The sequence below is a fragment of the Lycium barbarum genome, chromosome 6 (assembly GCF_019175385.1).
Source record: "Lycium barbarum isolate Lr01 chromosome 6, ASM1917538v2, whole genome shotgun sequence".
Lineage (NCBI taxonomy): Eukaryota > Viridiplantae > Streptophyta > Magnoliopsida > Solanales > Solanaceae > Lycium > Lycium barbarum.
Window position 1 is genome coordinate 36758320 of NC_083342.1, and position 144179 is coordinate 36902498.

Below are 144179 nucleotides of genomic sequence, written 5' to 3' on the forward strand. Positions count from 1 at the left end.
TTACGGGCTGATTTGGAAGCTAATATGATCTTGGCGTCGTTTCTTTATTTATGAGTATAATGTTAATGATGTGTGTATTGTTGAGGAAGTTTATGAATCTGGAAGATAAAAGCGTGTTGGTGATATTGTTTGTTGAAGTTGGAGGATTCGGGTGGTATAGAATCATTATGAGTATTGAAAGTGTGGTTTTAATAATTGTTGGAATTGTTGTTAATAACGTGGCCGAGTCTCATTCTCGGATTGTTGTTGATAATTGGGCCGAGCCATATTCTCGGGATGGTGTAATTACAGGTGAGATGCTGCCGAAATTTCGGCAGAATATAAGTGAGTTCATTTGAAAAATTAAGATAAGGATTGGTTAAGATTGAATTCTTAAAGCTTGTGATTTACATTTGGTAAACATGACCATTTGTAGGTTTTGGAGAAAACGGGATTCAAATTTGGAGAAGCTTAAGAAGCGGAAAAGGTATGTAAGGCTAACCTTTCTTTCTTTGGCATTCCCTAGAGCCAAGTAAGGTATAATGTGATATGCTGCCTTGGGGTAACTCTGTTCTGTGATGCTGAGTCTGATTACGATTCTAATTCACTTCTTGACCTGAGTTTGTGATCCTAGTTCATCCTTTGACATAAGTAATTGATATAAGTATTTTGATATAAGTATTTTGGTACAAGTATTCTGATATACATATTTTGATATAAGTATTCTGATATAAGTATTTTGATATAAGTGTCTTGATATAAGCATTTTGATATCAGTGTTCTGATATAAGTGTGTCGATATGAGTATTTTGATATAAGTATTCTGATGTAAGTATGCTGATATAAGTATTCCGATATAAGTATCCTGATATGAGGCTTCCGAAATCAGTATCCTGATAAGAGCATTCTGATATGTTTAAGCTGGTTCGAGAACTTCTGTAAGATTTAATGTCCCTAACTTCCGTATATGATCTCGGATTGCTCTGAAACGTTCGAAGAGGTTTCTGTATCAAGACGTCTATAATTTTCTTATACATAAGTATGGTTCCAAAATCTCTATTTGAGCTGTTTCGTACGAACATCTGAAGGTGTCCGATATGACTATGACTCTGATTCCCCGAAAAAGGCTCCTGAAACACTTATAAAGCGTTCTGTACTTCGAACGCACGTAACTTTCTCATACTACGTCGGATTGACCTGAAATCTGTTCCGAGCCCCCAGGTATCGGTAAGTATACTGGTCTGTCGAGTCTTGATTCCTATGCATGTGGTTTCTCACGACTCTGCTCGTGCATGACTCAATGTATCTTTCAATGCGTCCCGGGCCAGGTTCTGTTATGTCCTCGTGTGTCCGCTACGATATGATTCACTGCGTCCCGGGCCAGGTTCTGTTATCGTGCGCATTCCCCTGCATTGTTCACCGCGTCCCTCATAGGTGGGCCGAGCTCTGTTATATGGTATGATGACATGATAATATGGGGTGGTGGCCAGGATGGCATATGATCTGTCTGTTCACCGCGTCCCGTACTAGAGGGCCGGGCTCTGTTACCGCACCCCTCACTGGAGGGTCGGGTTCTGATATATGCATATATGATACATGAATTTGATATACGATGATTCTGTTTACCGCGTCCCTTATCACAGGGCCGGGTTCTGTTATACGCATATGTGACATACGATTCTGAGTATTCTGTATGTTCTGCATTTTGTCCGATATATGACATCATCTGTATGTTCTATATTTCGTCCGATATATGACATCATCTGAGTAATCTATACGTTCGGTATTCCGTCCGATATATGACACCATCTGAGTAATCGGTACGTTCTGTATACCGTCCGATATATGACATCATCTGAGTATTCAGTACGTTCTGTACTTCGTCTGACGTATAACGTTATCTGTACGTTCTGTACGTGCCACACTCCTTCTGACATCCGGTATCGGTATGAGCGATCTGTGTCTGGAAAGTAAGTATGTCGGCATTCTGTATGCTCTGTATGATTTTGTTACGCTCTGTATGATTTGTACGGTCTGTATGATCTGTATTGGTCGGTATGGTCTGTGTCGGTCTGTATGGTCTGTACTGGTCTGTATGATCTGTGTCTGAGAAGCAAGTAATTTGGTAATCTGGGTAAAATGCTTACTCTTGGTAGTGTTTGTTTCGATTATGGTTCTGCTTTCTGTATTCCATGTCTTACATACTCAGTACATATTCCGTACTGACCCCCTGTTCTTTGGGGGCTGCGTTTCATGCCGCGCAGGTACTCCCAGACGAGATAAGGACACTATAAAAGATATTTCAGCAATGGTGGCGAACTCCTATTGCTCCTGGAGGACTGCCACGTCAGGGTTGGTATACGTGTTATGGTTTCTGTATGATGTTAGAGACTTTGCAGACAGCGTCGTGGGTATGGTGTAAAAGTCTGTAAGCGGCTCCATCAGCCGATATGTTGGTCTGTGTTGCGTAGTGAATTATGTATGACTACATATTTGTGCCCTTGGAAGATTCGAGAAGGAATATTTCTGAAAAGAATATTTCTGAGAAAAAAATTTAATATGTATTTTACTTGATTTTATTTAAAAAGTTTGGCGTAACTTTATGTGCAGCAAGAGTCTGAGGGTTCGTTCGGCCCTAAGTAAGGGTCGGGTGCCCATCACACCCTAGTAAGGTCGGGGTGTGACAATGTGGTATCAGAGCGAGGTCTGTCCGTGGGGTTGTCTGCGAAGTCGTGTCCGGTAGAGTCCTGTTTATGATGTGAAGCGCGCCACATTTATAAACAGGAGGCTACGGGGCATTTAGGGATTGTTGACCTTCTTTCTGTTATAGATCGTGCGATAGAGCCAAGTCATAGGAAAATGAAATTCCATATGTAAGCCTTACATACGACGGAAGGAGGCAAGTTGTGATATGGAAAGGTCATAAGGGCAAGTTTGGAAATATTTGTTCTGTTACCTGAATAGAAAGTTCTGGAGGGCTAGGAGGTGATATATAGTTGTATGCATCGTGAGGTATTGTTGGTATTTGCGGCATACAGATTTCGAATAATAAGAATTTGTGAAGGTGATATGAAAGACCGAAAAGGGTAAAATAGTAAGTGTACAAGAAAGGACGTGTTACGAACACGCCTCAGAATCTGTAAAACTTTGACTGGCTCTAGATTACGCAATAAAGGTCACACGAGGAAGTAGACGCGATTATGGAAGCATTAAGGCCCTAAATCCGACCAAAGTTTCGAGGTTAAGCGTGCTCAGGAGGGAGCAATTTCAGGATGGGTAACCCCCTGGGAAGTATGCAAGAAATTCCAAAGATTGGGTTGTAAAAGACAAATGAGAAACCAGGATAGCCTAAGTCAAATTAGAATATACAAGATGGTTGGAGACCATAAAAGGGCCATGTAGCACGCGACAAGCCAGACTAGAGAAGAGACAGAAAGTGCGTCATGGCTTTGGATTTTGGATAGGCTTGAATGGCGTCTGGAAGTATTTTGTGGGTTATTTAATACTAATTATATGTGTATATGTATATGAATATGTATGATATCTCATATGTGAGGGTATCGACGGAAAATGAAAGGAGAACTTATGATAAGTAATTTTATTATGTTACGCACGAAGTTGAAAAGAAGAACCGTTGGTATATAAGGAGCCCCTAAAGGGGGGGGGGGGAGACCATATTATACTAGACCAAAAAAAGGGATTACCATATTCTCAAGTACCAGAAGGGAAACCTATGACATAAACTGAGGATTTGTGTAAAGGCCAAGGAGAATAAGGTAAAGGATAAGGAATGGGCATGAAGAAGGGAACAACCAGAAGACGGGACCCACTCGAAGTGCTACAAGACCCCATAAGCTCAGTTGAACATTCGAGGACGAATGTTCTAAAGGGGGGAGGGTGTTATATCTCGTATTTCATACATTCGAATAATTCGAGAAGGTCGTGGCAAGTTAAGGACAAGATCATTTTCAAAAATTATTTTAATATGCAAGTTGTTAGGAATATTATTTATGAACATTAGTAGTATGGAGATATTGGGAAAGGCCAAGGGTAAAAAGAGAAATTTGCAAAATAGACGATGAAAATAATGTGGAAGGCCAGGGGTAAAATGGTAATTTCACAAGGTGTTCAAGAGAGTTCTTGAAGGGCCAAAGTGTTCAAAAAAGAATTCTTAAAATGGCCATTGTGGCCGTGTAATGTGCGTGTGTGTGTGGGGCTTTGTGGGCCCCACTCTTTGTGGCCATGTAATGAAAATATGGACAAAGCTTGCAAGAGAAGACAATTGGTCTTCTTAATTCAATTTCAAGAAAAATCAAGAAAAAAGGAGAAAACTCTAGAAAAGGGGAAAAGGGACATGAGGCCAAAGATGAGGGACTAAAACATAAATATGGGAAAAAATTGTGGGAGGCATGTATATATATATGAGGGGCATATCATATTAATGGAAGAAAGAAAGAAAAAAAAAAGATGAAGAGCAAAGGGGAAGTGCACGGCCAAGAGGGGCAAAATTTAGCCCCATGAAATTTTGTCCCAAAAATTTGTTTCTTCATGTATTTCTACTAATTCAAGGATGCTCTTCAACATGGTATAATTGTTGAGGCAAGAGAATCACTCTTTGGTGTAAAATTCCAACTTTAGCTAAGTGGAGAAGTTGTGGAGGAAAGGTAAGAATTCATCCCTTTTTTATGTTATGAATGGTTTTGTTTATGTTGTGGAATGTAGAAATGGTTAAAATTCATGAGAATATGGAAGTTTGCATGATGGTTATATATATATATGTATGGCCGAATATGTGTGCATGTGTAGAGACTATGATTCAATTATTCATCTAGGTGTTTTGGTTGTTGTTGTTTTGAGTTCTATATGGATAATGGAAGCTTGATGATTTTTAGTTGTAGTTGTGGAAAATGGGTGTAGGCCGTGTGTATGTATGTAGTGTGTAGGCAAGGTTAACTAATTTTTATGTAGCATTCTAGTTGTTGTTGTTATGGAATTTATATTGGAAATGGAAGTGTGATGTTTTTAGTTGAAGATGTAAAAGTTGGAGTTTGGCCGTGTGGCATGTGTGTTGTGTAGAAAGGATGAATAAATTTCTATGTGATAATTTGGTTATTGTTGATATGTATTCTACGACGAAAATGAGAATTTGATGGTTTAAATTGATGTTAGAATGGTTAGGGCTGATTTGGAAGCTAATATGATCTCGGCGTCGTTTCTTTATTTATGAGTATAATGTTAATGATGTGTGTATTGTTGAGGAAGTTTATGAATCTGGAAGATAAAAGCGTGTTGGTGATATTGTTTGTTGAAGTTGGAGGATTCGGGTGGTATAGAATCATTATGAGTATTGAAAGTGTGGTTTGAATAATTGTTGGAATTGTTGTTAATAACGTGGCCGAGTCTCATTCTCGGATTGTTGTTGATAATTGGGCCGAGCCATATTCTCGGGATGGTGTAATTACAGGGGAGATGCTACCGAAATTTCGGCAGAATATAAGTGAGTTAATTTGAAAAATTAAGATAAGGATTGGTTAAGATTGAATTCTTAAAGCTTGTGATTTACATTTGGTAAACATGACCATTTGTAGGTTTTGGAGAAAACGGGATTCAAATTTGGAGAAGCTTAAGAAGCGGAAAAGGTATGTAAGGCTACCCTTTCTTTCTTTGGCATGCCCTAGAGCCAAGTAAAGTATAATGTGATATGCTGCCTTGGGGTAACTCTGTTCTGTGATGCTGAGTCTGATTACGATTCTAATTCACTTCTTGACCTGAGTTTGTGATCCTAGTTCATCCCTTGACATAAGTAATTGATATAAGTATTTTGATATAAGTATTTTGGAACAAGTATTCTGATATACGTATTTTGATATAAGTATTCTGATATAAGTATTTTGATATAAGTGTCTTGATATAAGCATTTTGATATCAGTCTTCTGATATAAGTGTGTCGATATGAGTATTTTGATATAAGTATTTTGATGTAAGTATGCTTTTATAAGTATTCCGATATAAGTATCCTGATATGAGACTTCCGAAATCAGTATCCTCATAAGAGCATTCTGATATGTTTAAGCTGGTTCGAGAACTTCTGTAAGATTTAATGTCCCTAACTTCCGTATATGATCTCGGATTGCTCTGAAACGTTCGAAGAGGTTTCTGTATCAAGACGTCTATAATTTTCTTATACGTAAGTATGGTTCCAAAATCTCTATTTGAGCTGATTCGTACGAACATCTGAAGGTGTCCGATATGACTATGACTCTGATTCCCCGAAAAAGGCTCCTGAAACACTTATAAAGCGTTCTGTACTTCGAACGCACGTAACTTTCTCATACTACGTTGGATTGACCTGAAATCTGTTCCGAGCCCCCAGGTATCGGTAAGTATACTGGTCTGTCGAGTCTTGATTCCTATGCATGTGGTTTCTCACGACTCTGCTCGTGCATGACTCAATGTATGTTTCACTGCGTCCCGGGCCAGGTTCTGTTATGTCCTCGTGTGTCCGCTACGATATGATTCACTGCGTCCCGGGCCAGGTTCTGTTATCGTGCACATTCCCCTGCATTGTTCACCGCGTCCCTCATAGGCGGGCCGGGCTCTGTTATATGGTATGATGACATGATAATATGGGGTGGTGGCCAGGATGGCATATGATCTGTCTGTTCACCGCGTCCCGTACTAGAGGGCCGGGCTCTGTTACCGCACCCCTCACTGGAGGGTCGGGTTCTGATATATGCATATATGATACATGAATTTGATATACGATGATTCTGTTTACCGTGTCCCTTATCACAGGGCCGGGTTCTGTTATACGCATATGTGACATACGATTCTGAGTATTCTGTATGTTCTGCATTCTGTCTGATATATGACATCATCTGTATGTTCTGTATTTCGTCCGATATATGACATCATCTGAGTAATCTATACGTTCGGTATTCCGTCCGATATATGACACCATCTAAGTAATCGGTACGTTATGTATACCGTCCGATATATGACATCATCTGAGTATTCAGTACGTTCTGTAATCCGTCTGACGTATGACGTTATCTGTGCGTTCTGTACGTGCCACACTCCTTCTGACATCCGGTATCGGTATGAGCGATCTGTGTCTGGAAAGTAAGTATGTCGGCATTCTGTATGCTCTGTATGATTTTGTTACGCTCTGTATGATTTGTACGGTCTGTATGATCTGTATTGGTCGGTATGGTCTGTGTCGGTCTGTATGGTCTGTACTGGTCTGTATGATCTGTGTCTGAGAAGCAAGTAATTTGGTAATCTGGGTAAAATGCTTACTCTTGGTAGTGTTTGTTTCGATTATGGTTCTGCTTTCTGTATTCCATGTCTTACATACTCAGTACATATTCCGTACTGACCCCCTGTTCTTTGGGGGCTGCGTTTCATGCCGCGCAGGTACTCCCAGACGAGATAAGGACACTATAAAAGATATTTCAGCAATGGTGGCGAACTCCAATTGCTCCTGGAGGACTGCCACGTCAGGGTTGGTATACGTGTTATGGTTTCTGTATGATGTTAGAGACTTTGCAGACAGCATCGTGGGTATGGTGTATCAGTCTGTAAGCGGCTCCATCAGCCGATATGTTGGTCTGTGTTGCGTAGTGAATTATGTATGACTACAGATTTGTGCGCTTGGAAGATTCGAGAAGGAATATTTCTGAAAAGAATATTTCTGAGAAAAAAATTTAATATGTATTTTACCTGATTTGATTTCAAAAGTTTGGCGTAACTTTATGTGCAGCAAGAGTCTGAGGGTTCGCTCGGCCCTAAGTAAGGGTCGGGTGCCCATCACACCCTAGTAAGGTCGGGGTGTGACAGTACATGGCACAGCATACTCCACAAACCCATGTACACGTATACCTGCCCCCTCACATCGAGGCACGGCGCCCAATGCAGAGGATTACGCTTGACAACATATCCTGGCCCGGGCTCAGTGTGGGAAACATTGGGGCATCCACGAATGGAGTAGTGAGAGACTAAATGTAATCAAAATATCATAAATATTTTCAGAGACTCGATGAGGTATATCAATGACAAACAAATCCAATGAAGTCAGACGGAATCATAATATGTGGGGTTCGGATGTCATAAAGAATTACAGAAGCATAATCTTTCTGAAATCGTTCCGAGTGCCAAATCAATTTATAAGACTTAATGGAATATTAAAAATAGTTTTTTTGTTTAGTAATTAAAAGAGTAGTTAGGTAATTTCTTTCAAAACTGCTCGAGAACAAGCCTTAAGTACAATAAGGGTAAAACCGGGGATAGTGGTCCCACCTCGGGACAAGCAAGGCGGTGGGCTCAATTTACGCATTTTTTTATGCTTATGAGGTCACCTAGAAAGGCTCTAGGGCATTCCATAGTTTTCTAGACCATTTGGGGAAAAATATGCATAATTCTCCAAAAAGGACTCCTAAGGTGTTCAATTCCATTGAATGAAAATGCGACAATTTCAATCGCGGATTCCGATGAACAGAATAATCCCCGAGGCATAAATCCAAGCCTAGTACATCTAAGACATGCCAAGAGAAGAATTGGGAGAGCTTTACATACCTTTTGAGCTTCGTATACCTTTCCAAGCTCAATTCCCGTTTCGTCAGAAATCTGCAAATGGTCACATTTACCAATTGTAAATTATGGATTCTACGAATTCACTTAAGTTCACCTCCCCTATACATATAGCACCCCCGAGAATTCAACTCGGCCAAAACAATCAACAACAACCCAACAACAGCACCACCACCAACAACAATCAATATAAAACGCAATATGACATAACTAGTTCTACTTTGCGACATAATACGATAACTTCCATTCCAACTTCACACTTCCAAACCAAGTTCAATGTTTCCATATTCATCATTAATCAAGATCATCACCATATAGTTTAGAAGCATTTCATATCGTTTCCTCAAAATATTCATACGATATACATAATATACAACTTTCCGCTAAGGTCATAATTCATTCAAAACTTCTAATCTTTGGCATACATATTCATAACATGATTCCATCTTCCAGATCTATCAATGATCATCATAATTTGCAACCTAACAACTTCGTTTTTCATAATGTCATAAAATTGTACTAAGCGACATAAGTTTCTACATTCCGTTTCAGTACAAACTTACGTCATTTTATCTTCATTTACGTGCAAGGATTCCTACAACTCAACTAACACACCAAATAAAATTAATTCATTGCCATCTTCATAACACCATACCACACGGCCAACTTCTATATTCCAACTTCCACCAAATTTATTCAACTTTCCTTTCCAATGTGAATTCCACCATAAACATAACTAGAATACCACATAATTTTAACTCACCATATATATACAACAATAGGCATACACGGCTATACACTATATCCCAAACCCACTTTGAAATCTTTCATATTTCTATACAATCAACTCATTCCCACATACTACAACACAAACAAAACTTCATAACACAATAATAAGGGATGAATTCTTACCTTATTCTCTGGTCTTCTTTACTTGGGTAGGTGATAAAAGTGGTGTACCAAGGGCTCCTTCTTCCGAAACAACTACACCAAGTTGAAAAGGGTACTCAACTTAGTAGAAATTCACCAAGAGAAAAATTTTAGGAGCAATATTTTTGGAAGTGATTTTTGCTTAGCTAGGGCCGAATGGTTCTTGGTCTTTTGCTCTTGCTTTGCTTGTTTTCTTGAGTCTTCTAATGGATAGGGATGACTATATATAATATAATCTCTTATGTCAATTAAACACGTGGAAATTTAATTACTAACCATGGGTTTGGGCCACTATGTGGCCGGCCACCCCTTAGTATTGGGCCCAAAATTTTCTCTTCAATCTTTCTTGGCCCAATGGATTTAAATCCTTGTTTTACAATTCCCGAAACTAATTTCCAAAATTCCAAAATTGCCCTTAACCTTATCCCACATTTCCACGACACTACAATTTCATGCACAACTCCTATGTTAACTAAAAATCAATTAGTGCCTTATTTCTTACAAGTCAAGATTATTTCTAATTTTTCCAAATGTGCGAAAACACGGGATATAACATAATACTCCACTAAGCTCATTAGGCTTTTATTTGCAACATAAAATTCACAACACAACAACCAACATAAGAAATAAAACTTGCTCGTCATTCCTTCATGATTCACCAAATATACACGGCTATACATGTGATATACAACTCACGGCCAACATCATACACACATGGCTACAACTTCACTAACATCATCCGACTTCCCTTATTAACATAGCATTCATTACAACCACAACTATCCACTAGATAAAATAATTAAAACTTGATTTCTACACACACACATACATGCACGGCCACACCCCCATGTTCATATTCCATATGAATTTCATCCATTTTTGTACACTACAACATACATAAACATCCATGATATATAAAAGAGTATAAGTTCTTACCTTTTCTCCTTGACTTCCCACTTAGCTATGCCTTGTAGCTTGCAAGAATATGCATTTCTCTTGTTCCAAGAACCACTCCACCTTGCTAGGAACCCTTCAATTGGTAGAAAATAATTTTTGAAGAAAAACTTTTCCAAGGTTTTGTTGGATCTTACTATGGCCGAATGGCCTTGGAGATGTTTCTCCTTCTTCTCTTTTGTTCTTTTGTTTTCTTGAAATGTCTAGAATGTTTTTGAAATAAGATGACTAAGTCATCTTTTTATTTATCCATTAGGCTTTTAATTGGGCCTAAGCCCACCCACTTGGATGGCCAACATGGTCCAATGGCCCAAGCCCATTTTTTTTGTTTTATTCTTCATGACAAATAATTTTTTTCCGAATTCCAAATTTACCCTTCGTCTTCCTCCATATTTCCACGAGTCATATTGCCATTTTACCTTTTTGCCTCTAGCCTTTCTTAGTATTTCCGCTTCGAAATTCTTCATAAGCAACTCATATGCTTAACAAAATAAAAATAAGGCCTTGCTTGTCATCTTCCCGCAGTTACCTTGAATTATCCGATTGTACAAAAATGCGGGATATAACATCCTCCCCCCCTTTAGAACATTCGTCCTCGAATGTTAGACTGGTCTCATAATGTATCATAATACTTCGGGGAGGTCTCCTTTATAGTCGTCACGTACGTTTACTCGGTATATTCGTTTTAGAAGCTTAGGCTGCCTGTCGGCCAAGTGACTTAGCTCCGCTAATACCAACCCAACCGATTAATGACTCGCACATCCTACTATACCAATCCTCACCTAGTGCCATCTCAGTTGTCGCTTATATTCGGCGACCTTTCCAGGTATCTCTTGTAGCCCATATTACACCCGCTGTCAACTTATTTTTGCGTCCTTTCGTAACCTTCACAACACCCCAACATACTTCAAACCCTAGTCCTGAGTTAATAGGTCCCTTTTTATGAATCCTAATTGGTCGTAGTTCGTTTTAGGTCTAGCACGTTCTCCCTTCCTTCATTGAGAGGGTCTGTACACGCCTATGCCTTTTAAATAATCGTCGCCTTCCGCGATCTTTTACAATTGTAATTCCTTCTTCGCGGAGTTTGTGCGTCTATTCCCTTGCTAGATATGTTCCCGTATATCACCGCATTAGGGCTTTCTAGCCTTAACTAGTGTGGGTTCGGCATCGGTCTTACCCTGTGACATCCGTACGTATACCCTTCATCATGTCTTTTGAATTTCATCCAGCTAGCATATTCTATGTATCGCGACACTGTTTGTTAGGGTTCTACAGTCACACATAAGATGTCATGTAAATATATACATTTCCACCACTATTTTACTTACAAACACTAATCAAACCTTCTCTAGTCCTGAAGCTCTGTCATGCTTTCTCCCCTTCTACTAGTCTAGTCCGTCTTAGACTACACGACTTCTACAGGGTTTCTAACCACTTCATACACTCTAATTTACTTTAGGCTACCTAATTTCACATTCGTCTCTTGTTCCCACATTTACGAAATTTTCAGCATATTTCCCAGGGGGGTCACCCATCCTCCCACCTTAGCACGCTTAACCTCGAAACTTTGGTGCATTTAAATGCGTGAATGCTGGTATAATTATATAGACTGCCCCGCACGACCTTTGTCACATAATTTAAGGTAAGTCGGGGTTCTAGCAACTTCCAAAACGTCATCACAGCGGGTCCCACTCCTATCTTCACTTTCCTGACCATACAATTACCATATTGCCTCTGTTTAAATCTTCACTATTTACTACCATCCATACATATGATTATCTTTTATCCGGGATTTCTAAATTTGCACTGGTGGCGGAGACATCTCAATCGCCATTACTCACAACCGCTAAGTCTTTGGCCCCTTTTGAATTTCTATCTGCCGTCACTAATTAGTATTTTGCAAAGATTACATATACATAGAAAATTTCAAAGAAAATCTCATATACCTGTAGCCGATCAATCTCGAGCCTGGTCCGGGGAGCTGCCATGTGAAGTATGCTCCTCATCCTCGTCTTTCTGCTCTCCGCTCGTTTGACTCTCGTCATTTCTCGCATCCGACTCGGAAGAGTATAGATAACCAGGTGATTCCTGGTTCACTGATGACCAGGACAAAGGACAGGAGTAATCCGTAGCACTCTCCGAGGTGGCCTGACTGACATAGTGCTCCATCACAGGAGCAGCTGGCATATCCCCAGAAGTCTCCTCCTTCGTTGTCCCAGAAGAATGCTCCGATGGGTCTGTGTCATAACTATCCTCCTCCCTAGAGGTAAGAAGCTCTGGAGGAGTCATCGTCGGATCCTCCGAGGGATCTGTACCATAGCCACCCTCCGTGAAATCCCTGCTCTAGGGGTCAGAAACTCTGGAGGAATTGTTGCTGGGTCCTCCGACGGATCTGTATCATAGCTGTCCTCCGCGGGATCCTCTGCTCTGGGAGTCAGGAACTCTGGAGGAATTGTGGTTGGGTCTTCCGACGGATCAGTCTCAATCGAATAGCCGAGGCTCCCCTTACTCGGCTCTGGAGATACTCTAGGGGCCTTCGTAGTGCCCCCACTATCTGAAGCTGCTCTCTTCATCGGCATTACTGAAACCATAACGTAGGATTAGGAAAAGAATATGGAAACCTGATAGCATAGCTCTATCGCACGATCTAGAATACAAAAAAGGTCATATTTCCTAAATGCCCTGCAGCCTCTTGTCTATAAGTGTGGCGCGCTACACACCCATAAACAGGACTCTACTGGACACGGCTCGTAGACAAACCCCTAGGACCGAACTGCTCTGATACCACTTCTGTCACGACCCAACTAGGGGCCGCGACGGATGCTCGATACTTGTACCGAGCAACCCTTATCTATCATTTTACCTCTATTCCCGAGTGGGCCGTATGAACTATACCATATCTTTTTTTTTGTTACTCCACATTGATATTAGTGGCATATTATAAACATAGGCTAATAAACTTTGCTAGCACATTATACAGCGACGAGGACAATCAGAAGTACAAAACATCTAACTGTACATATTTGTCTACGAGCCTCTAAACAAAGTACACATATACATAGGAGGGGCAGGATTCTGCCGTGCCTGAATATATACACAAAATAGCACCAAGGAACTGAGGCTCCGGAACAACTGGAGCGCTGCCAAGCACTGCTAATAGAGCTCCTAGGAATCAGATCCGCCTACCTGCTGACCTGCGCGGCATGAAACGCAGCGTCCACACGAAGGGACGTCAATACGAATAGTGTACCGAGTATGTAAGGCGTGGAAGATAATACAAACGGAAACATAAGGTATGATTAACAATATCATGGGATCATAGGACATATAGTGAGACAAGAAAGTAACCTGTACATAGGAATACCCTTTCAGGCCGGATACCATGCATGCTTGTCTTTCCCTTATATAAAAAAACATTTCTTTTTCATAGTCATAGAAAATAGAGTTTATACCATATCATGTCTCTTCTTTTTCATATCGTATCGTATCATGTCGTATCATATCATGTCATATCAATTCATATCATATTATATCAAGTCATATCATATCATGTCATAGCATAGCACCGAACGACGTCGGCTCGCCCATATATCCCGCGTCCGGGATGATAACGCCAGCCCTTCCCCTCCCTCATATACATATACATATCTCGTATACATATGTCATATAAGCATGCAGGAGAACCCAAAGAAAATCATGTATCCATCAAAGTGACGTAAGGTCGGTGACCTCCGATTACATTATGGAATAACCGTGATCGCTTTGTCTCACCTCGAAGGAACGAGTATTTTAAGGCGAGACTATCAACGGAGAATAGCATTAAAAGAAACATAGAATGGAATAATGGGCATCATAGATGTCAATTCATATGCTTTGTAATCTTTAGAAAAATAGTGTCATAACTAAAGAATAGAATTAAAGATCAAGAACTAGTTTAACACTTTCATACTCATATTGAATCCTTGGCTTAAGACTCTTAGTCATGGAATCATTCTTGTCATACTTATCATAGACATATTCTCTTTCTTAGCATCATCGTTATCATTGTCATCATAGACATATTTCCATTAGAATAGTTACAGTACTTATCGTTTGATAAACGGAACAAGGATCAAAAGTTTCCTTTGGATTCTACTCCAAAATAAGTCAAATGGAACAATAAGGAAAATCCGGGAACAATGGGCCCACCTCAGATCAAATGAGGCGGCGTACAAAATTTACGCATATTACATTTCATGACGTCACTTGTGAGAGTTTTAAGGTAATCGGGTCCTACTTATGCAAGTTCTAGATGTTTAGGAAGTTTTTCCAACAATTCACACAATTTCTAATTCAATTCTACTGAATGAAAAAGGGGTAACTTTAGGTGCGGATTCCGGAGAATGGAGTTGTCCCCAAGGCTCGTATCCAACCCAGTATGCCTAAGACATGCCAAAGAAGAAAGAGTAAAGCCTTACATACCTTTTTCCGCTCCTTATGCTACTCCAAATTCAAGTTGCAAATCCGCCAAAATCTACAATTTGGTCACATTTACCAAAGATTGATTAGAGCATTTAGAAGTTGAATCTTAAGATAACACTTGTCTACCGAAATTTCGGCAGCACTTCCCCTGTAAATACACCATCCCCAAAATTCAACTTAGCCAATTTTTTAATCAACAACAATCCGGGAATTCAACCCGGCCAAATTATCAACATATTGTCAACAACCATATTAACAATATCCACATTCAATCCAAGATACATTATAACAACTCAATCAATATACTACTTCCTTCAAAACCTTCCAATTCCAATAAAAACAATAACAACCTTATAATTTATATTCCAACAACACCATACTAATATCATTGTCTTACATACATGTAAGAACATCATGTTTAATTTATATAATCTTCCAAAACAAGCCTCCAACTACTAATACTCCACTAAGCTCATTAGGCTTTTATTTGCAACACAACCAACATAAGAAATAAAACTTGCTCGCCATTCCTTCATGATTCACCAATTATACACGGCTATACATGTGATATACAACTCACGGCCAAAATCATACACACATGGCTACAACTTCACTAACATCATCCGACTTCCCTTATTAACATAGTATTCATTACAACCACAACTATCCACTAGATAAAATAATTAAAACTTGATTTCTACACACACACATACATGCACGGCCACACCCCCATGTTCATATTCCATATGAATTTCATCCATTTTTGTACACTACAACATACATAAACATCCATGACATATAAAAGAGTATAAGTTCTTACCTTTTCTCCTTGACTTCCCACTTAGCTATGCCTTGTAGCTTGCAAGAATATGCATTTCTCTTGTTCCAAGAACCACTCCACCTTGCTAGGAACCCTTCAATTGGTAGAAAATAATTTTTGAAGAAAAACTTTTCCAAGGTTTTGTTGGATCTTACTATGGCCGAATGGCCTTGGAGATGTTTCTCCTTCTTCTCTTTTGTTCTTTTGTTATCTTGAAATGTCTAGAATGTTTTTGAAATAAGATGACTAAGTCATCTTTTTATTTATCCATTAGGCTTTTAAATGGGCCTAAGCCCACCCACTTGGATGGCCAACATGGTCCAATGGCCCAAGCCCATTTTTTTTGTTTTATTCTTCATGACAAATAATTTTTTTCCGAATTCCAAATTTACCCTTCGTCTTCCTCCATATTTCCACGAGTCATATTGCCATTTTACCTTTTTGCCCCTAGCCTTTCTTAATGTTTCTGCTTCTAAATTCTTCATAAGCAACTCATATGCTTAACAAAATAAAAATAAGGCCTTGCTTGTCATCTTCCCGCAGTTACCTTGAATTATCCGATTGTACAAAAATGCGGGATATAACACAAATGATGCAATCTAACACACGTGTCGCTTCCGACATGCTAACCAAATAGTCCCTTCGGACGGCCGCTTCCGGCGTAGCAATGATGGCCCCTTCGGGCAGCCGCTTCTGGCTTGATAACAATGATGGCCCCTTCGGGCAGCCGCTTCCGGCATAATAATAATGATGGCCCCTTCGGACAGCCGCTTCCGGCATAATAATAATGATGGCCCCTTCGGGCAGCCGCTTCCGGCATAATAATAATGATGGCCTTTTCGGGCATGCCGCTTCCGGCATAATAATAATGATGGCCCCTTCGGGCATGCCACTTCCGGCATAATAATGATAATGATGATGTCGTGCATGTATGTAAATATGCAAATGCATGAAAATCCTTGAAAACCATTGAAAGACTCTATTCGGAGCAGCTTTAGTTCCAAACGGGAACTTCTTCCCTTTCTCTTAGTCACGTCATGAAATCATCAAATAGCTTAGGCTCGAAAATCTCGCACCCCCTTCGGAGTGGTTTTGAAAGTCTAAATAGTAAAATCTCGCACCCCCTTCGGAGTGGTTTTGAAAGTCTAAATAGTAAAATCTCGCACCCCCTTCGGAGTGGTTTTGAAAGTCTAAATAGTAAAATCTCGCACCCCCTTCGGAGTGGTTTTGAAAGTCTAAATAGTAAAATCTCGCACCCCCTTCGGAGTGGTTTTGAAAATCTAACTTTATGTTTCCTTTAGTATAAAACTGATTTTTTTTCTCGAAATTATTTGTAAAACCATATGCATAACTCAATTGGCATAACATAAACTGAGGCCATATGTTATATAGCACGCTCAGACATAAGCTGAGGCCATAGCACACACAGGGATCAGCTGAGGCCATAGCACACCCGGACTTAAGCCGAGGCCATATGTGATATAGCACGCTCAGTCACGTCATGAAATCATTTAGAAAAAAAACTATTATGGACGTCATGTATGAAATCAAACCCTTTTCATTTGTGTCCTTCGAGACTCACAAATTTAAATGTAAAATGCATAGGTAAGAGAAAGACCTTATGAATGTCCCCTTCGGGATTTAGACGACATTATGAAGTCGCACAACTTGAGGATGCCCCTTCGGGCTTAAGAGGTCAAAGAACTCAAGATATCCTACATCTAGGAATGGATTCATTATGGATATCGTTACGCTACGTTTCCAAAACAATCCGAGACCATCCACGAAAGTTAGGGACATTACTACTTACAGAACTCTTTAAAAGAAAACAAGAACTCTTTATGCTTTGCTCGTTATTCAATCATATGATAATCTCGACTGTACTAGGCATACTCACATCAAGAAGTGAATAAGAATCATTAACAAGCTCGGAATCAAGAATAGAGTTACCCCAAGATAAGTATCACAGCTTACTTAGCTCTAGGACATGCCAAAAGAAAGAAAAGGTAAGCTTTACATACCTGTCCCACGTCCAATTAGCCACGCTTATTCGTACAAACTTGCTAGTCTACATTCAAGAGAATTGACATAATCATTAGACTCATCGACATATGCTTGTCTCAGTCCTTCAAATGAATTCATTTATATTCTGCCGAAATTTCGGCAGCATTTACCCTGTAAATACACCATCCCCGAGAATCTAACTCGGTCAATTTATCAACAACAAATCCAAGAATTCAACTCGGCCAAATTATCAACAACAATACCAACAATCATATCTCCAACTTCAACAATTATTTCAAATGCATTCTAACACTAGCAATCCCTTTTACACAATTCGACGGCATTCCTTTTATATTCAATTCAACCACACATAGTCAAGCTAACATCAATGATTTCACATTCAAGTATTAATCCGGAATCATTCTAACATGATTCAAGAACACTTCAAACAATCCACATAGTATTCCAAACAACCCAATCAACATACTACTTCACCCGAAACCTTCCAAATTCAACAAGAACAATAATAACCTATTTCCTTCTTTCAAATTCATAAACTACACCAACAATCTACATTAGCAACTTCATTCTCATAATTACAAGAAATCATACTAAAATCACATTAACTTCCACAACACCCACAAACAATTTCAATGCCAACTTGAACCATTAAATCTTCATTTGCATCATAGAATCCATAACAACAACAATTAAAGACACTAAATAAAATTAGTTCATCAGTTCTTACCAATACACCTCTATTCGGCCACCCACATAACATCCATATTTCATGAATTTCATCCACTTTTACGTACTACAACATACATAATCATCCATAACATATAAGAAGAGGATTAATCCTTACCTTTTTCCTTTGACTTCTCACTTAGCTAGGATTTGTAGCTTGCAAGAATGAATACTTTACTTGCTCCAATGACTACTTCACTTTGCTAGGGACCCTCCAATTAGTAGAAATGCTAGGAGAAAATATTTCTCTGGTTACGATTTTTGGGACTCTTAGTCTCCTTTGCCATGGCCGAATGGCCCCTTTGGTATTTGTCTCTCCAACTTTCTTGAGTCTTCTAAGGGATAAGAGATGATAAAATGAGTTCCATAAGTCATCTTTTGGACTATTTATTTAGCTTCCATGTGGGCTTTAGCCCACCCAACTTGGACGACCCACTTGGCCTTTTCAAGACCATTATATTTTTTTTTGTTTTGGAATCCATGAAAAATTATTTCTCCAATTTCCAAATTTACCCTTAGCCTTCCTCCATATTTTCTATGAGCCATCTTGCGAATTTCTCTTTTTTCCTCTAGCCTTTCCTAATAATTCCACATCAAAATTTTCATAAGCAACTTGTGTGCTAACAAGGTCAAAATATATCCTTGTCCTTCAATTCCCGCAATTATCTTGAATTATCCGAATGCGCAAAAATACGGGATATAACATCCTCCCCCCCTTTAGAACATTCGTCCTCGAATGTTGAACTGGCCTTATGGTGCATTATAATACTTCGGGGAGGTCTCTTTTATAGCTATCCCATACAACTCATTCTTCAATCCACATATCCGCTTTGGAAATTCAGATTACCTGTAGGCATAGCGAATAAGTAGGGGTACTTCTTCTTCTTCATCTTTTCTTCGGCTTTCCAGGTCATTTCCTCTCTATTATTGTTTTGCCACAGTATCTTAACAGAAGCCACGTCTTTGGTACGCAATCTTCACTTGACGATCCAGTGTGGCTATAAGCTATTCCTTTATTTTCATGTCCGCCTCGTCCTATGCGACCTCCTAAGGTTTCCTGCCATTTCGTATACTCTAATTTCCCTTAGGTTACTCTAGCTTCCCATTTGTCTCTTATATCTACTGTTATGGAATTTTTAGTACACTTCCCAAGGGGTCACCCATCCTAAAATTTCTCTCGCCCTAGCACGCTTAACCTTGAAACTTCGGTGAAATCCAGTGCATTAATGCCGATATAATCGCATCCACCTCTTCGCGTGACCTTCATTACATGATCTGAAGCAAGTCAAAGTCTTACAGATTCCGAGACAGTCTCGTAACACGTCTTTATCCTTAACAATTACTAATTTACCCTTTTCAATCCCTAATATTCACCTTCACTTTCATCCCCCAACTTCACATTTCAATCATATTTCAATATTCTTACCTTATCCAACATGCCTCTTCCGCACCGTTACTTACCACTGTACTTTGTAACTGCGAATGCCATCGGTCGCTTTCTTCCGTCGATGTCGTCCTTTAGCTGAAATCAAGGTTAGTACAAGGGACTTCATTTCCTACGACTGGGCTCTATCGCACGATCTTAGATATGAAAGAAAGGATGACACCCTATTAATGTCTCGTAGCCTCCTATTTATAGATGTGGTGCACAACACACCGATAAACAAGACTATACTAGACACGACTTTGCAGACAACCCCTAGGACGACCTGCTCTGATACCACTTTGTCACACCCTCATCTTGATAGGGCATGATGGGCACCCGACTCTGATTAGAGTCGAGCAGACCCTTAAACGTTCACTTTACCAAAATCTATCATTTTAAAAACTTTTAAAAACATGGAACTTTTCCAAATAAAGATCATTGTCTTTATACAGATTATGAGAACTTTCAATTAATTACGTACTTCAAATCAACTGAAATCATCTGAAAATACATACTCTTTTAAAATCTATAAATGATTCACACTTCTCGATGCCCTATCCACAGCACACTGTCTGCAAAGTCTCTAACATATACAAAATACCATGACATAAGTACTTTGACCCGGCAACACTACGAACTGAGATGGAGCTCGCCAATCCCGCTACAACACCTTTAACAAAGTCTTCTACTCATCTGGGTGTACCTGCGTGGCATGAAACGCAGCCCCCGAAGAAAGGGGGTCAGTACGGAATATGTACTGAATATGTAAAGCGGTAACAAATCATAACCATAGCTTAATTTAGGAGAGAAGAAATCACAATCAAACTCAATACCCGCAGCCTTCGCTAGAAGAAGCATAAATGTATACACGAGGTCTCAACAAACACACAATCTTCAAGCAAATGATGCAATCTAACACACGTGTCGCTTCTGACATGCTAACCAAATAGTCCCTTCGGACGGCCGCTTCCGGCGTAGTAATGACGGCCCCTTCGGGCAGCCGCTTCCGGCTTGATAACAATGATGGCCCCTTCGGGCAGCCTCTTCCGGCATAATAATAATGATGGCCCCTTCGGGCAGCCGCTTCCGGCATAATAATAATGATGGCCCCTTCGGGCATGCCGCTTCTGGCATAATAATAATGATGGCCCCTTCGGCCATGCCGCTTCCGGCATAATAATGAAAATGATGATGTCGTGCATGTATGTAAATATGCAAATGCATGAAAATCCTTGAAAACTATCGAAAGACTCCCTTCGGAGCAGCTTTAGATTCAAACGGGAACTTCTTCCCTTTCTCTTAGTCACGTCATGAAATCATCCAATAGCTTAGGCTCGAAATTCTCGCACCCCCTTCGGAGTGGTTTTGAAAGTCTAAATAGTAAAATCTCGCACATCCTTCGTGTCACGACCCGACTCGGGGCCGCGACGAGCACCCGGTGCTAACCCACCTGAGCACCCTCTTAGCTTACTCTTATACGTACATCTAGGTGAGCCACATAATTATACATACATTTCCATTCATTCATCAACTAGTCCCAATTTGGAAAACGGTACATTTATATCACCATAGGCATCTATGCCACATCAATGTACGTGGGCCAACGCAGCCGACAAAATGATATACAAAACATACGCCGACAAGGCCGAACATGTCTAACCATATACACATGACTACGAGCCTCTAAGGAGAGTATAACGTATCACATAAGCGGGACATGACCCCGAGATGCCCATAATTATATACACAAAAGAATAAGTACCCAAAAGCTATGACTCCGGAAGAAATGGAGCTCTGCTATGTAATCTCTGACTAGGCAGCTATGGATCAAGTCTGTCTCCCTGTGCACCTGCGGGCATGACGCAGCGTCCACAAACAAAAGGACGTCAGTACGAAGAATGTACTGAGTATGTAAAGCATGAGCAACATCGATAAATAAGCATCATGAACAACATATGAAATAGCATAGGAGGGGGAGACAATAATATCATCGTCATAGCACTTACCTGCCATTCGTAGGACTTACCATTTTTCATACGTATTTTTACACCTACGTCATCATCCGTATTCCATAATAGTACTCGTACCACACTTGTGCTCATGTTCGTGTATATGCCCTTATTCGTATTCTTATACATAGTCTTATCACATTCATATTCATATTATATACATAGTCATTTCATATATATAGCATTTACATAACATACCCGACCTCATGGGATCGGTGTTTCATACATACTTGGCCAACCAAGGCTCAAGGTTACTCATACCTGGCCCTACCAAGGCTTCAGGGTTATCCGTACCATCTGCAGAGGTGTGCGCGCGTTTCGTAATCGTATACATACTTTATACATATTCATATACATATATCCTACCCGGCGTTATAAGCTCGGGGTGTCATTATAGCCCTTCATAGGCACATGTAAGTATAATAGCCCGTAGGCACCTTTAGCATCATTATTATTATCATCGTTATCGCTACATCTTTATCTTATGCTTACTCGTCATATGGGGTGCATAGTACAATCGTAGTACATATCAAGGATTGTGAGCTTATGAGCTCGGAATGTCAATCATTTGGAGACAACATACTCATATAGAGGATTTAAGAGTTTGGCCAAAGAACCATGCCTTATGAAAGAAGGGTTAGCCTTACATACCTTTTCGTCGAACTATTCTACACTTGCACGTACTCCTTCGATGCTCACGTTTCTACCTTTATTAAAGTCGTACCATCATTAGAATCGACAATTTGCACACATGGATAAAACTAGAGAAAATTGGACAGCATTTCCTTTATTTATATGACATTCCTCCATATCGTAATTCAACTTCCAAACGTCAAAAATACATTCACAACATCATAATAATAGCCTTTAGTCATCTATATCATTCACATTCTTAATTCACTTCCATTTATCCCTATTTATGGTCACAACACCCATCTTCGTCCATTCATATACAATGTCTATTTCATGATCTTAACGTCATTTATAACACATTCATATCACCACACAACAACAATCATGATTCAATTCAAATTATGTCTCAAAAACGTCACAATTCATCATTCATAACCCATTTTGCTATTATCTTCTAATGACCAAGCATTTTAACTCTCAAATACCTTAAACAACATATAAATATCACGAATCTTACCTTAGATGTTGTAGGAACAAGCCTTAGTTGATAATGTTCCACTTTGAGCAAAACCCTAGTTTTTCTCCATTTGGATTTCTTGACTTGGATGATCCTTGATGATTCCCTTATCCTTGATTCACTTGTCTTAATGTTATTGATGGCTTATAATCCTTGAAAATTCATATAATAAATGTAGAGAGAAGTTTTAGAGAGAAGTGGTGTAATGTAGTAATGAAATAAGACAAGTCTTGATCCTCACATTTAATGAATTGAAAAATCTGTGCTGGGTCAACAGTGGTCGTCCATGGAGGTTTACGGCCCGTATTCCACTATACGGCTCGTCCTCCATGGGCGTAATTAGCCATTTCCAGAACCAGAAGCTGGGCTGCCTTCATGGTGGTTTACGACCATGGTTTACGGGCCGTAAATCACTTTACGGTCCATCCACCAGGTCGTATTTGTCACACCCCGACCTTACTAGGGTGTGATGGGCACCCGACCCCATATCCGGAGCCGAGCGAACCCGCTGACACTTATTACATAGATACACTTTTGTATCAATCAAGAATTGAATACATAGTAAGCTCTAAACTTTTTTTTTTTTCATAAGTAAAGTCTATCATCATGCTGGACCCGTGACATGAAATATAATAACATATTGACTGGCGAAGCCGTCTATAAAACTAACACTCTATACCCACGACTCTGTCTACAAAGTCTCTAACATTGAACAAAACATCATGGCTCATATACTCTGACTCGGCAGCACTCCAGAACAAGTGGAGCCTACCAACTCCGCTGGAACATCTTCTATGATCGCTTCTGCTCATCTGGGTGTACCTGCGTGGCATGAAACGCAGCCCCCGAAGAAGAGGGGTCAGTACGAAAAATGTACTGAGCATGTAAGGCAAGAGTAATAACATAAGATCATGGTAGAAGACATAGAGAAATGTATATAGTAAGAACATAACTTGTACCTCTGTTTGCCTCTTAAGGCAGATATCATGTAAGCTAACTTTCCCTTTTTAAACGACATATAAATATTTACATGTAAACTGCCCAACCATATAGGTACGGTGTACTTCTGTCTGAGCATATCATGGGACAAAGAGTAACCTGAACATATGAGTGCCTCTGAGGGCGGATTCCATGCATGCTTTATTCTGGTCACGTCATATCATGTCGTATCATATCATATCATGTCATATCATATCATATCATATCATATCATATCATATCATATCATATCATATCATATCATATCATATCATATCATATCATATCATGTCATATCATAGCACCGAACAAGTCGGCTCGCCCACATTGCGCCGAAATACATCGGCTCGCCCATATATCCCGCGTCCGGGATGATAACGCCAGCTGACCAGGTGGCAATGAAACATGTTTCCCTTCCCATTTCCCCATGTATCCCTTCCCCCACCCCATGTACATATTCATATCTCATATACTTATGTCATATAAGCATGCAGGAGAGCCCAAAGAAAATCATGTATCCATCGGAGTGACGTAAGGTCGGTGACCTCCGATTACATTATGGAACAATCGTGATCGCTTTGTCTCACCTTGAAGGAACGAGTATTATAAGGCGAGACTATCAACGGAGAATGGTGTTGAAAGAAATATAGAATGAAATCTTGGATGTCATAGAAATTAATTCATCTGTTTTGGAATCTTTAGAGGATGGTGTCATAACCAAGGAATAGAATTAAAAATCAAGAACTAGTTTGATACTTTCATACTCATATGGAATCCTTAGCTTAAAACTCTTAGTCATGGAATCATCCTTGTCATACTTATCATAGGCATATTCTCTTTCTTAACATCATCGTTATCATTGTCATCGTAGAAGTATCCTCGTTAGCATAGTCACAGTACTTGCCATTTGATGAACGGAATAAGGATCAAAAGTTTCCTTTGGATTCTGCTTCAAAATAAGTCAAACGGAGCAATAAGACAAATCCGGGAACAATGGGCCCACCTCGGGTCAAATGAGACGGCGTACCAAATTCACGTACACTACATTTCATGACGTCACTTGTGAGGGTTTTAAGGTAATCGGGTCATAATTATGCAAGTTCTAGATGTTTAGGAGGTTTCTCCAACATTTCACACACTTTCTAATTCAATTCTACTGAATGAAAAAGGGGAAACTTTAGGTGTGGATTCCGGAGAATAGAGTTGTCCCCGAGGCTCGTATCCAACCTAGTATGCCTAAGACATGCCAAAGAAGGAAGGGTAAAGCCTTACATACCTTTTTCCGCTTCTTACGCTCCTCCACATTCAAGTTCCAATTTCTCCAAAATCTACATTTGGTCACATTTACCAAACATTAATTAGGGCATTTAGAAGTTGATTCTTAAAGTAGCATTTGTCTACCGAAATTTCGGCAGCACCTCCCCTATAAATACACCATCCCCAAAACTTCAACTTAGCCAATTTAATCATCAACAATCCGGGAATTCAACCCGGCCAAACAATCAACAATACCAACAATTATACTAGCGGCACTTCAACAATCAATTTTTATTCAATTCAATTCGCATAGTCTTTCAACAACCTTCATTCTTGACCGCATAATCCATCACGACGACAACTAGAACGTCAAATAACATCAATTTACATTAACTTACCAAAACACCTATTATTCGACCATAACTACTTCTTACATATTTTCATGCATTCTCATCCATCCCTTTTCATTACAACAACAACATAACAATCAAAATACTAAATAGAATTGTTTCATTTTCTCCTACACCATTCAAGGACCACACGGCCACCACACTTTATACATACTTCCATGAATTTTTCACTCTTTTCTTAGCATTTCAAGAACAACCAACATGCTACATACACTACATGCACATTTTCATAAATTCTCATCTTCTCATACATTTCAACAACAATAGCAATCAAATTACTAAATAATATTAATTCATCATTTCAATCCAACACCACACATATATTCGGCCAACGTGCAACACACATATCTTCATTTAGTTCATTCATTTCTTCAACCTACAACATATATGAACCATCCACAACACACAAAGGAGATGAAACCTTACCTTTTTCTTCAACTTCCCACTTGATTTAGGGTTGGTAAATGACACCAAAAAGACTTCTACTTACTTCAACACTTACTCCATGTTGTAGAGAACCTCCAAATGAACTACAATATTAGGAGGAAATAATTTTTCCTTATCAATTTTCCATGGCTAGATTTTGCTAGCCATGGCCGAATTCTCCACCCCTCTCTTTTCTTTTTCTTTCTTTCTTGTTTTCTAGTTTCTTCACTTAAAAGATGACTCCTTATATTTATATATAAGCCTACCACCACTTTTCCATATTTGCATCTTAGTCCCTCAAGTATGGCCTCATGTCCCTTTTCTTCTTCTTCTTCTTCTGGAGTTTTCCTCTTTTTTCTTGATTTTTCTTTTCTTTTCTTAAATTTCCTCACTTGGTCAAAGAAGACCAAGTGTCTTCTTTTGTACACCTTATTCCATCTATATTTACACTTTGCCCCCTTCACTTATGAAATGGCCACATGCTCCTTTCTTTATTTTCCTAGAGAATTCTTCCATTTTCTTGAATTTTCTTAAAAATGAATAAAGAAGACTAAGTGTCTTCCTTTGTAAGCTTTGGTCTATATGTCCTTATAATTTATAATTAGGCCCCCACTAATTAATAGAAATGTGGACATATGCAACACATGCCACACGGCCAACTTGGGATTTTTTTTCAAGAATTTTCTTGAACATTTGCGAAATTACCATTTTACCCTTAGACTTCCATGATATCACCATGGGCCATTTTGTGAATTTTCCTCTTCGGCCTTAGTCTTTCTCAATATTCCATATCAACAATATTCCTAGTTAGCTTTCATAACCCACTTGCGCATTAAAATAGTTTTGGAAACGATCTTGCCCTTCAACATTCCACGGCTTCTTCAAATCATGTGTACGTATGAAGTACGGGCTATAACAATATTTAACCATTTCCTCGGCTGGCAGAAAGTTGAAACCTTGCATGGAAGTTTAGGACTGCCAGTTTACGGACCGTATTGCACTTTACGGTTCGTATTTTGCAATATACGACCACTGGGCAGTTGCAATTCTGCAACTTCCCATATTTCTTAGACTTCTCATTTTAATCACCCCCGTCCATGCACATGCATCGCTCACCTTGTATCTCATCTTAACTTAGCCAACTTCCTCGTCTCACATCGGATACTTTCGAGATCTCTCCTAAGGTTATCAAACGTTGTTTCTTGCTCATATTCATCACTAGTTCATTCTCTTGCGTGCCAACGAAAAATTTTCCGAGGTGTAACATTCTACCCCCCTTAGGAACATTCGTCCTCGAATGTTAAAGGCTTGGGGAATTCTATAAAAATTTCGCCAGAGTTTCCTCTGTAATGTGGTACTACCACCCTGTCACAACAGCCCACAATAACAATGCCTCTCAGGGCAATAATACAACAGCATTAGAAATTTGGCCACACATGACCTGAATGTATAAAAGGGAAAACATGCGTACCTTATGATTTTGACGTCTCATCTTGGACTTCTTCCAAGGACTGAAATAAATGTGGGTATTTGGATCACATATTCTCTTCCGCTTCCCATGTCATTTCCTCTCGATTGTTATTTCTCCACAGAACTTTAATTGAGGCCACTTCTTTGTTTCTAAGCCTCCGTACTTGCCTATCTAATATGGCAATGGGTATTTCATCATAAGTTAGCTTTTCTGTCACTTGAATATCATTCACTGGGACGATCCTCGTAGGATCTCCAAAACACTTCCGAAGCATCGAGACATGAAATACTGGATGGACTGACTCCAAATCTGGAGGTAGATCTAGCTCATAGGCCACTTTGCCTATTTTGCGCACAATCTCATAGGGTCCGATATACCGGGGACTGAGCTTCCCCTTTTTGCCAAATCTCATAACGCCTTTCATTGGCTACACTTTCAAGAATACCCAATCCTTAACTTGGAACTCTATGTCCCTTCGACGATTATCCGCATAGGACTTCTGGAGACTTTGAGCCGTTAACAACCGATCTTGTATGAGCTTGACTTTCTCTATTGCTTGCTGGACCAAGTCTGGCCCTATCAACTTAGCTTCTCCGGTTTCAAACCACCCAATTGGGGATCTACACTTTCGCCCATATAGAGCCTCATACGGCGCCATTTGAATGCTAGAATGATAACTGTTATTGTAAGAAAACTCAATGAGTGTCAAATGGTCATCCCAATTTCCTCCAAAATCTATCATACATGCCCGTAACATATCTTCAAGAGTCTGAATAGTACGTTCAGCTTGCCCATCGGTCTGTGGGTGAAATGTCGTGCTTAGGCGCACTTGGGTCCCTAGACCCTCTTGGAATGACTCCCAAAACTTAGCTGTAAACTGAGTCCCTCTATCGGGGATAATAGATACCGGAACGCCATGGAGTCTCACTATCTCTTTAAGATAAAGCTTTGCGTAATCTTTAGCCACATAGGTCGTCCTGACCGGTAAGAAATGAGCTGATTTAGTGAGTCTATCCACGATCACGCATGTGGAATCATATTTACGTCGAGAACGGGGTAAGCCTGAAATGAAATCCATATTAATCACTTCCCACTTCCACGTCGGGATTTCTATAGCTTGCAACAATCCACCCGGCTTTTAGTGCTCGATTTTCACCTGTTGACAATTAGGACATTGAGCCACGAATTCCGCTATATCTTTCTTCATACCATTCCACCAATATACGGACTTAAGATCATGATACATTTTCGTCGCGCCGGGGTGAACGGAGTAACGGGAACAATGAGCTTCTCTCAAAATCTGGTGGCGTAGACCTGCCACACCGGGAACACATAACCTGCCTCGACATCGGAGAACTCCGTCTTCCGAAATATCAAATGATGACTCCTCCTTCTGGGGGAGTGTATCTCTGTACTGCATTAGCATGGGATCCTCATATTGTCGCTCTTTTACTTCCGCTACTAACGATGAAACTGCTGAATTCTGAATAGTAGCTCCGCTGCTACCTGAGTCCACTACTCGGACTCCTAGGCTCGCTAACTGTTGAAGCTCACGGGCCATCTCTTTCTTTTCTGGTCGTACATCACTTAGACTTCCCATGGATCTGCAGCTAAGAGCGTCAGCCACAACGTTAGCCTTTCCGGGGTGATACAAGATATCAACATCGTAATCCTTTAGCAACTCCAACCATCGTCGTTGTCACAAATTCAACTCTTTCTGCTTGAAGATATACTGAAGGCTCTTATGATCTGTATAAACATCCACATGGACACCATATAAATAATGTCGCCATATCTTTAATGCATGGACCACTGCGGATAATTCTAAATCGTGGGTTGGATAGTTCTGTTCATGTTTTCGTAATTGTCTAGAAGCATACGCAATCACCTTACCATTTTGCATCAATACACAACCTAGCCCGACGCCTGAAGCATCACAATAAATAACATATCCTTCCAATCCCTCTGGAAGTGTCAAGACTGGGGCTGAAGTCAATCGGTCTTTCAACTCTTGGAAACTACGCTCGCAAACATCTGTCCATTGAAACATAGCTGACTTCTGAGTCAACTTGGTGAGTGGCGCAGAAATAGAAGAAAAACCCTCAACAAATCTCCTGTAATAGCCTGCTAAGCCCAAAAATCTACGAACCTCCGTAGGAGTCGTGGGCCTTGGCCAAGTCTTTACGGCCTCGATCTTTTGGCTATCCACTCGAATACCATCAACCGCAACAATATGGCCCAGAAATGATACCGAGTTCAACCAAAACTCACACTTGGAGATTTTTGCAAACAACTCTCGAGCTCGAAGAACTCCAAGGACAATTCGCAAATGATCCGCATGCTCGTTCTCGAATCTATAATACACTAAGATGTCATTGATGAATACAATTACAAATAGATCCAGAAAAGGTCTGAATACATTATTCATTAGGTCCATAAACACTGCCGGGGCATTAGTTAACCCAAACGACATTACTCGGAACTCGAAATGGCCATATCTTGTTCTGAAAGCTGTCTTAGGGATATCTTTCTCCCTAACTCTTACTTGGTGATACCCGGACCTCAAATCAATCTTTTATAACCACTTGGCACCTTGCAATTGATCAAATAAATCATCAATCCTCGGGAGGGGATACTTGTTCTTAATCATCACTTTATTCAATTGCCGATAATCAATGCACATTCTCAAGGAGCCATCCTTCTTTCGGACGAACAATACGGGGGCTCCCCACGGGGATGAACTGGGCCTAATGAAGCCATTATCAAGCAAGTCTTTCAATTGCTCCTTCAACTCTTTCAGTTCTACGGGCGCCATTCTGTAGGGAGAAATAGATATGGGTTTAGTGTCTGGCAACACATCAATCGCAAAATCAATCTCCCGCTCGGGAGGAAGGCCTGGAAGCTCTTCCGGGAACACATCCAGAAATTCATTCACTACTGGAACTGACTGAAGAGTCGGCGACTCAGCTTCAACATCTTGAACTCGCACTAAGTGATAGATACACCCTTTAGTGATCATCTTCCTTGCCTTTATATAGGAAATAAACCTACCTTTTGGTGATGCCGCATTCCCTTTCCATTCTAAGACTGGTTCTCCCGGAAACTGGAAACGAACCATCTTCATTCGGCAATCAACATTGGCGTAACAAGAAGCCAACCAATCCATGCCCATAATAACGTCAAAATCTACCATTTCTAGCTCATGCAAATCAATCATGGTACGACGATCACAAATCACAATCACACAATTCCTATATACTCGGCTAGCTATTACCGAGTCACCCACGGGTGTAGACACCTCAAAAAGTTTAATAGACTCTGGCTCAATTTTAAATCGACCCGCAATATATGGAGTAACATATGATAATGTGGAGCCCGGATCAATCAAAGCATATAAATCATGAGAGAATACCGATAATATACCTGTGACCACATCAGGAGAAGACTCAAGATCTTGGTGTCCAGCCAAAGCATAAATACGGTGCTGAGGACCGCTAGTACTGGGAGCTCTGCCTCTACCTCTACCATGGCCGACTGGCGCATGTGAACCTGGCCCCGTAGGGCGTACAGATGCCGAAGATCCAGCTACCGACCCTGATGGCTGGGTCCTACCTCTACCATGCACTGAGGAGCAATCACGCATAATATGGCCCAGTCGACCACATGAATAGCAAACATCTGAACCCAATCGGCATTGACCCCAATGCGACCTCCCACACTGGGAACATCGTGGTATAGGTGGCCTTGACTGGCCTGAATCACCTCTAAACTGGGACCCCGAATAACTCCGACTCGGCCCTGGACGAACAGATCTATCAAGGCCCTGGTCTGGAAACCGTGGAGGTGCACTGGTCATAGAATAGCCCGAATGTCAAAGGAACTGTGGCCTGTGTCCGCCTCTGGACTCACTTATTGGGCCCAAAGATCTGGCCCTCTTGCTATGTCCCCTATCCTGTTCACGTTCACTTCTTCGCTGCTGTAGGCTTTCCTCTAAGTTCTGAGCATGTGCCTGAATGCGTGCAATATCCATACCGCCCTGAAGGGACGTAGTCAAGCATTTGTCCATCAGATGGGGCCCTAAGCCCTTTACAAATCGGTGTACCCTGTCGCCCATATCTGCTACCATGGCCGAAGCATACCTGGCCAAGGAGTTAAAACGGAGGATATACTCTAGGGTTCTCATACTGCCTTGCCTCAAATTTAAGAATTTATCGTCCCTAGCCTGCCGAACTTCTGGGGGCATGTAATGACGGAGAAAAGCATCAACAAACTGTTGCCATACCGGGGGAAGTGCATTGGCTCCCTGCGAAGCCATCCATACTGTATACCACAGGATCGAGACATCTCTCAATCTATAGGACGCTAGCTCTACTGACTCGGTGTCTGAAGCATGTATCAACCGGAGCGTCGTTAGCATACAATCAATAAAGTCCTGGGGATCCTCCTCCGGTTTTGACCCAAAGAATTCTAGAGGGTTCAAAGTAATGAAATCACGGGCTCTTGCACTAACAACCCTATCACCATACCCTGAACTGTGCCTCTGAGCCTGGGCCGCAACCAATTGAGTCAATAAAGTAATGGCTTCTTTTACATCTTGGCCTGAAGCATTTGGTGGAGGAGCCGGAGCTGTGGCTGAGGCTCCCACGTGCTCCTCGGTAATAGGCACTGTCTGGGAGGACTGAGATTGAGCCGCACTCTGGGACTCATCTTCCTCTACTACCGGTGGCGGTGCTCTTTCAGCTCACTTTTCTGCCACCGTCTTGCCCTTTTGGGCTGCTGAAGCCTTTTTCTTTACAGGCATTCTCTGAAATACACAACACACTATTAAGGAACAAGAATTTCTTACATCATAGCTCCATCACACAGTTCTTATGAACAAAGAAGGTCATTTATTCCTAAAATGTCCGCAGCTTCCTGTTTATAAGTGTGGCGCGCAACACACCCATAACCAGGACTCTACTAGACACGGCTCGTAGACACACCCTAGGACTGAACTGCTCTGATACCACTTTTGTCACGACCCGACTCGGGGCCGCGACGAGCACCCGGTGCTAACCCACCCGAGCACACTCTTAGCTTACTCTTATACTTACATCTAGGTGAGCCACATAATTATACATACATTTTCAATCATTCGTCAACTATTCCCAATTTGGACAACGGTACATTTATATCACCATAGGCATCTATGCCACATCATTGTACGTGGGCCAACGCGGCCGACAAAATGATATACAAAACATAGGCCGACAAGGCTGGACATGTCTAACCATATACACATGACTACGAGCCTCTAAGGAGAGTATAACGTATCACATAAGCGGGACAGGACCCCGCGATGCCCATAATTATATACACAAAAGAATAAGTACCCAAAAGCTATGACTCCGGAAGAAATAGAGCTCTGCTATGTAATCTCCGACTAGGCAGCTATGGATCAAGTCTGTCTCCCTGTGCACCTGCGGGCATGACGCAGCGTCCACAAACAAAAGGACGTTAGTACGAAGAATGTACTGAGTATGTAAAGCATGAGCAACATAGATAAATAAGCATCATAAACAACATATGAAATAGCATAGGAGGGGGAGACAATAATATCATCGTCATAGCACTTACCTGCCTTTCGTAGGACTTTCCATTTTTCATACGTATTTGTACACCTACGGCATCATCCATATTCCATAATAGTACTCGTACCACACTTGTGCTCATGTTCATGTACATGCCCTTATTCGTATTCTTATACATAGTCTTATCACATTCATATTCATATTATATACATAGTCATTTCATATACATAGCATTTACATAACATACCCGACCTCATGGGATCGGTGTTTCATACATACTTGGCCAACCAAGGCTCAAGGTTACTCATACCTGGCCCTACCAAGGCTTCAGGGTTATCCGTACCATCTGCAGAGGTGTGCGCGCATTTCGTAATTGTATACATACTTTATACATATTCATATACATATATCCTACCCGGCGTTATAAGCTCGGGGTGTCATTATAGCCCTTCATAGGCACATGTAAGTATAATAGCCCGTAGGCACCTTTAGCATCATTATTATTATCATCGTTATCGCTACATCTTTATCTTAGGCTTACTCGTCATATGGGGTGCATAGTACAATCGTAGTACATATCAAGGATTGTGAGCTTATGAGCTCGGAATGTCAATCATTTGGAGACAACATACTCATATAGAGGATTTAAAAGTTTGGCCAAAGAACCATGCCTTATGAAATAAGGGTTAGCCATACATACCTTTTTGTCGAACTATTCTACACTTGCACGTACTCCTCCGATGCTCACGCTTCTACCTTTATTAAAGTCGTACCATCATTAGAATCGACAATTTGCACACATGGATAAAACTAGAGAAAATCGGCCAGTATTTTCTTTATTTATACGACATTCCTCCATATCGTAATTCAACTTCCAAACGTCAACAATATATTCACAACATCATAATAATAGCCTTTAGTCATCTACATCATCCACATTCTTAATTCACTTCCATTTATCCCTATTTATGGTCACAACACCCAACTTCGTCCATTCATATACAATGTCTATTTCATGATCTTAACGTTATTTATAACACATTCATATCACCACAAAACATCAATCATGATTCAATTCAAACTATGTCTCAAAAACGTCACTATTCATCATTCATAACCCATTTTGCTATTCTCTTCTAATGACCAAGCATTTTAACTCTCAAATACCTTAAACAACATATAAATATCATGAATCTTACCTTAGATGTTGTAGGAACAAGCCTTAGTTGATAATGTTCCACTTTGAGCAAAACCCTAGTTTTTCTCCATTTGGATTTCTTGACTTGGATGATCCTTGATGATTCCCTTATCCTTGATTCACTTGTCTTAATGTTATTGATGGCTTATAATCCTTGAAAACTCATATAATAAATGTAGAGAGAAGTATTAGAGAGAAGTGGTGTAATGTAGTAATGAAATAAGACAAGTCTTGATCCTCACATTTAATGAATTGAAAACTCTGTGCTGGGTGAACAGTGGTCGTCCGTGGAGGTTTACGACCCGTATTCCACTATACGGCTCGTCCTCCATGGGCGTAATTAGCCATTTCCAGAACCAGACGCTGGGCTGCCTTCATGGTGGTTTACGACCATGGTTTACGGGCCGTAAATCACTTTACGGTCCATCCACCAGGTCGTATTTAACCATTTCCTCGGCTGGCAGAAAGTTGAAACCTTGCATGGCAGTTTACGACTGCCAGTTTACGGACCGTATTGCACTTTAGGGTCTGTATTTTGCAATATACGACCACTGGGCAGTTGCAATTCTGCAACTTCCCATATTTCTTAGACTTCTCATTTTAATCACCCCCGTCCATGCACATGCATCGCTCACCTTGTATCTCATCTTAACTTAGCCAACTTCCTCGTCTCACATCAGATACTTTCGAGATCTCGCCTAAGGTCATCAAACGTCGTTTCTTGCTCATGGACATCATGCACTCATATTCATCACTAGTTCATTCTTTTGTGTGCCAACGGAAAATTTTTCGAGGTGTAACACTTCGGAGTGGTTTTGAAAGTCTTAATAGTAAAATCTCGCACCCCCTTCGGAGGGGTTTTGAAAGTCTAAATAGTAAAATCTCGCACCCCATTCGGAGTGGTTTTGAAAGTCTAAATAGTAAAATCTCGCACCCCCTTCGGAGTGGTTTTGAAAGTCTAAATAGTAAAATCTCGCACCCCCTTCGGAGTGGTTTTGAAAGTCTAAATAGTAAAATCTCGCACCCCCTTCGGAGTGGTTTTGAAAATCTAACTTTATGTTTCCTTTAGTATAAAACTGATTTTTTTTCTCGAAATTATTAGTAAAACCATATGCACAACTCAATTGGCATAACATAAACTGAGGCCATATGTTATATAGCACGCTCAGACATAAGCTGAGGCCATAGCACACCCGGACTTAAGCCGAGGCCATATGTGATATAGGACGCTCAGTCACGTCATGAAATCATTTAGAAAAAAAACTATTATGGACGTCATGTATGAAATCAAACCCTTTTCATTTGTCTCCTTCGAGACTCACAAATTTAAATGTAAAATGCATAGGTAAGAGAAAGACCTTATGAATGTCCCCTTCGGGATTTAGACGGCATTATGAAGTCGCACAACTTGAGGATGCCCCTTCGGGCTTAAGAGGTCAAAGAACTCAGGATATCCTGCATCTAGGAATGGATTCATTATGGATATCGTTACGCTACGTTTCCAAAACAATCCGAGACCATCCACGAAAGTTAGGGAGATTACTACTTATAGAACTCTCTAAAAGAAAACAAGAACTCTTTATGCTTTGCTCGTTATTCAATCATATGATTATCTCGACTATACTGGGCATACTCACATCAAGAAGTGAATAAGAATCATTAACAAGCTCGGAATCAAGAATAGAGTTACCCCAAGATAAGTATCACAACTTACTTAGCTCTAGGACATGCCAAGAGAATGAAAAGGTAAGCTTTACATACCTTTCCCACGTCCAATTAGCCACGCTTATTCGTCCAAACTTGCTAGTCTACATTCAAGAGAATTGACATAATCATTAGACTCATCGACATATGATTGTCTCAGTCCTTCAAATGAATTCATTTATATTCTGCCGAAATTTCGGCAGCATTTCCTGTTATGTCCCGTATTTTATTCATTGGGACAATCCGGATTAACTATGCATGTGTGGTAATAGCCGAATGTGGGTCATACTATATGCCAAAGAACGCATTAATGTCGCTTAGTGTTTTAGTGGTTGTTGTGATGACTTTTATGTTGGAAATAAGAGTTTAATGTCGCAAGTTGATATGGTAAGTGTTGCGGACTGATTTGGAGAATTATGTGCAATTAATGCAACTTTTATTTTCATGAGAATAGCATTGTTAGAATGTGGATTGTTGGTGCAAATCATGATTTGAAAGTCGGAAGTGTGTATAGCGAGGTTCTCGGGTTTGGGACTGTTTTCGGGAAAATTGGAGCAATTGTTGGAAATGTTGTGTAAGTTGTTTAAAATGTCCTTGACTATTGTTGATATGGGTTCGGGTTGGAAATTGAATGTATGAGTGGTGATGTGGCTTGAATGTAAGCCGTCGAATTGAATATTATGAATGTTGTTGAATGATGAAAAAGAGAGCTATTAATGTTATATTGCCTTTCGGATTGGTCATTGGGTTGTTAGGTTGGTTATTGTTGTTGTGACTGTTGATTTGGCCGAGTTAAATTCTCGGGGTTGGCCTTTTTACAGGGGAAATGCTGCCCAAATTTCTGTAGACTTGAGTATTAGTTTGGAGTAAATCGCCTAAGTGCCTATGTCCAATGTTTGATATTCGTTGACGTATTTGTAGACCTTGGGGAGCCCGAGGCGTAGGTTGGGATTAGCTTGAGTTGGGCTAGCTTGGAGTGCGTACGAGGTATGTAAAGCTCAAACCTTCCTTCTTTTGGCATGCCTTAGTTATACATAGGTTATATCACGAGCCTCGAGGAAATTCTAAATTCGCAATCCGAGTAAGTTATCACTCTTATATATTTCTTGGCACTCGTATGTTTGATGTGATGAAATATGAATCCTTATGTCTTCGAAATAACTGATTTCCAAATGTTTCACAAAAAGTTTTGTTTTAAAGAATTCCGTAATTATGGACGCCGTATCTTTCACATAAAGGCTCGGATTGCTTCGATATCTTCGTAGGAGTTTGTATGGCGTATGATGAGTATGTTCTCCATAGGCGGGCCCGGCTCGGGTAGATACCCGTCCGTGGGTCCCGCGACTTTCCTTTATGTAATTCGGAAGATTTTTGAAAGAATTTGGTATGACTATTATTTCGATTTTCAAGTATGGACATTTTACTTTTATTTGAATCCATGATAATGATTTTATGCATATGGTTACTCATGACTCTGCTCGTGCGTTCTGTTATATCTTTCGCCGGATCCCGGGCCGGTTCTGTTGTCGTGCGCACTTTGATATATTCCGGTGTTATGTTGTGTTGATGGTTCACCGAGCCACTCGCTAGAGGGCCGGGTTCCACTTATATTTGGCGTTATGCTGTGTATGACGTTATGCTATGTTATGATGTGTGATGGGGATATGGAGATTTGAACCTTCTGGTGTTATGCTGTGTTATGCTGTGTTATGGCGCCATCGACGGGCGGACGACCATATTTTCTGTGCCCTATGCATGACTTATATTTTGAGAGTAAACATTTTGATATTTTGGGTTTGCACTTATGTTCTGTACTTCTATTTCGTTTATGCCTCAAATTTGTTTTCTGTATCTTCTGCTTTGCATACTCAGTACATATTTCGTACTGACTGCCTTTCTTCAGGGGGCTGCGTTTCATGCCCGCAGGTGCAGACGCACAGTTTGGTGATCCAGCCGTTTAGGATACCCTCTTCTGCCGTTTGGAGTGCTCCTCCTATTCCGGAGCCTACATTTTGGTATATATCTTCGTTCGTTGCATATGTATGTATTTGTTCAGGGGTACGGCGGGGCCCTGTCCCGCCATATGATTCGGTCTGTCTGTTTAGAGGTTTGTAGACGTATATGTGGGTTTTGTGCCTACTTCTGTACGGGTGTGTTTGTATGATCCCACTTGCCATGGCAGCCTTGTCGGCGTGCGTTTGTATATGTTTTGGGCCGTTGCGCCATTTGATAGCCTTGTCGGCTTCTGATACATATGTACATTTATGGTTGTGTTTGAAATGTGTCTGAGACAGTTTGATATGATTTGTGGCAGCGTGTGATATTTGTGCCCGTATACGCTATTTGTATATGATTCAGAATTGATGAGTGTGTTCGGGCACTAGTCACGGCCTACGGGGTTAGGTCGTGACAGTTTCCCTGTAAATACACCATCCCCGAGAATATAATTCGGCCAATTTATCAACAACAAATCCGTGAATTCAACTCGGCAAAAAATTATCAACAACAATACCAACAATCATATCTCCAACTTCAACAATTATTTCAAATGCATTCTAACACTAGCAATCCCTTTTACACAATTCGACGACATTCCTTTTATATTCAATTCAACCACACATAGTCAAGCTAACATCAATGATTTCACATTCAAGTATTAATCCGGAATCATTCTAACATGATTCAAGAACACTTCAAACAATCCACATAATATTCCAAACAACCCAATCAACATACTACTTCACCCGAAACCTTCCAAATTCAACAAGAACAATAACAACCTATTTCCTTCTTTCAAATTCATAAACTACACCAACAATCTACATTCGCAACTTCATTCTCATAATTACAAGAAATCATACTAAAATCACATTAACTTCTACAACACCCACAAACAATTTCAATACCAATTTGAACCATTAAATCTTCATTTGCATCATAGAATCCATAACAACAACAATTAAAGACAGTAAATAAAATTAGTTCATCACTTCTTATCAACACACCTCTATTCGGCCACCCACATAACATCCATATTTCATGAATTTCATCCACTTTTACGTACTACAACATACATAATCATCCATAACATATAAGAAGAGGATTAATCCATACCTTTTTCCTTTGACTTCTCACTTAGCTAGGATTTGTAGCATGCAAGAATGAATACTTTACTTGCTCCAATGACTACTTCACTTTGCTAGGAACCCTCCAATTAGTAGAAATGCTAGGAGAAAATATTTCTTTGGTTACGATTTTTGGGACTCTTCTTCTCCTTTGCCATGGCGGAATGGCCCCTTTGGTTTTTGTCTCTCCAACTTTCTTGAGTCTTCTAAGGGATAAGAGATGATAAAATGAGTTCCATAAGTCATCTTTTGGACTATTTATTTAGCTTCCATGTGGGCTTTAGCCCACCCAACTTGGACGACCCACTTGGCCTTTTCAAGACCATTATATTTTTTTTTGTTTTGGAATCCATGAAAAAATATTTCTCCAATTTCCAAATTTACCCGTAGCCTTCCTCCATATTTTCTATGAGCCATCTTGTGAATTTCCCTTTTTGCCCCTAGCCTTTCCTAATATTTCCACATCAAAATATATCCTTGTCCTTCAATTCCCGCAATTATCTTGAATTATCCGAATGCACAAAAATACGGGATGTAACAGGGATCTTCGTACTGACGCTCTTTCATTTCCACTACTAGTGACGAGACCGCTGCATTTTGAATGATAGCTCCCATACTGCCTGAGTCCACTACTCGAACTCCTAGGCTAGCTAACAGTTGGAGCTCACGAGCTATCTCTCTTTTCTCTGGCTGAACATCACATAAACTTCCCATAGATCTACGGTTAAGAGCATCAGCCACCACATTTGCTTTCCCGGGATGATACAAGATATCAACATCATAGTCTTTCAGCAATTCCAACCACTGCCGTTGCCGTAAATTCAATTCTTTCTGCTTGAAGATATACTGAAGGCCCTTATGATCTGTATAAATTTCAACGTGGACGCTATACAAGTAATTTCTCCACATCTTCAATGCTGAATTACTGCAGCCAATTCAAGATCATGGGTCGGATAATTTTTCTCATGTTTCCGTAATTGTCTTGAATCAGACGCAATTACCTTACCATGTTGCCTCAACACATAGCCTAACCCAACGCCTGAAGCATCACAATAGATAATATAACCTTCTGATCCCTCTGGAAGTGTCAGGACTAGGGCAGAAGTTAATCTATCCTTTAGCTCTTGGAAACTACGTTCACAAGTATCTGTCCATTGAAATTTGGCTGACTTCTGGGTCAGCTTCGTGAGTGGTGTAGAAATAGAAGAAAATCCCTCTAAAAATCTCCTGTAATAACCTGCTAAGTCCAGAAAAATACGAACCTCCGTAGGTGCTGTGGGCCTTGGCCAAGTCTTCACTGCTTCAATCACTTGGGTATCTCATCGGCTAAAATAATATGCCCCAAAAAGGTCACTGAGTTCAACAAAAATTCACACTTAGAAAATTTGGTAAATAACTCTCGAGTTTGAAGAACACAAAGAACGGTACGCAAATGATCCGCATGTTCTGCCTCAGACCTAGACTATACCAGAATATCGTCGATGAACACAATCACAAATAAATCTACGAAGGGACTGACCACATTTTTCATCAAATCCATAAATACCGCCGGTGCATTAGTTAGCCCGAATGACATTACCCGGAACTCAAAATAGCCGTATCTGATTCTGAGGGCTGTCTTAGGAATATCTTTCTCCCTAACTGGCACTTGATGATACCCGGATCTCTAATCTATCTTTGAAAACCATTTGGCACCTTGCAATTGGTCGAATAAATCATCAATCCTCGGAAGCGGATATTTATTCTTGATTGTCACCTTATTTAGCTGTTGATAGTCAATGCACATTCGTAAGGATCCATGTTTCTTTTGCACAAACAACACGGGTGCTCCCCACGGGGAAGAACTTGGCCTAATAAAACCTTTTTCAAGTAAGTCCTTTAATTGTTCCTTCAACTCCTCTAACTCTGCGGGAGCCATCCTGTAAGGAGGAATGGATATGGGTTTTGTGTCCGGTAGCACATCAATAGCAAAATCAATCTTCCGTTTGGGAGGGAGACCTGGAAGCCCTTCCGGGAATACATTCGGAAACTCATTCACCACTGGGACAGACTGAAGAGTTGGCGATTTAGCTTTTACATCTTGAACCCGAACTAGATGGTAAATACAACCTTTTGCGATCATTTTCCTTGCCTTGAGATAGGAAATAAACCTACCTTTCAGGGATGCAGTATTTCCTTTCCATTCTAAAACTGGTTCTCCCGGAAACTGGAAGCGAACCATTTTCATTCTACAATCAACATTGGCATAGCAAGAAGCCAACCAATCTATGCCCATGATAACATCAAAGTCTACCATTTTTAACTCATGTAAATCAACCATAGTACGATGGTCACAAATCACAACTACACAATTTCTATATACTCGACTAGCTATTACGGGTTCACCAACGGGTGTAGATACCTCAAAAGGTTTGATCGACTCCGGTTTGACCCAAACCGACACGCAATATACTGAGTAACATATGACAATGTGGAGCCCTGATCTATCAAAGCATATATATCATGATAAAATACCGATAATATACTTGTGACGACATCGGGGGAAGACTCAAGATCCTGGCGTCCAGCCAAAGCATAAATACGGTGCTAAGGACCACTAGAACTGGGGGCTCTCCCTCTGCCTCTACCATGGCTGATTTCCATATGTGAACCTAGCCCCATAGAGCGTATAGATGATGAAGACCCAGTTGCCGACCCTGAAGGATGGGCCCTACCTCTACCGCCAACAGAGGCGCAATCACGCATAATATGGCCTGGCCGACCACATGAATAGAAAAACTCTGAACCTAGTCGACAGTGGCTTCAATGTAACTTCCCACACTGGGAACATCGTGTCACGGGTGACCTTGCTTGACCCGAATCACCTCTGAACTGATAACCTGAAGCTCTAAAACTTTGACTCGGCCCGGAATGAATAGATCTATCAAATCTCTGGCCTGTAAACCGTGAAGGAGCACTAGTCATAGAATGGCCTGAATACCTAGAAAACTGCTGTCTTTGCTCACTTCTAAACTCACTCGTCAAACCCGAAGATCTAGCCCTCTTGCTATACCCTCTATCATGCTCACACTCACTTCTTTGCTGTTGTTGGCTTTCCTATAAATTCTGGGCATAGGCTTGAATGCATAAAATGTCCATGTTGTCCTAAAGGGACGCAGTCAAGCACCTATCCATCAAATGTGGCCCTAGGCCTCTCACGAATCGGTGCACCTGGTCACCCGTGGCCGGAGCATACTTAGCCAAAGAGTTAAAGCGGAGAATATACTCTAAGGCACTCATATTTCCTTGCCTAAGATTCAAGAACTTATCGGCTCTAGCCCGCCGAACCTCTGGAGGCAAGTAGTGTCAGAGGAAGGCATCCACATATTCTTGCCATATCGGAGGAGGTGCACTGACTCCCCGTGAAGCCATTCAAACCATATACCAATGAACCGCGACAACTCGGAGTCTATAGGATTCTAACTCTACCGATTCAATATCTGAAGCATGCATTAACCGAAGTATCCTCAACATGCCATCAATAAAGTTTTGAGGGTCCTCATCCGACTTTGACCCGAAGAATTCCAAAGGGTTCAAGCTAATAAAATCACGGGCCCTTGCACTAACAACCCTATTACCTTGCCCTGCACCTTGCCGCTGAGTCTGAGCAGTAACCAACTGAGTAAGTAAATGAATGGCCTCCTTCACATCTTGGCCTGAAGTGTCAAGTGGAGGAGCTGGGGGTGCTGGAGCTGGGGCTGAGGCTCCCTCATGCTCTTCAGAAATAGGCACTGAGTGATAGGACTGAGATTGAGCCACATTCTGGGACTCACCTTCCTCTATATCCGTTGGCGGTGCTCTTTTAGCCCGCTTTTCTGCCAGTGTCTTGCCCTTTTGGGTTGTCATAGCTTTTCTCCTTACCGGTATTTCTGAAATACATAATACATGGTTAAGGAAAGAGAAATTCTTATATCATGGCTCTATCGCACGATCTTATAAAGAAAGAAGGTCATTCATTCCTAAAATGCCCGCAATCTCCTGTTTATAAGTGTGGTGCGTAACACACCCATAAACAAGACTCTACTGGACACGGCTCATAGACACACCCTAGGATAGAACTACTCTGCTGCCACTTTTTTCACGACCCAACCGGAGGGCCATGACGGGCACCCGGTGCTAACCCACCCGGGTACCTCTTATCGTACTCTCATATTCATATCTAGGTGAGCCACATGGCTTACTCATAATTTACATATATCAATAGTGCTAATCTCGTTGGGCAACAACACATTTATATCATCATCAATAACAATGCCCATATCCATATACACAAGCCGACGAGGCTATCAAAATGATATACAAAATATGAGCCGACAAGGCTACAAGACATCTAACCATACACAACTATCTACGAGGCTCTAAGGAGAGTATGTAACATCATATAGGCAGGACAGGACCCTGCCATGCCCATATGTATGTACACAAAATAATAATACCCAAAAGCTGTAGCCCTGGATGAGATGGAGCTCCTCTATGTAGTCCCTGAAACGAAATCTACGGATCAAGCCTGTCTCCCGGTCCACCTGCGGGCATGACGCAGCGTCCACAAATAAAAGGACGTCAGAACGAATAATGTACTGAGTATGTAAAGCATAATCAACATCCTAATAGAAACGTAAGAAATAACATAAGATAGAGAGGTCATGAGATAATGAAGCCATTTATACCTCTAGCGTTGTTCATCGTATTTACTTATCCCCTTTCTAATGGGAACCTTCCGTTTCATACATTTATACGTGTAGTAGTATTATACCTGACCCTAGAGGTTCGGTGTCTTACATACTCGTCCATGATAAGGTTCGGTGTTATACGTACTGATAACGTCCAAATCCACCCTATTAATTAGAATGGGCACGGTCGTATGCAAATATAATTTACCCAACTATGAGTCGGGGTCGAATCCCACAAAGAACAATATGTAGGTGATTTAAGCAGATTAAGAATTATCACTAACAATAGTTATGCCCGAACGCATCAATGGTGGATTTTTATAAGGTTTTGATAAAATATTGAAATATAAATTCTAATCTAGAAAGCAAGTAAATTGATCAATGGCAACAAGAATGGAAGAAGGGAAACTACTTCTCAAGTAACGATCCAATCTATTTCACGAATTGTAAATAATAGCAAGTTTATGTTATTTAGCCTCGGATAATGACTCTAAATTAACTTCTTCCGAAGATTAACTAGACTACCCAATTGAAGATCCCTCAAGCAATTAGGAGCATTAAGAACACCCGAATATGGCTACAAGTGGTATTACCTATTCCTAGGTCTATTTCCATTAGATGAGGGTTAACGCCCCAAATTCATGTTAATTATCCTATCCCAACTCCGTTTTTCCTCTTCCGAGTTTCAAACAAAGTAAATGGGCGAGTTCAAAGGTTAGCTAATCCCTTGAAAACATTCAAGAACAAGAATAATTAAAATAGCAAAAACTTACTTGATTAAGAACAATGCAAATGAATAAATAAGCACAACAAGAGTGTCAATCTTAATTATCACCAAGAGATTTCCATCAACAAGGATTAAAAAGAAGAAAGAACAATTTGTGTAGGAACCCTAGCTTCCAACTTGTGGGAGCTGCCAAAGATAATCTATTACAAACCCTAAAAGAGTATTTATATCATTCCAAAAACGGGAACAAAATTTGGCCAAAAATACCCTCATGCACAACATGCTGCACCACATGCTATTCGCATGTTCAACATGCTAATCGCATGTGGTGCAAAAACCGTAGCATGTGGTGACAATTTTCTCTGTCACCACATGCTGCACCACATGCTGCTCGCATGTTGCACATGCTGCGCCATATGCTATACTCTGCGTGTAGCATATGGTGCCAGAAAGTATGAATTTGTTCTATTTTTGCTCTATTTTGGTCCGTTTTGCTCCGTTTTGCTCTCCGGGCATGTTTTCCTACAAAACAACATAAAAACACAAAACGTAACAACAAAAGTGCTTAAGGAGTCACAAAATCTTAAGGAATTAGCGTCGAATATCGCGTAATTTCACGACTCATCACGTACCCGGCCCTACCAAGGCTCAGTGTTATCCGTTCCCAACTGCAGTTCTGTGCGCGCGATAGATATCATACCGGGCCATGAAGGCTCGGTGCGCTTAGTCGTCATACTTTAATATATATATATATATATATATATATATATATATATATATATATATGTGTGTGTGTGTGTGTGTGTGTGTGTGTGTGTATATATATATACATAGAAGCACATACACGTTCTCAACATTATCATCATCATCATTATCATTTTCATTGTATCCTTCCTTAGAGAATCAACTATCATAGGATGGGACCAATGGTATCATGAGATTTATCAAGATTCGTGAGCCTTAGCAATTCTAGGAATGAAGTCATTTGGAAGACGCTATGGAACTCATATGAAGGTATTTAGCAATGGGACCATGCCTTAATGAAAGAAGGGTTAGCCTTACATACCTCGTCGTTTTCTTAACTACTTAATGTTCACCGTTGAAGCTTGGAAAATCTACATTTAAAAGGATTTATACCTTGGTTAAGCCGTAAAGATACTCTTAAGTCCAAACTAGAACAATTCATGAGTTAACGAAAATCGGGCAGCATTTCCCCTATTTCATCGACTTCCACCATATCACAAAACAACACCCAAATAACTATAATAACATCTACAATATCATAATCACGTAGTCACATTCCATTAAGTCGTCCACATTCATTCTCACATTCAACTTACACTAGCAACTTCACACCAACCCTTTGCACATTTTTCATAGAGCGTGTCTCCTCATCATTATTACGTTCTATAGCAAGATTATATCCATATCATACTAAGAATCATAACTCAAGTTACCTTACTACTCAAAAACATCATAAAAACTACATTTAGAACTCATCTTCCACTTTCTCCTTCGACTCAAATTGTTCAACAACTAAACATTCTTGATACCATGTAATAAGCATGAAAACTAACCTTTTATCTCATAAGAATGAGCTTTGGAGCAAGCTATCAACTTATATGAAAACCCTAGCTTCAATACCCAAAGAATTCTTGAAGTCTAATAACCCTAGCACGACTACACATGGATATCCTGATTCTTGCCTCTTGATATTTAATCTCCCTTGGATTTTGGCCTCGATTAGTTTATGGAGTTGAAGAGAGGGTTTTTGGAGAGCTTTTAGATCTGATTTGGTAAAATAAATTGTCTAAATGAAGTGGAGTGAAATATATAAACCGTAACTTAAAATCCTGTCGGGCAATTCTGCGCCCATTTTGACGGGCCGTCAAAATTCCAACGGATCGACAAAATGCTCCGTAGAACTACCCAGTCAAATATGGTTCACTGTGACTGTTTTACGCTGGGTTGGTGCAATTCTGCGGGCCGTCAAAATTTTCTGCTCAGACAGTCTGTCTTGAAACACCCATAACTTTTTACTTCGATGTCACATTGACGAACGGTTTGTTGCGTTGGAAACTAGACTCGATGAACTTCCATTTGGATAAAAGAAACAAAAAAAAACTCCTTATATTCTAGGAGATATACCTCCCCCAATTTGGACCAAAATCCTGTCTGAAAATTTTGCCAAGTTTTCCCAAAGTTCCGACAAACTCCATTCCTTAATTTGCTTGTCCTGAAATCCTTCCATAGCTTATTTCATGGGCTTAAACCCCCATAACCATAATATGGGAAAATATAATCTCATGTATCCTAGAAGGTAACTCCAGTTTCCACGATTAGGACAACTAACACCTAAAGAATCTCAATGGACGAAACTATGAGGTGTAATAATAATAGACAACCTTAGCAAATGAGACCACAATATTTCATTACCAGTCTTTCAGATTCAAATCACTAAGCTCAAGATCAGGCATCAATATATTGAGCGTCTAAAGAATTGTACAGTGTTCAAGACAGGGTTGAGCAGCCAAATAAATTCCAATATCAAACACACTACCCAATTGAGCCAATATTCAATCGCCACATAATCATAACAATTATACCAACGAACACCAAATTAATAATCAAATCAATTCTTAAACTAGTCGTCTCTGCTAAACATAAACTAAGTAAAAGCTGAAAAATGATAAAAATTTACCTTTTTGATGTGTAGCCGCGAGCAAGAATGGAGTTGAAAGTGTCACGACCCAACTAGAGGGCCATGACGGGCACCCGGAACTACCCTACCAAGCACCTTTGAACATACATTTCATAATCATCTCTAGGTGGACCACAAAGATAGCTCATAGGTACTATGATCTATAAGGGCATATGTCGCAAGATAACGACACGTTTCTATATAATCATCAACAATTATGCCCATCATCACAAGCCGATAAGGCTGCCAAAATATTATACACAAATATGAACTAATAAGGTTAGGGGACATCTAGCTACATACATCTATCTACAAGCCTTTATATAGAATACCGGAATCCATAAAAATGGGGCAGAACTTTGCCATGCCCAAGTATATACACAAAGAGTAATACCAATTGATGATATTTGGAGTACAGAATAATTATCGTATGAGGAAGTCCCTACTACCCTCTCAGATCGCCAAAGTTCTAGGATTGTGGATTAAAAAATAGAGAGGTAGCCTTGGTAATAGTACTATGGAAGAATTTGAAGGTAGAAGAGACGACTTAATATGAGATCCTAGTATCCGCATTTGTCTCAATTACTAAATGAGATCTAGATTGAGACATTATAGCCTTCAGGTTGGCAGTACTACAGCTACAGAGGAAGCTCTACCGAAAACTCCTATAATATCACTGAGAGTTCAACATTCGAGGACGAATGTTTGTGAGGGGGGAGGGGGGAGAATGTTACACCTCAAAAATTTTCGCGTCATCTACATCATGATTAAACTAAAGTAAGCTCGAAGAGGTCATGGAACCCTTATAAGGTTAAGGAATACTCTTAACAAGTGTTAAGCAAGTGTCTAAATGTTCCGGGATATAGCAAATCGAAGAAAATAAGTTTGTCAAAAATTTGGGGAAAATTTTGTAGAATTTTGGGTCAAATTCATAGAGGTATATCTCCTGGTATATCAGGAGTTTTGAGGTGTTTCAAGAGCCTAAAATGAAGTTCGTCGAGTGTAGTTTCCAACGCAATAAACCATTCGTCAATACAATATCGGACTAGGGAGTTATGAGAGTTTTAAAACGGACTACCAGAAGCCCGCGAACCTACGCGGAAATTCTAGAAATCATTTAAAAGCCTACCAATTTCGGCCTATTAGCCCCATACCGAATTGGACTACTATATATACCCCTTAAGTCATATAAATCACTTAATTTTTCACCCTTTCTCATCTCGACACCTCTCTAGAACTTCCCACAACATTCATCCAATATCCAAATTCCCCTAAACATATCCCAAATCCTCTAGAACATTCCTCCAACTTCCACAACATGCACATATATTCCTACAAGTCTATATGAAAATTTTGGTCATTTTTATTTCATTTGTAACATAGCATCCAGTCCTACGAAGTCCTAGAAACTTCTCCAAACATATTCCAACATATTTTCAAGCCCAAACCAAGGATCAAAGTGAAGATTAAAGTGGTTAAGGGTTTCCAAGTGAGGTCTATACTTGTCTCCTCTTCTTGAAAATGTTTGGGTGAGTATTTTTAAGGTGGAGAAACCATGGAATTGAAGTGTTCTTGAATTTTGAGGTAAGATTTCACATTAGTTTCATGTTTATGAGTTTGTTTGGTAATTATGTTAACATTTGAGGAGAAGAAAATTGGAGGAGTATCGTATACGACTGTATAAGGGGTTGTATGAAGTTGTTGTTATGGATTGATTATGAAAAGAAGTTTTGGGATTGAATTAAGTGTAGTTTGAATGTAATCTTTTGATTATGGAATTTTTGATGTTTTACTATGCTTCTGGTAGTGTAGTTTTATATCTTGGGAGTAGAAGATATATGGGAGATGTTGCCTGAATTTCGGCAGATTCTAAAAGGGTTTAATTTGAAGGCTTAAGATAGGCATATGACGATAAGCCTAAATATGACTTCTCTTGAATGTAGATTTACTAGCTTGGGAGGATAAGCGTTAAGTGGTTAAGGAGACCGAAACGATATGTTAAGGCTAGTCCCTTTCTTTCTAAAGGCATGATTTTTTTCTTATGAATCCACACATGTTTTCCATAACATCCTTATTCCCAAAAAGCTAGAATTTCATGATTCTCAAAGTTCTTATGATGCCAAAGATAGATGTGTTCTATGATGATAATGATGATGGTGATGATCCCATTATAGAGATTCAAAAGCTTATGGATTTGATGCTATTATGAGATTATTAAGCTTATTTCTTTTTTTTCTTAATTTTATTCATTATTGTTAATCTCACCTTATGATAGTTGTTCCTTCAAGATGAGATATAGCGACGATGATAATTCCATTTCTAATGCTATCCAAGTTCATCGTTCTTGATACTCCCATGTCCCTATTGATCGCATCCTACGATAGTTGATCCTCTAAGGAAATATATAATGATAATGATAATGATGATGATGTGCTTTTATTTATGTACTCTTATATATGTATATATATAGTCATGTGTAACACCGAGCTTTTCTATGGCCGGGTACGAATATGGCGTGAATGACACTGAGCTTATATGGCCGGGTATGATATTTATTGCGTGCATACCACTGTAGTTGGATACGGATGTTATTGAGCCTTTCTATGACTGGGTACGGATATTACCGAACCTTACTATGGTCGAGTACAGATAATACCGAGTCTACATGGCCGAGTACGGTATTGTATTGTATTGTATGGTATTGTATGGATACGCATGTGGATATATGAAATGTTTCTTCTAGAAAAAGTTTAGGTAGGCATGATGAATGTCTTAAAAGATATCATGAGGTATAAATGGTTTTGGTATCTTATGCTATTCTTCCTGCTTTTATCATGTTACTATTGATGCCTTACATACTCAGTACATTGCTCGTATTGATGTCCTTTCTTGCGGACGCTGCGTTCATGCCTGCAGAGAAGTAGGGAGACGGATTCGATCTGTATGTACTTTATCAGCAGATTCCCAGGAGCACTCCACTTACTTCGGAGCTGCAGTCTATTGGTATTGGTCTTCATGGTCACTTGTATTCTATGTAGAGGCTCGTAGACATGTGTGTACAGTTAGACGTTTTATAACCTTACGGGTTCATATCGTTGTATAACATATTAGTAGCCATATCGGCTGGTGATGATGAGTATAATTATTGAAGATTATATTGAGATGTGCCGTTATGTTGTGATATATGTCCTTATAGATTATGATATCCATAAGCTATCTTTATGGTCCACCCAGAAATGATTATGAGATGTATGTTTAGAGGTGCTCAGTGTGTTAGCTCCGGGTGCCCGTCATGGCCCTCTAGTTGGGTCGTGACAGAATGCCTTTGTGCTTCCCGTCCTCAACTCAACTACACACAAAAAGATAAAAATCCAAATTTTGAACTGGAACCTAACCTTTTTAAAAAGTTAAGTGTAAAATTTTACTAATATAACTCAAAACTAAAGTCAAAACTCAAATCTTAAGCCTTTTTGTATGCGTGTGTGTTCAAACTCTTAACTGGGTAGCACTTATATTCCGATTATAAGTGTTCGAAGATCTGCTGTATCATTATCTTTATCCCAAGCTGTATCATATGTTTCCTTTAATAGATTTACAATACATTATTTGTCCATCAGGCCTACAGTCCTTGTCCGTTAAGGATTTTACTATTCCCGAGGTGAAGTCATGTACGCACGGTACTCCTTTATGCCTTATTCTCTTTTACCCATGTTGTGTACCCAACACTGACTTCTGACATACCCAGAATCACATCAATTTCACCTGAGTAATGGTTTATTTTATCACCTTGTCATCGTACTACACCCTTAAGTTCGTAGCTATATATTTCCCTTTTATTTTATACTCGTACTCAATTAATTACGTCTATCTTGGGTGCTTCCTTTAGTATTCCCCTACCATTTCTCCAGTCTGTGTCCATCTTTTATTCCATGCACGAGGAATCTCATGCTACCTCTGTATCCTTCGGAAAACACTACTTCTACATAATCTTTTTCTTATTTTCAAAACGTATTTTGTTCATCCCTTTTTGTTCTTATCATACCAGTCACTTTCTGGCACTCATTCTGCTTCGTTGCTCATTTTTGTATAGTTTGGTCTCTTCACAACTCCATCACTTATATTACTCGTATTCTCGGCTGCGCTGTCATCTCGCTCGCTTCCTTCTTATTTCCTTCTTTCGATTAACTCCTCCTTTTTTTGTGCTCACTTTCGCTTTCGTTATCACATAATCTCTATTCTGAACCTTCCCTATAGGACTTTATGAATCTTTCTTATTTGTTCTATAGCTCACCTTTATACTTTAGTCACATAGATCACGTTATCTCTTTTAGTCACTTCCTCACCAGACTTTACTCATTTTCAAACAATCCTTATTGTATTCACATTATATTCTGGTCGTAATCAATCCTATAGTGTAACACTTCTTAACCTTTTATCCTTTCTGGTTAAGCTTATCCTTAATACTTCACAAGCTGTCTTATCAGTACATTCATATTCGTGACAATTCTTCTTTCTTTGTACTCTTGCCTCAATCATATTATTACTTCTTCTAACTATAAACTCATCGTAATTTACCCTTGCTTGTCAATTCCGTTGATACCATAATATAACACCCTATCAAGATTTTCCAGCCTTTTCTAAATCATCTTTTATCATCTCAAGCCCTTCCAAATTACCCTAGCATTCCCCTTTTACCATATTGATACCGATCTCATAATCACTATTACCATCAATTCAACGGTTAACTTATCTCTCGAAGTCGGTCTTACTCGCAACTTAGCCAAATCTTATCATTACTGTTGACACGACCTTTCAAAAAAATATTACGAACTTATATGTCATTTTCTTTTTATTTCTAAGAAAATTTTGGCAAAGTTTCCTCTGTATTTCTTACTATCTCAAAACATGCACGCAGGAAATACCAATAACGCCTCACAGGGCCAACATACACATATATATCATATCGTATCGTAGCCGCACAGGGCTTCCTATATCAGTCACAAGATGAAAATGACGAACTTGCCTCGTGTATCCAACTCAAACTGTACCTGTCACACTTTCCTGTTTATTTTCCTTTTCAATCTCTAACTGCAAGTTTCAAACATACCTGCAGCATTCATACTTTGTCTAACATATATTCTGCTTACAGTTACTGATTCCTTTAGCTTCTTCTGTGCACACTTTCTAGGTGAATTTATCTGCAATATATATACATTCAACCCATTTCTTTACTATGCTTACCATAACTCACCATAATGATGGCTAGTTTGCCATTCCGTATATACAAATTCTCATTATGTAACCTTGATATCCAACTTTCACCTGTATGTACAACTATTTTCCATCCTAGATTTCAAAATTCCCACGGTGATGGGAATACCTTGGTCACTGTTACTCGTAAATACTTGGTTGTCGACCCCTTTGATTTCCGTTTGCCGCTATTAGGTAACAATTTATAACAAATGCATATACATAGGAAATTTCGATAAGGTATCATATACCTATAGTAGATCAGTCTCTAGTCTGATCTGGTGATCTGTAGGGCGAAGTGTGCTCCTTGTCACCATCTGCCCGCCATCTACTCGTCTGGCCTTCATCATCTTCCTCATCGGAGTCCGGGGAATGTAGATAACCGGGCAACTCCTGGTTTACCGACGACCAGGATAGGGGGCTGGAGTAATCTGTAACGCTTACCGGGGTATCCGGTCTAACGTGGTGTCCTGCTATAGGAGCAACTGGTACGACCTCGGGGACCGCCTTCCTAGATATCAAAACTCTAGAGGAATTATCGCGGGGTCCTCCGATGGGTCAGTTTCGATAGAATAACTGAGGCTCCTCCTGCTCGGTCCTGGAGCCTGGGGTCCTGAATTTACCCTAGGGGCCTTCTTAGCACCCTCACTATCTGAAGCTGGCCACTTCATCTTTCGCAATTCTGCACCTACCTAGAGGAAAAGAGGTCAGAAATAATCTTTCCTAGACTCTGGCTCTATCGCACGATCTAAGACAGAAAGAAAGATAATATCCTAAATGTCCTGTAGCTTCCTGTTTATAGATGAGGTGCACAACACACCGATAAACACGACTCTACCAGACACGGTCTGTAGACACTCCGAGGATGAACTGCTCTGATACCACTTTTGTCACGACCCAGCCCCGTGGGCCATGACTAGTGCCCGAGTTGGACACCCATATGTATCTGTTAAACATAGTCGGACTGATACTATAGGTCCTCAATCAATCACAACGAAATAACATACGCAAGCCGACGAGGCTGCCACTATATATATATCATTATGCTACGCAAGCCGACAAGGCTGCCACTACATATCATTATATTACGCAAGCCGACCAGGCTGCCACTACGAAACGATAACATATGCAAGACGGCAAGGTTGCTACAACAACAGAACTTCCACAATAACTATATAGACACAGCTGATCATAATCTGTATACAACCCACACACATGTCTACAGACCTCTAAGAGTATCAACAGTGAAATATGACGGGACAGGGCCCCGTCGTACCCCTAGACAAACACACACACACACACACATATATATATATATATATATATATATATATATATATATATATATATATATATATATTGTTATATCCCGCATTTTTGGGCAATCGGATAATTCTAGATAATCGCGGGAAGATAACAAGCAAGGCCTTATTTTTATTTTGTTTGGCATACAAGTTGTTTAGGAAATTTTTTGAAGTGGGAATGTTAAGAAAGGTCAAGGGTGTAAAGGGGAGTTCGCAATATGACTCGTGAAAATATGGAGGAAGACGAAGGGTAAATTTGGAATTCGGAAAAAAAATTATTTTTCTTGAAGTGCAAAATAGAACAAAAAAAAATGGGCTTGGGTCATTGGACCATGTTGGCCGTCCAAGTGGGTGGGCTTAGGCCCAATTAAAAGCTTAATGGACAAGATTTAAAAGATGACTAATTCATCTTTATGCTCATAATATTTCCTAGAAACTTCAAGAAGTCTCAAGAAGAGAAGAAGGAGATAAATCTCCAAGGCCATTCGTGTTAAATCCCGCATTTTTGTACAATCGGATAATTCAAGGTAACTGCGAGAAGATGACAAGCAAGGCCTTATTTTTATTTTGTTAAGCATATGAGTTGCTTATGAAGAATTTAGAAGCGGAAATATTAAGAAAGGCAAGGGGCAAAAAGGTAAAATGGCAATATGAGTCGTGGAAATATGGAGGAAGACGAAGGGTAAATTTGGAATTCGGAAAAAAATTATTTGTCATGAAGAATAAAACAAAAAAATGGGCTTGGGCCATTGGACCATGTTGGCCATCCAAGTGGGTGAGCTTAGGCCCAATTAAAAGCCTAATGGATAAATAAAAAGTTGACTTAGTCATCTTATTTCAAAAACATTCTAGACATTTCAAGAAAACAAAAGAACAAAAGAGAAGAAGGAGAAACATCTTCAAGGGCCATTTCGGCCAAGTGCAAAAATCAACAAGAAAATTGACAAAACTTCCTTCAAAAATCATTTTCTACCAAGTGGAGGGTCCTTAACAAAGTAGAGTTGTTATTGAAGCAAGAAAAACACAAATTCATAAGTTGGAAATTCAAGCAAGTTGGAGAATCAAAGAAGAAGGTAACGATTCATCCTTTTCTTATATGTTATGGATGTTGTGCATGTTGTAGTGTGTAAAAATGAGTGAATTCATGAAGAACAAGAATATAGGTGTGTGGCCGTGCATGCCTATGTGTGTGTATGAATCATGTTTTAATTATTCTATCTAGTGTTTGGTTGTTATTGTTGTGGATGCTATGTTGATAATGGAAGTTGAATGATTTTGGAGAGGTTGTAGTTGTGTATGCATGATGTTGGCCGTGTAGTTGTGGTGTGGTGTGGAGGAAAATGAGTTAATTTTATTTAGTGTATTGGTTGTTGTTATGCGGATTCTATATTGCTAATAAAAAGCTTAATGATCTTAGAGAAATTATGGAAATTGGAGACTTGTTGTTGAAGTTTATGTAAATTGAATACTATGTTCTTACATGTATGGAAGACAATGATATTAGTATGGTATTGTTGGAACATATATTATAAGGTTGTTATTGTTTTTATTGGAGTTGGAAGGTTTTGAAGGAAGTAGTATATTGATTGAGTTATTATAATGTATCTTGGATTGAATATGGAAAATTTTAGTATGGTTGTTGACATTATGTTGATAGTTTGGCCGGGTTGAATTCCCGGGATTGTTGTTGATTGAAATTGGCCAAATTGAACTTGGTGGGATGGAGTATTTACAGGGGAAATGCTGCCGGAATTTCGGTAGCCAAGTATTATCTTAAGATTCCAATTCTAAATGCTCAAACCAAAGTTTGGTAAATATGACCAATTTCCAGATTTTGACGAGATTGCAACATGAATTCGGAATAGCAAAAGGAGCGGAAAGAGGTATGTAAGGCCTCACCCTTCCTTCTATGGCATGTCTTAGATGTAATAAGTTGGGTACGAGCCTCAGGGACGACTCTGTTCCCCGGAATCCGCACCTAAAGTTTCCTCATTTTCCTTCAGTAGAATTGAACTAGAAAGAGTGCAAATGTTGGAAAGACCTCCTAAACCCCTAGAACTTGTATAACTGGGACCCGATTACTCTAAGACCCTTACAAGTAACGCCATGACATGTAATATATGCAAATCGTATACGCTACCTTATTCGGCCCGAGGTGGGCCCAATACTCTCGGATTTTCCCTATAGTCTTGTTTGAATTACTTGAAGTTGAATCCAAAGGGGACCTTTGATCCCGATTTCGTTACCAATGATAAGTACTATGACTACTCCAACGAGAATGTTTCTATGATGACAATGATGACGGCAATGCTAGTCAAGAGAATGTGCCTATGACAAGTACGACCGGAACGATTCTACGACCAAGATTCCTAAGCTAAGGATTTAATGTGAACAAGAAGTTGATAAACTAATTTTTGAATCCTATTCATATCCTTTAGCTATGACTTTACTTTCTAAAGACCCCAAAGCTTATGAACTGTCATCTATGATGCCCACGATTTCATTCTACGTTTACTTTAATATTATTCTCCGTTGATAGTCTCACCTTAAAATACTCGTTCCTTCAAGGTGAGACAAAGCGATCATGAGTATTCTATAATGTAATCGGAGGTTACCGACTTTATGTCACTCCGATAGACGTAACTTTCTTTGGACTCCCGTGCATGCTGGTTATATGATACAGGTATATGTGTATGGATATGTATATGTATATCAGATAAGTATTTGAATATAAGACATGTATATGTATAATAGAGAAGTAAATTTACACGTATATGTATATGGGGAAAGGGGAAGGGCCACTGTTATATCACCACCTGATTCAGCTGGATTCTATCCTGGACGCGGGATGCCCGGACGCGGGAGATGGGAGAGCCGTACGCGGCGTCTGTATATATATGATGTAAGATATATATGATATGATGTGTTAGGACACCGTTGGGGAGGGGGGTTGGGAGAGCCGATGTATTCGGCATCTGTAAATGTGAGTAAAAGATACCGTTTACTGAATTGTACTGTTTTCTGTATACGAGAATAAGGGACACCGTGTCCTGAAAAAGGGGCAATGCTATGACATGATACGCTATGCCAAGGTATACTATGATATGAGATGCTACGACATGACGTGATACGACACGCTATGATAGAGCAGCACATAATATGATAAAATATGACACGATATAAATCCTATTTTCTGTGTCTACGAGAAAGAAATGTCTCAAAGAGAAAAGGACAAGCCTACATGATAGCCGTCCTGAAACAGAGGCCTTCCCACGTACAGGTTACTTTCCTGCCTCGTTATATGTCCTATGACTCCATGATATTGTTAATCGTACTCTATGTTACTGTTTATATTATCTTTTATGCCTTACATACTCGGTACACTATTCGTACTGACGTCCCTTCTTGTGGACGCTGCGCTTCATGCCGCGCAGGTCAGCAGACAGGTGGACGTGATCCTTAGAAGTTCTACCAGCCACACTTGACAGCGCTCCAGTTGTTTCGGAGCCTCACTCCAGCGGTACTATTTTGTGTATGTACATTCGGGCACGACAGTACTCGGCCCTTTCCATGTATAAGTGTACTATGTCTAGAGGCTCGTAGACAGATATGCACAGTCAGCTATGTACAGTTAGATGTGTTGTATTTTGAATTGTTCGCGTCCCGGTATAACGCGATAGCGGAAAGCTTACTACTTATGTTTATGATGACGCTGATAATGTTAATGTTTAGAAAGGAAAAAAAATATGGCTTTGTTTACACGGCTTGCCATGAGGTAAAGGTAATATGATAGATAAGGGGTGCTCGGTACAAGTATCGGGTACTCGCCACTGCCCCTAGTCGGGTCGTGACAATTCGGCCAAAGCAAAATGCAACACAACCTCGGAAAAAAATTTCTTCAAAAATCATTTTCTACCAATTGAAGGGTTCCTAGCAAGGAGGAGTGGTTCTTGGAACAAGAGAAATTCATATTCTTGCAAGTTACAAGACTTAACTAAGTGGGAAGTTAAGGAAGAAGGTAAGAATTCATTCTTCTCCTTTCTTTATATGTTATGGATATTGGTGCATGTTGTAGTGTACAAAAATGGATGAAATTCATGAGGAATATGAATATAGGGGTGTGGCCGTGCATGTGTGTGTGTAGGAATCATGTCTTAATTATTTTATCTCGTGGTTAGTTGTGGTTGTAATGAATGCTATGTTAATAATGGAAGTTGGATGATTTTAGTGAAGTTGTAGCCATGTGTGTATGATGTTGGCCGTGAGTTGTATATCACATGTATTGCCGTGTATATTTGGTGAATTATGAAGGAATGGTGAGCAAGTTTTATTTAGTATGTTGGTTGTTGTGTTGTGGATTTTATATTGCAAATGAAAGCCTAATGAGCTTAGTGAAGTTGTTGTAGTTGGAGACTTGTTTTAGAGAGTATGTTAATTGAATACAATGTTCTTACATGTATGGAAGACAATGATATTAGTAAGGTGTTGTTGGAATATAAATTATAAGGTTGCTATTGTTTTTATTGGAGTTGGAAAGTCTTGAAGGAAGTAGTATGTTAATTGAAGTGTTAGAATGTATCTTGGGTTGATTATGGAAATTGTTAGTATGGTTGTTGACATTATGTTGATAGTTTGGCCGGGTTGAATTCCCGGATTGTTGTTGATTAAAAATTGGCTAAGTTGAATTTTGGGGATGGTGTATTTACAGGGGAAGTGCTGCCGAAATTTCGGTAGACAAGTGTTATCTTAAGATTCAACTTCTAAATGCTCTAATCAATGTTTGGTAAATGTGACCAAATTTTAGATTTTGGCGGATTTGCAACTTGAATTTGGAGTAGCATAAGGAGCGGAAAAAGGTATGTAAGGTTTTACTCTTTCTTCTTTGGCATGTCTTAGGCATACTAGGTTGGATACGAGCCTCGGGAACAACTCTATTCTCCGGAATCTGCACCTAAAGTTACCCCTTTTTCATTCAGTAGAATTGAATTAGATATTCATGAATAGTTAGGAGAATTGCCTAGATATCTCAAACTTGCACAAATGAGACCCGACCACCTTAAAACTCTCACAAGTGACGTCATGAAACGTAATGTACGTAAATTTTGTACGCCGCCTCATTTGATCCGAGGCGGGCCCATTGTTCCCGGATTTTCCTTATTGTTCCGTATGACTTATTTTGAAGTAGAATCCAAAGGAATCTTTTGATCCTTATTCCGTTTATCAAACGACAAGTACTGTAACTATCCTAATGGGAATACTTCTATGATGATAATGATAACGATGATGTAAGGAAGAGAATATGCCTATGATAAGTATGACAAGAATGATTCCATGACTAAGAGTCTTAAGCTAAGGATTCAATATGAGTATGAAAGTATCAAACCAGTTCTTGATCTTTAATTCCATTCCTTGGTTATGACACTATTTTCTAATGATTCCAAAGCAGATGAATTGATTTCTATGACATCCATGACTTCATTCTATGTTTCTTTCAACGCTATTCTCCGTTGATAGTCTCGCCTTAAAATACTCGTTCCTTCAAGGTGAGACAAAGCGATCACGGTTATTCCATAATGTAATCGGAGGTCACCGACCTTACGTCACTCCGATGGATACATGATTTTCTTTGGGCTCTCCTGCATGCTTACATGACATATGTATATAAGATATGTATATGTACATGGGGGATGGGAAGGGACACATATTGCATTGCCACCTGGTCAGCTGGCGTTATCATCCCTTACGCGGGATATATGGGCGAGCCGACGTATTTCGGCGCAATGTGGGCGAGCCGACGTTGTTCGGTGCTATGATATACATGATATGATATGACATGATACGATATACCATGATATGATATGATATGATACGATACGATATGATATGATAACACATGACATGATATAAGTTCTATTTTCTATGTCTATGAAACAGAAATGTTTCTAAAAAGGGAAAGACAAGCATGCATGGTATCCGGCCTGAAAGGGTATTCCTATGTACAGGTTACTTCTTATCTCATTATATGTCCGATGATCCCATGATACTGTTATTCATACTTTATGTTTCTGTTTGTATTATCTTCCATGCCTTACATACTCGGTACACTATTCGTACTGACGTCCCTTCTTGTGGACGCTGCGTTTCATGTCGCGCAGGTCAGCAGGTAGGCGGATTTGATTCCTAGGAGCTCTATCAGCAGTACTTGGCAGCGCTCCAGTTGTTCCGGAGCCTCAGTTCCTTGGTACTATGTTTTGTATATATTCAGGAACGGCAGAATCCGACCTCTCCTATGTATATGTGTACTTTGTTTAGAGGCTCGTAGACAGATATGTATAGTCAGATGCTTTGTACTTTTGTTCGTTTTGGGGTTGTATAACATGCTAGCAGATTTTATTAACACCTGATTATGGTTATGCTATTAATGATAGGAATAAGTAAAGAAACAACGGTATTACCAATCTGGCCCACTTAGTAATAAGAATGAGATACGAGTTAGGGGGTGCTCGGTACAAGTATCGGGTATCCGTCGCGGCCTCTAGTTGGGTCGTGACAGAAGTGGTATCAGAGCAGGCGGTCCTAGGGGTTTGTCTATGAGCCATGTCCAGTAGAGTCCTGTTTATGGGTGTGTAGCGCGCCACACTTATAGACAAGAGGTTGCAGGGCATTTAGGAAATATGACCTTCTTTGTATTCTAGATCGTGCGATAGAGCTATGCTATCGGGTTTCCATATTCTCTTCCTAATCCTATGTTATGGTTTCAGTAATGCCGATGAAGAGAGCAGCTTCAGATAGTGGGGGCACTAAGAAGGCCCCTAGAGTATCTCCAGAGCCGAGTAAGGGGAGCCTCGGCTATTCGATTGAGACTGATCTGTCGGAGGACCCAGCAACAATTCCTCCGGAGTTTCTGACCCCTAGAGTAGAGGATCTCACGGAGGGTAGCTATGATACGGATCCCTCGGAGGATCTGGCGACGATTCCTCCAGAGTTTCTTACCTCCAGGGAGGAGGATAGTTATGACACAGACCCACCAGAGCATTCTTTTGGGACACCGGAGGAGGAGACTTCCGGGGATATGCCAGCTGCTCCTGTGATGGAACACTATGTCAGACAGGCCTCCCCGGAAAGTGCTACGGATTACTCCTGTCCTTTGTCCTGGTCATCAGTGAACCAGGAATCACCTGGTTATCTATACTCCTCCGATTCGGATGCGGGAAATGACGGGAGTCAAACTAGTGGAGAGCAAACAGATGAGGGTGAGGAGCATAATTCACATGGCAGCTCCCTGGACCAGGCCCGAGATTGATCGGCTACAGGTATATGAGATTTTCTTTGAAACTTTCTATGTATACGTAATCTTTGCAAAATACTAATTAGTGACGGCAGACAGAAATTCAAAAGGGGCCAAAGACTTAGCGGTTGTGAATAATGGCGATTGAGATGTCTCCGCCACCAGTGCGAATTTAGAAACCCCGGATAAAAGATAAGCATATGTATGGATGGGAGTAAATAGTGAAGATTTAAACAGAGGCAATATGGTGATTGTATGGTCAGGAAAGTGAAGTTAGGAGTGGGACCCGCTGTGAGGACGTTTTGGAAGTTGTTAGAACCCCGACTTACCTTAAATTATGTGACAAAGGTCGTGCGGGGCAGTCGATATAATTATACCAGCATTCACGCATTTAAATCCACAAAAGTTTCGAGGTTAAGCGTGCTAAGGTGGGAGGATGGGTGACCCCCTGGGAAATATGCTGAAAATTTCATAAATGTGGGAACAAGAGACGAATGTGAAATGAGGTAGCCTAAAGTAAATTAGAGTGTGTGAAGTGGTTAAGAACACTGTAGAAGTCGTGTAGGCTGAGACGGACTAGACTAGCAGAAGGGGAGAAAGCATGACAGAGCTTCAGGACTAGAGATGGTTTGATTAGTGTTTGAAAGTGTTTGTAAGTAAAATAGTGGTGGAAATGTATATATGTACATGACATCTTATCTGTGACTGTAGAACCCTAACAAACAGTGTCGCGATACATAGAATATGCTAGCTAGATGAAATTCAAAAGACATGATGAAGGGTATACGTACGGATGTCACAGGGTAAGACCGATGCCGAACCCACAATAGTTAAGGCTAGAAAGCCCTAATGCAGTGATATACGAGAACTTATCTAGCCAGGGAATAGACGCAACAAACTCCGCGAAGAAGGAATTACAATTGTAAAAGATCGCGGAAGGCGACGATTATTTAAAAGGAATAGGCGTGTGCATACCCTCTCAATGACGGAAGGGAGAACGTGCTAGACCTAAAACGAACTACGACCATTTAGGATTCATAAAAAGGGACCTATTAACTCAGGACTAGAGTTTGAAGTATGCTGGTGTATTGTGAAGGTTATGAAAGGACACAAAAATAAGTTGACAGCGGGTGTAATATGAGCTACAAGAGATACCTGGAAAGGTCGCCGAATATAAACGACAACTGAGACGGCACTAGGTGAGGATTTGTACAGTAGGATGTGTAAGTCATTAATCGGTTTGTTTGGTATTAGCGGTGCTAAGGCAAATGTCCTACAAGCAACCCAAGCTCCTAAAAGGGATATGTTCAGCGACGTGTGAGATATCTATAAGGGAGACCTCCCTGAAGTATTGTAATACACTATGAGGCTAGTTTAACATTCGAGGACGAATGTTCTAAAGGGGGGGGAGAATGCTATATCCCGCATTTTTGGGCAATCAGATAATTCGAGATAATCGGGGGAAGATAACAAGCAAGGCCTTATTTTTATATTATTAAGAGAGGTCAAGGGTGTAAAGGGGAGTTCGCAATATGACTCGTGGAAATATGGAGGAAGACGAAGGGTAAATTTGGAATTCGGAAAAAAAATTATTTTTCTTGAAGTGCAACATAGAACAAAAAAAAAATGGGCTTGGGTCATTGGACCATGTTGGCCGTCCAAGTGCGTGGGCTTAGGCCCAATTAAAAGCTTAATGGACAAGATTTAAAAGATGACTAATTCATCTTTATCCTCATAATATTTCCTAGAAACTTCAAGAAGTCTCAAGAAGAGAAGAAGGAGATAAATCTCCAAGGCCATTCGGCCAAAGCAAAATTCAACACAACCTTGGAAAAACTTTTCTTCAAAAATCATTTTCTACCAATTGAAGGGTTCCTGGCAAGGTGGAGTGGTTCTTGGAACAAGAGAAATTCTTATTCTTGCAAGTTACAAGTCTTAACTAAGTGGGAAGTTAAGGAAGAAGGTAAGAATTCATTCTTCTCCTTTCTTTATATGTTATGGATATTGGTGCATGTTGTAGTGTAGAAAAATGGATGAAATTCATGAGGAATATGAATATAGGGGTGTGGCCGTGCATGTGTGTGTGTGTAGGAATCATGTCTTAATTATTTTATCTCGTGGTTAGTTGTGGTTGTAATGAATGCTATGTTTATGGAAGTTGGATGATTTTAGTGAAGTTGTAGCCATGTGTGTATGATGTTGGCCGTGAGTTGTATATCACATGTATTGCCGTGTATATTTCGTGAATTATGAAGGAATGGTGAGCAAGTTTTATTTAGTATGTTGGTTGTTGTGTTGTGGATTTTATATTGCAAATGAAAGCCTAATGAGCTTAGTGAAGTTGTAGTTGGAGACTTGTTTTAGAGAGTATGTTAATTGAATACAATGTTCTTACATGTATGGAAGACGATGATATTAGTATGGTGTCATTGGAATATAAATTATAAGGTTGTTATTGTTTTTATTGGAGTTGGAAAGTCTTGAAGGAAGTAGTATGTTAATTGAAGTGTTAGAATGTATCTTGGGTTGATTATGGAAATGGTTAGTATGGTTGTTGACATTATGTTGATAGTTTGGCCGGGTTGAATTCCCGGATTGTTGTTGATTAAAAATTGGCTAAGTTGAATTTTGGGGATGGTGTATTTACAGGGGAAGTGCTGCCGAAATTTCGGTAGACAAGTGTTATCTTAAGATTCAACTTCTAAATGCTCTAATCAATTTGGTAAATGTGACCAAATTTTAGATTTTGGCGGATTTGCAACTTGAATTTGGAGTAGCATACGGAGCGAAAAAAGGTATGTAAGGTTTTACTCTTTCTTCTTTGGCATGTCTTAAGCATACTAGGTTGGATACGAGCCTCGGGGACAACTCTATTCTCCGGAATCCGCACCTAAAGTTACCCCTTTTTCATTCAGTAGAATTGAATTAGATATTCATGAATAGTTGGGAGAATTGCCTAGATATCTCAAACTTGCACAAATGAGACCCGACCACCTTAAAACTCTCACAAGTGACGTCATGAAACGTAATGTACGTAAATTTTGTACGCCACCTCATTTGATCCGAGGTGGGCCCATTGTTCCCGGATTTTCCTTATTGTTCCGTATGACTTATTTTGAAGTAGAATCCAAAGGAAACTTTTGATCCTTATTCCGTTTATCAAACGACAAGTACTGTAACTATCCTGATGGGAATACTTCTATGATGATAATGATAACGATGATGTAAGGAAGAGAATATGCCTATGATAAGTATGACAAGAATGATTCCATGACTAAGAGTCTTAAGCTAAGGATTCAATATGAGTATGAAAGTATCAAACCAGTTCTTGATCTTTAATTCCATTCCTTGGTTATGACACTATCTTCTAATGATTCCAAAGCAGATGAATTGATTTCTATGACATCCATGACTTCATTCTGTGTTTCATTCAACGCTATTCTCCATTGATAGTCTCGCCTTAAAATACTCGTTCCTTTAAGGTGAGACAAAGCTATCATTATATGTCTGATGATCCCATGATACTGTTATTCATACTTTATGTTTCTGTTTGTATTATCTTCTATACCTTACATTCTCGGTACACTATTCGTACTGACGTCCCTTCTTGTGGACGCTGCGTTTCATGGCGCGCAGGTCAGCAGGTAGGCGAATTTGATTCCTAGGAGCTCTATCAGCAGTACTTGGCAGCGCTCCAGTTGTTCCGGAGCCTCAGTTCCTTGGTACTATTTTGTGTATATATTCAGGCACGACAGAATCCGGCCCCTCCTATGTATATGTGTACTTTGTTTAGAGGCTCGTTGACAGATATGTACAGTCAGCTGCTTTGTACTTTTGTTCGTTTTGGGGTTGTATAACATGCTAGCATATTTTATTAACACCTGATTATGGTTATGCTATTAATGATAGGAATAAGTAAAGAAACAACGGTATTACCAATCTGGCCCACTTAGTAATAAGAATTAGATACGAGTTAGGGGGTGCTCGGTACAAGTACCGGGTATCCGTCGAGGCCCCTAGTTGGGTCGTGACATATATATATATATATATATATATATATATATATATATATATATATATATATATATATATATATATCAGAAGGTCTGTACCTAAATCTAGGCTCCGGAACAATGGAGCTCTCCAAGACAGCTAAAAGGGAATCCTAAGCTGGGGGACCACCTAATCGAGCGTCTGTACCTGCGGGCATGAAACGCAGCCCCCGAAGAAAGGGGGTCAGTACGGAATATGTACTGTGTATATAAAGCATGAAATACAGTAAAAAGGATCATAACTGAAATAGAGAGTAATGAAAACAAGTACAATGTCCAGAATACCAAAACACTTGCCCTTTTGAAACATAAATCATGCATGTCAATATCATATATTATACCAGGCCCATTATGGGACTCGGTGAACATGGTCGCCACCCCATCCTTGGTGCCATAACACAGCATAACACCATAAACACATCATAACGCCATAACACAGCATAACACCATAAACACATCATAACGCCATAACACAGCATAACACCATCACGTCATCACACCATCATGCCAACAAAACATAACACCATCATATATATATATATATATATATATCATATTCCGGCCCTCTAGTGAAGGACTCGGTGAACAGTGCAGTGAGACTGTGCACGATAACATACCCGGCCCGGGACAAGGTGAAGGACATATTGAGGCATGCACGAGCAGAGTAGTGAGCAACCATATGCAATTTAAAACATTTTCAAGACTCAAACAGAATAAGAAGAAGGCATTAACACCTGAGTATCAATAGCGACATTCATATCAAGTATCTCTCGAATGTCATTATAAATTATATCAAAAGAGCCTTAGGAATCATAGACATGTATCAATATAATATGAAATAGCTTATAGAAGTCAAGGACATGAGTTATCGTAGAGCCTTCCAAGAATAGGAGCTTATATATATCGACTACTATCCAACGATAGAAAACTTTAGAGGGAAGCTCAATCATTTTAAGAGTTCTAAAATCAAGAAGTGAATAGGAATCATGAATCACATTCGAAACTTATGAATGGAATTAACCCAAAGCTCATATCATTTGTCACTTATATCTAAGACATGCCAAAATAAAGAAGGGACAGCTTTACATACCTGTTAAAGATTAATCGAAACCTCGTTCGCTTCGTCGCCCCTTTAGCCTATTTAATATAAAAGTAACACTATCGTTAGTAACTATACTTTCTAGTTCGTAAATCTGTAGCCCATCGCTTATAGAACTAATTCTTTAACTTATACTGTTATACCCCGTAATTTTTGTATGTTGAGATTTGTGAGGCATTAACTATCCAATCGCAGACATCAGAATTGGTTCATATGGCACTTGATGAAAAGCCCTCGTTGCGGCAAGCTAAGTGGGACCCATACGTCGGAGTGTTATAAATGACATATGAAGAGACATTCGAGTAGTATATGAAAAGTTGAGCAAGTCGTAAGAAGGACCCATAAGCCAAAAACGGACATAAGCCCTCTAAAAGGATGATTTAAGGAAACGTTTCGGATGATCCGACTTCGAGGGGCCAAAACGATATTATAAGTTTGTAATTTGGAAAAACACAAACAATGAAAGTTGTACATAATTGAATTAGCTTTCCAACCATAGGTCGTGGGCCCTCACACGATGTCGGGATCAAACGTTATGGCCATTTTAAGAGCAAGACCCTAAGCTGCCAAAATGGACCAAAATGGCTCCGCGGGCCCCACATGAGGAGGTCGGTAAAACCGACCTAACAGGGGTATAAATACCCCATCAACCTCATTTTTTCAGCATAATAAAATTCTCAAAGGTCCTAGAAAATTCTCCACACCTCCCCCAAACATTATAGTCCGATAAACCAAGAATTTAACAAAATTACGCCAGAATTTAACAAAATAAACATTATAGTGGGATGTTTATGGAATATATTGGTATGAATAATGGTGTTGTTGATGTTGGTATTATTGTTGTTGTTGATTGGTTGCTGAATTGTAATTTTGGGCTAGGCATATAAACGGGGGAAATGCTGCCGAAATTTCGGCAGATTATAAATGAATTTATTCGAAGGACTAAGATAAGCGTCTAACGATGAGTCTAATGATTGTGTAAATCCTCATGAATGTAGACTAGCGAGCTTGGACAAATAAGCATAGCTAATAGGAGGTGGAATAGGTATGTTAAGGCTCGTCCCTTTCGTTCAAAGGCATGATTCCTATGTTATGGCTTCATAAATGTTTCCATAGCTTCTTTGTTCTCAAAAGTTAGTTGTTTATGACTCCAAGGCATAATTCCTTTCCTAACAATTCATAGTTGTTTTCCAAAATGCCGTACTTTTCCCAAACTAGAGGTTTATGATTTTGAAAGCCCTTATGACAACAAGGATGGACATGTTTTTATCATGATGGCAATGATGCCAAAAATGAGAATATCTCTCTACAGTAATTATTATGAGAACGATTCCATGTTTAAAGGTTCCAAGTTTACGATTTCAATGACGATATATGAATGTTGAGCTATTTCTTGATTTCCCAATTTTATTCATGGATGATGACTATTTTTAAAGATTCCAAAATATATGAAGTGACGCCTTATGAGATTTATGATCTTATTCTATGTTCTCTTAATGCTATTATTCGTTGCTAGTCTCACCTTATAATAATTGTTCCTTCAAGGTGAGACAAAGCCATGACGATTATTTCATAATATAATCGGAGGTTACCGACCTTACGTCACTCCGATAGAGACATAACTTTCCTTGGGCTCTTTTGCATGCTACTAACATGATATATGTATATGATACATGAAAAAGATATATGCACATGATACATTAACATGATATATGTATATGCATATGGGGAAGATGGGAAAAAGGGGCCAGAGCGCTATAGACGCTGGGATATGCACACGATACATGTATCTGTATATGACATGATATCATCCCGGACGCGGGATGCCTGGACGAGGGATATATGTGGCTAAATGGATCGGAGCCGACGCCTCGGCAACATTATATGTTCTATTTTCTGTATATATATGAACAAGAAATGTTTTTCAAGGGAAGTATTACTATGGATATATGTATATATGTATATATGTGGAGCGGGTTGCATGTTCCGCAGCACTAAGCATGCACGGTACCGCCAAAAGGCATTCATTGTACAGGTTACTCTTTCATCTTACGGTATGCCCTATATGTCCATTCTGTCATTACTCATATTTTACATCCCTTACTATGTTACTATTCATGCCTTACTTACTCAGTACATTGCTCGTACTGACCCCCTTTCTTCGGGGGCTGCGTTTCATGCCACGCAGGTGTATACAGATGAGTAGAGGACATTGCTAGGAGATGTACCAGCTGGATTGGCGAACTCCATTTCCTTCCGGAGTGTTGCCGAGTCAGAGTATTCATGATTATGGTATCTTGATTTATGTTAGAGACTTCGCAGACAGAGTCACGTGTATAGCATGTCAGTCTTGTAAGCGGCTCTGCAAGCCGTCGTACAATTATGCGTTATGTTACAAATTCCATATGATTACAAATTTTACTTGATTTGAGAACGACGAAAAGAACTGTTTTTACAAGTTTTTATTATACATTTCATTTCGTAACTCAAGAGTCCAGTGAGGTTATGAACCTAAAGAGAGCTAAAAGGGGTTTGCTCGGCCCTGAGTATGGGGTCGGGTGCCCATCATGCCCTATCAAGATTAGGGTGTGACAAATTGGTATCAGAGCCGTTCGTCCTAGGGGTTGTCTACAAAGTCGTGTCCGGTAGAGTCCTATTTATGGGTGTGAAGCCGGCCACACTTATAAATAGGAGGCTGCAGGGCATCTAGGGATCATTGACCTTCTTTCTGTCTTATATCGTGCGATAGAGCCAAGTCATAGGAAATGAGATTCCTTATACTAACCTTTGATTTCAGCAGACGCCCAGTATCGACGGGAGAAGGTGAGTGATGATATGAGAAGTCCCAGAGGTAAGTTCTGATATTTTTGTCCTTTTACCTGAAATTGGGAGCCCTGGGTGGCTGGAATATGTCGTATATATATATGCCCTGTGAGGCATTACTGGTAATTGCTGCATGCAGGTTTTGGATGGTAAGAATTGTAAAGGAGACTCTGCCATAATTTTTCAAAATCAGGTCTTTTAGTTAGGTACACCTAACGGGAAGAAGCGTGGAAAGGAAATATCGTAAATAGACAATAAGTGGGATGCGTTGTTTTAGAGGAGTTATGGACTTGGCATTGCATGAAGAATAATTGAGAGAAAGACGATTAGCAGTCCGAAGGATTAAAATGGGTTACATTTGAGGTTTAGTAGGAGCAAGGCCTATTGGGGGATTCAGGGAAAGTCGACAAATGAGTTCTATTGTAGATTATTATATAAGAATGGTGAGTGGAAATCCAAACAGGCTGATAACCGAGTATTTATAAGTAATGGCGACGAAGGTGTGTTCCCTACCATCAGGAATCTGGAAATTCAGGATGAAAGGTAGCCATACACACAGGTGAAAGGTGAATATTGGGGATTGAAAAGGCTAAAATAGTAATTGTGAAGGAGAAAGACGTGTTACGAGAATGTCTCGGAATCTGTAAGACTTCAACTTGCTCCAGATCATGTAATGAAGGTCATGCGGAGAGGTGGATGCGGTTATATCGGCATTAATGCACTGGATTTCATCGAAGTTTCAAGGTTAAGCGTGCTAAGGTGAGAGAAATATTAGGATGGGTGACCCCCCTGGGAAGTGTACTAAAAGTCCTATAGATTTAGACATAAGAGGCAAAGGGGAAGCTAGAGTAGCCTAAGGGAAATTAGAGTATACGGAATGGTTGGAAACCTTAGGAGGTCGCGTAGGACGAGGCAGACTAGACCTGTGAAGAGAAAGAAAGTGCATCCCAGTTCTGGAACTAGGATGAGGTTGAATAGCATTTGGAAATATTTTGTAAGCGAGATGGTAGTAAATATATATATATATATATATATATATATATATATATATATATATATATATATATATATATATATATATATATATGCATATGGTATCCTATTTATGACTGTATTGATGGGTATGTGTATCGTGGAAACCAACGTTGCGGTGAATGGAAGGCATCAATCAAACAAGGTAACGGAGTTCAAGGGACAAAACAAAAGATATGGTACAAGTGTTACAAGGTAAGTTGATGCTGCTTCCACTACCGGTTAAGATTGGAAAGTCCTAATACAACGATATTTGGAAAAGAAGTAAAGTGAGTAGATGGAAGGTAAGGAGATCAAAATGTCGAAAAAAGGTGAAAGGTAAGAAACATGAGTGAGTAAAGCCCCCGAGAGAAACTACAGGCAAGGCACGAGACTATTTGGGTAAAAATTTGAAGGTAGGCATGTGAAAGGGATAGAGTGTGGTAATATGAAACAAGACAGGAACGTGTGGGGTTCGATAACCGATTTCAATAAGTGGGGCTAAGAGAATGGTGACGACGACAAAGAAAGTGAAGTAAGAGAAAGAATGAATAAGCCCTGCGATGATGCTAGGAGATTTTCGGCCCTTGAAAGGTATATAGAGGGATAAATGTGTAGCCATATTGATGTGGTTGCCTCGGACATGGAGGAGCTTTCCTCAAAGGATGACTTAAGAATAGAACAGATCTGTGCATTTAAAGGAATATTTCATGAACTTCAGAGCTGATACTACAAATGACAAGAGAAGAAAGGTGCTCGAGGAGGAAGAAACCTAAGGAGGGTTAAGGATGAAAGTAAGAAAGGTATACTAATGGGTTGGCCAAAGGAAGAGGAGAGCATTTAGGAGTAATGTAACCATGGGAATAAGAAGGATACTTTAACGTGAAGACCTAGAGATTCTATCATAGAGGAAATGGGATAAAATGCAAGGAACGTGCATAGGAGACCGCTCGGCCGTAGCACCATAAAGATAGATAAAGGTTCGATGAACGAGGATAGAAATAAAGGTTCGATGAACGAGGACAGAGAGAGTGTAAACGGTAAGAATTATGTTCTAAGAGCAAAAGTAGCAGGACGCTCGAAAAACATGGATGCACAGCTGCAACACAAACGCGTAGTTAAGAAGAATTATGAGTAAGTGAGCTAAATGGGCGAAAGGACTAATGGTGGATGGGAAGATGTGGAAATATGGACAAGAATGACGATATAGGCGTAAATGAAAGAAGAACTTAGGGTAAGAAGTTTTCAATATGTTATGCGCAGAGTCGGGAAGAAAGACAAGGAGTAAGGTATAACCGACGACTTCATAAAAGGACATAGTGAATCTCGACGTCCCCAAGAACTTGTGAGTCCAGGACACCGTTAGTCATAAAAGACAGGGGTATGGAAATACGAAAAAGAAGGCATCGGAATTGGATACCCTTATAAGTATTCTAGTTAAATACGAGAGTGTAAGTAGCAAGAAGATAGACAAGTCAGACCATACGATGATGAAACCCCGGCCTTAAGAAGATAGTGAATGGCGGTAGATAATTATCGAAGACGAGGGTACTCGAAGGCTATTAGCGTATAAGGATCTCCTTAATTAGGGGGGAAGAACGTACTAGACTTGAAAGGATCTATGACGTTTCAAGCTCAGGAAAAGGAGATTTATTAGCTTGGGGCCAGAGTTCAAAATGTGTTGGCACATTGTGAAGGTAACGAAAGGACGTAGAAATGAATTGACAATAAGGGTGTCGTATATGAGAAAGATAGTGTGTTACTAACAAGGGAAACAAGGAACGAGGAAAAAGAGAAATACTTACGAGCCGAGGAACAGCTACGACACGATAAGTCAAGACAATAATAATGGAGACGGATGAGATCAAGATGCTAGTTAATTTTTTACTATGTACTTGCAAGCAAAGAAGTGAAAGAATCTGCCTAGAGCAACGAAGGAGTTAAGGGAAGATGAGAAGAAACTGAGCCAAGTTAGACTCTAAACAAATAGTAATCGGACCCTAAGGGGAGAATAACAGTTCTAAGGAATCAAAGATGGTCTCGTGGGTTGGCAATATTGCAACATTCGAGGACGAATGTTTTCTAAGGGGGGAAGGATGTTACACCCCGTAATTTATGTATGTTGAGATTTGTGAGGCATTAACTATCCAATCGCAGACATCGGAATTGGTTCATATGACACTTGATGAAAAGCCCTTGTTGCGGCAAGCTAAGTGGGACCCACACGCCAGAGTGTTATAAAGGACATATGAAGAGACATACGAGTAGTATATGGAAATTTGAGCAAGTCGTAAGAACGACCCATAAGCCAAAAATGGGCATAAGCCCTCTAAAAGGATGATTTAAGGAAACGTTTTCGGATGATCCGACTTCGAGGGGCCAAAACGATATTATAAGTTTGGAATTTGGAAACACACAAAGAATTAAAGTTGTAGATAATTGAATTAGCTTTCCAACCATAGGTTGTGGACCCTCACACGATGTTGGGATCAAAAGTTATGGCTATTTTAAGAGCAAGACCCTAAGCTGCAAAAATGGACCAAAATGGCTCCGCGGGCCCCACATGAGGAGGTCGGTGAAACCGACCTAACAGGGGTATAAATACCCCCATCAACCTCATTTTTTCAGCATAATAACATTCTCAAAGGTCCTAGAAAATTCTCCACACCTTCCCCAAACATTATAGTCCGATAAACGAAGAATTTAACAAAATTACGCCAAATTAGTCCGTGAAAGGTGATTATTATTGCTTCTACTTAAGCTTGGTGCTGGAAAGAGTTGATGTGGCTGCGTTTCTTCAAATATAAGGTATGTTATTCATCCCATCTCTTGTGTTGAGTTTATTTGAAGGTCTAGCAAGCTTTAAAAATGAAAATAGTTATGGAGGAAGGGTCATAAAGTGTTGTGTTGTAGTTGTTGTGTTTATGGGCTGTTTTGAACATGTTGTGGCCGTGTGGATGGACTGATTTATGCGTATAAGAAATGGTATCCAACATTGTTGGTGTGTTGATGAGATTATACTCCTTGATTGGGATGGAAAGAAGTGTATATTGTTGTTGTATATGGAGAAAAACATTGTGTGGGATGTTTATGGAATATATTGGTATGAATAATGGTGTTGTTGATGTTGGTATTATTGTTGTTGTAGATTGGTTCCGGAATTATAATTTTGGGCTAGGCATATAAACGGGGGAAATGCTGCCTTAACATATAAATCCTCTTGAATGTAGGCTAGCGAGCTTGGACAAATAAGCATTGCTAATAGGAGGTGGAACAGGTATGTTAAGGCTCGTCCCTTTCTTTCAAAGGCATGATTCCTATGTTATGACTTCATAAATGTTTCCATAGCTTCCTTGTTCTCAAAAGTTAGATGTTTATGACTCCAAGGCATAATTCCTTGCCTAACAATTCATAGTTGTTTTCCAAAATGCCGTATTTTTCCCAAACTAGAGGTTTATGATTTTAAAAGCCCTTATGACAACAAGGATGGACATGTTTTTATCATGATGGCAATGATGCCAAAAATGAGAATATCTCTCTACGGTAATTATTATGTGAACGATTCCATGTTTAAAGGTTCCAAGTTTACGATTTCAATGACGATATATGAATGTTGAGCTATTTCTTGATTTCCCAATTTTAATCATGGATGATGACTATTTTTAAATATTCCAAAGTATATGAAGTGACGCCTTATGAGATTTATGATCTTATTATATGTTCTCTTAATGCTATTATTCGTTGCTAGTCTCACCTTATAATAATTGTTCCTTCAAGGTGAGACAAAGCCATGATGATTATTCCATAATATAATCGGAGGTTACCGACCTTACGTTACTCCGATAGAGACATAACTTTCCTTGGGCTCTCCTGCATGCTGCTTACATGATATATGTATATGATACATGAACAAGATATATGCACATGATAGATGAACATGATATATGTATATGTATATGGGGAAGATGGGAAAAAGGGGCCAGAGCGCTATAGACGCTAGGATATGCACACGATACATGTATCTGTATATGACATGATATCATCCCGGACACGGGATGCCCGGACGCGGGATATATGTGGCTAAATGAATCGGAGCCGACGCCTCGGCAATATGATATGTTCTATTTTCTGTATATATATGAACAAGAAATGTTTTTCAAGGGAATTATTACTATGGATATATGTATATATGTATATATGTGGTTCGGGCTGCACGTTCCGCAGCACTCAGCATGCATGGTACCGCCAAAAGTTATTCATTGTATAGGTTACTCTTTTATCTTACGGTATGCCCTATATGTCCATTCTGTCATTACTCATATTTTAGATCCCTTTCTATGTTACTATTCATTCCTTACATACTCAGTACATTGCTCGTACTGACCCCCTTTCTTTGGGGGCTGTGTTTCATGCTACGCAGGTGTATACAGATGAGTAGAGGACATTGCTAGGAGATGTACCAGCTGGATTGGCGAGCTCCATTTCCTTCCGGAGTGTTGCCGAGTCAGAGTATTCATGATTATGGTATCTTGATTTATGTTAGAGACTTTGCAGACAGAGTCACGTGTATAGCATGTCAGTCTTGTAAGCGGCTCTGCAAGCCGTCGTACCATTATGCGTTATGTTACAAATTCCATATGATTACAGATTTTACTTGATTTGAGAACGACGAAAAGAACGGTTTTGACAAGTTTTTATTATGCATTTCATTTCGTAACTCAAGAGTCCAGTGAGGTTATGAACCTAACGAGAGCTAAAAGGGGTTCGCTCGGCCCTGAGTATGGGGTCGGGTGCCCATCATGCCCTATCAAGATTAGGGTGTGACATATACTTCCTCGATTAAGGTTTTCCATTAGTTATGGACTTAACGGAAATCGGGCAGCATTTCCCTTATATATTCGCCTAACCCGAATTTTCAATTATCCTCCTGTTATCACAGAAATACCAATAATAACAGCAATAGAGATATACATACAAAATTCTTACAATTCAGCCCATATACAATTCTAACAATCCAACAACCCTTCTGAATCCTTTTCAACCCACAATTTCATATAACAACGATTTCATGCATTTTCTTACTTCCAATTTCGTCCAATCCAATTTTTATAGTTCCATTTCAACACTATTAATACAATTATATCACAAAATAAGAAAATCTTACATAAATTTTCTCGGAGGAATTTCTACACTCAATTGCTCCAATTTTACAATTTCTTCTTCCTCAACTCAATATCCAATGTTGCTATCACCTCCTTGAACTTGTAATGCACTTGAAATTTGATCAAAACATTCAAGAACACAAATTTTGCTTCAACACCATGGCTGGCCGAGAGCAGCCATAGAGGTTTTGTATTTTTTCTTAACTTAATTTTCTTGAAAATGAAAGTAAATTGTAAATTTGTTCACATCATTTCCTATATATATGGTTGCTTATAGATAGACACGTGCCCCCCCCCCCCCCCTTCTGACTCACTAATCAATTCTTGAATTGTCATTTTTCATTTTTTTTTATATATATTAAAACGGGTGGGGCCCACTATTAGTAATTAGGACTAATTAATTTTAATTAATCACTAATTCTTACTTAATAATCTAATCATAATTAATTAGTCCCTAATCTCTAATAATATTTCTATACTAAATAAAATTTATAAACAATTTGTGTTCAAATTAAAATTGAAAATTAAAAGTTCCTATTTCGTATCCGAAAATGATCCCGTCTTTAACTTAAGTTGATTATCTTATGAATAACTCGACGTATAAAAATACGGGATATAACATCCTTAATTCGTTACTCATAAATCCTTTCTGATACATTACGTATACCTTGCCTTTCTTGGCAAACTTTCTTATATTACCTTGAATGCCTTCGAAATCTCAATTAGGATCATCCAATGCTATTTCTTACTTATTGAAACATCGTATACTTCGTTCCCCTCGTTAGTCCATCGAATGTGCATCAACGAATTTTTTTTCGAGGTGTAACACAAATATCAAACCTTGAAGAGTTTCAAAATATCGATATCAATATTCGAAGGCTCAAGTTTCAAGAAAGCTTATAATTCAATTCAAGAGAGTTTGTCAAATAACCAATTTCACCCAATATGTACGTCATGCCATCACACCAAGCACAATCAATATTAAGATGGACCGAAGCCCTAAATCAAGAAGGGTCATCACCCAATAACAAAGAGAATCAAGAGCCATGTTGAAAGTGGCTTTCCACTCATACTCGAAAATGGACGAAAATTCATCATCAAGACGAAATGTAAATCCAAAGTCAAGATGGGCAAGATACGAATCAAAAAGAATGCAGATATCGGTGACAAAGTCACTGTAACAAGAAGGACTAAGTCCCAACAAGAATGCAAAATGATCAAGCAATTCGTACAAGTGGGCGATTTGGCGAAAGTTTGGCAATACATGAGATAATAACCATACAATGATATAAGATGAACAGTAAGGAAACAACTCATCAAGATACTTCAAAACTTCCAGAAAATAAAGATATTCAAAGTTCAACTTTATACACAAACCTTGCCATTTTTACCACACAACAAGTTCTACCACAACTCGAGGAGTTGAAATCTCCTACGCCATAGACCAACCAAAGTCCACTTCGTCAAACAATTCCTCATAGCTTGTGCAAGAGCATATATACCTTAAATACACAATAAAATATCTACTTAAGTTCAATGGTTTTAGCACGTCGAAACTAAACGTGAAATCAGTGAAAATCACCCTAAACTATTAACATAGGAATTCTGGACAGTACTACTGTCTTGTATTGTGGTTTAGTTTCAAAGGGGTAAATGGCAAAAATATACTTTGTGGCCTTAATGAAAGTTGTAGATACATGTCTTGGGGTTTCAGAGAAATTTAAATAACTAGTATAGCAATTTTGTACTACAGGATATGCTCAAAATACTAACATTAGTACATGTAGGATTTGCAAAACAGTAATCTGGGCAGCACGTGCCCTATACTTCATCACCCCTTTTCGAGTAAATACAAGCCAAACTGGGTTTTGGAGCCTGAACTAAAGTTGTAGGGATATTAATAGCTTTCTAGAACATCCTGAATCACTTAAAACTAAGCTTTATACAAGGAATTATGCTTAAAACACTTACAGCAGTCTAGTTCAAAACGGGTTTGTAACTTACCTCAATTGTGTGGAGTTGTTTGGGGCTCAACCACAACAAGTCTTGATGATTGATTTAGAGGATGAATATTATGAGAGGATAGAGGTTTTGGTGTTTTATTTCCTTGGAGAAAAACGAAATTGGGGGGCGGTGGAGAGGATAGGAGCCAAAAGGGTATATATCTTACTTGGGATAAAGATGAAAGGGGGGGGGGGGGGGGGGGGGGAGGGCTGCCCGCTTATATATATATATATATATATATATATATATATATATATATATATATATATATATATCTAATCCATTTAATAAATTAATAAGATAATCATAGTAGTAGTAGTTTATATAACTACACCGTAACACTTCAAACAAGTTTCAAATATCGTCAAGTGCACATTCAGGAAGTGCGAAGTAAAATATACCCTTACTATCAAGATATGGTTAATAAAAAATTCAAGAGTTAGCTTAAAAAAATCGGTTTGTTACAACTCCTCCCCCCCCCCCCCCCCCCCCATAAGAAATTTCGTCCCGAAATTTACCTCACACTAGCCTCAAAACAACTGTGGATATTGAATTCGCATATCCTCTTTGTCACGACCCAGCTAGGGGCCGCGACGGGTACCCGGAGCTAGTTACCGAGCACCGCTCACTCTACTACTTATCTTGCTCATTTAATATTCTTTTATCAATTTACATACCGGTTGTAGGAAAATCATAATTAAACAAACATAAATACTTTATATACAATTTCCTTTCGGCCATCAAAATAATATACACGCATATGAAAATGTCTTGTGAGACCATCTAACCCACACTGCGTATCTACGAGCCTCTACTAACATACTGTATATACATGGACGGAACAAGACTCCGTCGTGCCCAAAATATGCATATATATATACCAAAAGGATAATCCTAAGCACCTCCGGACAATGGAGTGCTTTCAACCAGCTGACTGCTACTGAGGATCTGGGCCAAGCTCTTCTCTCTGTCTACCTGTGGGCATGAACACAGCGTCCGAAGAAAGGACGTCAGTACGAATGTTGTACTGAGTATGAGAAGCATAAATACTGAAAGAAAACATCAACAATATAGTGATAACATCAACATGAAATATCTGGATCTGTCTGATAATCATAAAGGAAATCATGCGTGCCATCTTACTCATACTCATCCTCATAACATATATGCATCATATGCAAGCTGCCCGTCCATGTCGGAACGGTGTGATAATCAATAATATTAGCCCGCGTCCGGGGTACCATCTTATGCCGCCCACTAGTGGTGTCTGCCCATGCCCGAAGGTCATAGTGTATCCGTATAGCTGCCCGCCTTGGCGGTGACTGCCCGGCCAACTAGGCACGGTGTGAAATGCTCATGTCATGCTTATCATAAAATGCTCATAATAATAATATACTAATCATAAAATACTTATCTCATTATAATATATGCATAAGGCTCAAGATCAACTTTACTCTATCGGGGTGACGTAAGGTCGTGATCCCCCGATTCCATTATGGAACAACTATTGATACTCTGCCTCACCTTGAAGGAACTAGTACATAAGGTGAGTGTAAGCGATAATTAACATCATCATTATACTAGCATCATCATATCGTATTCCTCATCTTATATAGACATTAAGGAGTTAGACTCTTAGCCCTTCGGACTATAAGAACTCATGAAGAGAATAGGAATTTCGTGCTACAAGATTCATGCCATCAGAAAGAAGGGACTAGCCTCACATACCTTGGTCTTTTAGCTAAGATATCGCTCACTCGTTCTCCTTCAATATCGCGTTGTTACCTTCATAAAGAATTCATATCAACATTAGCATACTAATTACAAGAACGCGTCGCTAATTCTAAGAGAAGTCGGACAGCGTTTCCCTTGTTTATACTATTTTTCCCATGTTTTATATTAACTCCCAACATTCATAGCATTACTCACAATATCGAAATCAACAATCGTCGTTTACGTGCATTTAGCAAAATCCACCATTTTCCTCCAATTTCCCTCATAATTAGCCTTATGACTCGTCCTTGCATTTTCATGCGTTTAACGCTTGTTTCATGATATAAACATCATTTATAACGTATTTGTACTCACAACACTCCAATATTCGTAATTCAATCCCACTATCATTCATTTATGGCACTATTCACTCAGTAATGGTCCATTTCTATGTTCTTCTACATTTCAAGTGTCTAAGCTTTTCAATACTTCAAACAACATAAAATGATCATGAAACTTACCTTGGATAGTGGTTGAACAACCCTTGAGTTGAAATTCTTCACTTAGCCAAAACCCTAGTTCCACCCTTCTTTAGAATTTCTTAATTTAGAAGATCCTTTGATGTGCTCTTACACTTATTTTCATGAATTTAGTGGTGATGATCTTGATATTCCCTTTGATTCTCTTGAATTCTTGTGGAGGAATAATTTGGAATGTTCTTGTTATATCCTGCATTTTCGAACGTCGAATTATTTGTAAGCTGAGGTGGGGCCCACACATCAATATTTTTTTTGGGACATGTTAAAAGTTATATGAATCGTATATGTAAAGTTAAACACAACCCGTGAAGGGCCCTGGGGCCAAATCAAAGTGGAAGTCCTCCAAACGAATATTTTTAAGAAAACGTTTTCGGATGACCTGACTTGGAGGGGCAAAAACGGCATTATAAGTTTAGAATTTGGGAAAATGCCCAGAGATAAAAGTTGTAGATAATTGAAATAGCTTTCCAACGGTAGGTCGTGGGCTCCCAGGCGACGTCGGTACAAGGAGATATGGACATTGTAAGGCGGCAAGGTCAAGCTGGGCAGTGAAATGGGCCCAACCCGATTCCAATCCGGGTCAGGCCCATTTCCTTATTATTTAAGGGAGTTTTCAGCCTCCTCCTCCACATTTCAGATCAGAAAAGATCCAGAAAATTCCATTAGAGAGAGAGAAAACTTCAAGGCTAAGAAGGTCATTTTGATCAAAATCCGAGCTCCGAATCCCGAAGCTCATGAAGAGAAAAACGTTGTACGTTGCGTTGCCTTCAATTTGAGATAAATATTGGTCTTGGGGGATGAAATTTTCGTGGTGGATCTTCTGATAAGGTATTTATAAAATTCCTTTTATGTTATTAAAGTGTTTATTTAGAGTTTTAACGAATTAGAACGGAGAAAACAACATTATAAACTCGTTTGTTGTTTTGTTGAAATTTATGGGTGAGGGGTTGTTTTAATTGAAATTGATGGACTGATTTGAATTAATATTTTGGTTGTTTTAATCATGGATTATGTGAGGAGAGTGAAGGAACTTAATGGTTATTAAGTTGTTGTAGGAAAACATACAACTTTGTTATGGTTTATGTAAAAATGGAGATGAAAGTATCAAGAGGAAAATTATGATTATTGTGGATGAATTTGGAAGATGGAAATGTATAATGAACTTGTATGTTGAAGGTTAGGAAAAATTGGAAAAGTAGTGGCTTAATGGAAAGTTTGAATGTTCGCATACCTTATGAATATTGGGTGAAAATGGTATGGATGCTTCCGATGTATGTTGTAATGAATTTGGTGGGTGATGAATATCAAAATAACAAGTTTGGTTCGGAAATGTAAGTTTGAAACGAAAGATGTGTCGTTATGCCGAAACGATGGCTAGTGATGCCATAGTGTGTGTTTTAATGTCTGTTGTTGTTTTTGCTGTTGTTCTGGGTTGTTGTGTAGTGAATTGAGCCGAGCTAAGTCTCGGGGATGTCTTATATACAGAGGAAATGCTGCCGAAATTTCAGTAGGCAAACATGTGTTAAGGTGGATTATTGAAAAGTTTGAAACTAACAAATGGTAAACTTGACCATTTCTAGATTTTGGACGAGATTGGGATCGACGCCAAGCGAGCGTAAGGCGCTATCGAGGTATGTGAAGCATTTTCCTTTGTTCCTAGGCATGTTCTGGATGTGATAGGCTCGGCCGCGAGCCTTAAGTACGACTCCGTTCCCCGGAATTCGAGACGGAAAACCGCTCCAATTCCTTCAATTCAATTGAAGCTATTTTCTTACAAATTGCCTTTAAAGTGAATTTTTGTACAAAACTCCCCTAAACGGAGTCGGAACACTTCCAAACGATTATGGATGACCTCATAAGGTCTATTAGCGATAATTTACATATGTTGCCTCGAGTTGGTCCGAGGCGGGCCCGCAAGGCCCGATATCTTCTGTAATACTTTAAATACTTCCGTTTTGTCCGATTTTCTCAGAAACCATCTGAACTATTATTTTGATTATGATACACCTATTTTTATGAAATTCTTATAAAATAACTTCTGAACATCTGAGAATCCGATTCTGATAATAATCTGTCGTGCCTTCCCAAGTAGGATATAGGCGCGTACTATGCATACTATCCGTATACTCTGATTTTGGCTCGCCGTTTGGCACCCTTTAGTCTGATTGAGTCTGTATGTATGTGGTTTCCCATGGATCTGTTCGTGGCTGTCTCAATGCATTCCTTCACTGCGTCCCGGGCCAGGTTCTGTTATCGTGCATATTTCTCTGCATTGTTCACCGCGTCCCTCGGCGTACGGGCCGGGATCTGTATGTCTGTATGATACTATGATCTGTGTATGGGGATGGCGGCCAGGATGGCATATGATCTGATCTGATTCTGTCTGTCCACCGCGTCCCGTACTAAGAGGGCCGGGTTCTGTTTACCGCGCCCCCAGACAGGGCCGGGATCTGTATGTCTGTATGCATGTGCCATCAGTATGTATATAAGCACATGCCTCTGTATGATTCTGTATGATTCAGTATGATTCTGCACTACTCTGCATGCATAATTCTGTCAGGTATACTTCTGTCTGTCCTTCTGAACTACGACTATGTCTGTATGTCCGTATGGATTCTGATTCTGTATGTCCGTATGGATTCCGATTCTGTATGTCCGTATGGATTCTGATTCTGTCTGTCTGGACCATGATTATGTCCGTCTGTCGGGACTATGACTCTGTCTGTCCGGCTTATGAGCCAGTCTAGTATATTTATGCGCTTCCGGTCCAGATCATGATTATGTTTGATATATTTCTGCTTTACATACTCGGTACATTTTTGTACTGACCCCCGGTTCTTCGGGGGCTGCGTTACATGCCCGCAGGTACAGGCGCACTCGGTGACACGCCGCCAGTCTAGGGCACAGGTTCTGCTATCTTGAAGAGCTCCTTTTGATTCGGAGCATGTACTTTGGTATATATATCTTTTGTTTTCCGTATGTTCTGTATGTATGGAAGTTCTGGGTACGGCAGGGCTCTGTCCCGTCATATGATTCTGTATGTCTGTAGAGGCCTGTAGATAGATGTGTGGGTTACGGGTTTCGTCTGTATGTTAGCCTTATCGGCTTATCTGTAAATGTCTGCATGTTCAGGTATATATATATGTTTGGGCGCGTGCCGTATCTGTATCGGCCTACTTCTGTAATATCCGTTTGAAAAAAGAAAATCTGTACGATACGAAATTCGGTCAGGTAGGTATGTACGGGTACCCAGCTAGGGTGCCAGTCGCGGCCCACGGGGTTGGGTCGTGACAGAAGTGGTATCAGAGCGGTTAGTCCTCGGAATGTCTACAGGCCGTGTCTAGTAGAGTCTTGTTTATCGATGTGTTGTGCACCACATCTATAAACAGGAAGCTACAGGGCATCTAGGATGTTACCCTTCTTTGAATCTTAGATCATGCGATAGAGCCAGCTGTAGGATATGAATTCCTTTCGACTAACTTTTAATTTCAGCCAAAGGACGACATCGACAGAAGGCAATGGCTGATGATATTGGAGGCCGCACAGTACTCAGGTAAGCAATAATATGAAAGCTGTGTGTCGGAGAAGTTGTTCGATGTGTGGTAGAAATATAAAGTTGAAGATTGAACAGAAAAGTGAACAGGAAGGAGCCTCCGATGTTGTTCGAGTTGGGCATGTGAGGTAAGGCTCGACATCTGTATAATTTTATCTGTAATTGTTAGCCCCGTGTGGCTACGAGACGACATGATATGATGTATATATATATGCGTATATGTGTTGGCCCTGTGAGGCATGGTTGGTATTTCTTGTGTACAGGTTTCGGATAGTAAGAAATACAGAGGAACCTCTGCCCAAATTTTTTTCCAGAGATATGGAAGTAAATATATATAAAGTAAGTACAAACAGGTTCCGCGATACTTGTCGGAATTTAGTTTTCTTCTGTCGGTGGTTGGAGAGCACCTTATGGTGATATTTTATCAGATTTCACCGACTATTTGGAGACGGAATTCGTGGGACGAAGACTTAAATCTGTGGCCTGTCTGTAATTGTATGTATATGTGTATGAAAGTGAATATCGGAGATTCAGAAAGGCAATATGGTAATTGTGCAACTTAGCCGGGGGTGGGACCCGCTACAAAAAATTTCCGAAAATTTGCTAAGACCCCGATTTGCCCTAAAATTATGTGACAAAGGTCCTGCAGGGCAATTGACGAAATTATATCAGCCCTAACGCGTCAAAATGCATGAAAGTTTCGGGGTTAAGCGTGCTCAAGCCAGAGCAATTCTGGGATGGGTGACCCCCCTGGGAAGTAATGCAAAATTTTGCACAAATGTAAGTATGATAGATATAAATGAAAATTTGGGGTAATCTAAAGGAAAAGAGAATGTGTGGAGTAATTAGTGCCCTTACAGGAGTCGCGCAGAACGAGGCGGACTAAATGGGCAAAAAGAAAAGGTGCAACACCGCTCGGGAAATTGAGCGGATTTGAATAACAGTCAGAGACGTTCGCCAGTAAGATACTAGTAAATATATCTGTATGTGTGTATGTGTGTGTGTATAATTTTCGTTTGGTGCCCATATGGATCAAGAGCCGAGTCCCGACAACTAATCTTGTGATAGACGAAAGGTTTTACTAAACCGAATACATGAAACGACGAGGAGACGGGGATTCGAATGTCATCAAAGGATAGAAAAACCCCTATTCCATTATAACTCGGTCTGGTATGACGATGTCTGAAAAAGAAAATGAGTATGGATAGTAGGAAAGATGAAAGATAAGAAGTGTGAATAAGCGGAATCTTTGAAAAGGTCGATAAGCGACACGTAAGACGATTTGTATGATAACTTGGCGAACAAGTTTACAAATAAGGGAAATTTTCATAAAACACTGGAGCCTTAATAGGAGTGATCTGATTCTAATTCAGATCCTATCTGTTATACTTCTGCACCCCCGATTCTGATAAGGCTCTGCCTATTACGCCTCTGTACTTCTGAACTCGATTATGTTCCCGTCTGATAAATCTTTGTACATCTGATTCTGAATACGTTTCTGTTTGACACACCCCTATACGATTGACTCTGATTACGAATCTGTCTGACACGCCTCTGTGTGTCTGATTCTGGATATGAATCTGTCTGATACATCTCTGTACGTCTGATTTTGATCACGCGTCTGTCTGATACATCTCCGTATGTCTGATTCTGATTACGACTCTGTCTGATACATTTTTGTACGTCTGATTCTGATTTCGAATCTGGCTGATACCTCTTTGTACGACTGACTCCGATCTCATGTTTGTCCGACATACTTCCGTACATCTGGCTTCGACTATGAATCTGTCCGATATGCTTTTGTGCGTCTGGCTCTAGTTATGAACCTGTTTGATGTAACGTGAAATTATGATAACGTTGTAAGGAACCGAGAAGTGTGACAAGAGGTGAAAGATGTTGATAGCAATCGTAACGTTGAAAGGAATTTTGAAAGAAAGGAAGGAACCTCCCCGAAGTGTCACGAGGCCCCCTAAGGTCAATCGAACATTCGAGGACGAATGTTCTAAAGGGGGGGAGAATGTTATATCCTGCATTTTCGAACGTCGAATTATTTGTAAGCTGAGGTGGGGCCCACACATCAATATTTTTTTTGGGACATGTGAAAAGTTATATGAATCGTATATGTAAAGTTAAACACAACCCGTGAAGGGCCCTGGGGCCAAATCAAAGTGGAAGCCCTCCAAACGAATATTTTTAAGAAAACGTTTTCGGATGACCTGACTTGGAGGGGCAAAAACGGCATTATAAGTTTAGAATTTGGGAAAATGCCCAGAGATAAAAGTTGTAGATAATTGAAATAGCTTTCCAACGGTAGGTCGTGGGCTCCCAGGCGACGTCGGTACAAGGAGATATGGACATTGTAAGGCGGCAAGGTCAAGCTGGGCAGTGAAATGGGCCCAACCCGATTCCAATCCGGGTCAGGCCCATTTCCTTATTATTTAAGGGAGTTTTCAGCCTCCTCCTCCACATTTCAGATCAGAAAAGATCCAGAAAATTCCATTAGAGAGAGAGAGAAAACTTCAAGGCTAAGAAGGTCATTTTGATCAAAATCCGAGCTCCGAATCCCGAAGCTCATGAAGAGAAAAACGTTGTACGTTGCGTTGCCTTCAATTTGAGATAAATATTGGTCTTGGGGGATGAAATTTTCGTGGTGGATCTTCTGATAAGGTATTTATAAAATTCCTTTTATGTTATTAAAGTGTTTATTTAGAGTTTTAATGAATTAGAACGGAGAAAACAACATTATAAACTCGTTTGTTGTTTTGTTGAAATTTATGGGTGAGGGGTTGTTTTAATTGAAATTGATGGACTGATTTGAATTAATATTTTGGTTGTTTTAATCATGGATTATGTGAGGAGAGTGAAGGAACTTAATGGTTATTAAGTTGTTGTAGGAAAACATACAACTTTGTTATGGTTTATGTAAAAATGGAGATGAAAGTATCAAGAGGAAAATTATGATTATTGTGGATGAATTTGGAAGATGGAAATGTATAATGAACTTGTATGTTGAAGGTTAGGAAAAATTGGAAAAGTAGTGGCTTAATGGAAAGTTTGAATGTTCGCATACCTTATGAATATTGGGTGAAAATGGTATGGATGCTTCCGATGTATGTTGTAATGAATTTGGTGGGTGATGAATATCAAAATAACAAGTTTGGTTCGGAAATGTAAGTTTGAAACGAAAGATGTGTCGTTATGCCGAAACGATGGCTAGTGATGCCATAGTGTGTGTTTTAATGTCTGTTGTTGTTTTTGCTGTTGTTCTGGGTTGTTGTGTAGTGAATTGAGCCGAGCTAAGTCTCGGGGATGTCTTATATACAGAGGAAATGCTGCCGAAATTTCAGTAGGCAAACATGTGTTAAGGTGGATTATTGAAAAGTTTGAAACTAACAAATGGTAAACTTGACCATTTCTAGATTTTGGACGAGATTGGGATCGACGCCAAGCGAGCGTAAGGCGCTATCGAGGTATGTGAAGCATTTTCCTTTGTTCCTAGGCATGTTCTGGATGTGATAGGCTCGGCCGCGAGCCTTAAGTACGACTCCGTTCCCCGGAATTCGAGACGGAAAACCGCTCCAATTCCTTCAATTCAATTGAAGCTATTTTCTTACAAATTGCCTTTAAAGTGAATTTTTGTACAAAACTCCCCTAAACGGAGTCGGAACACTTCCAAACGATTATGGATGACCTCATAAGGTCTATTAGCGATAATTTACATATGTTGCCTCGAGTTGGTCCGAGGCGGGCCCGCAAGGCCCGATATCTTCTGTAATACTTTAAATACTTCCGTTTTGTCCGATTTTCTCAGAAACCATCTGAACTATTATTTTGATTATGATACACCTATTTTTATGAAATTCTTATAAAATAACTTCTGAACATCTGAGAATCCGATTCTGATAATAATCTGTCGTGCCTTCCCAAGTAGGATATAGGCGCGTACTATGCATACTATCCGTATACTCTGATTTTGGCTCGCCGTTTGGCACCCTTTAGTCTGATTGAGTCTGTATGTATGTGGTTTCCCATGGATCTGTTCGTGGCTGTCTCAATGCATTCCTTCACTGCGTCCCGGGCCAGGTTCTGTTATCGTGCATATTTCTCTGCATTGTTCACCGCGTCCCTCGGCGTACGGGCCGGGATCTGTATGTCTGTATGATACTATGATCTGTGTATGGGGATGGCGGCCAGGATGGCATATGATCTGATCTGATTCTGTCTGTCCACCGCGTCCCGTACTAAGAGGGCCGGGTTCTGTTTACCGCGCCCCCAGACAGGGCCGGGATCTGTATGTCTGTATGCATGTGCCATCAGTATGTATATAAGCACATGCCTCTGTATGATTCTGTATGATTCAGTATGATTCTGCACTACTCTGCATGCATAATTCTGTCAGGTATACTTCTGTCTGTCCGTCTGAACTACGACTATGTCTGTATGTCCGTATGGATTCTGATTCTGTATGTCCGTATGGATTCCGATTCTGTATGTCCGTATGGATTCTGATTCTGTCTGTCTGGACCATGATTATGTCCGTCTGTCGGGACTATGACTCTGTCTGTCCGGCTTATGAGCCAGTCTAGTATATTTATGCGCTTCCGGTCCAGATCATGATTATGTTTGATATATTTCTGCTTTACATACTCGGTACATTTTTGTACTGACCCCCGGTTCTTCGGGGGCTGCGTTACATGCCCGCAGGTACAGGCGCACTCGGTGACACGCCGCCAGTCTAGGGCACAGGTTCTGCTATCTTGAAGAGCTCCTTTTGATTCGGAGCATGTACTTTGGTATATATATCTTTTGTTTTCCGTATGTTCTGTATGTATGGAAGTTCTGGGTACGGCAGGGCTCTGTCCCGTCATATGATTCTGTATGTCTGTAGAGGCCTGTAGATAGATGTGTGGGTTACGGGTTTCGTCTGTATGTTAGCCTTATCGGCTTATCTGTAAATGTCTGCATGTTCAGGTATATATATATGTTTGGGCGCGTGCCGTATCTGTATCGGCCTACTTCTGTAATATCCGTTTGAAAAAAGAAAATCTGTACGATACGAAATTCGGTCAGGTAGGTATGTACGGGTACCCAGCTAGGGTGCCAGTCGCGGCCCACGGGGTTGGGTCGTGACAGTTCTAGAGGTTTCTTGAGTTGTGTTGATGAATAATGAACTGAATTGTAATCCAAGCCCCTTTTAATAATCCCAAAATTTGATCTTTAATGAATTCTCGTCGGGTGAACAGTGGTCGTAAATTGCAGTTTACGGACCGTTTTCTGATTTACGGCCCGTCCACTGTGGACGTATTTAAGCATTCCAAGAAATAGAAAGTTTGGCTGTGGATTATGGCACTTTATGACCTGGTTTACGGTCCGTAAACCAGTTTACGGGCCATAAACTGGGTCGTATTTAACCATATCAACGCTGGGCAGAAAGTTGAGATTTTTGACGCAATGAAAGACGATTGCACTATACGGTCCGTAAATCACTTTACGGGCCGTATAGTGCCATATACGACCACTGGGTGAAAATTTATTATTTCCAAAAATGCAAAATTAGCCATTCCCGACCCCGTAAAACACCATACACTCAAGTCCTTCATTTTTCTACTCATCACACAAGTACGGAAAAATTTCCGAGGTGTAACATTCTTCCCCCCTTTTGGAACATTCGTGCTCGAATGTTCGACACTCGGGGATTCTAGAAAAATTTTGCCGGAGTTCCCTTTGTAATTTGGCACTACCAATTTACCACAACGACCCATAATATCATCGCCTCACAGGGCTATATCACAATATCAGCATATTTATGGCCACACACGACCAAAAACATAAAACTAAAACATTCATACCTCATATCGTCGACGTCTCATCTTGAATCTCTTCTGGGGATTGGAACAAATGGGGGTACATAGATTTCATCTTTTCCTCCACTTCCCAAGTCATTTCTTCCCGATTATTGTTCCGCCATAGCACTTTGACTGAAGCAACCTTTTTATTCCGAAGCCTTCGCACTTGTCTATCCAAAATAGCAATGGGCACTTCTTCGTATGTCAACTTCTCTGTCACTAGTACATCATCAATCGGAACAATCCTCGTGGGGTCTCCAATACACTTGCGGAGCATCGAAACATGGAATACTGGGTGTACATATTCGAGCTCTGAAGGCAAGTCCAATTCATAGGCTACTCTACCCACCTTGCGGATGATTCGATAAGGTCCAATGTATCTTGGACTCAATTTCCCCTTTTTTCCGAACCTCATTACTCCCTTCATTGGCGAGACTTTCAAGAATACCCAATCATTAGCTTGAAATTCTAAATCCCGTCGGCGGTTGTCCGCATAAGAATTTTGGCGACTTTGAGCTGTTAACAGTCGGTCTCGAATCACTTTAACCTTTTCAACTGCTTGTTGGACCAAGTCAGGGCCTATCAATTGTACTTCTCCGGTTTCAAACCATCCAATTGGAGATCTGCATTTTCTTCCGTATAAGGCTTCATACGGAGCCATTTGGATACTGGAATGATAGCTGTTATTATAGGCAAATTCAATAAGAGGTAAATGCTCATCCCAACTACCACCGAAGTCCAGCACACATGCTCGTAGCATATCTTCTAAGGTCTGAATAGTGCGCTCGGCTTGCCCGTCGGTCCGTGGGTGGAACGCCGTGCTGAGCTTAACTTGAGTACCTAGACCTTCTTGAAAGGACTTCCAGAACTTGGCTGTAAACTGGGCCCCTCTATCCGTGATAATGACCCAAGGAATACCATGAAGTCGTACAATCTCCTTGAGATACAATTTAGCATAATCCTCCGCTGAATATGTAGTCTTGACGGGGAGAAAATGAGCTGCTTTTGTGAGCCTGTCCACGATCGCCCATATAGAATCATACTTCCCTCGCGTACGGGGTAATCCTACCACAAAATCCATATTAATTTCTTCCCATTTCCACGTAGGAATTTCCATTTCTTGCAGTAAACCTCCTGGCTTTTGATGTTCGGCTTTCACTTGCTGACAATTTGGACATTGGGCTACAAACCCTGCTATGTCTCGCTTCATGCCATCCCACCAATATAGCAACTTAAGGTCGTGGTACATCTTGGTTGCACCTGGATGAATAGAATACCGGGAATAATGTGCTTCCTCTAAAATCCGTTGGCGTAAGTTTTCCACATCCGATACACATAACCTGCCCCGATATCTAAGGACCCCTTCTATGGAAACTTTGAATGGAGACTTTTCTTTTTCGTGAGCTAGATCTCGATAATGGCTTAGCTGGGAATCCTCATATTGTCGTTCCTTCACCTCTAGATTCAATGATGAAACTATGGGGTCATTGATGCTAATACTTGCATCTCCTGCATCAGTCGCACGTACGCCGAGACTTGCTAGTTGATGGAGCTCACGAACCATTTCCTGCTTTTCCGAAGGAACTCCATATAAACTACCCATCGATCGGCGGCTAAGTGCATCTGCCACTACATTCGCCTTCCCTGGATGATATAGAATGTTCACATCGTAATCCTTTAGTAATTCTAACCATCGCCTTTGCCGCAGGTTCAACTCCTTCTATTTGAAAATATATTGGAGGCTTTCGTGGTCCGTATAGATGTCAACACGTACACCATACAAGTAGTGCCTCCATATTTTTAAGGCATGGATAACCGCAGCCAATTCGAGATCATGAGTCGGATAATTCTGTTCATGCCGTCGCAACTGTCTCGAGGCATATGCAATGACTCTCCCATTCTGCATCAATACGCATCCTATTCCCACACCGGAGGCATCACAATATACGACATAGCCATCGGACCCTTCTGGAAGTGTTAGCACTGGCGCTGAGGTAAACCTGTTTTCAACTCTTGTAAACTACGCTCACAGGCATCATCCCACTGGAATTTAGCCAACTTCTTAGTTAACTTCGTCAATGGGGCTGAAATAGATGAGAAGTCCTCTACAAATCTCCTGTAATATCCTGCTAACCCAAGAAAACTACGAACTTTCGTAGGTGTCGTAGGCCTTGGCCAAGTCTTCACAGCTTCTATTTTCTGAGTGTCGACTCGGATACCATCATTTGAAATAACATGACCTAGAAATGCCACGGATTTTAGCCAAAACTCGCACTTCGAAAACTTTGCATAGAATTCCCGATCTCGAAGAACGCCAAGAACAATTCTTAGATGATCTGCATGTTCTGACTCTGTGCGATAATATACCAGGATATCGTCGATAAACACTATCACAAAAAGATCCAAGAACGGCCTGAACACATTATTCATTAAATTCATGAACACCGCCGGGGCGTTTGTCAACCCAAACGACATCACTCGAAACTCGTAATGGCCGTACCTCGTTCTAAAGGCTGTCTTGGGAATGTCTTCTTCTCTGATCCTCACTTGATGATAACCCTATCTTAGGTCTATCTTAGAAAACCACTTAGCACCTTGTAATTGGTCGAACAAGTCGTCGATTCTGGGAAGGGGATATCTGTTCTTCACAGTCACCCTGTTCAACTGTCTATAATCGATACACATTCGTAGCGACCCATCTTTCTTTCGCACGAACAAGACCGGTGCTCCCCATGGTGATGAACTGGGTCTAATAAAACCCTTCTCGAGTAAGTCTTTCAGCTGTGCCTTTAGCTCTTTCAACTCTGCTGGAGCCATTCGATAGGGAGGAATAGAAATAGGCTCGGTGTTGGGTACTACATCAATAGCAAAATCGATTTCCCTTTCTGGAGGAAGGCCTGGTAACTCGTCGGGAAACACATCTGGGAATTCATTCACTACCGGGATAGACTGGAAAGTTGGCACTTCCGCTTCCGTGTCATGAACCCGAACTAGATGACAAATATAACCCTTGGCTATCATCTTTCTCGCCTTAAGGTAGGAAATAAACCTACCCTTTGGGGAAACTGTATTAGCCTTCCACTCGAGTATGGGCTCTCCCGGAAATTTGAATCGAACTACCTTTGTCTGGCAACAAACATTAGCATAGCATGACGCCAACCAGTCCATACCCATAATTACGTCAAAATCTATCATCTCAAGTTCAATCAAATCAGCCTTTGTCTGACGATCACGTATAATGACTACACAGTTCTTATATACTTGCCTCGCTATTACAGGATCACCAACCGGAGTGAATAATTCGAAAGGTTTAATTGGCTCGGGTCTCACCCCAACACAATCAGCGATATACGGAGTAATATATGAGAAGGTAGAACCTGGATCAATCAGAGCATATACGTCACGGGAAAATATAGTCAGGGTACCTGTGACAACATCTGGGGAAGACTCGAGATCCTGTCGCCCAGCTAAAGCATACACACGGGGCTGAACAGCACCTGAAGTAAATGCTCCCCCTCTACCTCTGCCTCTACCTGCTGTAGTCTGAGGAGTCTGTGCGGTCGGGCGTGCTGAAGAAGAACCCGCTGCTGAACCTGTAGGCTGAGTCCCAGCTCTATCTCTCGCTGAGGGGCAATCTCTCATCATGTGACCAACTTGCCCGCAAGCATAACAAGCATCCGAACCCTGACGACACCGTCCGGAATGTAATTTGCCACACTGGCTACACCGCGGTACTGGAGGTCTCCTCTGACTAAAATCTCCCTGATACTGAGAACTTGGGGCCCTCGAACTTTGACCCTGCCCTGACTGAAAAGAGCTATCGAACCTCCTGTCTGAGAATTTGGGAGGCGCACTAGTCGCGGACTGACCTGAGGGCCTGGGATGTGTCTGTCTCGGTCCCTCTCTATACTCACTGCTCTCTCCCATAGATCTAGCCCTCTTACCTTGTCTTCTGTCACCATCACGATCACTTCTTTGCTGTCGTTGTCGTTCCTCGAGATTCTGAGCATGGGCCTGTATCCAGGAAATATCCATCCCGTCTTGCAAGGAGGCCGTTAAACAATCTCTGTACAAATGTGGCCCCAGACCACTCACAAATCTATAGATTCTGTCTCCCATGTCGGCCACCATAGTCGGAGCATATCGAGCCAATGAGTTGAATTGCATGCTATACTCTCGGGCACTCATACCCCTTTGCTTTAAATTCAGGAACTTGTCCGCTCTAGCTCGGCGGACTTCGGGTGGCAAGTAGTGACGAATAAAGGCATCTACAAACTCTTGCCACACGGGAGGTGGAACATTTTCTCCTCTTGTTATCACCCAATTCTTATACCATAACACCGCCACATCGCGGAGTCTATAAGAAGCCAACTCCACGGATTCGGTCTCGGAAGCATGGATAATCTCTAAAGTCCTCAACATCTCATCGATAAAAATTTGCGGATCTTCTTCTGGCTTTGACCCAAAGAATTCTGGAGGATTTAAGGCCATAAAGTCATGGGCCCTCGTACTAGCTGAACGATCCCTTGGACCTGCATCCTGTCGTTGTGCCTGAGCGGCAACCAATTGTGTCAATAAATGGATGGCCTCGGACACTTGTTGACCCGAAGCACCCGGTGGAGGAGTCGGAGCTGAGGCTCCTCCCTGCTCTTCTACATTGGGCGCGGCCTCACTTTGCGATTCGCTTTCCTCTACATTTGCCGGAGGCTCTCTTTCCGCCTGCTTCTTTGTCGTAGCTTTGCCCTTCTGGGAAGCTGTAGCTTTTCCTTTTGGTGGCATTTTCTGAAACCATAACACACTTTTAGGAATAACATAATCCTAAGCATGGCTCTATCGCATGATTTCATGAGAAGAAGGATGGTCATTTTCCTAAATGCCCTGTAGCCTCTTGTTTATTAGCGTGGCGCGCAACACACCATAAACAAGAATCTACTAGACACGGCTCGTAGACACTTCCTAGGACGAACTGCTCTGATACCACTTCTGTCACGATACAGCTAGGGGCCGCGACGGGTACCCGGAGCTAGTTACCGAGCACCGCTCACTCTACTACTTATCTTGCTCATTTAATATTCTTTTATCAATTTACATACCAGTTGTAGGAAAATCATAATTAAACAAACATAAATACTTTATATACAATTGCCTTTCGGCCATCAAAATAATATACACGCATATGAAAACGTCTTGTGAGACCATCTAACCCACACTGCGTATCTACGAGCCTCTACTAACATAATGTATATACATGGATGGAACAAGACTCTGTCGTGCCCAAAATATGCATATATATATACCAAAAGGATAATCCTAAGCACCTCCGGACGATAGAGTGCTTTCAACCAGCTGACTGCTACTGAGGATCTGGGCCAAGCTCTTCTCTCTGTCTACCTGTGGGCATGAACACAGCGTCCGAAGAAAGGATGTCAGAACGAATGTTTTACTGAGTATGAGAAGCATAAACAATGAAAGAAAACATCAACAATATAGTGATAACATCAACATGAAATATCTGGATCTGTCTGATAATCATAAAGGAAATCATGCGTGCCATCTTACTCATACTCATCCTCATAACATATATGCATCATATGCAAGCTGCCCGTCCATGTCGGAACGGTGTGATAATCAATAATATTAGCCCGCGTCCAGGCCTCCCGCGTCCGGGGTACCATCTTATGCCGCCCACTAGTGGTGTCTGCCCATGCCCGAAGGTCATGGTGTATCCGTATAGCTGCCCGCCTTGGCGGTGACTGCCCGGCCAACTAGGCACGGTGTGAAATGCTCATGTCATGCTTATCATAAAATGCTCATAATAATAATATACTCATCATAAAATACTTATCTAATTGTAATACATGCATAAGACTCAAGATCAACTTTACTCTATCGGGGTGACGTAAGGTCGTGATCCCCCGATTCCATTATGGAACAACTATTGATACTCTGCCTCACCTTGAAGGAACTAGTACATAAGGTGAGTGTAAGCGATAATTAACATCATCATTATACTAGCATCATCATATCGTATTCCTCATCTTATATAGACATTAAGGAGTTAGACTGTTAGCCCTTCGGACTATAAGAACTCATGAAGAGAATAGGAATTTCGTGCTACAAGATTCATGCCATCAGAAAGAAGGGACTAGCCTCACATACCATGGTCGTTTAGCTAAGATATCGCTCACTTGTTCTCCTTTAATATCGCGTCGTTACCTTCATAAAGAATTCATATCAACATTAGCATACTAACTACAAGAACGCGTCGCTAATTCTAAGAGAAGTCGGACAACGCTTCTCTTGTTTATACTATTTTTCCCATGTTTTATATGAACTCCCAACATTCATAGCATTACTCACAATATCGAAATCAACAATCGTCATTTACGTTCATTTAGCAAAATCCACCATTTTCCTCCAATTTCCCTCATAATTAGCCTTATGACTCGTCCTTGCATTTTCATGTGTTTAACGTTTGTTTCATGATATAAACATCATTTATAACCTATTTTTATTCACAACACTCCAATATTCGTAATTCAATCCCACTATCATTCATTTATGGCACTATTCACTCAGTAATGGTCCATTTCTATATTCTTCTACATTTCAAGTGTCTAAGCTTTTCAATACTTCAAACAACATAGAATGATCATGAAACTTATCTTGGATAGTGGTTGAACAACCCTTGAGTTGAAATTCTTCACTTAGCCAAAACCCTAGTTCCACCCTTCTTTAGAATTTCTTGATTTAGAAGATCCTTTGATGTGTTCTTACACTTATTTTCATGAATTTAGTGGTGATGATCTTGATATTCCCTTTGATTCTCTTGAATTCTTGTGGAGGCATAATTTGGAATGTTCTAGAGGTTTCTTGAGTTGTGTTGATGAATAATGAACTGAATTGTAGTCCAAGCCCCTTTTAATAATCCCAAAATTTGATCTTTAATGAATTCTCGTCGGGTGAACAGTGGTCATAAATTGCAGTTTACGGACCGTATTCTGATTTACGGCCCGTCCACTGTGGACGTATTTAAGCATTCCAAGAAACAGAAAGTTTGGCTGAGGATTATGGCACTTTACGACCTGGTTTACGGTCCGTAAACCAGTTTACGGGCCGTAAACTGGGTCGTATTTAACTATATCAACGCTGGGCAGAAAGTTGATATTTTTGACGCAATGAAAGACGATTGCACTATACGGTCCGTAAATCACTTTACGGGCCGTATAGTGCCATATACGACCACTGGGTGAAAACTTTTCTGCAACTTTATTATTTCCAAAAATGCAAAGTTAGCCATTCCTGACCCCGTAAAACACCATACACTCAAGTCCTTCATTGTTCTACTCATCACACAAGTACGGAAAAATTTTCGAGGTGTAACACTCTTCTGTCTCCCAGGTAGCTTCTTTGCAAGAATGATTTCTCCAAAGGACTTTTACTAAAGGAATTTTCTTGTTTCTAACCTCTTTTGTCTCATGCACCAAGATTTGGATAGGTTCCTCTTCATATGTCAAGTCTGGGCTGGCCTGAATGGATTCAACAGGAAGAACATGAGATGGATCTGAGCGATATCTTCTAAGCATAGAAGCATGGAAGACATTGTGGATCTTATCTAACTCCGGTGGAAGAGCTAGTTTATATGCAACTTGTCACGACTCGGCTAGGGGGCCGCGATGAGCACCCGGTGCTACCCCACCCGAGCACCCCCTTATCGTACATAACATAACATCTAGGTGAACCATAAGTCAATTCGTGCTTTTCTTATCGTTAATCATATTGATCCCATTAGACGACCATCATCATTTAACATATCATAGGCATCTGTGCCACATCATAAGTACAAGGCTGAAGTGGCTAACAAAAGATATACAAAACATGGGCCGACATGGCCGAACATCTCTACCCACATACACATGACTACGAGCCTCTAAGAGTATGACATATCGTATGAGCGGGACAGGACCCCACTATTCCCATAATTATATACACAAAAGAATAAGTACCCAAAAGCTACGGCTCCGAAAGAAATGGAGCTCTGCTATGCAATCTCTGAATAAGCAGCTATGGATCAAGTCTGTCTCCCTGTGCACCTGCGGGCATGACGCAGCGTCCACAAACAAAAGGACGTCAGTACGAAGAATGTACTGAGTATGTAAAGCATGATCAACATCGATATATAAGCATAATGAAAAACATATGAAATAGCATAGGAGGGGAGACAATAATATCATCGTCATAGTACTTGCCTGCCTTTCGTAGGACTTTCCATTTTTCATACGTATTAGTACACCTACGTCATCATCCGTATCCCATAATAGTACTCGTACCATACTTGTGCTCATATTCGTATACATGTCCTTATTCGTATTCTTATACATAGTCTTATCACATTCATATTCATATTATATACATAGTCATTTCATATACATAGCATTTACATAGTATACCCGACCTCATAGGATCGGTGTCTTATACATGCTTGGCCAACAAAGGCTCAAGGTCATACATACCTGGCCCTACCAAGGCATCAGGGTTATCCGTACCATCTACAGAGGTGTGCGCGCGTTTCGTAATCGTATACATACTTTATACATAGTCATATACATATAGTCTTACCCGGCATCATAAGCTCGGGGTCTTACCATAGCCCTTTATAGGCATACATATACATATATCATGGCTCGTAAGCATCTCTAATCTCATTTTACTCTCATCATCATTACTATCCTCATGATTATCGTTACATCTACATTATGGACTTACTCGTCATACGAGGAACATAGTATAATCATAGTACATATCAAGGGTCGTGAGCTTATGAGCTCGGAATGTCAACCATGTGAAGACAACATACTCATATAGAGGAATTAGGAATTTGGCCAAGAACCATGCCTTATGAAAGAAGGGTTAGCCTTACATACCTTTCCGTCGAACTATTCTACACTTGCACGTTCCCTTCCAATGCTAGCGTTTATACCTTCATTAATATCATAACAATGGCCATTAGTCATTCACATTATCCACATTATCTAGATTCCTCAATTTGCCTCTAATTCACCCACATTCATGGTCATAACACCCATCTTCGTCCATTCGTCTAAAGTGTTTAGTTCATGATCTTAATACCATTTATAACACATTCATATCACAACACAACAACATTCATAACTCAATTCAAATTATTTCTCAAAATGTCACTATTCATCATTCATGACCTAGTTGACCATATTTTCTACAATCCATGTACTTTAATTCTCCAATACCTTAAACATCATGTAAAAATCATGAATCTTACCTTAGAAGTTGTAGGAACAAGCTTTGGTTGATAATACCCCTCTTTGAGCAAAACCCTAGTTTTTCTCCATTTGGATTTCTAGACTTGGATGATCCTTGATGATTCCCTTATCCTTGATTCACTTGTCTTAATGTTATTGGTGGCTTATAATCCTTGAAAACTCATATAATAAATGTAGAGAGAAGTTTTAGAGAGAAGTGGTGTAATGTTGTAATGAAATAAAATAAGTCTTGATCCTCATATTTAATGAATTGGAAAATCTGTGTTGGGTGAACAGTGGTCGTCCATGGAGGTTTACGGACCGTATTCCACTATACGGCTCGTCCTCCATGGGCGTATTTAGCCATTTCCAGAACCAGAAGCTGGGCTACCTTCATGGTGGTTTACGACCATGGTTTACGGGCCGTAAATCACTTTACGGTCCGTCCACCAGGTCGTATTTAACCATTTCCTCGGCTGGCAGAAAGTCGAAGATTTGCATGGCAGTTTACGACTGCCAGTTTACGGATCGTATTGCACTTTACGGTCCGTATTTTGCAATATACGACCATTGGGCAGTTGTAATTCTGCAACTTCCCATATTTCTTAGACTTCTCATTTTTAATCACCCCCGTCCATGCACATGCATTGCTCACCTTGTATCTCATCTTAACTTAGCCAACTTCCTCGTCTCACATCGGATACTTTTGAAATCTCGCCTAAGGTCATCAAATGTCGTTTCTTGCTCATGGACATCATGCACTCATATTCATCACTTGTTCGTTCTCTTGCGTACCAACGGAAAATTTTCCGAGGTGTAACACAACTGGACCAACTCTCTCAAGTACTTCATATGGTCCAATAAATCGAGGACTAAGTTTTCCTTTCTTGCCAAATCTCATAATATTCTTCCATGGAGAAACCTTTAAAAATACCTTATCTCCCACTTGATGTTCAATTTCATGCCTCTTAAGATCAGCATAAGACTTTTGTCTATCCGAGGTAATTTTTAGACGATCCTTGATGATTTTTACCTTATCTTCAGTTTGTTGCACAATCTCAGGACCAACCAATTTTATTTCACCAACTTCCCTCCAACAAAGTGGATTTCTACACTTTCTCCCATATAATGCTTCGTAGGGAGGCATGCCAATACTTGATTGGTAGCTATTATTGTAAGCGAATTCTATCAAGGCTAGGTGTCTGTCCCAACTACCCTCAAATTCCATAATGCAAGCTCGAAGCATAGCTTCTAAGATTTGAATCACTCTCCTGGATTGGCCGTCTGTCTGAGGATGGAATGAAGTACTAAAGTTCAACCTAGTGCCCAAACCTTCTTGCAAGCTAGTCCAGAATTTGGATGTAAACCTTGGGTCTCGATCAGATACAATAGAAATAGGAACTCCATGCAGCCTCACAATCTCATTAACGTATAATTCTACTAAACGTTCAAGTGGGTAGTCCATTCTGATGGCCAAGAAATGAGAACTTTTGGTTAGCCTATCAACTATAACCCAAATTGCATCATGATTTCTTTGAGTGCGTGGAAGCCCAGAAACAAAGTCCATAGTTATTCTTTCATATTTCCACTCAGGTATCGATAAGGGTTGTAACAAACCAATTGGGACATGATGCTCGGGCTTTATTTGTTGACAAGCTAAGCATTTAGAAATAAATTCCGCAGTGTCCTTCATACCATTCCACCAGTAGTGTTCTTTGATGGTTTGGTACATTTTAGTACCTCCAGGATGCATTGCATATGGTGAAGTATGTGCTTCATTCAAAATTTCTTTCCTCAAGTTATCATCTTTAGGAACACATAACCTATTTCGATAAAATTGAACACCATCCTCCCTTAACTTAAAATCAAGCTATCCTTCAGTTTGAACTTCATTGATCAATTTCACAAGCTTCTCATCTAGCTTTTGTGCTTCTTTCACCTGTTCAAGTAGAACTGGCTTGACTTGCAAACTAGCAACAATAGAGCCATCAGAATTAAATGCAAGACAAGCATTCATGTCTCAATTCAAGAAATACAGCTAAAGGACTTAGAGACAAACTAGCAAAGGCTTTCCGACTTTGAGCATATGCAACCACATTGGCTTTACCCAGATGATGGTCAATAATATAGTCATAATCATTAATGAGTTCAAGCCATCTACGTTGTCTCAAATTCAACTCTTTCTGTGTACCCAAGTACTTCAAACTGTTGTGATCAGTAAATATGTGACACTTTTCGTCATATAAGTAATGCCTCTAAATTTTCAAAGCAAACACTATGGTAGTGAGCTCAAGGTCATGACTAGGATAGTTCAATTCATGTGGTTTCAATTTTCAAGAGGCATACACAACCACTTTCCCTTCCTACATCAGGACATAACCCAAACCATGATGAGAAGCATCACTATATATCACATACTCTTTCCCTTCAGTTGGTAGAGTAAGTATAGGAGCTTGTGTCAATAAGGATTTGAGCTTTTCAAAGCTCTTTTGGCATTTGTCATCCCATACGAACTTGACATCCTTCCTCAAGAGTTTAGTCAAAGGAGAGGCTATAATGGAGAAGCCTTTGACAAACCTTCTATAGTATCCCGCTAAGCCCAAGAAACGTCTTACATCAGTTGGACTTTTAGGCAGTTTCCATTCAACAATAGCTTGAATCTTACTAGGATCTACCTTCACACCTTCAGCTGACATAACATGTCCCAGAAAAGCCACTTCACCAAGCCAAAATTCATATTTGGAAAGTTTAGCATAGAGCTTTTTCTCTTCCAAAATTTGCAAAACAATCCGAAGATGCTTTTCATGATATTCACTATTCTTGCAATATATAAAAATATCATCTATAAAGACCACCACAAATTGGTCAAGATAAGGCTTGAACACGTGATTCATCAGATCCATGAATGCTGCAGGAGCATTCGTCAACTCGAATGGCATCACTAAAAATTCATAATGACCATATCGAGTCCTAAAGGGAGTTTTAGGGACATCTTGTTCACTTACCCGCAGTTGGTAATACCCAGACCTCAAGTCACTTTTGAAGAACAACCTAGCACCCTTTAGCTGGTCAAATAAATCATCAATCCTAGGCAGTGGATATCTATTCTTAATTGTTACCTTGTTCAGTTGCCAGTAATCAATACAAAGCCTAAGAGTTCCATCATTCTTTTTCACAAATAAAATAGGAGCTCCCCATGGAGAAATACTTGGGCGAATAAAACCTTTCTCAAGAAGTTCTTGCAATTGAACTTTCAACTCCTTCAATTCTACTGGAGCCACTCAATAAGAAGTTATAAAAATAGGAGTAGTTCCAGGAATAACCTTTATACGAAATTTAACTTCCCTTACCGGGGTTAATCCAGGAAGATTTTCAGGGAAAACATCAGGAAATTCACATACAACTGGTATATCCTTAAGGCTTGGACTTTTTAGATGTGTATCAAATATATGAGCAAGATAAGCTTCACAACCCTGACTAACCATCTTTCTTGCCACAACCGCAGAGATAATATTAGATGTCAATGATCTTTAACCTTGAACAATGATGTATGAAAATGCAGGAGCTCTAAACGTCACATGCTTCGACCTACAATCAACTAACGCATGGTATCTATGAATCCAATCCATACCGATGATGACATCACAGTCTTGGAAAGGCATTTCAATCAAATCAGCAGGGAAGAATAGATTTTGAATCACCAAGGGACAACCTCGATAGATTTGATTACAAACAACCTGTTGACCCAAAGGACTTTGGGCAAGCACACCACGATCAAGTTTCAAAAATTTCACATTTTTAGGAAAATCCAATGATGAGCAAACATACTAATGTGTAGAACAAGGATAAAATAATGTAACAACACATAAGCCAAATAAGTGAATTTTACCAACAACCACGTCTGCTCCATCTTGGTTATCCCTCTGTCTCATAGCATAAGCTCGTGTTGTAGCTCTTAACCCCCTAGCTTGATTGGCTCCACCGGCACTGTCACGACCCGTCTAGAGGGCCACGACGAGCGCCCGGTGCTAGCCCACCCGGGCACCCCTTGGCTTACACTTATACTTACATCTAGGAAGCCATATAGTTAAACATACATTTCTACTCATCATTCATGCTAGCCCCATTGGACGACAACGCTTTCATATCATGGTTGGCATCTATACCACGTCAATATACAAGAGCCGTCAAGGCTATCAAAATAATATACAAAATATAGGCCGACAAGGCCAGACACATCTAACCATAATTCACATGTCTACGAGCCTCTAAAAAGAGTATGACATATCACATAAGCGGGATAGGACCCCGCTATGCCCATAATTATGTACACAAAAGAATAAGTACCCAAAAACTATGGCTCCGAAAGAAATGGAGCTCTGCTAGGTGGTCTCTGAGAATACCCCTATGGATCGAGCCTGTCTCCCTGTGCACCTACGGGCATGACGCAGCGTTCACAAATAAAAGGACGTCAGTACGAAGAATGTACTGAGTATGTAAAGCATGATCAATATCAATATAGAAGCATAATAAGCAACATGAGAAATAGCCCAAGATGGGAGATAGTAATATCATGGTCATAGGCACTTACTTGCCGTGCATAGGATCTTTCCGTTCCGTATTTATACTCGTATTCGTATACATACCTTTATTCATATTCATATCTGTTATACCCCATAATTTTGTACATTCGGATAAATTGAAATAAGCGTGACTAATGAGAAACAAGGCAGCATTTTGGTCTTATTTAATATATATGTTGTTCATGAAAGATATTGATTCGGAAATATGGAGGAAGGCTAAGGGCAAAATCGGAAAGTTGAAAAATTGTTTCATGAATTACAAGAATTAACCCCAAGCAAGTGGGCTTGAAAAGTCAAATATATATATATATATAACATAGGGGCCCAATTCATCAGGGTGGCCGGCCATAGCAACTTGCAATTGGCCCAAGCCCAAAAATTTAATTCATGTGTTAAAATAAGAAGAAAAGGCCACAAAGTATTCATTTTATTCAAGAAGTTTCAAGAAAACAAAAGAGAGAAAAAGAGAGCAAGAGGGGTCGGCCAACAAGGAGAAAAAGAAAAAAAAAATTTCCTTCCAACTTTGATCCAAAAAAAAATCATAACTTTCTTGTATTCTTACTAAGCTCAAGACCCTCTTCAACGTGGTATAATTATTTTGGCAAGAAAATCATTTTTGTGGCAAGTGGAAGATTTTAGTAAAGGTGAGAATTCTATTCCTTTTTATGCTTTGGAAGACTTTCGTGTATGTTGTAGCATGTGGAAATGAATGGAAAGCATGAAATTCGTGTGTTGTAGATGTGTGTGTGTTGGCCGTGTAGTGTTGATTGGTAGTGGAAGGTGAATGAATTTTATTTAGTGTGTTAATTATGTTGTTGTGGCCTTGTGATGTGCATGGAAGCATAATGGTTCAAGATTTGCATGAAAAATTAGTTGTAAGTTGTTGTAGGAATTTATGTGATTAAATATGGTTTTATGTAATTATGGAAGTGTAGTTGCTAAAATGGAATTGTTGTTGTTGATGAAATTGGAAGATAAAAATGTGTTGTGAATGTTCGTGTCGAAGATTGGAAGTTTCGGGTGAAGTATGGTTTTTGGAGGGATTGTTGAATATTTTGTAGAATTGTATGAAATGCTTATGAATTGTGCTAGGTTGATCTTGAATTAGTAATGAATATGTGAGCGTTGGAATTAGCTTGAAAATATGTAGTGAATTGAATGTTGATGAATTATGTAGCAAGGAAGACTACTAATGTTAGAATATGTCTTAAATGGATTGTTGGTATTATTGGAATAATCGTTGGTATTGTTGTTGATATTTTGGCCGAGTTAAATTCTCGGATTTGTTGTTGCATTTTGGCCGAGTTGAATTCTCGGGGATGGCGCATTTACCGGGGAAATGCTGCCGAAATTTCTGTAAAAATAAGGTGTTAGTTAGAATTGAATTCTTAAGCGTTTGTACCTAATGTTGGTGCGCATTAATATTGTTGTAGATCGTGTGGAGCCCAAGACTTAAATTTGGATTTGCGCAGAAAGCGGGCAAGGTATGTAAGGCTTACCTTTCTTTCCTTCGGCATGATCTTTGAAAGGAACAAATAACGTATATGTATGTCTCTAAAGAAAAATTCTATTCTTAGAGCCACTAGGATGGCCATCGTCTTTGACTTCCATAAGTATTCCATATGGTTTGATATGCACACATATATGATGACATTCGAAGAGTTTAGTTGGTATATTACCGAACGCGATTCGAAAGCAAATCGATATGACTTAAGTCTTTGATAAATAATTAAATATGTACATACGGTTCTAGAGTCTCCATTTGGTTCGACCTATAATGATATTGGAAAGTTACTTAATATGTTGTTACTTGAATTTCCAAACACGGCTTACGAAATGTTGTTAGAAGGCCCCGTACTTCAAAGGTTCTATTTAATAAGTTCCGAGTTTGTCTATGATCCCTATTGGTCTATGGATACAAACATACGTTGTATGGTTAAGATTATGCCATAATTGAGTAATAAGCTAAGTATAAGAATTCGTGACCTTAAGATAATTTTGTAAGTACTAATGTCTTTAACTTTTGAATACAATTTCGGCACTAATACATTATATCCGTGGATCGGGCTGCACGTTCCGCAGCGACACACTGTATGATATCCTATGAATATGCATGTATGAATCTGTTATATATACGTATATGATATATGATGTCGGTATATTGATATGACTAAAGTTTGATTATTAAATGCTAGCACGTTCGATTATTCCACCGAGTCTTTGACAACTTTGATACGTACGTATGATTCCAAGAGCTCTATTTGATTTGATCCATAACGATGTCCGAAAGGTACTTGACCTGATTACAACTTTGATTTTCCAAAAATAGCTTCTGAAACGCTTATAGAGCGTTCTGTACTTCAAAAGCTCGTAACTTTCGTATACTAATTCCGATTGGCCCGAAACTTGTTTCTGGACCTTCAGATGTCGATAAGTATGTATATCAGTATGTATGTATCTCCGGTCTTGATCTACGTGTATGGTTTCGCATTATTCTGTTCGTACAAGCCTCCGTTTGGATTTCACTGAGCCCGGGCCAGGATATGTTCTCGTGCGTACTTCTCTGCATTATTCACCGCGTCCCTCTTAATTGCGGACCGGGGCACGTTATATGTATATGATATGATGATGGGGCGGTGGCCAGGATGGCATATGATGACTTAATTTACCGCGTTCCGCAAAAGAGGGCCGGGGCACGTTACATGCACATATGATACATGGTATATGATTCACCGCGCCCCTTACTAAGGACCGCGGCACGTTACATGCATACATGTTATATGATTCACCACGCCCCTTCCTAAGGGCCGGGGCACGTTATATGCATACATGTTATATGATTCACCGCGTCCCTTACCAAAGGTCGGGGCACGTTACCTGCACATTTGATACATAATATGAACATACACGATTCCATTCACCACGTCCCTCAACGGAGGGCCGGGGCACGTTATTTGATATACGCATATATGATATATGATTCTGACATGCATAATTTGTGTTCGGTAAGTAAGATTTTTGGCACACTAGATGATTCACATATTTACTGTATTCTCTTCTGGCACCCGACATCGATATATATGACTTGTGTCTGGAAGGTAAACACTCTGGTATTCTGGATAGTGTACTTACTCTGGTACCGTTGTCCCGGTTATGTTTCTGTTTTCTGTATTCCATGCCTTACATACTCAGTACCTATTCCGTACTGACTCCCTTTCTTCGGGGGCTGCGTTTCATGCCCGCAGGTATAGACATTTATAGAGGTGATCCGCCAGCCTAGGGCACACATTTTGCTGTTTGAAGCGCTCCTTTGATCCGGAGCCCACACTTTTGGTACAGATCCTTCTGTTGTACATATCTTTATGTTTATGACTATTTTGGGTACGGCGGGGCCCTATCCCTTCATTTGATTCTGTTGTCTCTATGTGTATTAGAGGCCTGTAGACATGTATGTGGGTCATGGGTCATGTATGTTCAGTGATGGTTATTTGGTTTGTGTATGGCTTTCCCCTATACTACGTTACCTGATCGATTTACGTGCTATAATATAATTAACGGTTTAAATAATATGTATATGATTTTGTATGCACAAGATTCATAATATGTAAGCGCAAGTGAAATTTGGTTAGAAAGTATGTACGGGTGTCCACGTCGGGCACTAGTCGCGGCCTACGGGGTTGGGTCGTGACAGAAGTGGTATCAGAGAGGTTTTTCCTCGGAATGTCTACAGGCCGTGTCTAGTAGAGTCTTGTTTATCGGTGTGTTGTGCACCACATCTATAAACAGGAGGCTACAGGACATTTAGGATGTTGCCCTTTCTTTGGATCTTAGATCGTGCGATAGAGCTGTGCTATTAGGGTGGCTCCTTTCTAACAGATTGCTATGTTTACAGTGATGCCTCCGAAGAAGGCGACGGCTGCCCAGAAGGGCAAAGCAGGAGAGACCAATCAGATACAGAGAGTCACCCGGGCTCATACTCAGATTATGCCTGATATGGCACCTCAATCAGAGGGTTATGCTATGCCATCATCAGCAGACGAGCCTGGAGCGGCTCCACTATTAGCTCCAGACGCTCCAGCGCCCGAGCCTCCTGCTCCTCAGCCAGGGTCAGAGGACAGGGCGATGAGAGAGGCAGTACAGTTATTGACGAGGATAGTAGCAGGGCAGGCTCGCGGACGCGGGCTAGGGGGTGATGATGTGGATAGGCGCGACAATTTGAGGGTCCGCGAATTCTTGACTTGTGGTCCCCCAGAGTTCTACGGGTCTAAGCCCGAGGAGGACCCCCATGATTTCATTCGATAGATGCAGCGTGCACTGAGACTAGTTAGGGCTTCGGAGACCGAGTGTGTCGTGCTGGCTTCACACAGACTGCGGGATGTAGCAGTAAATTGGTACGAGTCCTGGGAGCTGTCCAGAGGTGAGGATGCTCCTCCAGCCGTATGGGAGGAGTTTACAACAGCTTTTCTCAGCCACTTTTTGCCCCCAGAGTTGCGGCGGGCGAGAGTTGACAGATTTTTATAGCTGCGACAGAATGGCAGGAGTGTCCGAGAGTACAGCTTAGAGTTTGATTCTCTAGCCAGGTATGCACCTACTATTGTGGCGGATATGGCCGACAGGATGCACCAATATGTGATGGGGTTGGATGATTATCTGATCGATAGCTGCATTGCGGTGGCATCCCAGTATGGGATGGATATAGCTCGGGTGCAGGCATATGCCCAGGGGATGGAGGATAGACGTAGAAGGCGTCAGCCTGACAGAGATTATGATCGGGGCCAGCCCAAGAGGGCTAGATCAGCCGGTTATTTTCGAGAGTTTCGAGGCGGGCAGCCTCAACAGTATGTTAGACAGTCTTCTCAGTCAGCGCGGAGTGTACTCTCACAGTTTACCGGAGAGGGATTTGATAGTATCAGATATTCAGGAGCTGGTCCAAGCTCTAGGGCCTCCGGTTCGCAGGCGAGTAGAGAGGTTAGCCAGATGAGGCCACTTATGCCTCAGTGCCCCCAGTGCAGCAGACGCCATTTGGAGAATGTCGTCGCGACACCGGTGCCTATTTTTCTTGCGGCCATCAAGGCCATGTGATGAGGGAGTGTCCGTTTAGGGGTGGTTCGGCCCAGCTTACTTGGTCAGTTGCTGGCTTATCTTCCCCTTCTGTAGCCATGCGCCCTGCGGGACAGAGTATGCCGACACCAGCGGGCCGCGACAGAGGTCGTGGTGGAGCTCCCAGTTCCAGCGGTCCTTCGAACCGCTTGTATGCGTTGGCCAGCCGACAGGATCAGGAGGCGCCACCAGATGCAGTTACAGGTATATTATTAACTTTCTCCCGAAATGTATATGTATTGATAAATATATTTCCCCCCTGTTTACTAGCAAAATTAGGATAGAAACCCGAATTGATAAGACTGTCTGAGGTAGCTATATATATACGGATGAAAAGTAAATACTGAGAATTTAAAAGGCTAACTTGGTAATTGCATAATCAGAAGAATAAACGACCCTCTCTAGATCAGAGTGGGACCCACTACGAGAACATTCCGGAAGTTGTTAAGACACCGACTTGCCTTAAAGTGCGTGACAAAAGTCGTGCGGGGTAGTGGGTGCGGTTATATCAGCCTTAATGCATCGAAATGCACGGAAGTTTCGAGGTTAAGCGTGCTAGGGCCAGAGCAATTTTGGGATGGGTGACCCCTTGGGAAGTACACCAAATTTTTTATAAATGTAAACATAAAAGACAGATGGGAAATCAGGGGTAACCTGAAGGAAATCCGAATGTACCGGACGGTTAGGAGCCCTAAATAGGTCAGGTAAGCTAAGGCAGACTCGGCCGGTGAAGAAGAAGGAAGCGCAATACAGTTCTGGAATCAGAGTAAGCTTGAATAAGCGTTTGGAAATGTTTTGTGAGCAAAATGGTAGTAAATGTTTGTGTATGCGTATGACATCCTATTTATGACTGTACCGATCGACGGTGGGCCCCAGCAGCCAGTGTTGCGATATATGAAAGACATTAGCTGAACGAAATTTCAAGAGACAAGTAAAGGGTGTGCTATAGGTGTTATGAAATAAACCGATACTAATCTCACTACAATAAGGGTAGAAGATTCCGATACAACGATATTTGGAAAGAAAAGAAAAGTAAGTAAATGGAAGACAAGGAGATAACAGTTGTAATGTTTGAAGAAAAATTTTAAAGTAAAGAAAGAAACCTCCCCGAAGTATTACGAGACCCCCTAAGGTCAGTTGAACATTCGAGGACGAATGTTCTAAAGGGGGGGAGGATGTTATACCCCGTAATTTTGTACATTCGGATAAATTGAAATAAGCGTGACTAATGAGAAACAAGGCAGCATTTTGGTCTTATTTAATATATATGTTGTTCATGAAAGATATTGATGCGGAAATATGGAGAAAGGCTAAGGGCAAAATCGGAAAGTTGAAAAATGGTTTCATGAATTACAAGAATTAACCCCAAGCAAGTGGGCTTGAAAAGTCAAATATATATATATATATATATATATATAACATAGGGGCCCAATTCATTAGGGTGGCCGGCCATAGCAACTTGCAATTGGCCCAAGCCCAAAAATTTAATTCATGTGTTAAAATAAGAAGAAAAGGCCACAAAGTATTCATTTCGTTCAAGAAGTTTCAAGAAAACAAAAGGGAGAAAGAGTGAGCAAGAGGGGTCGGCCAACAAGGAGAAAAAGAAAAAAAACATTTGCCTTCCAACTTTGATCCAAAAAAAAAATCATAACTTTCTTGTATTCTTACTAAGCTCAAGACCCTCTTCAACGTGGTATAATTATTTTGGCAAGAAAATCATTTTTGTGGCATGTGGAAGATTTTAGCAAAGGTGAGAATTCTATTCCTTTTTATGCTTTGGAAGACTTGCATGTATGTTGTAGCATGTGGAAATGAATGGAAAGCATGAAATTTTTGTGTTGTGGATGTGTGTGTGTTGGCCGTGTAGTGTTGATTGGTAGAGGAAGGTGAATTAATTTTATTTAGTGTGTTAATTATGTTGTTGTGGCCTTGTGATGTGCATGGAAGCATAATGGTTCAAGATTTGCATGAAAGATTAGTTGTAAGTTGTTGTAGGAATTTATGTGATTAAATATGGTTTTATGTAATTATGGAAGTGTAGTTGCTAAAATGGAATTGTTGTTTTTGATGAAATTGGAAGATAAAAATGTGTTGTGAATGTTCGTGTCGAAGATTGGAAGTTTCGGGTGAAGTGTGGTTTTTGGCGGGATTGTTGAATATTTTGTAGAATTGTATGAAATGCTTATGAATTGTGCTTGGTTGATCTTGAATTAGTAATGAATATGTGAGCGTTGGAATTAGCTTGAAAATATGTAGTGAATTGAATGTTGATGAATTATGTAGCAAGGAAGACTACTAATGTTAGAATATGTCTTAAATGGATTGTTGGTATTATTGGAATAATCGTTGGTATTGTTGTTGATATTTTGGCCGAGTTAAATTCTCGTATTTGTTGTTGCATTTTGGCCGAGTTGAATTCTCGGGGATGGCGCATTTACCGGGGAAATGCTGCCGAAATTTCTGTAAAAATAAGGTGTTGGTTAGAATTGAATTCTTAAGCGTTTGTACCTAATGTTGGTGCGCATTAATATTGTTGTAGATCGTGTGGAGCCCAAGACTTAAATTTGGATTTGCGCAGAAAGCGGGCAAGGTATGTAAGGCTTACCTTTCTTTCCTTCGGCATGATCTTTGAAAGGAACAAATAACGTATATGTATGTCTCTAAAGAAAAATTCTATTCTTAGAGCCACTAGGATGGCCATCGTCTTTGACTTCCATAAGTATTCCATATGGTTTGATATGCACACATATATGATGACGTTCGAAGAGTTTAGTTGGTATATTTCCGAACGCGATTTGAAAGCAAATCGATATGACTTAAGTCTTTGACAAATAATTAGATATGTACATATGGTTCTAGAGTCTCCATTTGGTTCGACCTATAATGATATTGGAAAGTTTCTTAATATGTTGTTACTTGAATTTCCAAACACGGCTTACGAAATGTTGTTAGAAGGCCCCGTACTTCAAAGGTTCTATTTAGTAAGTTCCGAGTTTGTCTACGATCCCTATTGGTCTATGGATACAAACATACGTAGTATGGTTAAGATTATGCCATAATTGAGTAATAAGCTAAGTATAAGAATTCATGACCTTAAGATAATTTTGTAAGTACTAATGTCTTTAACTTTTGTATACAATTTCGGCACTAATACGTTATATCCGTGGATCGGGCTGCATGTTCCGCAGCGACACACTGTATGATATCCTATGAGTATGCATGTATGAATCTGTTATATATACGTATATGATATATGATGTCGGTATATTGATATGACTAAAGTTTGATTATTAAATGCTAGCACGTTCGATTATTCCACCGAGTCTTTGACATACTTTGATACGTACGTATGATTCCAAAAGCTCTATTTGATTTGATCCATAACGATGTCCGAAAGGTACTTGACCTGATTACAGCTTTGATTTTCCAAAAATAGCTTCTGAAACGTTTATAGAGCGTTCTGTACTTCAAACGCTCGTAACTTTCGTATACTATTTCCGATTGGCCCGAAACTTGTTTCTGGACCTTCAGATGTCGATAAGTATGTATATCAGTATGTTTGTATCTCGGGTCTTGATCTACGTGTATATGGTTTCACATTATTCTGTTCGTGCAAGCCTCCGTTTGGATTTCACTGAGCCCGGGCCAGGATATGTTCTCGTGCGTACTTCTCTGCATTATTCACCGCGTCCCTCTTAATTGCGGACCGGGGCACGTTATATGTATATGATATGATGATGGGGCGGTGGCCAGGATGGCATATGATGACTTCATTTACCGCGTTCCGCAAAAGAGGGCCGGGGCACGTTACATGCATATATGATACATGGTATATGATTCACCGCGCCCCTTACTAAGGGCCGGGGCACGTTACATGCATACATGTTATATGATTCACCGCGCCCCTTACTAATGGCCGGGGCACGTTATATGCATACATGTTATATGATTCACCGCGTCCCTTACCAAGGGCCGGGGTATGATACCTGCACATTTGATACATAATATTAACATACACGATTCCATTCACCGCGTCCCTCAACGGAGGGCCGGGGCACGTTATTTTATATACGCATATATGATATATGATTCTGACATGCATAATTTGTGTTCGGTAAGTAAGCTTTTTGGCACACTAGATGATTCACGTATTTACTGTATTCTCTTCTGGCACCCGACATCGATATATATGACTTGTGTCTGGAAGGTAAACACTCTGGCATTCTGGATAGTGTACTTACTCTGGTACCGTTGTCCCGGTTATGTTTCTGTTTACTGTATTCCATGCCTTACCTACTCAGTACATATTCCGTACTGACCCCTTTCTTCGGGGGCTGCGTTTCATGCCCGCAGGTACAGACATTTATAGAGGTGATCCGCCAGCCTAGGGCACACATTCTGCTGTTTAAAGCGCTCCTTTGATCCGGAGCCCACACTTTTGGTACAGATCCTTCTGTTGTACATATCTTTATGTTTATGACTATTTTGGGTACGGCGGGGCCCTGTCCCGTCATATGATTCTGTTGTCTGTATGTGTATTAGAGGCCTGTAGACATGTATGTGGGTCATGGGTCGTGTATGTTCAGTGATAGTTATTTGGTTTGTGTCTGGCTTTCCCCTATACTACGTTACCTGATCGATTTACGTGCTATAATATAATTAACGGTTTAAATAATATGTATATGATTTTGTATGCACAGGATTCATATTCGGGCACTAGTCGCGGCCTACGGGGTTGGGTCGTGACAATATCGCGTCATATTCATATTCATACTCCTAACCATATCATATACATAGCATTTATATAGCATACCCGACCATGCAAGATCGGTGTTTCATACATACTTGGCCAACCAAGGCCCAAGGTTACTCATACCTGGCCCTACCAAGGCTTCAGGGTTACATCTACCTGGCCCTACCAAAGCGTCAGGGTTATCCGTACCATCTGCAGAGGTGTGCGCGCATTACGTAATCGTATACATTCTTATTTACATATCATACCCGACCTCATAAGCTCGGGGTTCCGTAATAGTCATACATAGACACATATACATAATAGCTCATAAGCATCTTTACTATTTACATCATTATCATAATCATCATCAACTTCGTTATTACTATTATCGTGATTCATCACATTTATCTTTATAGGCTTACTCGTCATACGAGGGATTTAGTACAATCGTTGCGTATCACGAATCGTGAGCTTACTAGCTCGGAAGATCAAATCATTTGAAGGATATCATAGTCTCATAGAAGATTTAGATATTTGGCTAAAGAACCATGCCTTATGAAAGAAGGGTTAGCCTTACATACCTTTCCGTTCAACTATTTACCACTTGCACGTTCTCCTCCGAAGCTCACGTTTCTACCTTCATTAAAGTCATACTATCAATAGAATCGATAGCTAGCATACATGACTAAACTAGAGAAAATCGAGCAACGTCTCCTCTATTTATACGACATTCCTCTATAGTGTATTTCAACTCTCAAACGTCAACAATACATTCACAATACTACAACAATAGTCATTATTCATCCACATTATCCATATCTTAGACTCACTTTTCCATCATCCATATCCATGGCCATAACACATGACTATGTCCATCCACGTACATTGCTCATCTCATGTTCTCAACATCATTTATAACACATTTACATTACAATACATCAAGACTCATAACTCAATTCAAACTATTTCTCAAAATGGCACTATTCCACATTCATGACCCATTTTGCCATACCTCTCTACAATCCAAGTATTTCAACTCTTAAATACCTTAAACAACATAGAAACATCATAAATCTTACCTTAGATGTCATAGGAATAAGCCTTGGTTGATAATATTCTACTTGAGCAAAACCCTAGTTTATCTCTAATGAGATTTCTTGACTTGTATGATCCTTAATGGGTTTTCTTATACTTGATTCACTTAGTTTATATTGTTGTTCACTAATAATCCTTGAATCCTTATGGAATAAACGTAGAGAGAGGTTTTAGAGAGAAGGGGGTGTCATGTGGAAATGAAATAATGAACTTGGTCTCTTATTAATAACCCAAAATCTGATTTTAAATGAACAGTCGTCGAAAGTGCACAGTGGTCGTAAACATAGTTTACGGTCCGTATTCCAGCTTAAAGACCGTATTTTGTGGTCGTATTTAAGGATGACAGAAACAGAAAATAAGGCTGAGGACATGGTGGTTTACGACTCAGTTTACAGGCCGTATTTCAGTTTACGGTCCGTATTCCAAGTCGTCTTTAACCATTCCAGCATTTGACAGAAAGTTGAAGTTTCTGGAAGCTGAAATACGACATGGCAGTTTACGGACCATATACCACTTTACGGTCCGTATTTCATTTTACGACCAGCTGGCCAGAATGCAAACCAGCAACTTTTCACATTTCCAAAACCTATAATTAGTCATTGTGGAGCATAACCTACCTTTCATTGCAATTGCCTTTGAAATCTTACATAGGGTCGTCAAACGTCATTCCCTTCTTATTAAAACATCATATACTCGTATTCTTCGTTAGTCTTTTCACTGTATGTTCACGGGGGAATTCCCGAGGTGTAAAATTCTCCCCCCCCCCTTTAAGAACATTCGTCCTCGAAATCCCGAGGTGTAACATTCTATAGAAATTTCGCCAGAGTTTCCCCCTATAATATGGCACTACCAACCTGTCGCAACAACCCAAAATATCATCGCCTCACCGGGCTATGTCACAATATCAACATATCTATGGCCACACATGACCAAAAGCATGCAAAGGAAATCATACATACCTCATACCGCTGATGTTTCATCTTGAATCTCTCCCAAGGGCTGAAATAAATGAGGGTATCTGGATCGCATACTTTCTTTCGCTTCCCATGTCATTTCTTCTCATTTGCTGCTTCTCCATAAAACCTTAACTGAGGCCACTTCTTTGTTTCTAAGCCTCCGTACTTGCCTATCTAGTATGACAATGGGCACTTCTTCATAAGTCAACTTTTTTGTCACTTGCACATCGATTATTGGCACGATCCTAGTAGGATCTCCAACATATTTTTGAAGCATCGAGACATGAAAAACTGGGTGAACTGACTCCAAATCTGGAGGTAGATCTAATTTGTAGGCCACTTTTCCCACTTTGCGCACAATCTCATAAGGTCCAATGTACCGGGGACTAAGCTTCCCCTTTTTGCCAAATCTCATTACACCTTTCATCGGTGACACTTTCAAGAATACCCAATCTTTCACTTGGAACTCTAAGTCTCTTCGGCGATTATCCGCATAGGACTTTTGACGACTTTGTGCTGCTAATAACCGAACTTGTATGAGCTTGACTTTCTCTATGGCTTGCTGGACCAAGTCTGGCCCTATCAGTCTGGATTCTTCTGTTTCGAACCACCCAATTGGGGATCTACACTTTTGCCCATATAAAGATTCATACGGTGCCATTTGGATGCTAGAATGATAACTGTTATTGTAAGCAAATTTGATGAGTGGAAAATGGTCATCCCGATTTCCTCCAAAATCTATCATACATGCGCGCAACATATCTTCAAGAGTCTGAATGGTACGCTCGGCTTGTCCATCAGTCTGCGGGTGAAATGTCGTACTAAGGCTCACTTGGGTCCCTAGACCCTCGTGGAAAGACTTCCAAAAATTGGATGTAAACTGAGTTCCTCTGTCTGACATAATAGATATTGGAACACCATTGAGTCTTACTATCTCTTTAAGATAAAGCTTTGCATAATCTTCTGCCACATGCGTCGTTCTGACTGGTAAGAAATGAGCTGACTTGGTGAGTCTATCCACAATCACCCATATGGAATCATACTTACGGCGAGAATGGGGTAAGCCTGTAATGAAGTCCATGTTAATCACTTCCCACTTCCAAATTGGGATTTCTATAGCTTGCAACAATCCACCTGACTTTTGGTGCTCGATTTTCACTTGTTGACAATTGGGACATTGAGCTACGAATTCCGCTATATCTTTCTTCATTCCATTCCACCAATATATCGACTTGAGGTCATGATATATTTTCGTCGCTCCGGGGTGAACAGAATAACGGGAGCAGTGAGCTTCCCTCAATATCTGATGGCGTAATCCTTCCACATCAAGAACGCATACTCTGCCTCGGCATGGAAGAACTCCGTCTCCTGTGATATCAAATGATGACTCCTCATTCTGAGGGAGTGTATCTCTATAATGCATTAGCATGGGATCTTCATATTGTCACTCTTTCACTTCTACCACTAGCGATGAGGCTGCTGAATTCTGGATAGCAGTCCCCCAGCTACCTGAGTCCACTACTCGAACTCCTAGGCTAGATAACTGCTGGAGCTCACGAGTCATTTCTCTCCTCTCTGGTCGTACATCGCACAAACTTCCCATAGATCTGCGGCTAAGAGCATCAGCTACAACATTTGCCTTTCCGGGGTGATACAAGATATCAACATCATAATCTTTTAGCAATTCCAACCACCGTCGTTGCCGTAAATTCAGCTCTTTCTGCTTAAAGATATACTGTAGACTCTTATGATCTGTATAAATATCCACGTGGACACCATATAAATAATGTCTCCATATCTTTAACGCATGAACCACTGCGGCAAATTCTAAATCATGGGTTGGATAATTCCGCTCATGTTTCTGTAATTGCCTTGAAGCATACGCAATCACCTTACCATGTTGCATCAATACACAGCCTAGCCCAACACCTAAAGCATCGCAATAAACAACATATCCTTCCAATCCCTCTGGAAGTGTCAAGACAGCGGCGGAAGTCAATCTAATTTTCAACTCTTAGAAGTTATGCTCACAAGCATCTTACCATTGAAACTTTGCCGATTTCTGGGTCAACTTTGTGAGTGGTGAAGAAACAGAAGAAAAACCTTCAAAAAATCTCCTGTAATAACCTGCTAAGCCCAGAAAGCTATGAACCTCCGTAGGAGTTGTGGGCCTTGGCCAAGTCTTCACGGCCTCAATCTTTTGACTATCCACTCGAATACCATCGGCTGCCACAATATGCCCCAAAAATTCCACTGAGTTCAACCAAAACTCGCATTTGGAAAACATTGCGAATAACTCTCGAGTTCGAAGGACTCTGAGGACAGTACGCAAATGATTCTCATACTCTGCCTCGGATGTAGAATATACCAAGATGTCGTCAATAAATACGATCACAAATAAATCCAGAAAAGGCCTGAACACATTATTCATCAGATCCATAAATGCCGCCGGCGCATTAGTTAGCCCAAATGACATTACCCGGAACTCAAAATGACCATATCTTGTTTTGAAGGCTGTCTTAGGGATATCTTTCTCCCTAAATCTCACTTGATGATACCCGGACCTCAAATCAATCTTTGAAAACCATTTGGCACCTTGCAATTGATCAAATAAGTCATCAATCCTCGGAAGAGGATACTTGTTCTTAATTTTCACCTTATTCAATTGCCAGTAATCAATGCACATTCTCAAGGAGCCATCTTTCTTTCGGACAAACAATACGGGTGCTCCCCATGGAAGCTCTTCCGGGAACACATCCGAAAATTCTTTTACTACAGGAACTGTCTGAAGAGTCGGCGATTCAGCTTCTACATCTTGAACCCGAACTAGATGATAGATACATCCTTTCGTGATCATTTTCCTTGCCTTTAGATAGCAAATAAACCTACCTTTTGGTGACGCCGTATTCCCTTTCCATTCTAGGACTGGTTCTCCCGGAAATTGGAAACGAACCATTTTCATTCTACAATCAACATTGGCATAACAAGAAGTCAACCAACCCATGCCCATAATAACATCAAAATCCACCATTTCTAGCTCATGCAAATTAATCGTGGTACAACGATCACAAATCACAATTACACAATTTCTATATACTCGGCTAACTATTACCGATTCACCAACAGGTGTAGACTGTTATATCCCGTGTTTTCACACCTTTGGAAAATTGGAAATAATTTGGACTTGTATGAAATAAGGTCATAATTGAATTTATGTAACCCTTGAGTTATTATGAAAGAATATTAATATGGAAGTGTCGAGGAACGCTAAGGGCAAATTTGGGATTTCGAAAATTAGTTTCGGGAATTGCAAAACGGGAACTATAATCCATTGGGCCCAAATAATTGAAAGAAAAATTAGGCCCAATGATGAAGGGTGGCCGGCCAACTTAGTGGCCCAAGCCCATGATTTATTAAATTTTCCATGTGATAAACTAACTAAGGGACCATATTATATATCATCTTTATCTCTTAGAAGACTTGAGAAAGAACAAAGCAAAACAAGAGTAAAAGAGAAGAGACCATTCGGGTTTGGCCATAGTAAAATCAACTCCAAAAATCTTGCCTCTAAAATTATTTTCTTGTTGGAATCCTACTAATTCAAGGTCTCTCTACAACTTGGTGTAGTTGTTTTGGAAGAAGGAACACTTGGTTCCTCAATTTGATCACATATTCAAGTGAAGAAGACTAGGGAAAAAGGTAAGAATTCATCCCTTTTTATTATGTTATGAAGTCTTGTTTGTGTTGTAGTATGTAGAAATGTGTTGATTGTATGGAGGAATGGAAGTTTGCAAAGTGGGTGTGTGTTATTAGTGTATGGCCGTGTGTATGTATATGTTGTATAGCCATAATGTGTTGAATTTGTGTTATATTCTAGTTGTGATTGTGGTGAAATGCATATTGGAAATGAAATTGATAGAAGTGGTTAGTGGTGTGTTTGGCCGTGTGGTTTGGAGTGTGTGGAATGGAAATGGATTAAGTTTGTTTAATGTGTTATTATGATACTTGCAATGTATATGGAGATAAAATGATATAAGTTTGTATCGAAGTGGAATATTGAAGCTTATGTCGTTTTAGTACGATTTTACGACATTATGAAAATGAAGTTATTAGGTTGCTAATTATGACAAGTATTGATGAACTTGGAAGAAGGAAACATGTTATGAATACGTATGCCAAAGATTAGAAGTTTTGAATGAGTTACGACTTTGGCGGAAAGTTTGTATATTATGTATATCGTGTGTATAATTTAAGGAAACCATATGAAATGCTTCTAAACTATGTTGTGGTGATCTAGATTGTTAATGAATGTGAAATCATTGATATTAGTTTGAAAGTTTGGGTTGGAGAGAAGGTTATGGCAATTGTCGGCAAGTAGAACTAGTTGTGCCATATTATGTTTTTGATGTTCGTTGTTGATGTTGATGTTGTTGTTTGGGTTGTTGTTGATGATTCTGAGCCGAGTTGAATTCTCGGGGGTGCTATATGTATAGGGGAAGTTCTGCCAAAATTTCGGTAGACAAATATGAGTTAAATTGAATTCGTAGCATCTATAACTTACAATTGGTAAACGTGACCATTTGCAGATTTTCGACGAAACGGAGAGTGAGCTTGGATAGGCTTAAAAAGCTCAAAAGGTATGAAAAGCTACCCCGATCCTTCTTTTGGCATGCCTAAGTGTATTAGGATCGAATTCGGGCCTAGAAAGACTTTCCTCCCCTCGGAATCCGCAAGTGAAAATATTACTTTTTCTTTCAGTAAGATTGAACTCTTTTGGTATGTTTTCTTGGAAATTATGCAAACTTTCTCTAAACTCCTTGGAAAGCTACAGAATGTCCGTAGAACCTTTATAGGTGACCCCATAAGCTTAAAGGGCGTAATTTGGACCCACCGCCTTGCTTGTCCCGAGGTGGGCCAACTAGTCCCGGTTTTGCCCTTATTGCACTTAAGTCTTCTTTTCGAATAATTCTTAAAAGAAACGTTTTTACTACCATTCTAATTACCTAACAAACGTTGTTTTAAATGTCCCATTAAGTCTGATAAATTGTTTTGATACTCGAAACTCATTTACTATGTCCCATTAAGTCTGATTGGTTTGTCTTTGATATGCCTCATCGAGTCTATGGAAACATTCTTGATATTTTAATTGCATTAGTCTCTCACTACTCCATTCGTGGATGCCCCAATGTTTCCCACACTGAGCCCGGGCCAGGATATGTTGTCAAGCGTGATCCTTTGCATTGTTCGTCGTGCCTCGATGTGAGGGGGCAGGTATACGCGTACATGGGTCTGTGGAGTATGCTGTGCCATGTACGCTTGTTCTGATGTGATTTGCTATGGCCATCTGATATGATATAATATGTGACGGGGTTATGCCCCATTCTGATTCTTCTGTGTTGTGGCACCAGCGACGGGAGGGTGACCACGTTCTGTCTACCGAGTCCCTTGGCAGGGGCCAGATTTGATATGACATATGTTTCTGTACACACTCTGCATGTTTTGAAATTATGTATCTGATACTTTGGATTTTTCTGTTTATTTCTGTACGTTCTATACCAGTTATGATTTTGTTTCTGCAACTCAGGCTTTACATATTCAGTACATATTTCGTACTGACCCCCTTTCCTCGGGGGCTGCGTTTTCATGCCGCGCAGGTACCGACGACAGGTTTGCTGATCCGTCCGCTTAGGATCTCCTTCTGCTATTTTTGGAGCGCTCTTTTATTCGGAGCCACCTTTTGGGTACAGTCTGTCACTTCTATATGTGTATATTCTCGTTCATGGGTACGGCGGGGCCCTGTCCAGCCATATGATTCCGTTGGTCCATTTAGAGGTCTGTAGACATGTTTGTGGGTTGGGATCTTTCTGTACAGTGGTATGCTTATGTTGTGTTCGGGCGATTCCATTCGCCGCGGCGGCCGGTCCGCATATATTTAAATGTTGTTTTGTTGGCCCTGTGTGGCCTTTGTTGGTATTTTCTGCGTGCAGGGTATTTGGGATAGTCCGTAAAACAAAGGAAACTCTGCCGAAATTTTTCTGGAAATTATCTAAGTTGGAAATAAAGCCTTGTCGGCTTCCGCCATATACTATAATGCGTTTGAGTGCCCAGATCGGGCACTAGTCACGGCCTACGGGGTTGGGTCGTGACAAAAGTGGTATCAGAGCGGTTCGTCCTCGGAATGTCTACAGACCGTGTCTAGTAGAGTCTTGTTTATCGGTGTGTTGTGCACCACACCTATAAACAGGAGGCTACAGGGCATTTAGGATACTACCCTTCTTTCTGTCTTAGATCGTGCGATAGAGCTGTGTTATCAGGATGATTCCTCCCTAACGAATTGTTACATTTGCAGTTATGCCTCCAAAGAAGGCGACAGCGGCCCAAAAGGCCAAGGCAGCAGCTGTGGGAGAGACTAGTCGGGCCCAGAGGGTTACCAGGGCCCATGCTCATATTGCTCCTGATATTTTGCCCCCGGCAGAGGGCTCTTCCACACCGCCACATGTAGAGGAGATTGGAGCAGCAGTAGCTGCAGGACGAGGGGCGGCTCCACCGCCTGCTCCCGAGATTCCAGTACCTGAGCCCCCAGCTCCATGGCCAGGGACTGAGGATCAGACTATGAGAGAGGTAGTCCAGCTATTGACTAGACTTGTGGCAGGACAGGTTCAGGGGCACGGACTGGGAGGTGACCGGGCTTACAGGCGTGACAGTTCGAGAGCCCGTGAGTTCTTGACTTGTGGCCCTCCAGAGTTCTTCGGGACAAAGCCCGAAGAGGATCCCGAGGAGTTTATCAGGAAGATGCGGCGCACCTTACATTTTATTAATGCTTCCGCGACAGAGTCAGTCACATTGGCTTCGTACCGGTTGTATGATGTAGCGGCAAATTGGTACGCGTCATGGGAGTTATCCAGAGGCGACGGCGCTCCCCCAGCAGTTTGGGATGATTTTTCTCAGGCTTTTCTTAGTCATTTTCTGCCTCCGGAGTTACGGCGGGCCAAGGCTGACAGATTCTTATTGCTGAGGCAGAGGGGTCGCAGTGTTCGAGAGTACAGTATGGAGTTCGACTCATTGGCCCGATACGCACCTGCTGTGGTAGCTACTATGGCTGACAGGATGCACAGGTATATTATGGGGCTGGACCGTTATTTTGTCGACAGCTGTTTGGTATTGGCTGCTCAGCCTAGCATGGATATTGCCCGGATTCAGGCCCACGCCCAGGGCATGGAGGACCGGCATAGGGAGCGTCAGCCTGATAGGAGCCAAGATCGGAGACAGCCCAAGAGGGCCAGATCATTTGGGTATTCTGGAGATTTTCGGGGCAGGCAGCCTCAGCAGCCTCAGCAGCCGCAGCAGCCTAGCAGACATCTATCCCAGCCGGCACAGAGCGTACCTCCAAGGCCTACAGGTCACAGATTTGATAGCCTAGGTTATTCAGGAGCAGGTCAGAGCTCCAGGGCTTCAGGTTCGCGGACAGACAGGGGTTCCGGTCAGACGAGGCCACCTAGGCCTCAGTGTTCTTTACTGTGGCAGATACCATCCTGGGGAGTGCTACAGAGCCACCGGTGCATGTTTTTCTTCTGGCCGTCAGGGCCATTCTGTGAGAGATTGCCCGTATAAGGGTAGTTCGGGTGGTGCAGCGCAGCCTACCGGATCAGCCGCCGGGTCTTCATCTTCATCAGTGGCTATGCGCCCTACGGGGCCGGGTACTTCAGCACCAGCGGGTCGCGGCAGAGGCCGTGGTGGAGCTTCTAGTACTAGCGGTCCTTCGAACCGCATTTATGCTCTGTCCAGCCGCCAGGATCAGGAGGCATCACCTAATGTCGTTACAGGTACATTATTGGTTTTCTCTCGGTCTGTGTATGCATTGATTGATCCAGGTTCGACCTTGTCATATATTTCGCCTCTGGTTGCTAGTAAAATTGGTATAACGTCTGAACCTATAGAGCCGTTTGAGGTAGCCACACCGATTGGGGACTTTATTGTAGCGAAACAGGTATATAAAGACTGTTCTGTAATTGTATGTGGCCGTGACACTAAGGCAGATCTGGTGGAGTTAGATATGGTCGATTTCGATGTTATTATGGGAATGGACTAGCTAGCCTCCTGTTATGCTAATGTTGACTGCCAAAATAAGGTAGTTCGTTTCCAGTTTCCCGGGGAGTCAGTTATAGAATGGGCCGGTAATACAGCATCGCCGAAAGGTAAGTTTATTTCATACCTTAAGGCGAAGAAAATGATCAGGAAGGGTTATTTTTATCATCTGGTTCGGGTACAAGACTTGACAGCAGAAACGCCGACTCTTCAGTCAGTTCCCGTGGTTAATGAATTTCCAGATGTGTTCCCAGAAGAGCTTCCAGGCCTTCCTCCAGAGCGGGAGATAGATTTTACTATTGATTTGCTTCCAGATACTCAGCCGATATCTATTCCCCCGTACAGAATGGCACCGGCAGAATTGAAAGAACTGAAAGAGCAGTTGAAGGATCTGTTAGAAAAAGGCTTTATTAGACCCAGTACTTCGCCTTGGGGAGCCCCGGTATTATTTGTGCGTAAGAAAGACGGGTCGCTGCGTATGTGTATTGATTATCGGCAGCTGAATAAGGTAACCATAAAGAATAAATACCCCCTCCCTAGAATTGACGATTTGTTTGATCAGTTGCAGGGCGCTAAGTATTTTTCGAAGATAGATCTTCGGTCTGGCTATCATCAGGTACGGGTACGGGAGGCCAATATTCCTAAGACAGCATTCCGGACCAGATATGGGCATTATGAATTCAGAGTTATGTCTTTTGGGCTGACTAATGCTCCTGCAGTATTTATGGATTTAATGAACCGGGTATTCAGGCCATTCTTGGATATGTTCGTAATTGTATTTATCGATGATATCCTGGTTTATTCTCGGTCCGAGGCAGAGCACACAGATCATCTGAGAGCGGTATTAGGGGTACTTCGACATCAGAAATTATATGCAAAATTTTCTAAATGTGAATTCTGGCTGGCCTCAGTGGCATTCTTGGGACATGTTATTGCAGCTGATGGTGTCCGGGTGGACACACAGAAGATTGAGGCCGTGAAGAATTGGCCCAGACCCACGACGCCCACAGAGGTACGTAGTTTCCTGGGGTTAGCAGGCTATTACAGAAGATTTGTGGAAAAGTTTGCTTCGATTTCAGCGCCATTGACAAGGCTAACTCAGAAGGGAGCCAAGTTCCAGTGGACTGATGCTTGTGAACGAAGCTTCCAGTTGCTGAAAGAGAAGCTGACTACAGCCCCAGTTCTGACTCTTCCAGAGGGACCCGATGGATATGTTATTTATTGTGACGCTTCTGGCGTGGGATTGGGCTGTGTATTGATACAGCACGGCAGAGTTATAGCTTATGCTTCTCGGCAATTGAAAAAGCATGAAAAGAATTACCCTACTCACGATCTGGAGCATGCAGCGGTGATCCATGCCCTGAAGATATGGAGACATTATTTATATAGCGTTCATGTTGATATCTATACAGATCATAAGAGTCTCCAGTATATTTTCAAGCAGAAAGAGCTTAATTTGCGGCAGCGGAGGTGGCTGGAGCTCCTGAAAGATTATGATGTGGATATTCTGTATCATCCCGGCAAGGCTAATGTTGTTGCAGATGCGCTCAGCCGGAAATCTATGGGCAGCTTGGCAGATTTACAGCCAGACAGGAGAGACATAGGCCGTGATATTCAGCAGTTGGCTAATCTTGGGGTTCGTCTGGCCGAATCTGGAGGTACACGGATTTCTGTCCGAGGGGTTTCTGAATCATCTATTAAGGAAGATATCAAACGGCATCAATATGAAGATCCTGTTTTGGCACGATACAGAGACACAACCTATGATAAGGAGAAGACTCCGTTCGAGTTCACTCCGGACGGGACTTTATTATTCAGGGGCAGGTTGTGTGTACCTGATATTGTAGGTCTTCGGCAGCAGGTTATGAGCGAGGCACATTATGCTCGCTATTCGGTCCATCCTGGGTCTACGAAAATGTACCATGATCTCCGATGCTTATACTGGTGGGATGGCATGAAATGGGATATCGCAAAGTTCGTCGCCTAGTGTCCAAATTGTCAACTGGTCAAAATTGAACATCAGAAACCGGGTGGACTGTTGCAGGAAATGGAAATTCCGACGTGGAAGTGGGAGATCATTAATATGGACTTCATTACAGGGTTGCCTCGCACTCCACGGAAGTATGATTCCATCTGGGTTATTGTTGATAGGCTGACAAAATCAGCCCATTTTCTCCCCGTCAGGACTACTTACTCCGCTGAGGATTATGCCAGGCTTTATATTAAAGAACTTGTGCGACTTCATGGAGTTCCTATATCTATTATCACTGACAGAGGTGCTCAGTTCACAGCGAACTTCTGGAGATCTTTTCAGGAAGGATTAGGGACTCAGCTGAGCCTGAGCACAGCTTTTCATCCTCAGAGTGACGGACAGGCCGAGCGCACTATTCAGACGCTTGAAGATATGTTGCGGGCCTGTGTTATTGATTTCAGAGGTAGCTGGGAGGATCACTTACCATTGATTGAATTTGCTTATAACAACAGTTACCATTCCAGCATCCAGATGGCTCCGTACGAGGCTTTGTATGGCAGGAAATGCAGATCACCTATTGGTTGGTTTGATATTGGCGAGACAGGGTTAATTGGCCCAGATATGATCCAGCAGGCCGTTGATAAGGTGAAACTTATTCGAGAGCGACTATTGGTAGCCCAGAGTCAACAGAAATCATACGCTGATAAACGACGTCGTCCCTTGGAATTCCAGGTTGGTGATTGGGTATTTCTGAAGGTATCGCCTATGAAAGGCGTAATGCGGTTCGGCAGAAAGGGTAAGCTTAGTCCGCGTTATATTGGGCCTTATCTGATTGTGCGGAAAATTGGTAACGTCGCCTATGAGTTAGATCTGCCATCTGATTTGGAAGCGGTACATCTGGTATTCCATGTATCTATGCTCCGCAAATGCATCGGTGATCCCTCCAGAATATTTCCTGCAGATGATATTCAGGTGACGGAGCATTTATCTTACGAGGAGCAGCCCGTAGCCATTCTAGACCACCAGGTAAAAAAGCTCCGGAACAAAGATGTAGCCTCTGTTAAGGTGCTGTGGCGGAACAACAATAGGGAAGAAATGACCTGGGAGGCCGAAGAGGAGATGAAGAAGAAATATCCTCATTTGTTCCCTATGCCCACAGGTAATCTCGAATCTTTGCTTAATTCCACTTCAATGATGAATGAGGGTCATATGTGCTGTCTATAAACAGAAAACTTCCCCCAAAGTATTTTCAAACCCTATAAGATTAATTTAACATTCGAGGACGAATGGTCTAAAGGGGGGGAAGATGTTATATCCCGTGTTTTCACACCTTTGGAAAATTGGAAATAATTTGGACTTGTATGAAATAAGGTCATAATTGAATTTATGTAACCCTTGAGTTGTTATGAAAGAATATTAATATGGAAGTGTCGAGGAACGCTAAGGGCAAATTTGGGATTTCGAAAATTAGTTTCGGGAATTGCAAAACGGGAACTATAATCCATTGGGCCCAAATAATTGAAAGAAAAATTAGGCCCAATGATGAAGGGTGGCCGGCCAACTTAGTGGCCCAAGCCCATGATTTATTAAATTTTCCATGTGATAAACTAACTAAGGGACCATATTATATATCATCTTTATCTCTTAGAAGACTTGAGAAAGAACAAAGCAAAACAAGAGTAAAAGAGAAGAGACCATTCGGGTTTGGCCATAGAAAAATCAACTCCAAAAATCTTGCCTCTAAAATTATTTTATTGTTGGAATCCTACTAATTCAAGGTCTCTCTACAACTTGGTGTAGTTGTTTTGGAAGAAGGAACACTTGGTTCCTCAATTTGATCACATATTCAAGTGAAGAAGAGTAGGGAAAAAGGTAAGAATTCATCCCTTTTTATTATGTTATGAAGTCTTGTTTGTGTTGTAGTATGTAGAAATGTGTTGATTGTATGGAGGAATGGAAGTTTGCAAAGTGGGTGTGTGTTATTAGTGTATGGCCGTGTGTATGTATATGTTGTATAGCCATAATGTGTTGAATTTGTGTTATATTCTAGTTGTGATTGTGGTGAAATGCATATTGGAAATGAAATTGATAGAAGTGGTTAGTGGTGTGTTTGGCCGTGTGGTTTGGAGTGTGTGGAATGGAAATGGATTAAGTTTGTTTAATGTGTTATTATGATACTTGCAATGTATATGGAGATAAAATGATATAAGTTTGTATCGAAGTGGAATATTGAAGCTTATGTCGTTTTAGTACGATTTTACGACATTATGAAAATGAAGTTATTAGGTTGCTAATTATGACAAGTATTGATGAACTTGGAAGAAGGAAACATGTTATGAATACGTATGCCAAAGATTAGAAGTTTTGAATGAGTTACGACTTTGGCGGAAAGTTTGTATATTATGTATATCGTGTGTATAATTTAAGGAAAACATATGAAATGCTTCTAAACTATGTTGTGGTGATCTAGATTGTTAATGAATGTGAAATCATTGATATTAGTTTGAAAGTTTGGGTTGAGAGAAGGTTATGGCAATTGTCGGCAAGTAGAACTAGTTGTGCCATATTATGTTTTTGATGTTCGTTGTTGATGTTGATGTTGTTGTTTGGGTTGTTGTTGATGATTCTGAGCCGAGTTGAATTCTCGGGGGTGCTATATGTATAGGGGAAGTGCTGCCAAAATTTCGGTAGACAAATATGAGTTAAATTGAATTCGTAGCATCTATAACTTACAATTGGTAAATGTGACCATTTGCAGATTTTCGACGAAACGGAGAGTGAGCTTGGATAGGCTTAAAAAGCTCAAAAGGTATGCAAAGCTATCCCGATCCTTCTTTTGGCATGCCTAAGTGTATTAGGATCGAATTCGGGCCTAGAAAGACTTTCCTCCCCTCGGAATCCGCAAGTGAAAATATTACTTTTTCTTTCAGTAAGATTGAACTCTTTTGGTATGTTTTCTTGGAAATTATGCAAACTTTCTCTAAACTCCTTGGAAAGCTACAGAATGTCCGTAGAACCTTTATAGGTGACCCCATAAGCTTAAAGGGCGTAATTTGGACCCACCGCCTTGCTTGTCCCGAGGTGGGCCAACTAGTCCCAGTTTTGCCCTTATTGTACTTAAGTCTTCTTTTCGAATAGTTCTTAAAAGAAACGTTTTTACTACCATTCTAATTACCTAACAAACGTTGTTTTAAATGTCCCATTAAGTCTGATAAATTGTTTTGATACTCGAAACTCATTTACTATGATTCCTTCCGACTTCATTGGATTGGTTTGTCTTTGATACAGTCTGTCACTTCTATATGTGTATATTCTCGTTCATGGGTACGGCGGGGCCCTGTCCCGCCATATGATTCCGTTGGTCCATTTAGAGGTCTGTAGACATGTTTGTGGGTTGGGATCTTTCTGTACAGTGGTGTGCTTATGTTGTGTTCGGGCGATTCCATTCGCCGCGGCGGCCGGTCCGCATATATTTAAATGTTGTTTTGTTGGCCCTGTGTGGCCTTTGTTGGTATTTTCTGCGTGCAGGGTATTTGGGATAGTCCGTAAAACAAAGGAAACTCTGCCGAAATTTTTCTGGAAATTATCTAAGTTGGAAATAAAGCCTTGTCGGCTTCCGCCATATACTAGAATGTGTTTGAGTGCCCAGATCGGGCACTAGTCACGGCCTACGGGGTTGGGTCGTGACATAGACACCTCAAAAGGTTTAATCGACTCCGGCTCGACTCTAAATCGACCCGCAATATATGGAGTAATATATGATAATGTGGAGCCCGGATCAATCAAAGCATATACATCATGAGAGAATATCGATAATATACCTGTGACCACGTTAGGAGAAGACTCGAGATCTTTGCGTCCAGCCAAAGCATAAACACGGTGCTAAGGACCGCTAGAACTGGGAACTCTCCCTCTTCCTCTACCATGGCCGACTGGCGCATGTGAACTTGGCCCCATAGGGCGTACAGATGCTGAAGACCCGGCTACCAACCCTGAAGGCTGGGTCCTACCTCTACCATGAACTGAGGGGCAATCACGCATAATATGGCCTGGTCGACCACATGAATAGCAAACATCTGAGCCCATTCGGCATCGACCCCAATGCAACTTCCCACACTGGGAACATCGTAGTGCGGGTGGCCTTGCCTGACCTGAATCATGTTTAAACTGATATCCCGAATAACTCTGACTCAGCCCGAAATGAGTAGATCTGTCGAATCTCTGGCCTGAAAACCGTGGAGGCCCACCAGTCATAGAATAGCCTGAGTGCCTGGACATCTGCTGCCTGTGCCCGCCTCTGAACTCACTCATCGGACCTGAAGATCTGGCCCTCTTGCTATGACCCCTATCCTGCTCGCATTCACTTCTCTGTTATTGTAAACTTTCTTCTATGTTCTGAGCCTGAATGCGTGCGATATCCATATTGTCCTGAAGGGACGCGGTCAAACATCTATCCATCAAATGTGGCCCTAGGCCTTTTACAAGTCAATGCACTCGGTCACCCATATCCGCTACCATGGCCGAAGCATACCTAGCCAAAGAATTGAAGCGGAGGCTATACTCTAGAGCACTCATGCTACCTTGCCTCAAATTTAAGAATTTATCGGCCCTAGCTGGCCGAACTTCTGGAGGCATATAGCGTCGGAAGAAAGCATCAACAAACTCTTGCCAAACCAGGGGAGGTGCATTAGCTCCCCATGAAGCCATCCAAACCGTATACCATTGGATCGAGACATCTCCCAATCTATACGACGCTAACTCCACCGACTCGGTGTCCGAAGCATGTATCAATCGAAGCGTCCTCAACATACCATCAATGAAGTCCTGAGGGTCCTCCTCTGGCTTTGACCCAAAGAATTCTGGAGGGTTCAAAGTGATGAAGTCACAGGCCCTTGCACTAACAGCCCTGTCACCTTGCCTTGTACTTTGCCGCTGAGTCTGAGCAGCAACCAACTGGGTAAGCAAATGTATGGCCTCCTTCACAACTTGGCCTGAAGCATCTGGTGGGGGAGCTGGAGGTGCTAGGGCTGGGGCTGAGGCTCCCTCAGGCTCCTCTAATATAGTTACTGAATGGGAGGACTGAGATTGAGCCGCACTCTAGGACTCACTTTCCTCTACTACCGGTGACGGTGCTCTTTCAGCCTACTTTTCTGCCACTGTCTTGCCCTTTTGGGCTGCTGTAGCCTTTCTCTTTACAGGCATTTCTGAAATACACAACACACGATTAAGGGATAAGAATTTCTTATACCATAGCTCTATCGCAAGATTCTTATGAAGAAAGAAGGTCATTTATTCCTAAAATGTCCGCAGCTTCTTGTTTATAAGTGTGGCGCGCAACACACCCATAACCAAGACTCTACTAGACACGACTCGTAGACACACCCTAGGACCGAACTGCTCTGATACCACTTTTGTCACGACCCGTCTAGAGGGCCGCGACGAGCGCCCGGTGCTAGCCCGCCCGGGCACCCCTTGGCTTACACTTATACTTACATCTAGGTGAGCCACATAGTTAAACCTACATTTCTACTCATCATTCATGCTAGGCCCATTGGACGACAACACTTTCATATCATGGTTGGCATCTATACCATGTCAACGTACATGAGCCGTCAAGGCTATCAAAATAATATAAAAAATATAGGCCGATAAGGTCAGACACATCTAACCATATTCACATGTCTACGAGCCTCTAAGAAGAGTATAACATATCACATAAGCAGGACAGGACCCCGCTATGCCCATAATTGTGTACACAAAAGAATAAGTACCCAAAAACTATGGCTCTGAATGAAATGGAGCTCTGCTAGGTGGTCTCTGAGAATACCGCTATGGATCGAGCCTGTCTCCCTATGCACCTGCGGGCATGATGCAGCGTCCACAAACAAAAGGACGTCAGTATGAAGAATGTACTGAGTATGTAAAGCATGATCAATATCAATATAGAAGCATAATAAGCAACATGAGAAATAGCCCATGATGGAAGATAGTAATATCATCGTCATAGGCACTTACTTGCCGTGCATAGGATCTTTCCGTTCCATATTTATACTTGTATTCGTATACATACCTTTATTCCCATTCATATCGTATCGTATTGTATTCATACTCATAACCATATCATATACATAATCATATCATATACATCGCATTTATATAGCATACCCGACCATGCAGGATCGGTGTTTCATACATACTTGGCCAACCAAGGCCTCATAAGTTCGGGGTTCCATAATAATCATACATAGACACATATACATAATAGCTCATAAGCATATTTACTATGTATATCATTATCATAATCGCCATCAACTTCGTTATGACAATTATCGTGATTCATCACATTTATCTTTATAGGCTTACTCGTCATACGAGAGATTTAGTACAATCGTGGCGTATCACGAATTGTGAGCTTACTAGCTTAGAAGATCAAATCATTTGAAGGATATCATAGTCTCATAGAAGATTTAGATATTTTTCCAAAGAACCATGCCTTATGAAAGAAGGGTTAGCCTTACATACATTTCCGTTCAACTATTTACCACTTGCATGTTCTCCTCCGAAGCTCACGTTTCTACCTTCATTACAGTCATACTATCATTCGAATCGATAGCTAGCATACATGACTAAACTAGAGAAAATCGGGCAACATCTCCTCTATTTATAGGTCATTCCTCTATAGTGTATTTCAACTCTCAAACGTCAATAATACATTCACAATACTACAACAATAGTCATTATTCATCCACATTATCCACATCCTAGACTCACTTTTCAATCATCCATATCCATGGCCATAACGCACGACTATGTCCATCCACGTACATTGCTCATCTCATGTTCTCAACATCATTTATAATACATTTACATTACAATTCATCAAGACTCATAACTCAATTCAAACTATTTCTCAAAATGGCACTATTCCACATTCATGACCCATTTTGCCATACCTCTCTACAATCCAAGTATTTCAACTCTTAATACCTTAAACAACATAGAAACATCATAAATCTTAGCTTAGATGTCGTAGGAACAAGCCTTGGTTGATAATACTCCACTTGAGCAAAACCCTAGTTTATCTCCAATGAGATTTCTTGACTTGTATGATCCTTAATGGGTTTTCTTATACTTGATTCACTTAGTTTATGTTGTTGTTCACTAATAATCCTTGAATCCTTGTGGAATAAACGTAGAGAGAGGTTTTAGAGAGAAGGGGGTGTCATGTGGAAATGAAATAATGAACTTGGTCTCTTATTAATAACCCAAAATCTGATCTTAAATGAACATTCGTCGAAAGGGCACAGTGGTCGTAAACACAGTTTACGGTCCTGTTATGTCCCGTGTTTTCGCATAATTGGAAATCATGAAAATAATTGAGACTTGTATGTTATAAGGCCATATATTTGATTTTAGTTAATATGTCTATGTTGTTTATGAAAATATTGGTGTGGAAATGTGGAGGAAGTCTAAGGACAAAAATTGGAATTCCGAAAATTGGTTTCGGGAATTACAAAACGAGATTTCAATGAATTGGGCCAAGAAAAATTTGAAGGAAAATTGAAGCCCAAGACCATGGGGTGGCCGGCCATGAGGCTTGGCCCAAGACCCATTTAATGGTCATGTGCTTTCCATGTGCCTACTAATCAATTATGTATATAGGTATGCTTATCCTTAGAGAAATCTAGAAACAAAATTTAAAAACTCATCCTTGAGTTCTTGAACCCCATTCGGCCGAACCCCTTGTTCCAAAAAAAAAAAAAATTCTCTAGCCTTGGGTTGTGGTCTAAAAATCTTGTTCTTCTCATATTTCTAGCAAGTAAAAGATGCTCTCCGACGTGATACAATTTGTTTGGCGAAAGAATCATGTTTGCGGCAAGTCAGAATTTCAAGATAAGGTAAGGATTTTGTCACTTTTGTGTTATGGAATTCGTAAGAATACTATAAGGATTGAGAATAGACGAGAATTCCGTAGTTTTGGTGTGTGTGTGAAACCGTGGGTGTGTGTGTGTGTGGTGAAGTGGCCGTGAGCCATGTCATGGTGATGGCAAGGTGAATTTTGATTTTGTTTAGTTTGTTAGTTGCTTCGTTGTGGCATTTATGACGTAAATGAATGTTTAACGAGCTGAATTGGCATTGAAAATGGTTGCGGGTCCTTATGGGAAATTATATGATATTTGTATATTCGTATATAATTGTGAAAGTAAGACTTTAAATGTGAATTATGGTTGTTGTTAATGAATTTGGAATGAAACAATGCAAGTTAGTATGTTCGTCGTAGTTGTGGACGTTTTGAATAGAATATGGAAAGTAGCAGATTGCTTAAATTCATGTATATCGTTTGGAATATTATTGGAATGTGTTTGAATAACTTTGAATGAGTAAATGAATATGATAATGTGGAGGTGGTGAAGTTTGGATGAAAGTTGTTGATTTATGTAGAAAGAAAGAATATTGACGTTAGAGTGATTTTGTTATGACTTGTGATGATTGTGATACTGTGGGTTGTTGTTGTTGTTGTTGTATATGGAGCCGAGCTAAGTCTCGGGGTGATATATATATATGGGGGAAATGCTGCCGAAATTTCGGTAGACAAAAATGAGGTTAAGTGAATTCTTAAGCCTTGAAATCCCTAATTGGTAACTTTGACCATTTGCAGATCCTAAGCGAAACGGGACTTGAGTTTCGGGCGAGCGTAAGATGCATATAAGTTATGTAAGGCTACCCATTCCTTCTTTTGGCATGTCTTAGGTATACTAGGTCGATATTGGAGCCCCGAGGGCAATTCTGTTCCTAGAAATCCGAATTGGAAATTTAGTATTATTCATTCAATTGAATTGAATTATAAAACTCATATTATATTGAAAAGTGATCTAATGTCCGAAACTTTTGTAAATGTAATCAAGTTGCCTCGAGACTTCCATGTATGATTCCATAGACCCCAAATGTCTGTGATTCATGTCCGCCACCTCGACTTGACCCGCGGTGGGCCCGCTAGCATCGAGACTTCTTTGTTTGCTCTATTATGCCCATTCTTGTCTAATGTTGGCAAAACACTTTTGGTTATGAATTTGGTTATCATAAAATAATGTTTGACTGCCACGATATTCTAAACTATATTTTGAACCATAAATACTATGTTGGAAATACTTTTGTGAAACGAACCCCGTATTGACTAGTTATTCGAACTATTTGATTAATGAGTTAGCATATGATATTATCAAGTTTAAAAAGGTGTTTTGACTTATAAGTTGCATTGTTTGCTCACGACTCCGCTCGTGCCCTTATTATGACTTCGTTCACCGGTTCCCGGGCCGGTTATGATTTGTGCGCGCTATGATAAATTCGGCCGTATGCTGTGTTACGGTTCACGAGACCTCGCCATAGGGCCGGGTTATGTTTTGAGTTATGCTGTGATATGGCTGGTGATATGCTATGCTGATATGTGTGCTCGGGGATGTACGGAGATTTGAACCTTCCGGTGTTATGCTGTGTGTGGCACCAGCGTCGGAGTGGTGACCACGTTCCTGAGCTTTGCATGATTTTGTTTGCATTACGTATATATGGTTTTGATACAGATTTTGATATACTGTTCGGTATTTCCCCTTTGTATCCTGTTTGTTTTCAGTTATGGCTCATATTTCTGTACTCTATGGTTTACATACTCAGTACATCTTTCGTACTGACCCCCTTTCTTCGGGGGCTACGTTTCATGCCCGCAGGTACAGACACAGGTGATCCATCACTGTAGGCTCCACTTTCTGCTATTTCGGAGTACTCCCTTTTGATCCGGAGTCCACTTTTGGTACATACATCTTTTGTTATGTATATATTTCTGTATATCTGACTATTTGGGTACGGCGGGGCCCTGTCCCGTCATATGATTCTGTCGGTCTGTTTAGACGTTTGTGGACATGTTTGTGGGTTGGGTCTTTCTGTACGGATGTGTGTATATGATGTGTTTGGGCGATCCCATTCGCCGCGGCGGCCGGTCCGCATATGTTTACATGTTGCCTTGTTGGCCGGTGTGGCCTTTGTTGGTATTTTCTGTGCGCAGGGTTATTTTGGATAGTCGGTAAAACAAAGGAAACTCTGCCGAAATTTTTCTGGAAATTATCTAAATTTAGAATATAGCCCTGGCGGCTTCTGCTATATACTTCAATGCATTTGATAGATGGGTTTGGGTGCCCAGATCGGGCACTAGTCACGGCCTACGCGGTTGGGTCGTGACAAAAGTGGTATCAGAGCGTTTTGTCCTCAGAGTGTCTACAGGCCGTGTCTCGTAGAGTCTTGTTTATCGGTGTGTTGTGCACCACGTCTATAAACAGGAGGCTACAGGGCATTTAGGGTGTTACTTTTCTTTGGAATCTTAGATAGTGCGTTAGAGCTGTGCTATTAGGAAGATTTTGATCTGATCCGTTATTGTGTTTGCAGTGATGCCTCCGAAGAAGGCAACAGCGGCCCAGAAGGGCAAGGCAGGGATGGCAGGCACTAGTCAGGCACAGCGAGTTACCCGGGCTCGTGTTTATGATTTGCTTGAGGTTGTGCCCCATTCAGAGGGATCCGCTACACCACCACCGGCGGAGCCTGGAGCAGGTCCATCAGCAGCTCCAGGGGCCCGAGTACCCGCACCCGAGCATCCAGCTCCTCAGCCAGGGGCGGAGGACAGGACACTGAGAGAGGCTGTGCAGTTATTGACCACACTGGTAGTGGGGCAGGCTCGCAGACGTGGGCGGAGAGATGATGACGATGACGACAGGCGTGACAGCCTGAGGGTTCGAGAGTTCCTATTATGTGGCCCTCCAGAGTTTTTTGGATCTAAGCCCGACGAGGACCCCCATGACTTTATTCGGGGGATGCGGCGCTCACTAGATTTGGTCAGGGCTTCAGAGACTGAGTCTGTTGAGTTGGCTTCGCATAGACTACGGGATGTTACTGCTCACTGGTATGAGTCCTGGGAGCTATCCAGGGGTGAGGGTGCTGCCCCAGCTACTTGGGACGAGTTCGTGACTGCTTTCACTCACCGCTTTTTGCCCCCAGAGTTACGGCCGGCGCGGGTTGACCGATTTTTGCATCTGCAGCAGAGGGGTCGGAGCGTCCGTGAGTATAATATGGAGTTTGATTCTTTGGCCCGGTATGCACCTGCCATAGTAGCAGATATATCCGATCGGATGCACAGATACGTGATGGGGTTAGACCGCTATTTGATTGATGGCTGTATGGCGGTAGCATTGCAGACAGACATGGATATTGCCCGACTACAGGCTTATGCCCTGGGTATGGAGGACCGACATAGAGCTGATTATTCCAGCAGAGATCGGGACAGGAAGCCGCCCAAGAGGGACAGATCCGCAGGTTATTCTGGAGATTCTCGAGGCGAACAGCCTCAGCAGCAGCAGTCAGGCAGACATCCTCCTCCGTCAGGCCGGGGGACACAGCCAGCCGGTAGGAGATTTGACAGTGCAGGACAGTCTGGGGCCGGTCAGAGCTCCAGAACATCAGGGTCACAGATAGCCAGAGGTCCCAGCCAGCCCAGACCACCCAGGCCCCGTTGTTCCCATTGCGGGAAATCGCACCCGGGAGACTGTTATCGACTTACTGGAGCCTGTTTTTCATGCGGCGGTCAGGGCTATATTATGCGAGATTGTCCGTTGGCGAGCGGTTCTGGTAGTGTAGCTCAGCCGACGGGATCAGCCGCTGGTTCATCATCTGCTCCATCAGTTGCACGCCCTGCGGGGCGAGGTATGCCTGCACCGGTGGGATGCGGTTGAGGTCGTGGCAGTGCTTCAGGTTCTAGCGGTCCCTCGAACCGCATATATGCATTAGCCAGTCGCCAGGACCAGGAGGCTTCACCAAATGTCGTCACAGGTACATTACTGGTTTTCTCCAGATCTGTATATGCACCGATTGATCCTGGTTCTACTTTATCATATATTTCCCCACTCGTTGCTAGTAAAATTGGGATAGTGTCTGAGCCTATAGAGCCATTTAAGGTAGCTACCCCGGTCGGGGATTGTATTATAGCGAGGCAGGTATACAGGGATTGTTCTGTGACTATATGTGATCGTTGCACTAAAGCTGATTTGATAGAATTAGATATGCTGGAATTTGATGTCATTATGGGTATGGACTGGTTGGCTTCCTGTTATGCTAATGTTGACTGCCAGAAAAAGGTAGTCCGTTTTCAGTGTCCAGGGGAACCAGTTATAGAGTGGTTCGGGTCTACGGCATCGCCGAGGGGTAAGTTTATTTCGTACCTCAAGGCTAAGAAGATGATTCAGAAACGTTACATCTATCATTTGGTTCGTGTGCACGATACTACAGCCGAGACACCTACTCTTTAGTCTGTTCCGGTTGTTAGTGAGTTCCCAGATGTGTTTCCAGATGAGCTTCCGGGTCTTCCGCCTGAACGGGAGATAGATTTCACTATAGACTTGTTGCCGGATACGCAGCCTATATCTATTCCTCCGTACATAATGGCACCGGCTGAATTGAAGGAATTGAAAGAGCAGCTGAAAGATCTGTTAGATAAAGGCTTTATCAGACCCAGTACATCACCCTGGCGAGCGCCGGTATTATTTGTAAGAAAGAAAGATGGGTCACTGCGAATGTGTGTCGATTATCGGCAATTAAATAAGGTGACTATAAAGAATAAATATCCCCTCCCCCGGATTGATGATTTGTTTGATCAGTTGCAGGGTTCTAAGTATTTTTCAAAGATAGATTTGCGCTCGGGTTATCATCAGGTGCGAGTGCGAGAATCAGATATCCCGAAGACTGCTTTCAGGACCCGGTACGGGCATTATGAATTCAGAGTGATGTCTTTCGGGCTGACTAATGCTCCAGCGGTATTCATGGATCTGATGAATCGGGTATTTCGGCCTTTCCTGGATATGTTCGTGATTGTGTTTATCGATGATATTTTGATTTATTCACGATCAGCAGAGGAGCATTCAGATCATTTGAGAACAGTACTTGGTATTGTTCGGCAACAAAAATTATATGCTAAATTTTCCAAATGTGAATTCTGGTTAACTTCTGTGGCATTCTTGGGGCATATTGTTTTAGCAGATGGTATTCGGGTCGATACGCAGAAAATTGAAGCTGTACAGAATTGGCCCAGGCCTACTACACCGACAGAGGTTCGCAGTTTTCTGGGGTTAGCCGGATATTATCGGAGGTTCGTGGAAAACATTTCTTCTATTACGGCACCACTGACGAAGCTTACTCAGAAAGCAGCAAAATTTCAGTGGACTGATGCCTGTGAGCGCAACTTTCAGATGTTGAAAGAAAAATTAATTACAGCTCCTGTTTTAGCCCTTCCAGAAGGATCAGACGGGTATGTTGTCTACTGTGATGCCTCTGGTATTGGGATAGGCTGTGTGTTGATCCAGCATGGTCGAGTTATAGCCTATGCCTCCCGGCAGCTCAGACCGCACGAGAAGAATTATCCCACTCATGATCTTGAGTTGGCCGCGGTGATTCACGCTTTGAAGATTTGGCGGCACTATTTATATGGGGCCCATGTTGATATTTATACGGACCATAAGAGTCTCCAGTATATTTTTAAACAGAAGGAACTGAATTTGCGGCAGAGAAGATGGCTTGAATTATTGAAAGATTATGACGTTGATATTCTGTACCATCCTGAGAAAGCCAATGTGGTAGCGGATGCACTTAGCCGCAAGTCTATGGGCAGCTTTGCTGATGTACCACCTGGTAAGAAAGATTTGGTTCGTGAAATTCATCAGTTGCCCAGCCTTGGAGTTCGTTTGGCAGATTCTGGAGATTCTGTGATTTCTGTTCGTGCAGTTGCTGAATCATCTATTATAGAAGAAGTAAAGCAGCGACAGTTTGAGGATGCTATTCTGGTTCAGTACAGAGATGTGGCTCTTAATAACGACAAGACTCCGTTTGAAATTTCGCCTGAAGGGGTATTATTATATGAAGGCAGATTCTGTGTACCGGATGTTGCAGGCTTACGGCGACAAATCATGGGCGAGGCGCATAATGCACGGTATTCTGTTCATCCTGGTTCCAGTAAAATGTATCATGATCTCAGGAGTTTGTATTGGTGGGACGGTATGAAGAAAGATATTGCAGAGTTCGTTGGTCAGTGCCCAAATTGTCAGCAAGTTAAAATTGAACATCAGAAGCCCGGTGGATTATTACAGGAGATGGAAATTCCAGCCTGGAAATGGGAGATGATTAATATGGATTTCGTTGTTGGGTTACCACGCACTCCACGCAGGTACGATTCTATTTGGGTTATTGTTGACAGATTGACGAAATCAGCCCATTTCCTCCCCGTCCAGACTACTTATTCGGCTGAGGATTATGCTAGATTATATATCAGAGAGATAGTCAGACTTCACGGAGTCCCTGTATCTATTATTACTGACCGAGGTGCCCAGTTTACGGCAAATTTCTGGAGGTCATTTCAGGAGGGATTAGGGACTCAGGTGAGCCTCAGTACAGGTTTTCATCCTCAGTCCGACGGGCAGGCCGAGCGCACTATTCAGATGCTGGAAGATATGTTGCGGGCCAGTGTTATTGATTTCAGAGGCAGCTGGGATGATCATTTGCCGCATATTGAATTTGCCTATAATAACAGTTATCACTCCAGCATTCAGATGGCACCGTACGAAGCTCTTTATGGCAGGAAATGCAGATCTCCTATTGGGTGGTTTGATGTGGGCGAAAGCAAATTAATTGGGCTAGATGTGATCCAGGAAGCAGTGGATAAAGTAAAACTTATTCGGGAGCGATTATTGGCTGCACAGAGTCGACAGAAAGCATATGCAAACAGACGACGTCGACCATTAGAGTTCCAGATTGGCGACTGGGTATTTCTAAAGGTGTCGCCTATGAAGGGTGTTATGAGATTCGGTAAAAAGGGTAAGCTAAGCCCGTGGTATATCGGGCCGTATCAGATCATTCGAAAGATAGGCGAGGTCGCCTATGAGCTAGACTTACCATCCGATTTGGAGGCAGTGCACCCGGTATTTCATGTGTCCATGCTGCGAAAATGTATTGGTGATCCTTCTAGAATATTCCCAGTAAATGACATTCAGCTAACGGAGCATTTATCTTATGAAGAGCAGCCTATAACTATTCTGGATCGGCAGGTCAGGAGACTACGCACTAAGGAAGTGCATTATGTTAAAGTCCTATGGCGCAACAACAACCGGAAAGAGATGACCTGGGAGTCGGAGCAGGAGATGAGGAGGAAATATCCCCACTTTTTTCCTACGCCCACAGGTAATCTAAACTTTTTTTAAAACCTGTTGTATTAAGCGATGGATGAATTATGTGTACTACTTACAAGAGAGGGACTCCTCCGTTATGCTCATAAGACCTTATAAGAGTAATTTAACATTCGGGGATGAATGTTCTAAAGGGGGGGAGAATGTTATGTCCCGTGTTTTCGCATAATTGGAAATCTTGAAAATAATTGAGAATTGTATGTTATAAGGCCATATCTTTGATTTTAGTTAATATGTCTATGTTGTTTATGAAAATATTGGTGTGGAAATGTGGAGGAAGTCTAAGGACAAAAATTGGAATTCCGAAAATTGGTTTCGGGAATTACAAAACGAGATTTCAACGAATTGGGCCAAGAAAAATTTGAAGGAAAATTGAAGCCCAAGACCATGGGGTGGCCGGCCATGAGGCCTTGGCCCAAGACCCATTTAATGGTCATGTGCTTTCCATGTGCCTACTAATCAATTATGTATATAGGTATGCTTATCTTGAGAGAAATCTAGAAACAAAATTTAAAAACTCATCCTTGAGTTCTTGAACCCCATTCGGCCGAACCCCTTGTTCCAAAAAAAACAAAATTCTCTAGCCTTGGGTTGTGGTCTAAAAATCTTGTTCTTCTCATATTTGTAGCAAGTACAAGACGCTCTCCGACGTGATACAATTTGTTTGGCGAAAGAATCACGTTTGCGGCAAGTCGGAATTTCAAGATAAGGTAAGGATTTTGTCACTTTTGTGTTATGGAATTCGTAAGAATATTATAAGGATTGAGAATAGACGAGTATTCCGTAGTTTTGGTGTGTGTGTGAAACCGTGGGTGTGTGTGTGTGTGGTGAAGTGGCCGTGAGCCATGTCATGGTGAAGGCAAGGTGAATTTTGATTTTGTTTAGTTTGTTAGTTGCGTCGTTGTGGCATTTATGACGTAAATGAATGTTTAACGAGTTGAATTGGCATTGAAAATGGTTGCGGGTCCTTATGGGAAATTATATGATTTTTGTATATTCGTATATAATTGTGAAAGTAAGACTTTAAATGTGAATTATGGTTGTTGTTAATGAATTTGGAATGAAACAATGCAAGTTAGTATGTTCGTCGAAGTTATGGACGTTTTGAATAGAATATGGAAAGTAGCGGATTGCTTAAATTCATGTATATCGTTTGGAATATTATTGGAATGTGTTTGAATAACTTTGAATGAGTAAATGAATATGATAATGTGGAGGTGGTGAAGTTTGGATGAAAGTTGTTGATTTATGTAGAAAGAAAGAATATTGACGTTAGACTGATTTTGTTATGACTTGTGATGATTGTGATACTGTGGGTTGTTGTTGTTGTTGTTGTATATGGAGCCGAGCTAAGTCTCGGGGTGATATATATATATGGGGGAAATGCTGCCGAAACTTCGGTAGACAAAAATGAGGTTAAGTGAATTCTTAAGCCTTGAAATCCCTAATTGGTAACTTTGACCATTTGCAGATCCTAAGCGAAACGGGACTTGAGTTTCGGGCGAGCGTAAGACGCATATAAGGTATGTAAGGCTACCCATTCCTTCTTTTGGCATGTCTTAGGTATACTAGGTCGATATTGGAGCCCCGAGGGCAATTCTGTTCCTAGAAATCCGAATTGGAAATTTAGTATTATTCATTCAATTGAATTGAATTATAAAACTCATATTATATTGAAAAGTGATCTAATGTCCGAAACTTTTGTAAATGTAATCAAGTTGCCTCGAGACTTCCATGTATGATTCCATAGACCCCAAATGTCTGTGATTCATGTCCGCCACCTCGACTTGACCCGCGGTGGGCCCGCTAGCATCGAGACTTCTTTGTTTGCTCTATTATGCCCATTCTTGTCTAATGTCGGCAAAACACTTTTGGTTATGAATTTGGTTATCATAAAATAATGTTTGACTGCCACGATATTCTAAACTATATTTTGAACCATAAATACTATGTTGGAAATACTTTTGTGAAACGAACCCCGTATTGACTAGTTATTCGAACTATTTGATTAATGAGTTAGCATATGATATTATCAAGTTTAAAAAGGTGTTTTGACTTATAAGTTGCATTGTTTGCTCACGACTCCGCTCGTGCCCTTATTATGACTTCATTCACCGGTTCCCGGGCCGGTTATGATTCGTGCGCGCTATGATAAATTCAGCCGTATGATGTGTTACGGTTCACGAGACCTCGCCATAGGGCCGGGTTATGTTTGGAGTTATGCTGTCATATGGCTGGTGATATGCTATGCTGATATGTGTGCTCGGGGATGTACGGAGATTTGAACCTTCCGGTGTTATGCTGTGTGTGGCACCAGCGTCGGAGTGGTGACCACGTTCCTGAGCTTTGCATGATTTTGTTTGCATTACGTATATATGGTTTTGATACAAATTTTGATATACTGCTCGGTATTTCCCCTTTGTATCTTGTTTGTTTTCAGATATGGCTCATATTTCTGTACTCTATGCTTTACATACTCAGTACATCTTTCGTACTGACCCCCTTTCTTCGGGGGCTGCGTTTCATGCCCGCAGGTACAGACACAGGTGATCCATCACTGTAGGCTCCACTTTCTGCTATTTCGGAGTACTCCCTTTTGATCCGGAGTCCACTTTTGGTACATACATCTTTTGTTATGTATATATTTCTGTATATCTGACTATTTGGGTACGGCGGGGCCCTGTCCCGTCATATGATTCTGTCGGTCTGTTTAGACGTCTGTGGACATGTTTGTGGGTTGGGTCTTTCTGTACGGATGTGTGTATATGATGTGTTTGGGCGATCCCATTCGCCGCGGCGGCCGGTCCGCATATGTTTACATGTTGCCTTGTTGGCCGGTGTGGCCTTTGTTGGTATTTTCTGTGCGCAGGGTTATTTTGGATAGTCGGTAAAACAAAGGAAACTCTGCAGAAATGTTTCTGGAAATTATCTAAATTTAGAATATAGCCTTGGCGGCTTCTGCTATATACTTCAATGCATTTGATAGATGGGTTTGGGTGCCCAGATCGGGCACTAGTCACGGCCTACGGGGTTGGGTCGTGACAGGTCCGTATTCCAGTTTACGAACCGTATTTCGTGGTCGTATTTCAGGATGACAGAAACATAAAATAAGGCTGAGGACATGGTGGTTTACGACTCAATTTACGGGCCATATTTCAGTTTATGGTCCGTATTCCAAGTCGTCTTTAACCATTCCAGCAGTTGACAGAAAGTTGAATTTTTTGGAAGCCGAAATACGACATGGCAGTTTACGGACCGTATACCACTTTATGGTCCGTATTTCATTTTACGACCAGCTGGCCAGAATGCAAACCTGCAACTTTTCATATTTCCAAAACCTATAATTAGTCATTGTGGAGCATAACCTACCTTTCATTGCAATTGCCTTTGAAATCTTACTTAGGTCGTCAAACGTCATTCCCTTCTTATTAAAACATCATATACTCGTATTCTTCGTTAGTCTATTCATTGTACGTTCACGGGGGAATTCCCGAGGTGTAACATGCACCTGTTGCTTGTGTGTTTCTAGATCTTGCACCTCTATTCCCTTGAGAAGGAGTGGTAATAGGTTTTTGAACTGAGCCTTCCGTATGCGGAGAAGAAGTAGGGTTAGGATTAGAACAATCCTTCACTTTATCATCGAGGCTCCCACAATTAAAACAAGCACCTGAAGCTCTCCTACAAGTACCAGAGTGATTCTTTCCACATTGTGCACAAGTGGGCATATGAGTCTTGCCTTGGCCATAGCTTAGAGTGCAGTAGAGAATTTAGATCTATTTTGCTTATGTCGGGCTGACTTGTGAACACCATCGGCTTTGGAATTGTCAAACCTTCCCCTTTTAGATAGACCTCCTAAATTTGCATCAACTTTTCTGAACTTGTTTTCATTTCTACTAGCTTATTCATTGTCGATCCTTTCCCAAGTAAGAGCACCTAAAGCTAATTTACAAAAGTTTTTATGTTGTAGAACCGCCACAGATTTTATGATGGAGTTATTCAAACCGTCTTCGAATTGCCTGCCCTTATCTTTTTCATTATTAATAATACCACCAGCATAACGAGAAAGCCTGAGAAACTTTTGTTGATATTCAGCAATAGACATACTCCCTTGCTCTAGATT